Source organism: Sciurus carolinensis, chromosome 11 (assembly GCF_902686445.1).
Source record: "Sciurus carolinensis chromosome 11, mSciCar1.2, whole genome shotgun sequence".
NCBI classification, from domain to species: domain Eukaryota; kingdom Metazoa; phylum Chordata; class Mammalia; order Rodentia; family Sciuridae; genus Sciurus; species Sciurus carolinensis.
The window spans coordinates 63,186,362-63,330,540 of NC_062223.1; the positions used below are offsets into that span (position 1 = coordinate 63,186,362).

A 144,179-nucleotide genomic window follows, 5' to 3' on the forward strand; every position below is an offset into this window, starting at 1 on the left:
AGGTCAAAGAACAACATATTTCCATGCTTCTCTGCACTGAGATGTAGGACATAGTGTTGCCAGATCCAATTTAAATAAAGTCACAATGACATAACAATTTAACACACATATCCCAGTTAAGAGTGAAAAATGGGAAACATCTAAAATGTTTTTGAATACAGTTTTATCAAATGAACTAAATGAAATAAATCTATTTTATAAACTGTCTTGTTAAATGAGTTTAAGAAAATACAAACAGAACTAAAAACATTGTCTACAAAATGATACAAAGAGAACAGATTTCTAAAATCTTTGAATCTGACTTAAATCCAAAATCTAGTTGATGGGGATTAACAATCTATATACTCTTTATACTAACGAAGTCCCAGGATGACATACTTAATTTATCTACTACCTGTCTTTTGACACAATTCCAAACAAACACACAAAATTAATACAGTGGCCTCAGCACCCTCCCAGTCGTATTTAACTTAAATTATAAGAACAATAAAACAGGTCAGAAGACACACACTCCCTAAGCACTTCACAGGCCTGCCCAAGTTGCACCTGATCCTCTTGTTAGACACAAAGAAAATTCATCTAATTCTAGGTATATTTGGCAGAAGTACAAAACTCATACAAATGTTAGCATGTTTTCAATATGTTATGGAAATATATTTGGAGAGATGGAGTACTCAATGTGTGGGCCACCTTAAATCCAAGGCATCATTATTTATTCCGTTTTCACACTGTCATGGTCTCTCACACCTTATACAAGGTATGGTCCTGGACCAAAGACTTTAGTATCATTCCAAAGAATATATAGCTATTTACATACATTTTTTTTTAAAATAATGTTTAAAAGTTTTACTACAGAAAATCTGGCTTCAACATGGAAGCATTTTTCTTTTTTAAGATTATACACCTGCATGGAAGAAGGTGATTTCCTTTACATTTAGTTTTCCACAATATCAAAATAAACTTCTTATACATCGCATTTAGATTGAAAAAGAAAATTGAGAAGCTATATGTAACGTTTTACTGTGAACTGACCCCCTTTAAATGTATTCACAATACATTGTTGATGATTTAAATATAGTACAACTTGATCAGCTTAATTAGAACAGTGTTATGCTGAACCATCTGTTAAACCAAATATATGTTAAAATAGTAAACTACTATTGCAATTTAAAGGGAATTATAATGTATCATTAAAATATACATCAATTTTCTTGCTATTACTTGTTTCTATAATGCATTTCTTTCTAAAGCTAAAACCACATGCAGAAAAAATAAATGATATCTTCAAACTCATTCAACAGTTTGCTACTTCATATGGTATGTAAATAAAGTCCTTTATTTAATTTTATACACATTTTGTATTATTTTCTTGAAGGAATTCAGCTTTCAAGGTCAAAATTAGTATGTGTTTACTTACACACAAGGACATTTTCTTGATGTTAGTACTAGCTGCAAATACATTGTTCCATAATAATGCACTTTCAGATCTCATTTGAAAGGTAGTACAAGCCTTTTAAAAGTCCTATGATAAAATGTATAAAGGAAGGAGAACCCAAGTATGGTGAATCCTTCTCTACTCCCACCTACAAAAAAGTCTCAAAAAATCCTCTTGCTTCAATGTATGAACACAATCTCACAGGATTGATTTTTGTTTGATCGAAATGTGGACAAGAAAAAAGTACTCCTATTCTTTTTGATACACAGTTTCAATGAATTTGTTTTTTGCTGTCCTTCAAATACACACAGCATACATTGATATGGATTTTCAAACCCATTTAGATTCAGTGGGTTTTTAGAATAATATACAGCTTTCTCATTATAAAGCAACTGCTTACTTATAGAAAAATGATATGCACTGAACATTTAATCAGAAAAAGAGAACATGTTTTCATGTTTGATACCATTCAATAACTTATAGGATGAAGTGAAAATAGTTTGGCTGTAGTCTTAACAAAACTAAAACCCACTTCGACTGATGAAAAAAAGAAATCAAACACTGAAGAATCAAATATCTACCAACTTAGCTAGTATTCCTGTCCAAATAAATGCTATCCATTGCACTAAACAGTAGAAATTATAGGTTAAGAAATTATATGTTAAGGCATATTTTAATTAATATGTCCCCAAATTGCACAGTTATACTGGTCAGGGTTCCTATTTTCCTACTCTTGCCCTCACCCTATCCCTTTCTTTCCAGGGATCAAAATGTTAGGTCATGGTTTTGGTGGCTATTATATTTGAGCTGGCATACCACAGTGTGTTCACTAGGTTTTATGAGCATAAACATTAAAATGTTACATAAAATGTACCATATTTTACTCCACACCCCAATCTAAGATGGTTTAATGTCTTGACAAAACGAGAGATGACTTTTGTACATTTTACATTTTGTGCATTTAGACCACCATATGCATAGATGTTCTAAAGCTAAATTCTTGGTCTTCAGTATCTCATAGTGCTGGATGCTCGAAAGTATGATAGAAACTTGTAACAAAGACTAACTACAAAGTACCAGATGTTTCTTGCCATTTGTGATCTTGCAATAAAAATGCGCCAGATCAGGATCACAAGGATAGTATTGAAACCATAACGAATGTTCCGTAACCTGAAAAACAAATGGAGAGATATTCTAGACAATATTTTCTATAATAAAACAAAGCACCCATAGGTTCAATCTGTAGTACCACACACACAAAAAGTGGACATCCTTAAGTTAGAAAGTTAGCAGAATTCAAACTAACCTGACTATGAATAACCTGCATAGTAATAAATCAAAGTATTACTTCTATCAACTAGGAATATATCAAAGACTTTTCATAATAGTCTATTTAGAATATAAACTTATTCAATGAATGTTACTGAGCATCCCTGTGTGCACAGTACTGTCCTAGGCATGAAGAATATATCTGAAGGTAAAACAGATACATGCCTTGAACTTCTGGAGTTTCCTAATGATCTAAAAAGGCTTGCTCATTATATATATCATAGTATAGACAAAATACGATAAGCATTTTTGACATCTTTAGTTGCTTTCAAGTTTTAAGACAAGTAAACTTATCCTTTGTTCATAGTATATACATTGATGAAGACAATAGGTTTCAACAGTTTTATGCCAAATCAGTACCGCTATTAGTTCCAACCCAAAGGTAAGTACTTTTCCTAAATATATTATTAATATATTTTAGATATACCAATTTACCAAAATAGTTGTGTAATATTTCATAAGAAAGACAAGATGCAATCAAACCAATAAAACTTACTTGTTCAAATGTTTTCTAGCTGCAGGAAGGCCAGACATTTCTTCATTCAATACATACTTCTTAGTTCCCATGCAATAGTTTTCTATATATTCTGCCCAATGTAATTGCCGTACATCAATATTGAAGGTCTATATTAACAATAAGTTATTTGTTATTTTCCTGAGTCATTTTTCTACAACTTGTCAAAAATTCACTTTTTCTAAAAAGCAATCCCAAATAACAAGATGACAAAATATTTAAACACAGTATTAATTTTTCCTATTGTTCAAATACATCTTTATATTCCTATTTTATTTCTAATTCTTTTCTATCTGCATTCTTTCTTCTCTTCCAATATATCCTTATGTACCACACAGATTAATTTTCCTAGAGAATACTTTTGACTTTAGAGGAAAAAAAAAAAAACATGGTATGAAAGCTGGCTTAGGACTTTAGATAACATTTACTAGATTATTCAATTGAAAAGGACAGACAAATCCAGAAAAAGAATCTTCACAGAAATACTATTTCATGGCAAAATAAGAGAGCTGTCTATTGCTCAGTGCTCCTAGCATGGAATGGAATAATTTCTTTGGAGTGACAGGGAGATTTTTCACTTCATACCATTACTTACCTAAAAGTAGGTAAGTTGGCAGGGGGAGTTTAAAATGCTACTATGAATTAATTACTAAAATATGAAAATACAGAAACACTGCACTAAGATGAAAGTCTTAACCTAGGAGATTATTATAAGAATGGGTGTGGAAGTGGGTATATGACTGTCCCACAGGAAGAAAGAAAAAGAATGGAACAGAAGCGGTATGTAAGAAGACAAACGATGAAACATCAACACAGATTTAAAATATACATCCACCATATATACATACATATCTAGGCATCTGAGCATAAGTCCCAAAAAGGCCAGACAGATGACTATTGGATTACTTCTCACCAAAAACAATGGAAGTCAAAGACTGAGATGTTTTCCAAGTGCTCAAAGGAAAGTACAACTAACATAAAATCTTACACCAGTGGAAATATCCTTGAAAAACAAAGATGAAATAAAGATGTTTCCCAAAGAATAAAACCTGAAACAATATGACATGAGCAGAATACCCACAGTGAAGGAACTACACTAAAGAGGATTCTTCAGAACAGGAGAAAGATTCCAGATTGAGTCTACAAAGTCTGGAGATAGAAGAAACGAAGACCAGTAAAAGGGCAATTATGCTGGTAAATCATTTAAATAGTTACTGCATAGACTCTGCTATAGTTTGAATGTGTCCCTCAAAAGCACATGGGGGGAACTTAATACCCAATGTCATGGTGTTGGGAGGTGGGGCTTAGAACAAGGTGATTAGATTATTAAGGTGCTACCCTAACGAACAGATTAATACTGATGATAAAAGAACTTGAGGCAGAAAATTTAAACTCTTGCCCTCTCTTTGCCCTTCCATCATTTGATGACAAAATTAAGCAGGCCTTCACCAGATGCTAAGCCCCTTGATCCTAAGAATTCCCAGGCTCCAGAACCATAAACCAACTTCTGTTTATGATAAATTACCCCCCTTGGGTATCTTGCTAGAGCAACAGAGACAGACTATAATAAAAATAATAACCTGTGAGGCTTAACATAGAACTGATTATGTAATAACAATAGCAGAAAGGCATTGGTCATTATCAGAGAAAAGGTGCAAGTATCAATTTATAGTAGGCCTCGCTAAATTATGGAAAGATACTGTAATCTCTAGAGTAAACTACTAAAACAACTGAAAAAGAATATATTCTATGTAACTTATATGGGAAAACATGAAATTGTGGAAAAAATATAACCTAAAAAACGCAAAAAGGAAGAAAAGAACTTAGAACAGCTATGACACATAAAAAGTACTGAAAGATTTAAATAGAAAATTATCAAGAATTATGTTACGGACAGAGTTCTCCAATAAAGGGTCAAAAATCAGACTGGTAAAAAATTTAAAAAAAAAAACCCTAAGTACAAGCTCCTTGTAAAAAACATTTAAAAAATAAGGACACAAACTGGTTGAACATAAAAGAATAAAGAAAGACATGCCATACATTTCTATACATTTCTACAAGTAATGTATGAGGATGCCCATTTGCCTAGGGCCTCTCCAGACTAAGTTGTTAGAGTCTCATTTTTTGTTAATCTGGTAAGTAATAAATAAAAACTTAGTCTAGTTTTAATTTGACTGCCTCTATTATGAGAGGTTATCTTTTCAAATGGTTAACAATCATCTTCTATAATTGTGCATCTTTAGCCCATTTTCAAAATATTTATTGACTCGCCTCCCCACTATTTCTATATAAGCATTTTATGTAGTAGAAAATGCATACTAAAATCATAGAGATACCACTGTACACCAAAGTGGCTAAAATTAAAACTAAAATTTACACCAAGTGTTATGGAGAATGTGATTGACAGCACTTAAAATATAAACTAACAAACATTTTGGAAATCTCAATGGCCTTATCTACTAAATTGAACATACAAATGCCTTATCACCCAGCAATTCTATTTGTATATACACACCCTACACAAAGGTGTGCAGATGAGCATAAAGAGTGTTCATATCCAAAACTGAAAATATTTAAATGTCTGTCAAAAGAAAAATGAAAAAAAAAAAATACTGTATGACAGATACCACTGTAAAGTCAAAAATGGGTAAAACTAACATACAGTATTAGAATTCAAGAGTTACTACCTTTTGGAAGAGAGAGGAGGTAATAATTGGGAAAGGGCATTAGGGACATCAAGGGGTGACAATATTCTAGTTTTTCACCTGGGTGCTTACTTGCTAGTAACCCATTAAGCAATATGAGTTATTATACATTGAGTATGGGGTGGAGGGAGGTGGAAAGTGGAGGAAGGAGAAAGTAAATGAGTCAACAAAAGCCACAAATTTTTTAACCTGAGAGTATCTCTAGGATCCCGATGACTCAGACCTCTTTGAAGGTTTTAGGCAGAGAGGAAGACTAACTATACAGCCTATGTTATGTAAGTTAAGGAGTCTTAGAGAGAATACCCCTGCAAAATGATCAAAACCCATAAAGCTATATCCTCAAAGCCGGGGTAAAAAAAATTAAATTACCACATTCAGCATGAGCTCATGTCATACATAGACAGAACAGACTATATTTACAGATGTCCAATATGGAATCTATTATTCACATGTGGCTAGTTCAAACTGAGATATACCAGAGTACAAAATGCACATTGTGCTTCAAAGTCTCAACATGAAAAAAACAAAGCAAAATGGACTTTAAATAGTTGGTAAATTTTTTGATATGTTGAAATGATACTTTTGATACACTGGGTTAAATCAAGCTTTAAAATAAAGTTAATGGGAAGAAAAAGAAAGCTGGACTGAGTGAAAAAATTAAAAATAAAAAATTTCCTTTGGAAATGAACCAGCTCTATAGTCTATTTAAGACCTGAATTAGTTATGCTGAAATCTAAATACTTCATAGTGGCCCTGGCTTGTTAAGCTGCCTGGCTAGTTAGTGCCCATAGTCAAAAGGCTAGTGCAAAAATTTATTTTCAAAGGCAAATAAATTCTTATTATAAACTGCAGGTACAACCTATGCCTCAAAAAATTCCAAAAGAAATTCTCAAGAAATATGAATTTACAGGAAAACATACAACAATGAAAAACAAAGAAACATGGTGCCATGAGTGAGATTCAGCTCAAACATCAGTGGCAGAATCAGATACTGTCCATCCTTCAGGTTTGAATTATCAGGGAGAAAATTTAGAACAATTATGTTTAATATGTTCCAAGGAAAAAATTCTATAGGCTATTTAAGAAATATCTGTAAGATTAAAAGGTAAGTTGAGGGGCTGGAGTTGTAGCTCAGTGGTAGAGTACTTGCCTAGCATGTCTGAGGCACTGGGTTCAATTCTCAGCATCACATAAAAATAAATAAATAAAATAAATGTTTAAAAAATAAATAAAAAGTTGAACTTGAACTTGTTAAAAAGGAAATATAAAAACTGAAACCCAAACTTCAAATAAATGGTTTAGACACAGCTGTGACTGCCACAGATTTTAAATAAATCATTTAGATTTCAGCCCAAAAACAAAATGTGAAATTAAGATCTGAAGGCATAATGATCTAACATATAATAGGAACTCTGGAAAAAGATAGGATAATGGTGGTGTTTGAAGGCAATATTTGAAGAAACTACTGCTATATATTTTACCAACATTGCTAAAAGATACCATCTTCAGATTCAGGAAGCCCAACCAAAGCACCCAGACACATTCATGGTGAAACTGCAGAACATCAAATATAAAAGGAAAACCTGGACATGAGCCAGAAATAACAAATCTTTTATAAAGGAAGAGCAAATTACTGACATTTCAATAGCAATAACAGACTATAAAGAGTAAGTTACCTTTAATGTGCTGAGGTCATGTTACAAAACCTAGTAGTGAGCTAAGTAAGTGTTGACCTCTAACAATCCCCTAACTAAACTATATTATGGTATTCTAGATATATTTCAGGCAAAAGAAATCATAAAGAAAATACCTGAGAGCAAAGACACTAGCAAACAGTTAAAAATAAATAAAAACTAAATGAACTAAACATTTTCTAGTTATTGGGCTTAACTAGAGAACTAAAGTAATATACAAACATATATGTGATTGGAGGTGGTAATCACAATGAAAACATTGTAAGTTTATATATATTATAAAGGAGAAGTCTACTGAAATTAATTATCTTAGACTATGTTAGCTATGCATGTTAAAGCATCTAGGGCAAACAAAAAAAATTTGTAAGGGAAGACATTTTTTGTTTTTGTTTGGTTTTCTTTAAACTCATACAACAGGGCATTTGGAGGAAAACACAAAGATGTTAAAAGTTCTCTTTGAACCCAATCTTAGAGAAAATAGAAGATAACATTTCAATTATATTTTGAAAATACCATTGCCACTCAACTCTTTAAAGCAAAACTTTTTGTCTCCTCACCAATAATTAGGATAGAAACTTTACTTAGATTCAACTCAAAGACTTTCATGTTACATAATGTTATGGAAAATACCTGTTTTTCAGATTACTTAATAGTTCCATAATTGTTATGCTACTTACTTTCTAATATAAAACAGAAAATACTTGCCTTTTTATCTTCGGGGTTTAGTTGATTCATTAACATATTGACATTGTCAGTATTCCACACCCAAGAATTACTTGTGAAATATTCAAGAAACACCATAGCTTTGTGAAGACGAGTTATTGTTTTCATCATCCTGTATTACAAGAAAAATTGACAGATTTATATACTGCCTAGATTAGGAAAAATCCCATTACCACCCAGGGTACCAGTTTCCCCAATATATTAACATTAAAGTATAATCGTAATATGTAATTTAATAAGTGTATCAAACCAGCAGGGAATAAGAATATTTCTGCATCTTGGGAGAACATTTTGCAAAACCAAAATGAGAAAATTTTTTCTTTGGAAGTAGCAGCAAATGATTTTGGCATTGCTTAAATAGAGTTCTGTGGATATACATAATTATTTCCTAACGGATGTGCAGTATACCTTTAAGGTCAAATTGTCTAAATAAAATATTAAAATAAAAGGATCCAATTAATTTCCTTCTTTTTCCTCCTTAAACTATACTTTTCAGATGCATTTCTTAAGAGTTCCTATGAATTTATAATATACTGTTATAATCCCAACTCTTCAGCATCACTGAAGTAAAGTATGCAGAAATATTCATTTGCCATTTAGTCAAAACTATTTAAAAATAATATACATATATATATACACACACAAAAACTTCCTCTTTAATACTGACTGGCTCAACTCTTGATCATCTGGATGTGCTGTGAAATCAATGACTCAGTCTGAAAACTTTCTGAAATATTCACTCCTCTCCCCATAATCCACCAATGTCCCTCCATATAAAAATAAGGAAGTATAAACCTTTTTGTTTCCTTTAAAAAGGGCAAAGGTTTTAATCTGTGTATCTGTTGTTTTATTTATTATTGCTCACTGTAAGTCATTGATATCATAACACTAATCTGAGCAGTAACAACTATAAAACATTAATTACCTATGGTAAATAACAAAAAGAAATACCGTTTTGAAATAAAATAAATCCCAACTTCCAAAGATAGAAAAATAATTTATGAAGAAATACTTTGAAATAAGTCCATTTATAGTCCCAGAATAAGGATTAGCATTATATGTAGTTTAGAAAGTTCCCAAATTAGGGCTTTAGAAATGGGGGATATGGAAGAAAACTGAAACATCAGAAATGGGGAAGAAAATCAAAACAGTATCATCAACTGAGCAATTTTGGTAACATTCAATACATTTAGTAAGAAATGTTATATCCAGAATACTGGAAAATGAGGCAATATGGACCATGTAAAGAAAAACTATTTCATCCAATAAAATAATTCTAAAATAATACCTCCATTAAAAATAAAAAAAAAATTAGCAAACATCAAAAGCTGTATCTGGACAGAAATAGTTCACATAGATAGAAAGCACTTGGGGTGAAGACAAAAGACATACTGCTTTTAGAAGAGATTAGGAAAATTTTTAAAAAGATAAAACTAAATCAATATTATCACAGCCAGTATAGTATACTTGAATCTTGTCTGTCTGTCTGTCTGTCTGTCTGTCTCTCTCTCTCTCTCTCTCTCTCTCTCTCTCACACACACACACACACACACACACACACACACACACACGGTTAACATGGTTTTCCAACACATATTTTATTAAAAAATTTTTCTTCCTTACTTCTTTTTCAGTGATAATTCTCACCTTTTCTTATCTTTAGATTCATTCAAATGAATGAATTGTCCTACAATCAACCCCAGATTCAACCACTCCAAAAACAATTGTGGGGGAAAAAAAGGTGGGGGGGTTTTGAAAGACCATATATAAGTGAAAATTTATAAATATTTATCAGGCAATAAAAGTACTGGACTGAATACTATGGGGGATTAAAAAAAAAAAACTTAAAAAACTGCACTATTTACTCTTTGATTAAACATGTCACAGAGCAAATGCTTGTGACTACATTGCCATGAACATTCTGAGTATTTATTTATTCTTTATTATGGCAACCTTCAAAATATAGTCAATCACAATCCTTTAAAGTAGGGTAAAATCTTAATGATACCTCATCTAGCACTTCTCAACCTTGGCTATAATAGAGAGTCAGAAATTCTCTGCTTGTGGCGGGGCTACTGTTCTGTGCCTGGCAGCACCCATGGCTCTAGCATTAGATACTAGTAGCACACCCCAACCCTCATTGTGATATCTCAAAATGACTCCAAATATTGTCAAATGTTCCCAGTTGAGAATCACACAGATGAAAAAAATAAGATTCAGAGAAGTTATGCTACACAGAGTTAAGTAACAAAAACCATAAAGCCATTTGTTCTAGATGCATTTTTAACAGTAATAAAATATTAATATATTTCAAGAGCTAAAATAAGTAACTTATACTGCTTCTATATGCAATAATGTCATGCATCCTGGGTCCCCACATTACAAGAATCCATATGATGCATATCTGAGTTAGACTATAATTATATCAAGATATACAACAAGTCAGATTTTTATCTGGCTGACACTCAAAATAATGCAAATGAGTGAAATGGACATCATGAATGATATGTGAGTTTAATGTAGAATCAAGCACTATATTAAGGTCCTAATCAAGGTGTAAAGCTCAGTACCTTAGCTAAGTAAATATATGAAGAAATTAAATACTAAGTTTTAAGACTTTTGTGCTTAACATTTATAAAACTGCCTACATAAAAAACTTTTATGTCCTTTGTTGCTTTTAGACTATACATTCCCAGAAGTCAATGATCATTCCTGCTTTGATACTCAGCCTCACATTATTATCTCCCATCCTACCTGTTCATCTACAATGTCACCTAGACTATATTCCCATCAAGAGAAGGTAACGCATAACCGATAGAATGAGGTAGAAGTGATATTGTGTGACTTCTGGGGCTAGGTCAGAAAAGGTACTTAAGTTTTCTGCCTTGCTCACTGGAATACTCACCCTTGAAGCCTTCAGTCACCATGTACGCTGTCCAACTCCCCCAGAGGCTGCCACGTTGTGAGGAAGCTCAAACTAGTCCATGTGTAAAGACCACATGGAGAGACTCTCAAACTACCTAGAGAAAAATGCCTGGCCACCCCAATTGTTTCTGCACCCTTTTTCCTCTTTACTATTCTCTCCACAGTATACCTGCCTCGGTCCTTGTCTGAATGCAACCATTTGAAAGATCTTGAGCTAGAACCACCCAGTCAAGTTCTTCTAGAATTCCTGATCTAAAGAAATCATGACCCCCCTGCCCCCCCCAAAAAAGAAATTATGACAAATAATTTGTTTTAAGACACTAAGTTTGTTGTGATGAATGATGCACTGTGTATTCCCCACACTCTTAGCACTACTGGGAGTGTGGGGGAGGGTGTTATAATAAAAATCTAAAACATGCAGGCAGTATTGGCTTTAGAATCAGGTAGTTGACAAAATTGGTAAGGCCCTTGAGGAGACCGTTATTGAAATCTGAAAAGATCAGGAAAGAATGTTAGCAGAAGTTTTAAAGAGATCTGAGAAGAATGTTGGTAAGGGCTTAAAATGAGGAAAATAGGGGCTGGGACTGTAGTTCAGTAGTAGAGTAGTTGCTTAGCATGCACAAGGCCCTGGTTTCAATCCCTGGCAACAAAAACAAACAAACAAACAAAAACCCCAGTTGTGTGTGAGGGATATTGTTGGAAGTTGAAAGAAAAAAACCAAAACTGTCACCTGTGATAATATGGAAGATAATAGAAACTATACCTAATAAAAATCAACCTACTCAAGACTTCCTGAAAGAGGATAAAGATGATCTTTAAAAATGAACTGTTTGAATGAAATTTGGAAATAATGTAAAATACCAGTCAGGAACTCTTTAAGAAATGATTTTTGAGCATAGATCACATCCAGGCTAGGAATGTAAGATTCTTTTGAAGACTTTAAAACTACCTAAAATAGCTCAAAGAATATTTCAGACAGACAAAAGAACATTAGTTCTTAAAGACATGTGGCACAGGAACTCTACTCTTTGAAATGCAGGATGTAAGATCTAAAGGTGTTGTCCCATAGCAACTTCCTAGGAGACCCAGATTGAAAGGGTTTGTCTTAAACCAATCTGCAAATATAGTTTTGGCTAATGGAATGGACTGCTCTAAAACAGATACACTGAAAACCCACACAATCTTTAAAGTAATCACATCAATTTATATGTAAAGGGACAGAGAGTAGAAAATGAAAAGAGGTGTCTGTATCAAGGGTCAGTAAACAAAGGCCTACACACCAAATCTTGCCTATTACCTGTTTTTGCAAATAAAAATAGGGTCATTCATTTATATACTGTCTATGGCTGCTTTCATTCCTTTTTATTTATTTATTTTTGGTAGCAGGGATTGAACCCAGGGGAACTTAACCACTTGAACAACATCCCCAGTCCTTTTTTTTGAGACAGGGTCTCCTCCCTAAGTCGCTTAGAGCCTCACTTAGTTGCTGAGGCTGGCTTTGAACTTGAGATCCTCCTGCCTCAGCTTCCCAAGCCACTGGGATTACAGGCATATGACAACAAGCCTGGTTGCTTTCATTCTTTAACAGCAGAGTTGAGTAGTATCACTCTGGGAAACCACATGGCCTACAAAGCCTAAGATAATTATTGCCTGGCCCTTTTCAGAAAAGTCTTATCACTTTAAGACAAGCCTTTCTCATTCTTGGGCGCTGTTATGGTTTGGATGTGAGGTAAAGTTCGTAGGAGAAATGATTGGGTAGTAAGAGTCTTAACCCAATCAGTGATTTAATCCCCTGACAGGGATTAACTGAGTGGTAACTGAAGTGGTGGGGTGTGACTGGAGCAAGTTGTTTATTGGGGGCATGGCTATGAGGCATATATTTGCATCTGGTGAATGGAGTCTCTCTCTGCTTTCTGATCATGATGTGAGTTGCTTCCCTCCATCATACTCTCCTGCCATGATGTTCTGCCTCACCTCAAGCTCCAAGGAATGGAGCCAGACTTCTATGGACTAAGACCTCTGAAAGCTGAGTCCTTAAATAAACTTTTCCTCCTCTATAATTTTGCTGGTAGGATCTTTTAGTCACAGTAGCGAAAAAGACTAACTAAGTGTAGCTATAGGACAACACTTAAGATCTTAAATCCTTCTCTCTTACATCCTGTCTTTCAAACAGCAGAGTTTCTGTGACATATCTGTGTCACCCTGCCCAGGATGCCTAAATTTTTAATAGGTAAGAAGAAGGGTAAGTAGGCTATTCACACACACCTGTGTTTCACACACAGGTCATTTCTGTGGCAAAAGGATGACAAGATGACTGAGCCAAGAGCCTCCAGGAAGTCCCAGAGTAGCACAGAACCCTAATTAAGAAACTATCAACAAATTCCCTACTGGAATTCAGAACTGTTATGAACAGCATTTGCTACATGCCTTCTTTCTCTCTTTTGAAGAATACTGTCTGAAACCATTATCCAATGCTGCCTCTTCATCATATGTTGGGTGTATGAGTAGCTAGTAACTCACTTTAGTACACAGGTTGTCAGATAAACACTTGAAATATTCTTGAGGAGCTATATCTATAATACCATTCCTGAAGAGCCTTATCTGCAACTGGATCAGACTTAAATGACAAAATCCTGGCTTCGAGCTGATGCCACAAGGATCTTGGAAAGTGGCAACTCTATTTTCCATGTGGATGGAATATGAATTGTTTTGGCCAAAAGGTTAACTATAGCAAACTACACTTTCCAAAAATGGCTGCAACTTTTATCTCATTTGTTCATTTACAGCATGATCCTGACCATTCTCTGTGTCCCCTTACTTTAAATCTAGGAAGAGTTCTCTTGTGACTAAAAGAATGAGGCAAAAGTGATAATGCATAACTTCCTTAGGTAGATCAGAAGAGGCATTGTAGCGTCCACCTTTCTAGCTGAACTATCTCCCCCTCAAAGCCTTTAGCAGTCATATAGTAAGTTTAATTCCCCAAAGGCTACCATCAGGTCTTGCAAAGAGACTACATGTAGAGATCCTGATACCATAGGAAGAGATGGTGACTCCTGGTCCTGAGGTACTTCACTGTTCCCCATTACACTTAACTTTTTCAGCTCTATCTGACCACAACCACATGGAAGTCCCTAAGCCAACCCCAACCAGCTAATTTCCTGCCCAAATTCCTGATTCTGAGAGAAATAATAAATTGAAAAAGAAGTAGTATGTCTATTGCTATTTTAAGCCTCTAAATTTCAGATGACTTCTTATATAGCAACATCTACTTTGAATCATTTAGTAAATTTTGGCTATTCATTCTTCAAATTTACTGAGCCCCATTTCTCTGTGTGAGGCATTGTGATATATTTAACTTGTTTTTTTTTTTTTTTTAAACTGGTTGTGATTTTTCTGCCATGTTTAAAACATGCACTGCCATCATTCACTAATTTTTGCCTGCTTTTTTAGACATGAAAATATCCTGTCAATGGCAAATATTCCACTTTGCAGATCTCTGTAGAAAAACTTGGTAATATTTTCTTTAAAGCTGTCCAACACCTCTCACATAGCTCAATAATCAAACATATAGGGTTAGGAACATCATGGACAAGAGAATCCACAGGAAGTCCCTACAATTAACTCAGATCCTGATACACTATAACTGGCAGATACCTCACTTTTATTTTTTGAGCAGCTGATGGAAGTTCTGGAATCAGCATCTTCTTTATACATAATTACTCAAATCCTGAACTCTCCAATCAAAGGCTCCACTGTAATGCCAATGTAGTTAAAAATAAATAAATATTTTTGTAGTACATTTCACTATAATTGTGTGGTAATGACAGCAGAACTTTATGTTTGTTGGATTTCAATTTAAAAAACAGGAAATAAGAAAGAAAAGGCTATTAAAACTATAAGAAAAAAAAATTTCCATTTGTCATTAACTTTTTAAAAACTATATATATCATTCCCAACCTGGAAAATTAGTCAAAAACTGTAATTACCATATTATAAGCTGAATGGGCAGCTGAGATATTTCAAATAATTAGATTTTTAGAAGCATCCTGTATTTTTCATATAAAACTGCACCATCCATTTAAAGCAAAACATTTTACCCTTAATACCCTGTGAAAACTCACCCCTAGGTTTTTAAGGGGGAGAGGAAAAGGGCTCAATTTCAGCTTATAATAACAATGACAACCCTGATGTAGGACATTTCCTATTTCTTTGGGATTTTGGAGGATCAATGATCCAATAAAATGAGATCTGTAGTTAGTGTCCCCAAATATCTCCAATTTCTAAAAAATGTCCTAGCATCTTGATTGTGATTGTGATTAATTTAGGTTAGTAATTCTAAAGGTAAAGCTCATGCTAGCGACTTTTTGTCTCTCCAGCAAGCTTCCACCACCTTACCAATACATAGTGTATTTACTGCTATTCTTCTTACCACGGTTTCTGACCTGTCAACCTGAGTGCAAGATCGAGCAATAATGCAGGTACTGTATGTCTGACACCCTTCCAATAATGAAGCAATAGGTTGTTGGAATAGAACTTAACATTGGGGTGCCTGTATACTTGGTTTAAAGGATTCATCTTGAAGGAATGATTTAGATAATATCCTGTAGGAAAAATAAGCGTCAAAGCATTTTGAATATTATTTCTTATTCAGAAAAGTACCTAAAGTTAGACCTAGAATTCAACACATGACAATAATTTATCATCCAAACAAGTAGAGTGACTTACAACACTACCTTTGTTTTTCTGACAAAGTCTTAAATTCAAGTCTTCTCATTCACAAAAGGCCATTAAGCCTTATCATAAGCTTAAACAGATACAGAGTTAATATGCATTTTAGTGTAAGCATGGGTTGTTTAACAGTCAGAGGAACAGATAAGACAGAGCTAGTCACCATTACCTTGGGCTTCTTCCAGTCATCCTGAGGTAGATATCATACAGGAATGCTGGGGCCTTATGGCTTACAGCAATCCAGTAATGATATAAAAGGTGATTGGAGGTTAGATTTACATTGGGCCGTCTGAAGGCCTGTTCGAGAGGATTCCTCTTGAAAGTGGAAATTACATGGTATTCTGAGGAAGAAAAGTTGTGTAACAGCTTTGATAATAACCATGTAATGAAGTTTTGAAAAAAAAATGTTTTTACAATGCAATATTTTACCAAAGATGTCAGAATTCGTTCATTTAAAAAAAACTTTTCTACTCTCTATAGTAGCTAAGAGAATATGGGTATTAGACTTCTGAACTTGAATGGGTTAAAAACTGCCACTATTTATAAATTTTAATTAGATGAATGAATTTTTGCTAGAATTTACTCTTGAAGATCTTTTTAATGTTTTACCTATGTCAGTTTACAATGTCACTTTCTATATTTCACCTCTCACGATAGCTTCTTTCTTTCTGTTCCTCTTTCCAGATTCTTATTACTGTACTTACTTAAAAAAAAAGGAAAATCATCATCCTTTGCTTATAAATAATTAAGTTGTTCAAATTAACATACATCAAACAAGTTTAAAACAACCCAAAAATAACCTCTGCTGCAATTTAATTAGGATACTCAATGTCAATACAATCAAACTTGGTATCATCTATGTTAAGACTTTAATTTATGAAACTGCATATTGAGATATTCACTAAAAAAAAGCTCAATGTGATTTTTTTTCACTAAATTTTATAAAACAAAGGAAGTCTATAAAAAATTCTCATGTAAAATGTTTCAGTATTCTCAAAAGAACAGTACTTAAACTAAACATCATAAAATTAAAATCATCCTAGTTTTTTCTTATAAGATCTAATGGTCAATTTTTAAACTTAAATAAAAATGGGAAAGAAAAGTCCTAGGACAAATGCCATGAAAGATGTACTTTAAAAATCAAAATTTTTTTTTTTGCAGAGTAGCAAAAGTTATTCAATGGTAAAATAAGATCCATTACTAAATTAATGCCATAAATATGTTTTACTTTAAATTTGAAATCATCAACCAACATTTTAAAATGATTCCATTTCAATAGGTTTTACCCACTATTCCTATTTTAGAACTAGTAACATATCAAACACACTATTTGCTGTGGATCTGTGAATTTAAATACATTAATAAATGTTATCAGAAAATATTCTGGCAAAATTTATCCTACTTCCTAAATCTTTCATTTATTATTCTGGGGACCACTTAATATACCAGCTCTTGTAAGCAGGAGTGATACTGCCTATGGATCAGCAACATCAGGACTGTGGGTACTCAGAAGGATGAAAAAAGCACTATTCCCATGCCACAGGTTATCTATAAGGGTTGCTGCAGATGGCAACAGAAAAACAGCAAGGGTCAGAGACAAGGGTAGGGTGGATGGGAATATACAGCAGGATATTTTTACATTTCAAAACACTATTGAGGAAGGACCACAAGGCAGTACTGGTAGGTATTACTTCTAAAATGGCAATTAAAATAAGAACAAATTGGTAACTCAACGTCCTTAATGCCTCATGGACATTCTAATAATAAAAACTCAGTGAACATTTTAAGTTAAGATATATTCTAACATTCAAAAACAGATAAAATCATACCAACTTCACCCCAGTGGAAAGGATTAGTGCTGCCTGTTGTACAATTATACACCATGATGTTTCTTGGTCTGCAATGACAAAGATATAAGTAATGAAACATAAAAATAAGCCAAATTTATCCTACTTAAATCTTACATGATATTAAAGTAGCAATCTATAAAGACAATATATGAATTATGTAAAAAAATTATCCCTAAGGATTTTTTTTAATGTCTGATGACCAAAACTACTCTTATCTTTCTTCTCCCCCCGAAATTATAATTTTATTTTATTTTCACATTTTTCTTCCTTATATTAACTAGAGTGTTTTTAAAAGTAAGAAAAACCAACAACAATCTCTGTTCTTCTGTCTCCTAATTTTCAGAGGTTCAAGTTGAAAAAAATTATGGATTAAGTTCCCTTTTGCCAAAAATAACATGTTCATATATAATCGTCTCTCTCCCTCCTTTATGAATATAAAATACTGACTTCAAAAATAAAGGCAGTTATATGGTTAGAAAAAAATAAGTTCATGGAAAGTTAAAAGTTTAAATGTTACCTATAAATGCTATCATTACTTTTTAAAAGAATGCTCCTAGATTGAATAAAGCTGTTCTAGTGTACCATGTTTAATATATATGTATGTAAACCACTCCCTATAAATTCCAACTATTTATATTTCAAGTTTTCATTTGAATTAAAAAAAAAAAAAATTACCCTTGGGGAGGGCTCTTTTCTTTTCTTTTTAAAATCCCTAACAAACTTGTAGATTCTGTAGGTATACATAAGAATTAGCATTAATATTTCATTGCTACTGATGGATCCACTTGCTATGCCTGGGATATACCAACCCTTACAGTTGACAGTAACATCGCCTATATATTGCTATGGCAATATAAGGACTAAAGGATTAACATTAGTCAGTAGCTCTGTTTTCCCTTCTCAGTTACTATATATTAAATAAGCAACATTGTCACCTCATATACCTATTAACTCCGGAATACCAGGCTGCCGCAAGACTCGTGTTGACAACTACATCTACAGGAACAAGATCTGCAAGGGCATTGTTGGAGGCACGCATTGTTCGAAGAATTCCTTTCCCTGCCTTTGTTGAAATTAAAAACAACACCTTAAGATATATAAGCTGAAATGTATATATTTTAAAAGATATATACACACACAGAAAAATACATGAACTATTAAGTAAACCAAAAAGTTTACTTACCGCAATAAAGAGTCCACTTGGTCCATTAAAGTTATCAATCCATCCCTATTGCCAAAAATTAAAAAAAAAAGGGGTGGGGAAAGAGAGCTTAGAAATATTATGAAACTAGAGATTTATTATTTGAAATCTACAACTCCAAATGTATGTATATAATTTTCTTCCAAAACTTAAATAATCTGTATTATAGTCCAGAATAGTGATCCCAGTCCCAAATAGAAGTAGTCTTCTGGGATCATAAATGACCGAGTAAAAATATGTGTAAGGGGTCACATACTCTTCTCTTAACTTTCTGCAAAGGAAATTTTATAAAATGGACTGTATACTGTCAATTATTTTTGTTAAATTAAGTCTATTTAAGCCTGATTTTATGCTATTTACTAATGCAGCATCCTGATTGAGGGAAAATGGCAAGTTCTTCTCAACTTTACTGAACAAGAGATTAACAAAATAACAAAAGAGATGCTATTACTTGCTATTACACAGATCTAGGATTTTCCAAAATCAGTTTATCTATTGGTTTATATTTCTGCTTTTTCTTATTCCAGGGATTTAAATACCAAAATACCTTGTTTCTTTTTAACAGCAAGTTATTATAGAAATTTCTTGTATCTTTCCTAACTTTGTGATCTATATAGGAAGTGGGTCTACTACCATTTGGAAGGTCTGCCTCTTTTTAGTAATAAAAAGGAAACGAAATTATGGTCTTCTTTAAGCAAGATAATGCCATAGCTTTTGATTTATTTTTCAATTAGGATTCTTAAAATATTGATCTACATTTATATATATATATATTCATGTTAGAAATAAAAGTACCAATAATATCTCTTCCTATGAAAAGGAAACAGTTTTGCCAAGGCAAATCAGGTTCAGTAAATAATGCCTACTTTTAAATCAAACTGCCAACTCCTTTTACACAAATATGACTTAAAATTCTCAATTCCAATAATTTATACAAGATTTCTAACAACTTACTGGAAAAGGTTCTTTCCAACTGGCACCAACAATTGACGGCCTTACAATTGCCACATTTAGCTTTGCTCCTTCTTGTTGCACAACATACTCTGCCAATGCTTTCGTGTATATGTATGTGTTAGGTCTGTCTCCTATCAGTTTTGGTGTGATATCATTTACTAGACCATCATCCATCCATCTGGTGAAAAAGAAATTGCATACAAAAATATTTCCAGGTATTTTAATTTAGAATAGAAAAATTACTTAATTAAACTGTGTACATTCAAAAGATAAAGGAAGAAGTTAAGTTTTGGTTTCATTAAACATCATCTACAGGTCCACAGTCCTTATCTGCAACTTCTATATCCAAAAGAGCCTGAAAAGCAAGAGTTCTTTCATAAATCATATGGTAGATAGCAAAAGTTAATGTGAACTTCTTTATGGTCTTTTAAAAAATTATTTAAATATCTATATAAATCACATGTATTCAACCAGAGATGTCTGCTACCTGACACCAAACTAAGGTAATTCCATATCACACAACAAATAAATTGCATTTCTTTTCTAAAGTCCAAATAAATTCCAAACTTTTCAGATTTTATGAATTTTAGATCTGTATAAAACTACCTAACAGACCAACATATATAGATTTGTGATTCACATATACTTACAAAAGCTCTAGTAATCTAGATATTCAAAGTAAAGCACTGAAATTGTACATTCTCATAAGTAAGACTAACAAATACTAGGATAATCCATAAATGAAAATATGTTGAAGCATGTTATAAAAATTCTATTAGTGACATACTATGAAGTCACAAAATTCACTATCTCAGTTCCACTGAAGGAATGGTCTACTTTAATTATCTGTAAAAGGAGGGTGATGGACTAGGAATGTCTATAGTCTTTCCTAGTCTAAATTTCTGATTCTCATAATGTTATATACCATTTTTGGATATTTCGTCCACATTTGTCTATGCTATATATATATATAAGCAGACTCAATATACTGTCACAATGAAATGATACCAATACAAATTATAAGGAAGCATAAACTGGAGATCAAGATAATATTCTTCCGTATACAAGTACTTTTTATATATGAAAGAAAAAGAACATTAATTAAATTGAAGGGAAACTGGTATCCAACTTAAGAAAAATTCTACCATGAAGGTGAGTTTTAAAACTGGAAGGGATAGGGTGGGTGTAGTGGTACATGCCTGTAATCCCAGCAGGTAGGGAGGCTGAGGCAGGAGGATCCCAACCTCAGCAACTAGCAAGGCCTTAAGAACTCAGTGAAACCCTATCTCAAAATAAAAAAAATAAATAAAACTAAAATGGCTCAGAATGTGGCTCAGTGGTAAAGCACTCCTGGGTTTAATCCCTAGTACTGAAAAAAAAAAAACTTGGAAGGAATAGTTGATAGATGGCAAAAAAGAAAGAATTAAATTAACATACCAATGCTAAGAGAAAAAGTAATTTGATTCATTAACTTCCACATTCAACTTTTCTCTTACAAGTGTAAGAGGATAATAAACACTTTTGACTATTGACCTGTGAAGAAAATGAAGTATACATCTGGAACCAACTGAGAAACTAAGTCATAAAATAGAAGTCAGAGAATTTTCTAATGGGTATCATGGTAACCTCTCATATTTACTAATTTCTTTCAACAGATACAATCTATCTGTGTTCCTTATAATGATTAGCAGGAAAACTTTTTTAAAAAACTGGACCTGAATGCTTATTTTGGGAGAAAGCAGGACATAGTAGTAATTAATTTGTCAAAAGTCAACAGAGGGCTGGGGTTGTGGCTCAGTGGCAGAGTGCTTGCCAAGCACATGTGAAGCACTGGGTTTGATCCTCAGCATCACATAAAATATAAATAAGCAAGTTACAAAAAAAAGATATGGTTTTTAAAAAAAGGCAACAGAATGTTCAGGAAGAAAGGAGACTAAGAGGAGACAGAACAACAAAGAAAATAAGTCCACAGAGATATTAAATGAAGATTGACATATATGTGAAGATATGACAGATGCTGGAAGTTTCTAAAATTGTAGTCTCTATAAGAAAAAAAGACTCACTTTTTTTTTTGCTCTGAACCTGTGTTTCACTTGATGAGAAAGCATAGGCTAAAGGAATGAGAACTGGGCTATGGTATATGCATACTTTACTTAATCTCTATTGATCAAATACTCATATTATTCATGTCCGAACTGCTGATAGGATCCTAATCCTTGGAAAGACAACCAGTGACACTTGGGAGTATGAATTAAAGGACTATGACTCCTTTCATTCCCTAATAATTAAAGACCCTCTACAGATACACTTCATTGTGGTGGAAGCAGAATCCGTAATCCTTGAATAAATTAGACCCTTCCTACTGAGCAGGCAATCAGTCTCCACAGGGACTTTTTGGTTGCTAGAATTGCAGGAAAACAGAGCCCCTAGTATCTTAATTTGTTCAGAGATTACATTTATAACTGGTAAAAGTGAAAGTCCTACACTAACTTCACAACAACATCCAGACATAAATCTGTACAATAAAAAGAACATAGCAGACATGCAACAATTTGTTGAATAAAGAAAGAAATCAATGTGTGCACATATGTAGAGAGGGGGAATAAAGAAAAATAGACAACTTAAATATAAAGCTTTGGGATAAAAGCAATGTATACAATTTCAAATGAACATACTCTAAAGAATCAATCAGCTTCTTGGGATCTACAGGAGGTGGATAGACTACTTCATCAATATGCTTTCGATTACAGTAGGCATATGCTGTTGACACATGCATAAACACTTCCAGGTTCTTCATTTGTTGTGCAAGAAGAATAAGCTGTCGTGTAGCAATCACATTTAACTGCACAGCATCTCTGTAAAAGAAAGTGACAATGAAAAATTCGAAACCTAAATTACTTATTTTTCCCTTTTAAAAAAATCATTTTCTCAGGCTGGGATATAGCTCAGTTGGTAGAGTGCTTGCCTGGCATGCACGAAGCCCTGGGTTCAATCCCCAACACTGCAAAAAAAAAAAAAAGAAAAAGAAAAAAAAAGAAAAAAAAATTTTTTTCTCATTAGAAAGGCAGAGACACAGGTTTCCATGTTTCTGATTCCTTTCAATTTACCCTTCAATTACAATTTGTGTTGTAATTCAAAAGTACATTCACTGTAGCAGTCGTTTAAAAAGAAATTTTCTGACTATAAAAAAATAAGTAAATAAAACAAATAGATTTGAAAGTACAAATTTTAAGAACTAATTACCTAGAAATAAAATCAGATAACTTCAGTCTTTAGCTTTTATGTATATATTTTGAAGTCATTATAGACTTCTTTTGAATTCTGATTTCTAGAGGTATAATCTTTCACAATATGGATATTTCACAAGGAGAATTAGGATGATTAAGGGATTATAAAATGCTAATGTAGCATCATCAATAAGTAAAACAGTCAAATAAAACTCAGAAATATTAAATTATAAAATCAATTAAGAATACATTTATCTCCCCTTCTGTAGAAATAATAAAAACACCTTTTTAAGACCACTTACAAAAATCTAAGGAATATTAAAATAAAACTGTTAAAAGAGGCATATGCAAGAATCAAAATGACCTGTATATTCCCTTCTTGGAATTTATGTGAAGCAAATAATTCCACAAAAGCAAAGTACATATGTAGAAAAGCAATAAATGAAGCATCATCTACTAATAACAAAAGCCTAGAGTCCCAAAATAGTCATGATGAATGAAATGTTTCAATAAAGTTGGTACTTTATCACAATGAAAGAATAGCCATTAAATAATTATGTAAAGGCCCTAAATGGAAAATCTCCATAAACAATACAAGAATGCATACATTATGACATGAAGCAGGATTAAAAGCAAAGCTATGGAATCAGAGAGAGTTTAAATGCTGGCTTGGTTACCTATCAGCTAAAATGCAACTCAAGAACTCAGGTTGTTTACTCACCTACAAATGGCAACAATAATGAAATCTACCTATTACACTGTATAAAATGAAATCAAACATACAGCTTGCAAGCACTTAGTATTTTTCTTAACACAGTCCTAGAACAGGCAATCAATGAATATTAATATAGTGAAATGGTGGTTAGGTTTTGTTTCCTATTCAATTTTGTTTATAGTTTTCTTTTTAATCACTCATGGAGAGATAACAGTGATTATAACAATGTAATGTATTTGTGAAAAATCACTGAGAGTAGATTTTAAGTGTTTTCACCAAAATTAGCTCCAAAATATATATATATTTCAGGAAGTTATATCCAATAAACATATACAATTTTGTCAATTAAAAAATAATAATAAAGGGAGAACAGGTTGAAATAATACCAGTGAATGGCAGGATACTACACTTTGGTAACATTATAAATTGATACAACTAAATGAAAAGAAATTAAAACAAAGTGCCAAGAACTGTAGAAATATTTATTAATCAAGTTAGTCTATTTTTCAGAGGAAAAACATTTTAATCTTAATTTTTCAAACAAAAAGAAGTTTAAATTTCATTTTTATGTAAAGTACTACATAAACTGTCACATATCAACATGACAGAATATCAAGTCATCAAGTCACCATATAATAACAAAAAAGGTAAGAAAATATTTTTTCTGTATTAAAAAGTAAAATTAGAAAATCTTCATTTATAAGTATGTAAAATAATATATTCAGACAGATCAAAAGGAAACTTTTAAAAAAATGAAAATAGCTTTTAGTACTTTCCAAAATGTTTACACTGTATTTAGAAAGAAAAATATCCAACTATTCTTTTAAAAGGTCAGGAAACATCATAGATAGAATCTAATTCCATGTGACTGCAGTGATTGGATGTCTATCTTGTTTGCAGAGCAATGGGGATGAGGAAGGTACTGTTTGGGGAGAGGTACACAGAAAGTATTTTGTTACAAGTTCCTGAGGACAGGACAAGTTCTGGGTCACCAGGAACAAGGATTAGTTCATGAAGAGAAAAAACAAAACCAAAAACTCTTGTGTGTCTTATTTTTTCTTTAAATTTAATAGTATATGAGGATCCTACCAAAAACCCTGTAAGAAAAAAAATTTTAATAAAATTGGGGTGGGGTCTTATAATCACAGGTGTATTTTTTTCCTTTCTTATTCCAAGTGAGGGGGGAAAAATCTGTTCAAATTGAAATCCAGCAAGACATTTCACAGAGAAGATACTATTTACAAGACTAACAGAGAATGCGCTATTTTCTTGTGCATTTGCAAAACAATGGGAGTAGGGAGAGTAATGTTTTGGGAAAATACACAAGGGATATTCTGTTACAGGTTTCTGAGGATGGTGACAGAGTTTCTGGGTCACTGAAAATAAGGAACTTGAGAGGCACACTACTGTGCCTTGACTCCCCCAACCCCATCTGAAGAACACAAATTTAAAGTCTTTCTGGGCCACATAAGTTAGCTCTTGGTATCTCTGCCAAGCTAGTTAAACTCATTCTATTTTACCTCAATCCAATTTCTATTTCCTTGAATTTCAGGCTGAGACCCTGATGTGTTAGACCAGAAAGCATTTGGTACTAAACAAAATAATTTTCTCATTATGTTTTGGTTATATGAAGCCATAAATGCATCTTGAGATAGGCTTTTGGAAGAGGGGTAGGAAATGAGCAAGTCTTTGTAACTGTAGTCCTTCATTAATGTAGACATAAAAATAACTTGAAAAAAGGAAAAGGATAAAGAAAAATTTCAGCTTGAACTACCAACAAACTTTCTTACTCGTCTGTCTTCTACAGCCATCCTGGGTTCTTTAGGCTATTTGAGAGTACTTCTAAAGACAGGGCTCTCATCCTTAGCAGAACATACACTTGAAAGTTTATTAAAAATGACTCCTGGACCTCATACTCACACACTTTTAAGGTCTGAAATGAGGGCTAAGAAACTACATTTTAAATAAGTTGCCCAGACCATTTGATACTTCTCTCTCTTCCACTCTTTCACCTGGAGAAAATATTGCTTATTTAAGATTTTGAAATGGCTCTTTTTTTTTTAAACTTTAATGCAAATACGTATGCTCAGGAATTGAAGAATTCATCTTAGGGTAGAGGACCCAGGCATCTGTACTTTTTTTTTTTTTTTTTTAATTGTAAACAAATGGGATACATGTTGTTTCTCTGTTTGTACATGGCGTAAAGGCATACCATTTGTGTAATCATAAATTTACATAGGGTAATGTTGTTTGATTCATTCTGTTATTTTTTCCCTTCCCCCCCACCCCTCCCACCCCTCTTTTCCCTCTACACAGTCCTTCCTTCCTCCATTCTTGCCCCCCTCCTAACCCTAACTCTAACCCTAACACTAACCCCTCCCACCCCCCATTATGTGTCATCATCCACTTATTAGCGATATCATTCATCCTTTGGTTTTTTGAGATTGGCTTATCTCACTTAGCATGATATTCTCCAATTTCATCCATTTGCCTGCAAATGCCATAATTTTATCATTCTTTATGGCTGAGTAATATTCCATTGTATATATATACCACAGTTTCTTTATCCATTCATCAATTGAAGGGCATCTAGGTTGGTTCCACAATCTGGCTGCTGTACTTTTAAAAATGTTTTCAAAGCTGATTCTGAAAGCATTGATTCTAAAAGTATAATACAAGATCTGATTGATACTAAATATCCCTAATGATCTTGCTAAAACTGGGATTCTAGGGTGCTATTTTATAACTTAAAGGATCAGAACTGGTTAAGTGCATTCCAGGAATCTGCATTTTAACACATTCAGGAATCCTAATACATTCTGAAGTTTGAGAATCAATTGCCCTTACACCCAACAGTTTCTTGATCTTTTCTAATCATCAAATATACTCCCGTTTATTTCAGAAAATCTATTTCCAGATTTATACCCTGAACTTATCACCTAGAATTACTCCAGTTTTGAAATCTTGTATTATGAATTTTCCCCTAACCACATGTTGTGTCCACCTATCTCTTAGAAGTATGTATTATCCTCATCCTGGTCTTCAGATTCTTGGCATTTCTCTATTCTCAACTCTACTGATCTCTCCCACCAAGGAATACCAGACCCCATGACCAACTACTTCAGTAACTCTCTTCATTATCTTCAATATTATTTCTCCCCTTACCTTTTGTCGATATTTCTTTATAATTCCTAATACGGCTATCAATTTTTCCCATTCATATCCGAAAAGAAATAAGCTCTACCTCCTCTCAACTTTCATAGCACTTAATGCATGTTATTTACTATCTCCATATTTTCTATATTGTTATGGTTATTTAAGCATACTATATTTCTTCTATTAGACTATATGGAATTTATGAATAGAATCTATGTGTATCTTTCTCCCCAAGATACTGGGCATAATATGTTGTAGTAAAACCTGAATTCCCCATTCCCCTTGGCAGTGAAAGATTTACGCTATTTTGTACTGGTGGATTAATTTAATGAATGGTTATGAAAAGTAAATGTTTTGTAAGTAGCTATTATAGCCCAACCTCCAGTATATTAAAAATGTCTAGCCCATATTTAATATTGTCTTATCACCATTTAGATATTAACATCCACTGAAACTGCTTCAGAGAAACAAGAACTTTGATGTAATGACTAGGGCTTGGTCAATGAACATTCATGCCTTGACAAGGAACAGAAAAACAATGCCTCATTTAACTTTATGAAAAAAAGAACAAATCTTCCCAGAAATATTTTCTCAATTTTATCGTTAAGGAAACAGAGGCTCAAGAAAGTTAACACCTTGCCCAAATGTATCAGTTAATAAACAACAAAATCAAGATTAGAACTAAGGTATGACAGTCCAAAGCTCTTGCTCTCTCTTCATTATAATACTGCTTCAACTACCTCAAATGTAAAATGGTGTTGCCTATGATATTATAGAGGGTAAAATTAGATAGAATAAAATAATGAATAAGAAAATACTCTGAAAACTACAAAGTGCTACAAGCAAAAATGTAAGGAAGTATTACAGTGTCTTCAAATGGAATACAGGAATAAAGCTTTGGTAGTGAATACTCATATTATGTAATGTTTATTAAGGTTTATATTTCTATATTCCATAAAGATAATACGAGGTATAATGTCAAAACCCTTTGTAATTAAGAACTTAATTTAAAAACAATGTTAAAAAGAAAACCTTCAAATACTTTTGAAACCTAAAAAGAAAGTCACACCATTTTACCTGGTATGATAAGACTATACAATTAGATTAAAATGATAAAAACTGTATTTTGGGACATACCATCAAAAACAACACTCTAAGAACCATTATTTGAAATGAATATTCTTTTTAGATTTTCTGAAATAGCAAACACTCAGAATGTTTTTCTTTTCTTGAAACAGACATCCTAAAGTCCAATGTATCTTGAACTTAATAATGTTGGACCTTAATAATGTTATCAAAGCAGTATTTTTAAAATGACAACAAGGTGTGACTTAAATTTATAAGCCATTCTATCATATTCCACAAAACTCAAGTCTAATTTAATTTTCAGATATAAGTTTATGAAAGAATTACAGGAAGCAGAGGCAAACACTAAGTTTTTAAGGCTAATACTCTTACTCAAGGTTAACTTTTTTCTATCTCCTACTCCATTTCTTGCCTTTTCCTGTCTCATGTTTAAATTCACAGCAACTTCTAACAAAATACAGCAGTTATCCTATGTTTTTAAACTGAGAACAAGGAGGGAGTTCTTTTGATGTTCTGTAACACACTGAAAGTCACTGCTGACATATGGCAAGCAGTTTCAAATGACTTTTAAAAACGACTTGGCAAAGTAGAATTAAAATTAAATCTTTTGAGTATACTTAAGTTCAAATACCTGTACTTACCTTAAATTTTCATTAAACCTTACTGTAGCTGCACAGTGGAATATAATATTGGTAGAATCTATGATGACTTCTTTATCTTCTTCACTTAGAGCCAGTTTAGGTTGGGTGAGTTCGCTGTTGATTGCTATAATTTTCTCTCTAAAATCTGGATTTTCATCTCTCAATCTGTCAAAGAGCTATCAAAGGGGGAAAATATTTATTTTGGGGTAGTGTTTTATCACTTTCTAAGACCCATTATAAATCCTTTTCCCCACCAACAGCATTTTAAACTATTTTAAATATTTTAAAAATAAACAATTCCTAAATTTGCTATTGTTTTAGAAAACACTCTATGAGGCCCACATATTACCCACATTTTAATGATATGAAATCTGAGACTCAAGGAAGTCAAGCAGTTTGCCAAGGACATAGTGCTGATAATTTACAGAGTTGACTATGAACTGTTTGTACTTTGGCTAATTGTATTACATTATTCCTCAGAATAGACTTAAGCAATACAGATATAAGGACAATGTTTTAAAATTATCCATTTTCTAAAATTCAGACCTTAATTTATCACTTTATTTTATTTGGGTTTTATTCTCTTCAGAAGAGTAAAACACCATGATTCACATTCTACCTTACAATCTGAGAACAAATTATTTAATAGAAAAAAAGAAGTAAACAAGTTAAAGGGGCAAAACCTTTTGGGAAGCAAATATGTATACCAGAAACTGGGCAAATTTGGAAAGATTTATATATATATATATATATATATATATATATATATATATATGTATATATATATATATATATATATATGTATATATATATATATATATGACATCGCACACACATGCACATATATATATTATCACACATATATGTGATTCAAACTGGAAATTCAATTCTTAAATAAAACCAAAGAAATAATTTTTGCTAGATAACCTATTAGACCAAAAGATAATTACAGGGTAAGGAAAGGCACATTTATTTATGAGTCAAGTTTGAATTTTTTATCCTAGGCTTGATAAGAGTGACAATGACGCTACTGTCCAGATCATTGCTCTACCACATTATGACTTGCCACTGCATTTACAGTCTTTGCTTCAGGTTTAAGAAAGATTCCTAACCTGGGAAGAAAGTCTTTATAACATATGTGATCACTTTCACCTTTCTAAATAAACAATTTTAGATTTAACAGTCTTCCCCTTTACCACTCCCAGTTTCTCAAATATTAACGTACTCTTAGAATTAAAAAAAATATTTACTAAGTATTTCACATGGGCCAGGTACCTTCTGTATACTAAGAAAACAAGAAAGCAAGACTATTCCCTCAAAAACTTTTAGAGTCTAATAGTAAAATCTAGACAGGTAAATGGACAATTAAAATATTCTTTTATAAGTAGTAAAACAGGAGTAACAAAACAGTGTTATGAGACTGCATAGGAGAAATTACTAATCCAGTTTAAGACCACGTACAACTTTCAGGAGACATGTAAGCTGAACCTGAAGGATAAATGTAATGCCGAAATGTGTGCTGGGGAAGAGAGGGAGGAGTGAGAGAGAGGGAAGGTCCTGAGCATATAAAGTAGAAGAACAGTGTTCCAGAATAGGATGAACAAATTGATATATTTTAGAGGGATTTAGGAGATAACACAAACTGAATTTGACCAATGACTAGATTTGAGGGATAAGGAATATAAACTCCAGGAGGAGTCTGGTAGTCTTATAAAGCCTTCAATGACTCCTTTTTCTCATAGGTTTTAAGGAAGTAATGGATTCCCAAAAGGGTTCAGCAAAGAATCAAAAAGAGCAAAAATGGCTAAGGGAGACCAATGTATACTAATTTAAATAATTAAAAAGTATAAAAATAATTTTTAAGAAGAAATCTTATATCTCAGAGTTTTAAAAAAGTAAAAAGCAACATAATGAGGAGTAGTACCTACTGCATAGTGTCAAAGAAATAATAATGAGATAGGATAATTAGTTTCAATCCAACAAAACATCTTACAGATTTATGAGGTTCATTCAAAGTGAAAAGTCTGACTGGTAGCTATGGAGGGGTTTACTGCAGTTTGGTGGGGTTTTTGTTTTTGTTTTTTGTTTGTTTCTTTTATTAAACAGGACTATAAAACTTTAGGTATTCAGATGAGGGTTGTTCTTGTTCCAAAATAAATGCATTTTTAAATGGCAACTGCATTTTGTAATATGCCTATAGTGAGGTTCCTTACCAAAACTGGGCTTAGAACTTTTCAATTTAAGCTCATTATTAATGTCAGATAAACTTCCTTCATTGAGACAATTCACAAGTTTATGATTCTGAAATAATTTTACTCTAGTTCATTTCAGTTTTTCTTAGCAATAGTATTCTAAAGGTTAAAAATGTCTGTCATATTCTATATGATGACTCTGTCATCTTTCCATGGGAGTATCTGACTTCTCCACTTTCTAATACTGTTTTAAGAAGCAATTCTGGTAGTTATAAATTTTAAATATTACCAAAGCACAGTGTCTCATAGCATAGTAGGTAGTTCAAACTTACCTAATTATTATTATCTGAAGACTACTTAAAGTATTTAGCAATTACAAATAAACTGCTTCAAAAGTTCTAAAGTCATACTTTAACTATCTATTATAAAGGTAATTTGAAACTTGTTAAAAAATTCTGCCCATCACAGGTGAAAGCTTTTTCCCATACTGATTCATAAGTCATAAGCGATTTATTGCTATCTATAGGAAATTAATGCATTTTTTCTTCTACTAATTTTTTTCAGGATACTGGGGACATATACTAAGCTAGTGACACTACCACACTTTTTCTCCCCTCCACATGATCATTCTCCACACTTACCTTGCCACTAAGGACTTCCTCCACTCGTTCTTGGGGTGTCTGTCCAGCTTTCTGCCTCACCAAAACGTATACTGAATTGACCTTAGGACAAGACCTTAGCAACTTTTCCAGAAGCACCTTTCCTAGGAAACCAGTAGCTCCCGTGAGGAGGACATTCTTGCCTTCATAGTATTCTGGGATTGAAACCATTTTGACCCTAAGAAAACATAACAAGGAAGCATTAGTTCAAGGATATATGTTCATTCTTAGTAGAAAATCTCTTAGTATTCACATAAATATTTTTAAAAACAAGCAAAAATCAAAACTGAACATTTATAAGAGAGGACTACTCTAACCTCTGGTTAACTGTAGTCAGGTGAAAAGAAGAACAGACCACAGCATGTTCTAACCATGTCCTGAATGATCTCAGATAATTCATTCACCTGTTTTGGGCCTAAATTTCTTTAGTACAGTTGGTACTAGATGATCTCTAAAGATTCCTTCTAGCAATCAAAACCCAAATCTCTATATATTCTCTGTTAAATTTTAAATATAACTGAATGGTGTTTCTCTGTTCCCCAAGGAATTTGTAACACCAAAGGTCAGCAATAAGACTCAACTGCCCAACTTGTATGACACTGCTAGATCTACCTATCACCACTTGAAACAAGAAGACGTAATACCAAGTCCTTCCTCCTACGTCTCTTAGTGACAGGAGAGCTAAAATGGCACTTAAATTTCCCTTTTTAAAAAAGTCATAGTAAGAAAAACATTGGCTAACTTATCCTTTCTACCCAAATTCCACTGAAACAGTAGAAAAAAGATAACACTAAGATAATGAATAAACAAAAGAACCAAGATGAGTAAAGACAAAAACAAGGTGAAGGTTTCATACATAAAGCTAAAACATATTGAAAACAATGCTCCGTACTGTTTAGAAACACACACATATAGGATATGCCTGAGGAGTATGAAACAATTCAGAGAAGCAGCTTTGATTATATTTATGTCTTCTTTAAACTAGAGTGTGGATATATGTACTATACATCCTCATTTTTTTATTATTAAAAAAAAAGTTAGGGATGGGGTTGTAGCTCAGTGGTAGAATGCTTGCCTATCATGTGTGAGGCACGGGGTTCCATTCTCAGCACTGCGTATCAATAAATAAATAAAGGTTCATCAACTATTAAAATATTTTAAAAAATAAATAAAAACCCAGGAAGCCAATATCAGTTACCAAAACCAAACACCATAGTCCTTCATAAATGAGTATACCAAAGATCATTAGGTACTTTAAAAATACATACAAAACAACCAAAATAAAAATCAATAGAAAACTAAAAAGGAAACTAAAATAATGAAAAATTTAAAGAGAATTTAAATTCTTATAAATATCCTCTAACCCATTTATAAGAATACATAAAATAATAACTACCATGAAAAAGAAACAAAGACTATGAAAGCAATGAAAATCAGCAATTCATATAGAGGTAGAAAATCCAATAAATAAACTATTAGAATTACCCAGTGAATTTAACAAGGTCACCAGATACAAGTTTTGTTTGGGGGTAAAAATCTATTTCTAGACACACCCACACACACATACACACACACACACACTTATTTACATGTACACATGTACCAACAGACAACAAAGTAAGAAAAATTCCAAACTATGCCACTTACCATCAAAAATACCAATATTATAGGAAATGCTAAGTGTTGACAAAGATCAGAGAAATTAGATCCTTCATATGCTGCTAGTGGGAACATAAAATAGTTCAGCTGCTATAGAAAACAGTTTGGCATTTCTTTAAAAAGTTAAAACATAAAACTATATGACCCACCAATTCCACTCCTAGATACATACCCAAAAGAATCAAAAACAAGTACTCAAACAAGTTGACACAAGTTATAGCAGTACCATTCCTAAAAGTCAAATAGCACAAACGCTCTGCATGTCAATCAGCAAATGAATATACAATCTGTCACATACACACACACATACACACACACACACAAATCCATTATTCAGCTCTAAAAAATAATTACTGACACATACAACATGGATGAGCTTCAAAAACATATCAAGGGTAGAAGTCAGACACAAATGGTCATATACTGCTTGATTCCATTTATATGAAATATTCAGAATCGATAAATCCACAAAGACAGAATGCAGACTGATGGCAGCCAGGGGGCTGGGAGTAAGTAGTACAGTAGGGAGTGGAGAGAAGCTGCTTAAGGAGCTTAGTTTTACAATCATAGAAACGTTTTCAAACTAATGGAGTGGTGGATGCACAACACTGTGACTGTACTACTGATTTGTTCCCTTTAATGGTGCTAGGCATTAATATGCCTCCTTCAAAATTCTTGGCCTTGTCATAGCATTCACAAGTGGGTCCTTTAGGAGGTGATTAGACCATGAGGGCTCAAAAGTAACTGAAAGTCTCATTTACTGCTAGAGGAAGCACAGACAAGTACATTCCTTAGGAACAGTGGTATTGAACTATTGGAACTGAATATTCCCTTATCATTTGATCTAGTAATTCCACTTTTAATTCTATACCCACCCAGCTGAGTACATACATACATATATATAAATATATACACACATACCAGAAGACTAACAAATACGGTTATAGCAACATTTTTCTTATTGACCCAAAATTAAAGCAACCCAAGTGTTTGTCAACAGTTCAGTATACGAACTATGGTACGTTCACATGATGGAATATTTTAAAACAACAAAAAGGAAGGAACTATTGCTACAAACAACATGGATGGATCTCACAAAAAGAACACTGGATCAATGAGGTCAGGTATAAACAGTATGTACTACATAATATCATTTACATAAAGTTCAAAAATAGGTAAAACTCATCTATGGTTAGAAGTCAAATGACAGTTACCTAGCAGGGTGGAAAAGGTAGTAAACTGAAGGAAATGTGAAGGCTTCTGGGATACTGGTAATGTTCTATCTCTTGATCCAGATGGCTCACTTTAAAATAGTCAACAAATTGTCCATTTCTTAATGTAGGTTGTATTTCAATAAAAATTTACTTAAAAAAATAAAAAGAGGGTCAACATATTCCTGGCCTGCCTAAAACACGACATATATGCTATTATATATGCTACCCCAGCTTAATTTTATATAGAGTTCCCTTTCTCAAAAGTGTCACAGTTTGCATAATAAATTACTTGGTTATCCTAGTTGTAAGCTGCTTCAGGTCTGAGACTATTTCAAGATTTCAATGACTGAAGCCTAACTAGAACTATAAAGTATAATAAACTTATGTGGGAAATACGTAGAATTCTGCATCAATATACCAGAACAATCTGATAAGTATTAATGACAGCTACGTACTAAATAAATGTTAGTATCCTGAGAACAGAATCAGTTATATCTAATTCTCTAAGCTTTAAGTTGGACACAGTGGCACACTGTGCTATAGTCCCAGCTACTCAGGGATTTGAGGCTGTAGGATCATGAATTCAAGTCCAACCTGGGAAAAATGGTGTGACACAACATATGGGAAGTGGGGAACAAGGAAAGAAGAAATGAGAAGCAATTCCATGAAACAACAAGGTAAAATAAGAACAAAGTATTACATAAGGCTCATTAATGATGAGAAAAATATACAATAAAGCGAAGAAAGGCAAACAACATATTAAGCACAAACTGTTACCTTTCATGCCTTCAGAACTATTTTCCACAAACCTCCAATAACTTTTCTTGCCTAACATTACTGAACACGTCTGTATGCAGAGTCAAACTTAAACCGGTATCTGCCAACTAAACCCCACATTTACAGAAAGCATAAAAGTAAGATGAAGGCATCAACCTACAGATAAGGACTTGAATGCACCATTCTAGCAAAGAAGTTCAAAGGAAATGTAGGGACTGGAAGAGATGATTCTAAAGGCTGTACCCATTTCTAAAGTTGTATGATTCACTACAGGAGGAAACCCAGCCTTCTTCATGAGGCCTTCCAGCTTTAACTAAAAGCATATAATACTAAAGAATTCGCTCCACAGAAATTTTTAACATGAAATAAGGTGAATTCTAGTTGAGGAATCCTTAAAGAATGCCAGTGCAATATTAACTGATTTAGGCAGACTCTTGAACAGATATAATTCAAAGGCAACTAGACCAGGTTTCCCTGAGGACCATTTCCAAAGGCAGACAACCAGAGGAAGAAAAGAGAGAAGTCTACTGTCAGACTTAGAACTTGACTCATAATCACTTAGGTGGACTTAATTATAACCACCATCAATTTGAAAAAAAAAAAAGAAGACATCAATCTCAGGTTAAGAAATGAGCACATATCAAAGATAAGGGGATTTACTTCCAATCCTAACCCACTGTAAGACCTTCCTTGACAGAATCATTCATTGCAACTGATGTGAGTGAGCTATACCATTAACATACACTGAATATGTTTGTGTCTTTCCACGTTAGAATTTATTTTAGAAAATTCATCAGCTTTAATTCATTGAGTACACATGGTTTCATTTTACGGAAAGTTCTTTTATTCTATTCCAATCTTAATTATTAACATCTATAACACTCAAGTCACACATCACACTTCACACTATGATATATACAGGTTACATGACAGAAAGGAGGGGAAAGGACCATTCCAAGTGTAAAGGCAGAAAGCAGATACAATGCAAGAGTCATTGCAGGTGACTAGATAAGGATTTAACAACCCAGTACCCAGAGCTGTCAAGGTAAGGGCAGGAGAAACAGTGCCGAGTTAAAATCCAGGAACAGGAAAAGAATCTTTGTTGTGGTGATCCTCCTAGGTAAGGCTCATGACAAGTGACTAGGAGAGGAGTCAGTGTGCTATCATGCCACAGTTCAATGAACCTCTACTTTTATGAGTCTTAGGGGATTATATCTAGTGTGATTCATAATTTCATGTGCCTGGTATTTCTATTGATTTGATATGTGTAAGTGTCCATGTTCTTCTAATTTAATTTGATAAGTTTACAAGTACTAATTTTTTCTTGGAATCAATAAATTATTCATCAGTTTGTGTCTTATGGTTGTACTGGGCAAATGCTGGTTATTTACTTACACAAACAAGTATAGAGTTATTCTACCTTGACACATACTCAAAATGGAGCAACTCATGGCAAAATGCTAGTTAATACAATGGAGTAACTCAGGGCTAGGTACAGCCTGAAAACTGCTATCCCATACAACATGGAATAATGTGGCATTGGGCAGATACTACTCTCCACAGGAACATTAGAAACAAAAACCCCAGGGCAATGGTTGTAATAAGGTAAAAGACCAAGAAGCTCTGTAGCCTTGCTTAAGAGCAATAAATTCAAACACATTTCTACAAATATTTATATCAATGTAATCCTGTCAATGCAATCACTGAATTTTGAGCTACTAGGAAATAAATACCATTTCAGTACTAAGTGAAACATCAGACTTTGCTTATAAATCACTTCGTATTAAGCAAGGTAGATCCTTAGTTCAAGCAAAGGCTTTCTAACACCCAAGTGCCAAGCCCTGAGGTTCTTAGTCTAGCAAGCCAGGGGTGGAAGCCAGGCTTACCCATTTATATCTTGGGGTTAAGCTTACTTATCGGTTTCATTTTATAGCTTCTTCATCTCTAAGATAGAGATAATAGAACCATTCACTTGTCCTCTACCTCATACCATTTATGTGTCAATTAAATGTAGCAAATTAAAGGGTAGGCACACAATTACATTTCCTTATTAATTTTCCTGTTATGTCCATGGCAGAGATTCTCAGTATGGTCCTTCAAAAATCAATCTGATCAATAATGTTTCAGAATAGTCTAAACATTTTTAATGGTTTATTTTTCTAAAAAGGATAACTTATTTATGAATGTAAATTTTTAGACTAGGGAAAAAAATTACTGAAGTAGTACCAAAAGTTATTCCCTCTCTGAACTAGATACTATAATATTCACATGCACATATACTCACTTTTTAATTTGAGGGGAAAAAAAATCAATGATTTTAGCAAAGGCAAGCTTATACCACACAAATGAAGGCCTCACAAATCAATCTATAAGCCATACCTACATAATATCTGAAATAAGAGTTAATAAGCCTTCAGATATTCATAAGTTAGAAAATCAAGGCTGTCTCATGACAGCTTTAGGACAAACAATCTACACAGGTAATCCCTTTGCCCTGGCTATTCTAAAACTTGCAGATGATAATACAGAACAACTAGAGACATCATATAACACTACTAGTACTAGAAAAGGGTACAATCACTTTGGAAAACTAATGATATTCACCAAGAACATATGCATACTCTGTACAATCCTGTAATTTCTTCTCAGGAATACTCAACCAAAAAACAAATAAACAAGGGTACTGAAAGTCATGAACAATAAGGTTCAAAGAAGTTAACATCTCAGAAGTGAAAAAATACCTCAAATAGCCACCAACAGTAAAATGTGTAAATGATATTCCATAAATTCTATATAGAATCCTCAAATATTAGCCAAAGAAATCAGATGCAAAAATAAATCTTATGTGACTCCAATTATATAAAATTCAAATAGATACAAAACTGATCTAGGTGTCAGCAGTCAAGACAGTGGTTATCTTGAGGGGAAGGGAAGGGACACAAAATGGGTTTTCTGGGAATCTAATGTTTTCTATTCCTTGAAATGAATATGATTACCTGATTGATTTTGCTTTATAATATTCAATGATTAAGCTGTACTTGGGAACTTCTCTGCACTAGAATTCAAAGAAGTTTATTTTTAAGGTGATTTTTCCTATATAATGAAAAGGTGTTGTGTTTTGAATGCTCTTTCCTAGATTTTGTCTTCATTTATAAATACTACAAGCAGCAATCTCCAATTTAAGAATCACAGTTGAGTTCAAGGTAGGCTGCCAGATGACCACATTTAAAAGAAACACTGGTCCATCTTCAGAGTAAAATGGAAGAAACATATTCCAATAAAATGAAGTATTCAAAACATTCTTTGCAAACTGCAAACCTAATACCTGTTCAGTTTGGGGAACTTCCACCTGAAAGGTAGGCCCCATCCAGGAACTGTGCTAAGGAGAAAAGATGAGCTTTACAAGGCCTGATTTCATAAGCAATGTGGGATCTATCAGATAGTCTGCACCCTTAAATCTGAAATCTGATATATGATAGATAAACTTCTGAGGCATTCACCTGCCTAAAGAGCTGCAGCTTATTCTGTTATCCTAACATGAATCACCCAGGGAAAATTTCTTTGTTATGGTTTGGATATGAAGTATACCCTCCCCAAGATTCATGTGTTGAAGGTTTGATCCCCAATGCAGCAAGGTTCAGATGTGGAACTTTGGGAAAGTGATTGGATTATAAGGGTTATGATCTCATCAGTGGATTAATCCACTGAATGGACTACTAAGAAGGTGGTAGAAATTTTTGGAGGTAGGGCTGAGTTGAAGGAAGTAGTCATTAGGGGCACACCTGGGTTCTTCTTGTCCCCCACTTCTTCCCTCTTTCTCCCTTTTTCTTTCTTTCCTTCTCTCTCCCCTTTCTGGCTGCCATAAGCTAAAGAGTTTTCCTCTACTATACCTTTTGCCATGATGTTCTGTCTCACCTCAGGCCTAAATCAATGGAGCCAGTTTTGATGGACTAAGGCCTCTGAAATGATGAGCCAAAGTAAATCTTTCCTGCTCTGAGTTGTTTCTCTCAGGTATTTGCCACAGCAACAAAAAGTAAATACAACAGAAAACTGGTACCAAGAAGTGTGGTTATTGCTGTGACTAACCTAACCATGTGGTTCAGAAGCCTTTGCAACTGGTTTGTGAGAGGAGTTTGGAAATGCAGTATATGGTTTAAGTAGAGCTTAATGGATGATTTTGGTGTGATCTTGGAGGGCCACAACGCTGATAGTGAGGTAGACAGTAAAGATTGTTGTGTTCATGAGGTTTCAAATGGGATGAAGATGCTACTGGGAATTGAACTAGAGGCCACTCTCTACATTCTGTCCACATCGTGAGACTGTGTGTGATGCTAAATTTAAAGGTATTGAATTAATTAATCTGGTGGAGGAAATTTCAAGGTAGTATAGCATTTGGGTGATGGCATGGGTGTTTCTGGCAACTTTTAGTCAGGTTTACCCTGAGAATTAGAGCAAGATGATCAGAAAATTCCGAAAAGTTTGCAGTTTGACCAGAAAAGCACAGGCAAAATTGGGGCCAAAGGTGTGGTTGTTGAAGAGATTAGCACCACTAAAAAGAAACCAAGAACTTCATACCAAAGCAATAGGAAAGATGCCTTGAGGGCATCTCAGGAATCAGCAAGACCACATCCATCACAGTTTCAAGAGTGTAAAAATGTAAACTCATTTGAAAGATTTTGCTTTGAGGACAGCACGCCTGCACAGGGCCAACTTATGAAGTGTTTACCCAGGATTTTTTTTGCCATGCTCAGGTGTCCAGGCACTCTGAGACTTCTGTAGTCACAGTCAAAGCAGGCCCAGGTACTGCTTTTGCTAGCAGTAACCCCTGGCATGCCTATGTGGTCCTTGGTCCATGTGGTGCTGGTTCTGCAGGCATGAAGAATGCCAAGAATTACAGGGTCATGGATAAAGGCTTCTACCAAGACTTCAAACAAAGGACTGCAAGGCCAAGCAATGTGTCAAGATTAGAATCCCTGCAGGTACTCCCTGGGAGGGCAATACATGAAACTGTGAGAGTAAAGCCAAAAGTGCAATGGAGACCCCAAGAAGTTGGAGATGCCAGGAATATGGAATGTCTACCAAGGAAAGCCGTAGGCAATGAGCAGAGTCAGTCTGAGAGGACGTGTGGGCTACAACCAGCAGGACCACAGGGGTGAGGCTGCTCCAGTTCTTTGGTGCCCACAACTTGCCACCACATGCCCCCAGATGCCACCAGACATAGAGTTACAGAATTTGAATTTGCTCTGCTGGGTTTATGTCTTGCTTTGGTTCCATCCCTCATTCTATGCCCCCATCCCTCCCTTTTGGGATGGGAATGTTGTTTATTCTATGCCACTGTATGTTGGAAGCACTGTAACTTGTTTTTGATTTTTCACAGGCACTCATAGCTAAGAATTGCCTTGAGTCACAGAGGAGACTTTGTATATTCTTGGAGACTGACAGAATGCCTTTTGTATTATGAGATGGACCTGAGTCTCTGGGGGCCAGGGGCAGATATATAAAGCCACATCTAAAAGACCCTATTCCAGATCTTTCAAACACAAAATCCCATACCTACAAAATTACCAGTTCAATCTAGTACCAAGTGCATGAGACACTTACTCACCCCACAACTCCCTAGAAATGGTAATTTGTATACTCTCCTTAGGAGGTCTTTTAGAGTAGGTAAGCCCCTCTACTAAGTACCTCACAAGCATTAATGTGCAGACAAAATGACCTGGAGATTTTGTTTAAAATGCAGATTCTAATTCCACAGGTCTGCGGTGGGTCTGAGATCCTCCACTTCTCAAAGCTCTTAAGTAATGCTGGAACCTTGCTTAAGTATACTCACTCCCAGCGCTAGCACACCACTAATGCCTAGTGTTCCTGAACACTAAGGCTATTTAATAATGTTTTACTTAAGACAAATAAAAAGAACAGAGAAAATATCAAGACTATTCCCTTTATCTCTCATTCATACTCCACATGTACACACACATCCCTTTACATTATGTACCCATGGTCTCTGACCCAAAACATGATGTTTTAAAAGGCTATAATTGGCCTGTAAAGGAAACACATCATATCAAAGACAAAGGGCCAATTTCTGTAACAAAGAGCATCTACACTTTAATAAGACTAGCAATCAATTAGGTAAGAAGAAGACATAAATAGAAAGTAAACATAAAAAAACAAATGGTTCCTGAAACATTTTTAAAAGATGCTCAAACTTACTCAAGAAAATGTAAATAAAAAAAGGTCCATTTTTCAATTATCAGACTTGTGAAGACTAAAAAATGATTTTAAAAAAGTGTACAAAGAAAGTAGACACTCAATCTTCATGAAGAAGATGGCAGTTAAGCAATATCTACCAAAATTTAAATGCCCATTATCTTTGACCCTGAAATGCTATTTCTAAAAATTTATTTTGCAGCTATTCTTATGTATGTAAAATGATGTATTCGTTGCAGCAATGACTGCAAAAGATTGAAAACCTAAATGTCCAATAATAGAGAAACAAGTAAACAAATTGGCATATTCCTATAATGGTACACTCTATATTTAAAAAGAGTGAACTGGCATAACAAATATTGATACAAAATAACACTCAAGATAAATTTTAAAAACCAAGATGCAATGCACTATATGCTGTACCCCTTTTATGAAAAACTGGGTACCTGCAAAACAGAGATGAGGGACATTTACTTTTCACTACATATCCTTTCACACATTATGTCCATGTATTATCTATTTTTAAAAATCATTATTTTTATAAAATAGAAAAATCAGATATCAGAAAGTCCCAAAAACAATTTTTGAAAGTACAAATATCCTCCTCAAATTAGCCACTCTCTACCCATCTTTTGTCTTAAAACAATTACAAATTCACATTTATTTTAAAAAATAAACAAATCTTTTTTTTTTTTTTTGGGGGGGGGTACTAGGGATTGAACTCAGGGTTGCTTTATCACTGAGCTACATTCCCAGACTTTTTATTTTGAGAACTAAGACAGGGTTCCACCAAGTTGCTTAGGGTGTCACTAAGTTGCTGAGACGGGTCTTGAACTTGCATCTCCTGTCTCAGCCTCCCAAGTCACTGGGATTACAGACATATGCCATGGCACCTGGCTCAACAAATCTATTTAAGTGACAATAAGACTATTATCTTTCTTCTGCTAATTGTCACTACTAAATTTGTTCCATTTCTTTATTAGATTGAAAAATATTTTAGATTAATAATCAGGTAATTACTTATATATGAAACTATGGATGAACAGGCTTAGTTTCCTGAATGGGATGTGAGGAAAAAAAAAAAAAAAAAAAAAAAAAAAAAAAAAAAAACCCCTTCAGGATAATGTTGATCTCAGAATTAGATATAACTCTACTATTTCCTGAAAGATTCGCCTCTCCCACTTCAGGATAATGTTGAGATATAACTCTCTACTATTTCCTGAAAGATTCACCTTCTCCACAATGTTTACCATGTTCACAAAGGAGTAAAGTACACAGAACTATCAAAAATACTACCATAGTTTTTACCAGAGTCCTAGGTTAGAGGCCCAACTCTGGCAGTCACAGCAAATCAGATCCAACTACTCACCTCAAGAGCCAAATGGAAAAGTAATGGTGAAAAGCAGGAAAGGAACTTTAATCAATTCAGCCACACTGGGAAGACAAAGGCACCAGAGTCCAGTGCCTTCAGAAGTTCTTACATGAGCTCCCAGATTATATAGTCAAGGGGAGCCAACAATATGCATATCAAGCAGTATTGCTTAAACTGTGGTCTGACTGAACATTATCTTGGGATTGGTTAAACTTTATGGCAATGCTAAGAAAGTTATTTATCTGGGGGGATAGTTCCAACTCATCGCAAGATGTTTATCAATCAGACCTGTTGCTCCTAGAATCCAAGGTGACTGATTCAGAGTAAAGGAGACAAACATAAAATGGAGGCAGAGATGTCAAGTCTTCTACATTTGTAGCTCCAAGTGAGAGGTCAATGTTTTTAGCAATAGCAGCCTCTAAGTTCCTGTTACACAGTAAAGTCTACATTGACTCTACCTATATGCATCTTTCTGCACTGTTATTTATTGTGCATACTTAGTAACTGACAAACCATATTTGTAAGAACTGTTTTGTTTTACCTGTTATAAATTACTTTAGGGAAACTAAGCACTGAATCTAAAAGTCTCAAAATGAACATATGATCATTCAATACAACTTTCTATAAATTTCCACCATCTACAGCTATACCTGAAAGTAGAACCTATTTAGTTTTCAGTTAAGACTGAATCCTCTGGGCCTTAAGTATGAACAAGTTCAAAGTCAAGGCCTACCAGTGGAGTAAGCAAATGGACAAAGAAGAAAATATTTCATTCATCTTTTATTTTTAACTCCAATTAGGTGCAATTCCTGTGTTTAAAAAAGCCACATGCTAAGCTATGTTGTCATTAACTCAATTCTGTTTATCTCATTCTCCTATACTTCTCAGCTGGAAGACCAATTGGTAGAAGTACTGAAGGAAATTCAAATCTAAATTATAATTTAATACCTCCTTAGATTGATGCCTTACATAAAATTTAAAAATCTAATATATAAAATGTAGAAATAAAATGTGGATAAAATAAAAGGGAGAAATAACTATAAAATATTATTAACCAGGAGTTGGCAAAAGTTTCTGTAAAGGGCCAAATAGTGCATATTTTCAGTTTTGTGGGTCATTGCTCAGTAGCAACTTTTCCACTCAGCTCCTATAGCCCAAAAGCAGCTGCTACTAGTTTGAAAATGGTTTGTCCCCACCAAAATTCCTGCTGGGGTTTAATTCTCATTATGAGTTATTAAGAGGGTGGAAACTTAATCCCACTAAGGTGTTTAGAGGAAGGGCTTTGGAAGGTGATAAGGATAAGAGCCTAAGGGTAGAACTCCCACGACTGAATATTGGCTTTGTAAGGAAAGAGAGGATGCGGATACAAACACACACACAGTGTATCTTTGCCATGTGATGTCCTGCACTGCCTTAGGACTCTGTCAACAAGGAGGCTATCACCAGATGCAACCCCTTCAGACCTGTAAAGCTAAATAAATTTTGTTTTGTTTTGTTTTTTTAATAAAGTGACCCAGTCTCAGATATTTCATTGTGGTAAATTAAAATAGACTAATAAGACAGTAGCCACAGACAATAAATACATGCACATGACTATGTTCCAATAAAATGAAAAAAATCAAGAAGCCAAACTGCCAATTCTTTTTTTAACTATGATTTCCAGTATTCCACATTCAGAAAAAAAAAAAAGTATAAATTAGAAAAACATCAATGGGAAGGCAATACAGTCTAAAAATACAATGTCTAAGATTTTACTGCTATGATCTATAAAGAGGGCCTTACATATGAAGACACAATCAAATAGACTAGCATGTGACAACAGTGGCAAAGATTAGAGCTGCAGGGAACAAAAACTTCCAGCAAAGAAGGCCAAAGAGGCAAGGAAGAATGTCCCTATAGGTTCAGTTTCCCTATACGTTTCAGGGGCAGCATGGCCCTGCTGACACCTTGATTTCCTACCTATGGCCTTCAGATCTGTGAGACAACACATTTCTGTTGTCCTAAGGAGCCAAGTTTATGCAAATGTTAAGGCAGCCCTAGGAAACTAAGAGGACAAATATAGTAACTACAATTAAGATATAAAGAAAAAGGCTTCTAAAACATGATGCATTTGCTTTCATGTCATAATATATCATGGATCCATTCCAACACATATGAAGAAAGCTGCAATCACAAAAATGTAACACTTATGGATTGAATGGCTTTTTCAACATGGGTATAGGAAAGAATGGCAGGAAAAAAGTTTTACATGCCAAAGAAGAAAGATCAAAAGAAGGTAAATGCTCAGATTGCAGAACAAATCATTGAAGTCTATGTACCCATACCCACTCTGTATCCTTCTGTTCTTTCTCAAAAGTATATGATAGCAGCTTCAAGAAAAGTAATATTCTAGTTATCACTATATAATAATCATTCTAAAACTGTCTTACAACAACACAGTCATTTAATTCTTTAACAATTTCTGCAGATCAAGAATTTGCAAAGGGCTCCACTAAGCAATTCTGGTTGAATAGTTCCAACTCTTTTCACCTCTCCCAATAAGGTAGTTTAGGTTTCCTTATAAAGAATGGTAACCTCAGGCTAGTCAGACTGCACACAATGCTGTCTAATGGCTTAAAGACCAGAAAATTCTAGTGAGCGAGGTAGAAGCTCTCCAACCTTTTCCGACCTAGCCCAGGAAGTCACACAATATAATTTCCATCACATTCTGTTGCCTATACAGGTGGTGTAAAAACAGCTCCAATTCAAGGAAAAATAAAGCCCATCTCAGGACATGCAAGCACCCTAATAGTTTTTAAATGCTAGAACTATATCCACAAATATGGTTTTGTGTCTGAGACTAGGGTTAGTCAATTTTTTGTTTTGTTTTGTTGCAGTTCAGTGTATGTGCAAAAAACATAGAAAGGAAGATAGAACTCTAATGCCCTTGAATTCTGGGAACCAGTGTTCACACCCCCTGTAGGACTGCCATCACTATCAACTACCTTTAGAGCAACAACTTTGGGGCTGGGGATGTAGCTTAGTGGTAAATCCCTTGCCTAGTATGTATGAGGCCCTGGGTTAGATTCTTAGCCCCAAGGGTAGGGCAGGGGAGTGGGGGACTGCAGTTTTTCCCAGTGACTCCTATGCCACAGGGCAAACCAACTTTTGATACACCATAGTCATATGCTCTCCCACAATGCAAACTAATGCCAGTACCCCCAAAACCAAAAGATTGTGAACTCAATGCAAAAAAGAACAAAATATGGCCCAAGAGGGACTTACAACCCTCATGGCTCCATGAAGACAGGAGACTTATCAGCATTACCTCTCCCCGCTTCTTCAAGGGGTCTTGAGAGTAATCAGCAGTCTCAGGAACCTTTCCTCAGTAGCCAAATATGTCAAAGGATAAAACTACAACAATTTAGTTTAACAACATCAGTTGGTTTCATTTTCTATTCTACAATGAAACAACACTTTATTGCATAAAACAGAATAATTATTCCAATGAGCTAAGCAGATGTTGGACAGAAAAAAGCTAAAGAAAGCAGAAATAAACAAAAACAGAAAAGAAGATTGGTTATTTTAAAGTTATTTTTCTTGTTAAGTGAGGACAGGTAAACAGACTAGAATAATAACAATTGGTTAACATCAGGTTACTTCAGGTCACCTTTTATTGTATTACAAATTAAAGAAGAGGGAGTTTTATTATCATACCAATTGAAACAAGCCTATTTGGAAAATTTGCTGCTACTGCTTTAATTCTGATTTCTCAGAAAGTCACACAAACAGCTTAGTTTCAGTTTGGTGATGTGGAAGTTTTACATGAGTGACTCCATTTTGATTTTTAGCCTGTCTGTTAGGACCTAGTACAGGACTTCAGTTCAAACACTGGTGTCCTGTTACTTATATTTAACAGGATTAGGATACAACAGTTATTCCTCAACATATATTTTTAGTCAATCAATACTTTTTTAAAATATGACCCTATGGACCTACTTTCAAATATTTTGTCTACCAAATAATCTCATTTATTGAATAATAAATTCATTTTCCCATGTTCAATTAACTGTGAAATTTAATCAGAAGTTACCACTTGAAGGTGATATGCTTTTAGCTAAAAGCACAATTTATTTTAGTTGTACTATGAAAGAAGCCTCTAGGTTAAGAACATACTAGAAGATTTTCTATAACTCCTATCTGAAAGCATAGTGAGAACCAATGGTCTAGATAGCCTAGTCAGTGTTTTTTCTACTCTATCTTGGTTACTCTAGAACCTTTTTTAAAGATAAAATTATATATATTTATCATATACAATGTGATGCTTTTAAACATATGTAGATTATGAATGGAATCTTTAGTGTTTTAAGACTCAACATAAACAAAAACTTCCTCCAAAAGTAAGTTATGTGCAACAAATAAAAATCCAAAATGTAAACTCATTTTGGATAACTATTTACTGTAGTCAAGCTGATAGGAATAGTGAGTCCTTTTTCAACAATTAAGGCTTATCAGGCATTTTTCCACAAACAAAAGAATAGCTCTAGCATCTTAGTTAACATTTCCTTTTTCAATAAAAGATGCTAGTGTCCAACTCTGTTGTAAGCACCCATTGAATTAAATATAATGGTTACTCTGTTTGCCTACACAGGCATTGATACATAGCAATATTTAACTCTATGTCCTATTTTCCCCAATGTCTAAGGTACTTTTAGGTAGTAAGAAACTGCAATAGGTTCAACTAGTTCTTAAGCCATTACCCAAGTATTTTATATAGTGTTGTTGCTACATAATCATGGCACTTTTACAAGAACTAAAATGCTTCTAGGATTTTATTATGTCGAAAATTTTTAGACATTAAGGAAAATCAACACAAAAGTGATGTAAAAATCAAATACAAAGACATCTTAAAGTCAAGTTCTACTCCAGAGAGGAAATGTAAATTCTATGGTATTAAAATTATCTGACCAGAAAACTTAAAAATTGTCAGTAATATCATTTTTCTTGGTTCTAAGTTCAAGGCCTGCACCACTAGGAAATTTCCTTACTGTAAAGCCTGTAAAAGAATGGCTCTGTTCTTCACACGTCGCTTGGCAATATGGAACAATAAATAGGAAGAAATATCCAAAATTTTTAAAGTGTAAATAGTTCTAGCAATTAGTTATTAAGACTGGGGTAGGGGGAAGTGTCTCATTTCACTGTGTGGAAAAACATGTATTTAATTGCATTCTAGGAAGAAGATAAGTTTTGAAAAAGTATTTGCTATCACATGATTCTTTTTTAGATAACTATTATTCTATATTCACTCCTTACCTTAATAAAAATGTTTTCATATTAAGACAAGATATTTTTGTTCTAGAATTTCCAGACTCAAAGAAATAAAACACAAGGTACACTAATATTTTAAGTATTTTACCAAAGATAGGGCTTTTCAAATTTTTTCAATTCTGCGGAAGAAACTGAAATATCCTATTTTGCTTAAAAATTCATAAAAGTTGTGCTTTGTCTATAATATACCTGAGGATTAATACAAAAATATTTCAAATTACTGAGTAAAACTGATGTTACAGGAAAATGTACCATGTTTACCCTGAACACTACAGGCAGACTACATAAAGGTTTACCCAAAAACTGACTCTGGTAACTTACTAATTATGTATCGTGTACATCTAATTAAAAGCAACCAAATACTATTTATGTATACTAATACTTTTCAAAACAAGGTGGTAGAAATGGGTATTTTGCTGATTACAGAAGCGGTTAAGACTCAGACTGAGGGACTGAGGCCCTGGGTTGGAAACCCAGTACGCCCCCCTTACACTTACACACACACACACACACACACACACACACACACTCAGTCTGATTATCATAGCAAATGACTTGCAACTCTCAGAAGCAGAAAACTGCTCTGAAGTCACTTCTTCATATGTATGTTGTATTTTCTATTTCTCACATGCCATTTTCTTACTCTGCCTTGGAAATGTGTTTTCAAGGCTGAACATGAAAGCAGGTTTCAGTTCTCCAAGGCAGTATCTGTTGTAAATGGGGTTAGGAAATCCTATACTTTATACCCAACCAGATTAGCAAAGTACATTAGCATATCAAGGATTACAAAATATCCCCAGGTAAAGAGACCCACTGACCTCTAAACTCTGTCCTTCACAAATGTCCCAGTATAGAGGGGAAACAATACTCATGAAGAGCTTATGATCACCATCTCAGCCTTCTAAGGTAATGACTTTCTAAAAATGGGTCAAACCTCTCAATGGACTACAAATGATTTAGAAACTATGACCTTCTTTTGACCCATAAGGCTACTTATAAATAAAATATTAAGCCAGTTATCAAGAATTGGAAAAATTAACATACTATTAGAATGTAACGAAGACTTCAATTTGTAATCAACTATGAGTCTAGTTACTGCAACTAAGAAAGACTAAAATGTCTACCACATATTCACACTCAAAGCTGTAATCCCAAGATTTTCAAGAGATATACTATCAGTTAAGTTGTTCTTACTTGGTCATGGTTTTCAATTATCATTATTCTTGCTTTTTATTGAGATTTTATTGATTACTTTTTTAACCTTTATTTATTTTTATGTGGTGCTGAGGATTGAACCCAGTGCCTTAATTAAAAATAACCACGAGTTTGACTTTATTAAACCTGCAAAGAACGAAATGTACAATTGCATCAGTAAATTTCTCAATGGTCTAGACTCTAAGACAAGTATACTTTATGTGATTCAATTAGGAACCATCCATATCCCTAACTGGTGAAAATGTCCCCCAAAATTACTTGTACCTTGATTAACTGTTCTTATTCCACTAAAAAGTGGAAATTACTCAACTAAAATACAACCCAACTAAAGGGCTGGGATTAGAAAAGCTTGAAAGTCACTGTTTTAAGGGTTCTCAACCTGGCTATGAGGTCACTAATGAGGCTTCTTCTCCCTGGCCACACCAACCAAATGTGGTAGAACTCAGGAGTGCAAGAAGTGTTGACTTCTTTGAACTTGGATGTCAATGATCTCTCCATTCTCTAGTTTTGAGTGAGAAGGAAGCACTACAAGGAATATCTTAATAAGTCCCAAAACAAACACTCTTAGAAAAATCTTTTCTTATTTTAGCTTTAAAACATTGCAACTTTCATAGACACAGCATACAACTAAATGTCAGGGATCATTAAAACCATGAGGGAAGTGTCTGATGGCTCTCTGGGTTTTCAGTGTTTTCAGCTGTGGAACTAATTGAATTAAGATTTTTCCTAATAAGTCTTGTATCCATTATATGAAAGATGGGGTGAAAATATATCTTGCAAACATTAGACTATAAAAATTCAGAATTCTTAAGTCAATTTATCAAACTCACAGTGCTTAAAAACCCTTGTGTTAAGGACGTTTTTTTCTCTGAGATACTGAGATCCAGAATGAAAAGACAATGAAAATAAATAAGTACAAAAGACATTACAGAAATCTGATAAAATAATGAATAACTACATCGTTGGGATTATCATAACCAAGTGACCTTGGGTAAGTCAATTCACCTCTCTGGTCACTCCTTGAATGCACTGAAGAGAAGCCAGATCATTGATTGTTAAATCATCTTCTTGCTCTCGAAGTCTGTATTTTTTACTAGTATGCATTAATTGTTTCCTAGTCATACATTAGATATTTAGGGAATTATTAACTCCAACAAGTCACAAAGGTTATCACTTTAAAACACTGCACCTAATATTACTATCTTCAAACACTTATGCATTGCTCTACAAATGTCCCATTACCAGCTAATTCACCTGGTTCCTATTTCTTGAGGATTCTTATCAAGTTTTTTAAACCACATATTTTCAAGGTATTTATTTAAGACTTTCTTTCAAACTAAGTGGCTGATGAATGTTTATGGTCTCAGGACTGGATGAAGAACCAATTCTTTGTAAATCAAAAACTCTGCATTACTTCTAGGAGTTATTTCAACACAGATGTGAACTTCAAAATACTTTAACAAAACTTTTCCTCCACAGATCTTAAATGCTTAAGGTAAGTCAAAAAACTTTCTTCCTTTATTCTCTGGGGACAGGGAGTAGAGGGTGATGATGTATTTACTCTTCTCTCTCCCTCTCAGTACTGGGGATTGAATCCAGTGGTACTAGTGAGCTCCATTCCCAGCCCTTTTCAACTTTATCTTGAGACAGGGTGGGCCTGGAACTTGTAAGCCTCTTACCTCAGCTCCTGAGTAACTGGGATTATAGGCATCCATCACCATGCCTGGTCATTTGTTCACTTTTATATCATATATTCTACTTATAATTAATTCAGGATGGATATTTGCCATGATATAAAGTACCACACGTCTATTCCAAAATCTTCTGTAAAATCATTCCTACTTATTTATTAAACTAGCTTATTTTCCCCAAGAATCCAATTAAGAATTAATCTAATTTTTTGAAGTTAGGCTACTACATGATAAACTTCATGATTTTATCATTCCTGTTAAAAAAAATTCACTTGTAAAAGGTGATCACAACACATAAAATATTCAGTTGAATTTTAACAGTATGCTTTTTACCCTCATATTAAAGAATGGATTATTAAACCAGGATCTATAGATCCTGAAAGGATATTTAAATGGGCTCTAGGAGTTTTAGTAAGTCCCTAAAATTACAAGAAAAATTCAGTGTGTATGTATACCTTTCAAAAGAGACAGGACAGGACCTTGAGGAGATGTTCAGAGAGGTTCATAAACTTTAAGAATTGCTGAATATACTTCAAGATTTTGCCAGGTGTGGTAGCACACACCTGTAATCCCAGTGGCTAGGGAGGCTGAGGCAGGAGGATCTCAAGAACAAAGCCAGCCTCAGCAACTTAGTAAGACCCTGAGCAACTTAGTGAACCGCTGTATCAAAATAAAAAATAAAAAGGGCTGAGGATGTGATTCGGTGGGTGGTTAAGTGCCCTTGCATTCAAACCCCAGTACCAAAACAAAAAAAAATTCACCTGCCGTTAGAACACCTCAGAATAAAGATATCATGGTACAAACTCCCTAAACACAAGGATATCTCATGAGATTCCAACATTTCTAAGAATTCCACAGAACGCAGGAATGATCTAAGTAGATATTTTAAAATAATCTTAAAATTGTCAAATGGTTAACATGCATACAAAGAGGCACCATTTTCTCAAAGTGACATATCTGAAAGTTGAAGGGCACACCCATAAATATTCTAGCCAGAGTGGATCCACAGCACTTGCTCTACAACTAAGATACACTCCCAGTCTCTCAAGCCCTTTTTATTGAACATACATGATCTTTTATTAACTCTTAACATTCATCCATTCATTCACTCACTAAAGATTTAATGGGTACCTACTTTCTAAGATATCCTCTTGGTAAATGTAGGATAGCAAAAATATTTCACTCTAGCGGCTGGAGTTGTGGCTCAGTGGTGGAGCACTTGCCTAGCACGTGTGAGACACTGGATTCGATCCTCAGCACCACATAAAAATAAATAAGCAAAATAAAGGTATTGTGTCCATCTAAAAAAATTTTTTTTCACTCTAATAAGTTAAGAAAAGTGTCAGGGAGGAGTCAGATGCATGTAATCCCAGTGACTCAAGAGGCTGAGATAGGAGGATCACACATTCAAGACTAGCCTCAGTAACTTAGTAAGGCCCTAAGGAACTTAGCAAGACCCTATCTCAAAAATAAAAAAAATAATAATAATAAAAAGGGCTGGGGATGTATGTGGCTCAGTGATAAAACACCTGAGTTCAATCCCCAAAACCAAAAAAAAAAAAAAACAAAAAAAAAAAACAAAGTCAGAGAGGGAAGACAGGGAGTTGAAAGGGAGTTGGAGGGATGACGAGAAAAGAAAAAAAACAGTGCAAGCAATATAGTTTTCAAAAAAGGTACTATACCTGAAACAGCCACATTTTTAATTAGAAAGAGGGCACAATGTTTGTTCAAGCACAACTGGTCTAAAAGTTCCCCACCCCCACTTCCATCTAACAGATGAGGAAACTAAAGACCAAAGAGGGGAAGTGACTTGCCAAGAGTTATATGCCAAGTTGCTAACCAAAATTGAAACGCAAATCTGCTGATTCACCATCTAATATGAAATATCTACATCACAACACTTTCTACAGCACAATATTAAAGAGAATGAGTTACTTTGTCATGCAATTTTACTACATACTTCGATTTTATATTATACCATAGTTTAAAAGAAAGTAATAGGAAAAGTAAAGCGGGGAGACTGGGTAGAAAATAAACAAATTGGTAAGATGGTTAAGAATGCAAACTACAGACATCTACAATACTTACTCAATTTTGAGACTCATCTGACTTTAAGACCATTTCATAAACATTTTAAAATAAAGGCAATGTAAAATAAATCTTCATTCCAAAAAAACACTAGAATGTGAAAACATACATCTTTAAAGCAAGACAACATAATATAATGTACCCTATAAGACACATTAATATCACCCTCATTTGAGGTAATGTCAAAAGGCACAAACACTTGGAGCAAAAGTCCCATTTCCTAGGGTAACAGTTAAATACCTAAGGCTATGTGGCTTTTTTCCCCCAATTGTAAGTACTATCATAAATAAGTCCTTCTTGTTATTTGTCTCATATGCAAGAGTTTTGGAGACAAAGCAAAGTCTGAATCTCCAACCTCTGGAGAATTATCAACTTCTCTAAACCTCATTCTTCTCATCTGTAAAATAGGATATACACGTGAGAGAATTGAGAATTATATTTTATTTATTTAAGGAATATAATACAGTGCCTAAATAAAATATGAATCACATTAACTTTTCTCCCACAATCCCCATGGGCCAAATAAAATTAAATTAAAAACTAGACTGATTTATAGGACTCCTCCCTCTTCATTTAATCAATCCGCATGATCTAGGGCAAATCCTTCTAGTTTGCTTGGGAATAATTCCTTGGTTTAAAAAAAAAAAAAAAAAACTAATTTTTTTTTTAAATTTATCTTTCTCCTTCAAATTGAGAAAACAATGATGAATTTTTAACTATTTAGGTCAATCAGTTAAATGTAAATTCAGCACTTTTATACTGCCTTACTGAACTGAAACTCATGACAAACTCACTAAGAGAGGAACTACAGAAACAGTGTCTGGGACCAAGGACAGATATGAATGTCAAAAGAAACGGTTAAGATGACTCAATTCTATGAGTGGATTGTTTTCTTTTAGCCTTAAATTCATTTATTGAACTCTAAGAAACAAATGTTTAGGAGTCAAGAGCATACCTCTATGATATGAGTACTCTGCAAACCTCATCCCTCAGATTAAGCAAATGCCTTCTTCTGGTAGGTATAGTTTCAGTTCCCCCTGGTGACAATTAAGTCATTTCCAAGATGGGAACAGGCTACCAAAGTAGCCTACCATGGAGTAGGTACTAAAATAACAGCATTTTTCCTCTCATTCCAAGTTCAAAACCTACATACTACATATTCCCTATTAACTCATTTCTACTCAACAGTTTTTATGTCCTAAAAAATTATCATTTTTAAAAATTTGGAATTATACAAAAGTATAAGCATTTTTAAACCACTCAAGATCTTTTCAAAGATTAAAGTAATACAAGGGACCCTACTATCATCTTTTCTACAAATTGGATCATAACTATGATCATGTCAAATATTTAAAGTTGCCAATAAGATGATTACTTGCCCCTATCTTAATGTCTTCATCCTCACTAACTTGGGACTAAATTTACATTTCTTTTTTCCATTACTTAATTCAATAGTTTCTTGTTATTGTTCTTCTGAGCCTCTCAGCTAGACATTTTGTTGCTGAACATCTACTTCTTTCTTAAAATTTTGTCTTAGGTTTCACTCAATAGCATACTCCTTGGTATCTACTAAATCTCCAAGAAATCTTTTACTTTCTTCAGTGGCTCTTCTTCTGTAACAATCTCTTAAAAAATGGCTCAGGCCAAACCTCTGAATTTTCTTGTCAACTGTGAATCCTTAGCACTTAGCACAGTGCCTGGCATCAATGCTCAATTAACATTGATAGTTATTAGCTGTGTGACCTTAGGCAAGTTTAATCTCTCTGAACCTCAGGCTCTCCCACCTATAATTTTTAGAAAACCCAAAGAAGATGACACTTAGATACCTCAAAACAAAGTAATGCCCAATAAATTTTGCTTTTACTATCAATATCATCTACTGTAAGACAAAAATATTTCTAAACATATGTGGCTGACTATCAAATTTACCTCTCAATAATTCAATTTATTTTTACTACATTCTCTTATTTTAAAAAAAAATTGTGTGCACTTTACTGTCTATCTTCAATCCATCAATTAGACATCACACAGAACCATCATTTATCAACAAAGTTGCAAAAAGAGGTTTGATTCCCAAACCCCTAAATGTTCATTCAAATATTCAATTATCCCTAAAAACTATTTTTAATTTGTGCTTCTTTTCCATAGTTGCTTATAGTATGTCCAAACTTGACTGCCATTCTTGGGTCTTCTAATAACTCATTATCTCAACTCCCATTCAAGTGATGACTCAAAACTCACATTTTTCAGGAAACCTTCCCTGATTAACTCCACACCACTAGGATTACTTCTCTGTTCCAAATGGCCTCAACACTTGGTATTCTGTTACACTAAGGGTAAAATGTGGTCATAGTGAATAGTGTTACCAAAAAATAACTTCCACAAAAATTATTTCTACATCCCAAAGAATGATCCATTAGTTACAATGCTTCTGTGGATCTGATGAACAAAGAAACATCCCATAAGACAACTGCTCTCTTTGGGTTTTGTCCTTGACACTGTAACTCTTCATGATCCTTTGCCCTATCCTCAAACAAAAATTATCCCTCTCACTTAAATCCAGTGGAAATGTGGTAGTGGGCCAACTTTGTTCCTACTATATTTTCTCTGCCCGCACCCCAACCTCTGCTCACACACTACAAATATACATCCCCAAAATTTCAAACAGAAAGGCAGTAGAAGAGATAGACACAAACTATGCCTTCCTTTCCTGAAAAGAATCTGGAACTTACTTAGCTATAAAACTTCTCAAGCTGAAAAACTTCCCAACAAGCATAATACATCTCCAAATTTCACTACATCGAAAATGATGATCCTGTAAGAATAACAGGGCTGTACTTACACATTCATTATTGTGTTACTGTAAAAGATCTTGCATCATTTTAATGCTGTATTACACATGCCCACAAATACAACTGAGAAACTCCCCTGTAGGGCAGATATTCCAAGAGTATTTTCTGATGTTGCCTTTAAACTAACACATTCCACTTTTTTTTTTTTTTTAGTGTAAAGAATTAAGCATTTCCTCACAGCTGTCCAATCAAAAAGCAAACAATATTTGTGTCCATTACTTTTGACAAGGTAAGTTTGTACACTGCTGAGGTAAAACAATTAGATGGACTGTCAGTGAGAGTGGGAAGAAGGATGGGGAGGCAGAAGGATTATCAGCCTCAAAAGTGAGATAAGAAGTCAGTACTCGGTCTCCTGTGAATAGTGAATGAACCTGTGAACCTGGCTTCTTCGGCTCTCCAGACTGTTCTTGCTCAACTATTCATAAAAGATTCACAGCCTTCAGCTACCTCGCATAAATCTAGCTCATGTTCATGTGACCCTTGTGTACTTTCTAACAGGCCAAATAACGCCTTGTCAAACATTCTCCATCCACATCTCACCTAAAACCTCTCCCCTCATCGCCTTCCAGTTTCAAAGGTGCACTCCTTACTCGAGATCCACGTGTCCCCATTTGTCCAGAGACCTCAACCTTCAAAACCCAAACCTGTTCCCCTTTCGCTTCCAGTTGATTTCCTCCAACCCCTGTCGCTGCCTTCTTCCAAGAGGCCAACCATGCTTCCCAGTCCCACGCTTTCTCCCTGGACACCCTTTTCTTAGCATCACCCGTTTCCCATCACTTTCTTCCTCTCCAGACCCGAAATCCTTCAATCACAGGCCTCCTTTTGCCGCCACCCTCCCTCGAGCACTCCAGCCCGGTCCCCCGTTAACTACCGCCCCACCTTCGCCATCTCGACGCGGCCTCCCACCCCAGGCGACGCCCCCAGCTCCGCGCTGCCCACCAGGCCCCTCCCTACATCGTCCTGGCGGTCCCGAGAGGGCGGCGGCCGGGCCACGCTGCACAGAGACCATCCCGACTGACGCGGGCGCCCCGGCTCCCGGAGGACGCGGGTGGGGGTGGGGGCGGGACAGGCCAGCGGCCCCACCTCGCCCCAGCCTGCGTCCCGGCTCCCGCAGCCGCTGCCCGGGCCAGGCGGGGAGGAGCCAGCAGCCCGGCCCTCCCGCGGAGCCTCTGCTGCTCACCTAGACGCAGAGACTCGGGCCTCGCTTTCCGCCGGCAGTCCCGCGATGGCTGCGCCGCCGCCGCGCTCTCCTCACTCGCGTTTCCACCGCCCCCGACCGGCTGCTGAAGAGCGGACGGACAGCGGCACGCCCATTGGCTGCGGCCCGCACTCGCGTCACCCGCCCCGACCGCACCTCGGGATGTGACTGGGTAGCGCGGCGCCCCTTTTCTACGTCTGCTCTCGATTGGCTCTCGAGAACACCCTCACCGCACACCCTCCTCCCCTGGCTCAGCCCTCTACCCCCCACCAGGTTTCCATCCGGGCGGGAGGGGGCCGGGAGCGGACGCCAGCGGGACGCGAACGGCCAATGGGGGCGCCGAGAGAGGACCCGGAGGTGGGCGCCGCGGCGGCCGGCCGGCGGGGAGAAGCTCAGCCAATGGGCGCGCGCCCCACATCCCAGGCTCGGCAGCGCCCCCTTGCAGCTCGCGTCTCTGCGGGTCGCGCCCCGGGCCACGCCCGGCTGCGGGTGGTGCGGGAGGGGCGCCCACGCGAAAAGCGAGGAGCACGCGGGGAAGCCAGCGCGGGAGGCTGTGGGCAGCCATTGTGGCGTGCTTCAGCTCAGGCTACGTGGTGTCTGCCGTGCCTTTTGGTGGGGCCTGATGGCCCTCCAGCCAGTGCTGAGGGTGAAGGACCGTCTCCGACAACTACCAGCTTGGTTTGGGTCCTTGAGAGCGAAGCCCTGCTCTGTGGACCCCTGAACCTCTGCAGGGTGCCTAGTAGGGAGAGCATCAAGCCTACCCAGGTCTGGTCCAGCCCCACGGTACTGTAGGTCAAATCATTCCACCTATCACTTTCTCCAAGCTCATACCGTACACAACTTAGGGATGATGAGAGAAGTTGGAATAATGATTATCTCTGAAGAATGGGGGCCTGTTGGGTGGAAAAGGGCACGGGTGAATCTAATAGGTGTTGGAAACGACCTTTTTCTTGGTCTAGGTGGTAGTTACATGGGTGTGTGCATGTGTAAATTTAATCGAACTGTACACTTAAGGTTAGTGCACTCTACGCGCTATGTGGGTTATAATTCACCTCTTAGTGAAGGGATCGTCAGAATTGTATTAAACAGTCCCCACTAGGAGTTAGCCGTCAATCAAAAGCCACAAACCAAAAGAAAAAAAAATAGCATTTGTGAGAAGTAAAAATGATTTAAAACTCCTGGCACAGTGAGTAGCACACATTGCTTAGAACTTTAAGGATAGGCCAGATGTTGATTTTTCTTTAGGGCTTGAGAGCTTGTTACACCAGTGCGTGGTACACCAGTGCCTGGTGTAAGCTCCAGAGCGGGTGGCCAAACAGGAATCGGACAAAAGCTGCCCAAGCAAGCTTTATTGGATTTTGGCTCTAGGGCGAAATTCCCAGCCCTCAGAGGTAAAGGTCAAGGTGGAAAGCTGGATATCGCAAGTGGCCCCTGCTGCCCAGGGTCTTTATAGGTCAGAATAGGCGGGGGTCCTGCTGAGTGATAGGTGGACGTAAGGGTCAGTGGGGTTTATCTGTCTGCATTTGGTCGCTCTGGCTCTCTGCCCGATGCCTTGCTTTCCGCGCTTGCAGTGGGTCGCTTGTTGTCCTGCTCCCTCCCATGCAGCTGCTTAAATCCGACCTAACACCTGGCACTAACCCTAATACAAAGTCTACCAAAAGTACTGCACCCAGTTGAGAACTACAAGAGCTTACTGAGCTTCCTTCTCTGTGGCCTACCTAAACTCTGAGCCCGGGGGAAAAAACTTGAAAAATTTGAAAGCATGGCTTCTACCCACCAAGGACTCACAGTCTCAACACCAACTCTATTTCTGGAAGGGGACACAACACAAATCTAACACATTTACTTACCTTCAGGGAGTATGCATTCTATCTACCATGTTAGGCAAGACAATTGAGTGGGCCTAGAACCCACTCAGTCCAGTAGCCAGGATCAGGTGAAACATTTCCTGAAGTGGATCTGTTATACTTCCCCAAAACAAAAACTCTGGCCCATGCCAGGCTTGGTGGTGTGCACCTGTATGCAGTTACCCAGGAGACTGGCTTAAGGAGTTAAGGAGTTGGAGGCCAGCCTAGGCAACATAGCAAGACCTAATCTCAAAAAAAAAAAAAAAAAAAAAAAACTAGGCTAAATTCTTGACTGTGGAAGGACAACCAGAATACAATAAAGATTACAGTATTAATTCTTTAGTCATTAATTTGTTCAATTCAGATAAATGCCTCATTTCTTAACTAGGTGCTTAAAGCTAGATATGGCAGTTTTTCCCACAGAGCATTGAATGTAATGACACATTTCCAATATAATTCAGTATGAGAGAATACATAGAGAATCTAACAGTTTAGAGAATTTAGAAGCATATTCTTAGAAGACACGGAGCCAAGTTAACCATTGCTAAGGTTTATCAACATACTATATGCAATTTAGACACTATTGCCAGAAAATACTTTCTTCACAATTTTTTTTGTTTTTGAAAATAATTTAATCTTTAAGAAATATCTGTATATAAGTGCAAACATGAATACTTAGTTCTGAAGAAAACGTGGAGTTACCTAAATAGTTGTTTAATGACTACATTCTGACTTTTAAAAATAGCTTTAGAGGTGAGAATGTACAGGCATTTTATTTGATTCAAATCAATGTGTATGTATTAGATACCTCCAGCAAAGACCTCCACCGATAGACAGAAGACAAACAAAAGAAAGGATCACTCTTCAAGATGGTACAAACCCATGAATAAAATATGTTATTTGGCCAGAATTCCTATAATGCACCATTATTCTTAAATTCATATAGCTACAACAAATGAGCAATTAATAGTCTTTACAAAAGACAATGAAGAATTTGGCCCCAGAGTTTTCCCTAGAAAATGTAATAACACTGCTGTAGTGTGAATTTGGATTGTCCCACTAAGGACATATAAAGGCTTGGTCCTCATCCTGGCTGTGTTGAAAGGTGCTGTAACCTTTAAGTGGTGACTCCTAGTCAGAGGACTGTGGTTTTGGGGTACAACATGACCTTCAAGTGGATTGTAGAACATCAATTTTTTCGTATTTGCTTGCTTCTCAGCCATGGTAAAGTGAGTGGCTTGCTTCAGCACATTCTCCCTGCAATGTTATGCTACTTACCACAAGCCCAAAAGGAATAGGTTTGCCTGACCATGGACTGAAACCTCCAAAACTGTGAGCCAAAATAAATCTTTCCTCCTTTTAAGGTGATTATCTCAAATATGTTATGGTAATAGAAAGCTGATTGACCTAAACCCCCAAAAATGTAATCAGTCATCAGATTCTTTTCCCCATCTTTCTTCAACAAAAGCCTGGAAAATTAGACTGCCATATATTAGATTTAACTGCATTTCAATTTTATTAAAATATGGAATAGCTGTACATGCTTTTATCCAGGTTATAGATACAATATACTGTAAATGAAGGTAAATTGTACCAAATCAAAAATGTACTATTGTATTTTGTGGTTTAAGGAGATATAACCCCATATTTACTGAAAAAAATATATAAGAATAAACACCAAAGACCCATGTTACACAAAATATAGCTATAACTACTTGTCAATCCCATTCTAAAGATTTTAAAGATATTATGAAACATCTTTATAAGGAAAGTCAAGCATTAATTATATTTCATGCATGAATTTTTATGCAAATACTACCTCTCCCTGTCTTAAGGAAAGGTTTTTCTTATGGCACATACCATTTTCTAACTCATGATATATTTTTCTGTCAATGTCATTAATGGATATGGAGAATACAAAGATCTCCAAGATAATGAGACCTGGAAAAGGGGAGTGAAAATGGAGGCCATGTACTGACAGCCTTCATCTCCCAGGACAAATGTTTTCCAGGCACCAGCCAGAGGCAGATTGGGAGGAGTTGTCTTACCACCCTTAACGGAAGTAGTCTCTGGGAGGCACTAACCTCCTCCAAAGTAAACTCTCTTCAAACACCATCCACAGACCCTGACCAAAATGTTTGCATATCCAAGCAAAGTGTTCATTAGACCACCCCTCAAGATAACCTATATAAACCCAGTCCCATTCTTTGTTCAGTGGCTCATTTTCCACCAGGAGAGTGGGTTCACAGGCACCATTTCATCCCCCTGAATAAAAAGCTGAGATGACACGTGAGGTTTGTGTCCTGCTGGTCTTTTGTGCAGTCATCTTAAACATAGTTCTGGTGAGTTCTTCATTGTATTACCCACAAAAACCTTATTCATCTAGTCATCTGGATTTTTTAGGAAAGGAAATTGAGGTTCAATAAGACAATATGATAAAGTCGCACAGGTATTAGGTGGCAGAAGTGGGATTGAAATGTAGGTCTACTTAATGGCAAATACCATAATTTTTCTCCTGTGCTCCATTTGCCACCTCCAAAACAAAATCAAGTCATTATGTCTTGTCCTAATACATATTTGTATTCCCCTCCGTGAGTAGCACAGAATCTTATCTGCGTCACTCATAAAATTCAACAAATTAACAATTATTACATCATGCTTTATCTTTATAGATTCCATGACAATTTGAAAGTAGCTATTGCACATTAAAAATGCTTTGTTGTTCTTGTTGTTGTTCTTACAACACTGGAGGGATTGCAGCTCTCTTTGTAGGTTCAGTGGAGATCCCATCACAGAATGTATCAGAGATATACATTCTGATAGCATTTTCAGGCAACTTCGCTCAAGTGAACTAAATTCCAATTAGGGCAGTTATTCTCTGCAATTCATTTGGTGATCACTACCTTGTTGTACACCCAATTATGACATCTGGAGTTGGTCTGCTTTACAGACTGTTACTAAAACCACTAACAACAACAAAAATGCCCTATCAAGTTTCTGACATTTCTACTAGCACATCAATTTCCAGTCTGAGCAAGTATGCACAGGTTCCTGTGGCTTCATTTCCACATCTATGAAAGGAGAGTGAAACCCAGTATCTGCCTTGGGTGTTTCAGAGATCTGTGGAATAAGTTTGGGTTTTCAGGTGGAAGGAAGTGATCTGATTCTCAGATGTCCTACAGGCTTAATCTAAATGGAGCAACAATGGAACTGTGTTCCTGACTCCTCTGTAGCACTCTTTGTTCTCATACTGACTTCCCGATTCTCATCTGTTTTTTCTACATCTTGTTGGTTGATATAGGTGTCCTAGTGTTACCTAGCTCACAAATCTTGAAAGGAAGAGAGTTACATACAGCATTTGTAACTTTTTTTTGTATACCATCTATCAATTTTCCAGTCATGATTGTGAAAAGAAGAAACTATCTTACTGCCCAATTTCTTTCCACATCTGATCAGATGGTCATTGTTTTGCCCACCTTTTGTGGGTGGCATTTTCATGATTTGAACCTCATTTGGGGAATTGAATATAGAACCCTGAGACCTGAGAATTTTTCTTTTCTTTTTATTTCTTAAGGATTTACTCTCTTTGTATATGAGTCAGAAGAGAGCTGCTGCACATTCCCTAAAATGAGAATCACTAGTTTACCATCTTTAGTCTGTTGTAGCATGTCCAAGGTGTAAGCCACAGACTCCAACCCACCTATTTCCTGTTCTTTGAGTGGAGGTTTTTAGGAACAGTGCCTGAAGTCTCTAAAGTCAGCACCAGCACACCCTGGAGCTTCTAGGATGAGGCCTCCTCCCTGACATATTTGCTAACAAAGACCCAGAGCTGGGAGAAACTCAAGCAGTCAACCACACCTATGTGTAAAAAAAATTGTTAGTGTCTACAAAGGTATGACTCTTTAAGGAAATAAAATATATTTGATTTGATTACTAATCTCTTTATTGTCCAAAATAGAGAACAATGCACAGATTGTAGTTTCTCCATAAGCAAAGCCCCATTTAATCCCTCTGCTTGTAGATTTTTTTTCTAATGAAATAGATAATAGTTGGCTTGAGAAGAATAGAGGCTAGTATTAAGGATCCTGATTCTAGAACTGAACTCCTGGGTTTAGAATCTCAGTACTACCATTTACTACTTATATGACCTTAAGCAAATGGAAATGACAATAATTCTACCTATTTCATAGGGGTGTTAATGAAGCTGGATATTTTAAAGCACTTAGAGTAATTTTTGGCACATGTTAAACCCTATCTAAAGTATTTCTATATTGTTCGGGGGAGATGGTAACTGGAGATTGAACCCAGGGGTGCTCTACCACTGAACCACATTGCCAGACCTTTTTCTTTTTCATTATTTTTTTTTGAAAGTATCTAATTTTATCAAAGAAACAAAAAAATATGGGAAGAAGTTAAATGCACATGGTGTAGGGCCCAAAGATTACACTGATTCTGAACTAGATTTTCAATACAAATGTGTCTACGTACAATTTCGGTGAATATTTCTTAACCTAGAAACAACCCAAAGCAAATGTAGGAATGTTTATCCCTATCTTGTAAAGTTAAATATACAGATGGGTTAGAAGTCCCATTTGTTAAAGTGCATCAACTGACCACATCTGCTCTGGCCCTGCTACTTGGAGCTATCTGAGAAAGTGGTGATCTCTCATGCTTATTTATTCACTCTTTCTCTGTGCTACTAGAGTCAGACAGGATGATAGACTTTTTTTTTTTTTTAACCAAATACTCTCTACAGTGAACTACAGAAAAAACAATCCTAAATATACTACCTTTAAAAATGCTACAGAGTTAAGATAACTTCATTATTTTAAAATACTGAAAATGTAAAGGGTCCATACAAATCGAGTTGTATTAAGTATATACTTTCTACTTTAATATTCACTTGCTGTGCTCTTAAAATCTCTGAGAGAAGCAGGTATTTTCCCTATGTCTTTTGGCAATAAATTCAAAAGTAAAAGCTACAGGGCTATAAAATTTCATGAAATTTGTGGGGTTTTTTTAAAGCTAAATTACTCAATATCTTGTATTATTATTGCACTCATATATTGCCCAGAATATATCTACAGCAACTCAGCAACAGTGATTGCAACAAATGTAAGGTAAATAGGTCTACAAAGCATTTGATTTCCTTATTAGGTAAGAAAGTTTTCACAGAGGAAATGCAAACAACTACAATTCAAATCAGATTATATATGCTTAACAATTACTTAAACCTTATATAAAATTAAATCTAACCCTCACCACCACAAATCTGTAGGGAATCAGAAAAGGATTTATATTACACAAAGTCTTGACTATTGCTGCATTCCACTTTGAAATCACTCTGAGTTAAAACAGCATTTCCCCAAGATTTAAAGAAAAATAGATTTTATAAAAGATTTTTTTATCACTGAATACATCATTTTTGTTACTAACAGAAGTCATATTTTTTCCACTATGATTCACTTAGATGAAACAAATAATTCTCTTTTAACTCCTAATAAACACCACATTTTCAAGACTAAAGGAATCATCAGTAGGCATTCTTCTTGATTTAAGTTATTTGTCTCTAAAGTATGTCAAGTAAACTTTCAAAGACTCAGGGAGGGGCAACTTTATGATTTTTTCCCCTCAGTAAATTCTGTGGTGGCTCTTCTGGCTTCATGGCTTCACTATGATCTTTCTCGTCCTCTTCTTTGTTATCTTCTTCCATTTTTTCATCCTCCTCACTGTCTAAAGGCTGAGGAATAAGCTGATTACCCACAAATACATAAGCGTTGATTCTCTGTTTAACTCTCTTTCTTTTTCTCTTGGGTGGAGCCCTTTGAGGAATTCCCTTGGCCTGCATCTCATCATTTATGAAATTTCTTATGAAATTTCTAAGTGTGTGTCGAATGTAAATACGAGCCAAGTCCTGTAGATTCCTAACAGCACAGGGAGGCAGTCCCACAGAATCTGGCTTGCCATTATCATTCTTACTTGGTTGTACAAGTGGAGCAAATGAAACATCAAGAATATTTTTACTTTCCCAAGTATTTTTTCCAGTTCACATAATCTGTGTTAACTGATCCTCAATAGGCATAACTAGTATGCCTCAACTTTTAGTAATATTTTCATGTAATTTTCATGGTCTTTCTGAACTCCAGCTCCGCAATAAAGTCGATCGTACTGATGACTGTCAGATGCTATCTGGAGGCAATTACCAACCACAAATGCAGGTTCACAGAACTCAAATTTATCAAGGCTATCACTATTTTTGATGAAGCTCTCCAATTTTTCCTTGGCATATTCCACCACATCTGAATGAAGTTCAATCCCATGATTTATTCCAAAAGGACCTAAAATTAAGCCCACCATTGTACTTAAATATCTGGTTCCATTTCCCAGGTTAAGAAAAGATAATCCTGGTTGAAGTTTCAATGCTTCCATAACTTCAGAATAAATGCAAGGTGCTGACAAGTGTATGCTTCCATGCTTCCAGGCTAAGTCTTTGTAAGTATTGTCTCTGTAGCCTTCCAAATAGTAATCTCCACGATCAATTGCTCTGAAGGCTTGCTCTACTCATTCAGTGCGGATATACTGAGCTTCTTTAAGGTTATCAATTAAATCATCATTATCTTCCCCAGCACTCACAGCTCCTCCCATGATAGCATTCAAATAAAATCATAAACTTTAAAATGTAACAGAATCAGTAGATATGGTTTCCAATAACGTAGTGAGGTTTGTTTTCTTTTTAATACTGCACTTGATTTCCAAAAATAAACTGATCCTGTGGCGTGGCGGCAGGTCCTGCCTGCCACGCCACAGCGGCGTGTGAACCAGGCACTAGGTAGGACTCTGCAAGTTCTGAGGCAGCCGGCCGCCGCCCGGGGGAGGGGCCTTTATTTTTCATTTTGAGATAGGGTTACTGAGGGTCTTGCTAAGTTGGGGACGCTAGCCTTGAACTTGTGATCCTCTTGCTTCAACCTCCTAAGTAGCTGAGATTAAAGGCAGGTGCCATCACACCTGGTGTATTTGTTAATTCTTAAGAAAAAAAAAGTGAAATGCTTTCCAGAACCAATAATGTCTGTCTTTTATTTTTGTAACACACCAGACACTTTATAAATATTATTTTAAACCTCGGAACAAGGTAGGTATTAATATCTCCATTTTACTAATGAAGACATAAAAGATAGGGGAATTTGGTTAAATTGCCTAGCATCACATAATTGAGTAGTAGAGTTGGAAAGTCTAACCCACTTGTGTCTAATTCCAAACATTTGCCTTTCTCCTGTTCCCCAACGCCTTCTAAAATGCCTTATCTATCCATCCATTGTTCTCATGACTCTACTCTAAATGCTGTACATTTATTTATAGCCACTCTATTTTAGAACTGCTCTTAAGAGGTACTTTGTCCATACCCTCTCCTTCCACAGATAAGCAGATTGACAGTATAAGAAGTTAAGCAATTCTCCCAAGGCTACCTAATTACTTAATAACTATTAAGTAGCCATTGACTACCAGCCAACCATTTGCTGGTAAAGAAAGGAATAAACATTTATATTACTTATCACAGTGCCTTTCACATAGTAATCAATCAACATTAGCTTTTTTTTAATCTCTTACTTACCTAGCTATTCATTCAATAAGTATTTATTAGGCATTTCTTAGATTATAAAAATTAGCAACATATGATTTCTATTGAAGTTCACACTAGCTGTCCAATATGAGAGCCACTAGCCACATACAGCTTCTGAACACTTGAAATGAGGCCAATCCAGAATGGGATGTACTGTAAGTTTAAAAAAAAACACAGATGATTTACTAAAAATAAATAAGGGAGAAATATCTCATTAATAAAACTGTATTAGTTTAATGTTGAAATTATAGTACTTGGGAAATGTTCAGTTAAGTAAAATATGTTATTAAAGAGATTTTCATTCATTTCTTTTTTTTAACCCCTCTACCTACCCAGATGTAGTCTTGCTAAGTTCTCAGGCTGGCTGTGGACTTGTAGACCTCCCTGCCTCAGCCTCCTGAATAGTTGGGACCACGAGCACACACTACCACATTTGACTTCTTTTTTACTTTTTAAAATGTGGCTTCTAGACAAGATAAAATTTTATGTTGTTTTCGTTATGCTTCTATGAACAACATTGGCCAATGGCAAAAAAGGAGAAATGATAAAATATCAGCATTACAAGAAGTCAGTAGAAAGCTCTGTGGGAACACAGAGGAGCAGCTATATAGGGGATTCAAGGAAGGCTTCAGAAGTTGTAATTTTGTGGGAGGGGTTAGCGTTAGGGTTAGGGTTAGGTTTAGGGTTAGGGATAAGGAGGGTGGTAAGAATGGAGGAAAGAAGGACTGTATAGAGGGAAAAGAGTGGTGGGAGGGGTGGGGGGGAAGGGAAAAAATAATGAATCAAACATCTTTGCCCTATGTAAATTTATGATTACACAAATGGTATGCCTTGACTCCATGTACAAATAGAGAAACAACATGTATCCCATTTATATACAATAAAAAAAAGTTGTAATTTTGATTTGATCCATTTATCAATGAATGAGTAAGAATGTTATTACATGAGTATTTCCTAGGTGGAAGTTGAGCATGCAGAATATTCCATAAACATGAAAGAGTAAACAAGAAGTTAAAATGTGATAAATAACTTAGTATTTTTTCAAGATTAAGGTAAAAGACAAAGGTACTTGATGAGAGTATTAACAGATGAAGTTGGAAAAATAAATTGAAATAGATTATAATAAGTCATGCAAACCATGCAATATTGATATTTTTTATAAGGATAACTTGTTTTATTTGCACTTTTGAAAGATAACATTAGCAGCCATATGAAAGTTGAAATGAATGAAGGAAAAAGACTTGGAGTGGGAAGATGGGTAACAAGGATAGGTTTAGATGGCCATAATTTTGGGCAGTGGTAGTTGTGGGGGTCTCTCAGCCACATCCCGTGTGGATGAGAAAAGGGTTAATTGCCAGAGGATGATGTTGGCTGTAAATCAATCAATTAACCAAAAACTTATCTAATCAATAAACACACACGAGCCAATCTCTTTTTAAATAAGAGAGGGTATGACAAGTCTGGCCATACCAGCATGGCCTCTAACAACATGGAGTAGTCCAACTCTCTTTTATTTATAGACACAGGTAAAGGGGCCCAGAATAGGAGGAGCTTCTTCTGTGATGAACAGGACAGGGTGGAGTTAGGGGGGCCATTTTCTCATGGAATCTAGATAGGGAATTGTCTGATTCTGCTAGATAAGGATGGCTTCCCACAGGTAGGGGCAGTGAAGAGGAACATAGGGTCACAAAAGACATCTCAGAAGTAGAACTGGTGAGAACTGCTAACTTATATAAGAGAAGTAAAGTAGAGAGGGGGAATTAAGAGAGAAACCAAGTGACGATTTCCTTCTATTCATTGAACAAATATTTTCTTTTTCGGGGTACCAGGGATTGAACTCAGGGGCACTCAACCATTTAGTAATATTCCCAGCCCATATTTGTATTTTATTTAGAGACAGGGTCTCCCTGAGTTGCTTAGCACCTCACTAAGTTGCTGAAGTTGGCTTTGAACTCGAGATCCTCCTGAAGGCCTACTTATGTATCAGGTAGTAGAGTATTAGTGCTTAATGGAGCCTTGGTGATAATGTCTTAATGTTGTGTGATTAAGTTTAAAACATTTACTAAAGCTGGTGGCACATTCCTGTAATCCCGCTGAGGCAGGAGGATCACAAATTCAAGGCAATCTTCAGGAACTTAGTGAGACCCTTTCTCAAAATAAAAAATAAGAACAAAAGGACTGGGGATGAAGCTCAGTGGTAAAGTGCCCCTGGATTCAATCCCCAGTACCAAAAGAAATTTACTAGGGATCAGAAAAGAAAAATAAATGACCAAATCCATACTTATTAATCCATTAATGAAACTTTTCTTTTACTTCTATGTCATATTCTCGAGGACTATAAAGGTTAAAAGCCTTTTACTATTTTGAGAGTGAGAGGTTCCTCATCTGATTAATAGCCAGGTAAAGCAGGAATCTAGTCCTGAGGAGAGAAGTCAATTCAAGACCAATAGATATAAAGACTGATAATATAATAATTTAGGGAAGGATGTGAAGAGACAAGAACTCCTTTATAAACTACCTGTAAACTAATACATCACACTTTGAAGAGCAGTTTTGCAATATGTATTAAAATTGTGCCTTGCATAGGATTCCACTATTGAACTTCGGTATCTCCAAACCTCAGAAGGTTTGGAGGTCCAGCATCTCAAGCAAGTGTGGGAAGGAAATTATGACTGCTTCTAACTATCTATTTTTTTTTTTAATAAATTTCCCTGAAGTGGAAAAGAAATTGAGTTTTACTAAAATTTTTTATAAGAATTGAAACTGGCTATGTTAGTCAGTTTTCTGTTACCATAAGAAAATACCTGAAATAATAGACTTAAAAAGAGGATGGGCTGGGAGTGTGTCTAGCATTTGTCTAGCATGTGTGAGGCCCTGGGTTTGATCTCTGGCAGCACACATAAACACACACCAAAAAAGTCATGAAAAAGAGAAATGATTTACTTTGCCTCACAGTTTTGGAAGTTTCAGTCCATGACTGATTGGCCTATCACTTTGGACCTGTGGTAAAACAATACTTCAGGGTGGGAAGCAAGTGGCAAACGAAATTGCTCACTTCATGGCTGTAGAGAATCAAAGGAAAGGGGAAGAGGAGGGCCAGAGTGGAAACTAGATAGGGAATTGTCTGATTCTGCTAGATAAGGATGGCTTCCCACAGGTAGTGGCAGTGAAGAGGAACATAGGGTCACAAAAGACATCTCAGAAGTAGAACTGGTGAGAACTGCTAACTTATATAAGAGAAGTAAAGTAGAGAGGGGGAATTAAGAGAGAAACCAAGTGGGTTTCAAGGGTACACTCCCAATGACCTTACTTCCTTTCATTAAGCTCTATCTTGTAAAGTTTCCACCACCTCCCAATAGCACCATGGGTTAGGGACCAATTCTTTAGCACCTAGGCCTTTGAGGGATAGTCAAGATCCAAATTATAGCACCAGCACCTTCATTCAGTTTGTATATTAGATATCATATGAATGTTGACAACTCTCAAATTTAAACATCCAGGGTTTCCTCTCCCTAGGAATATGAGTACATTGAAAATATGGAAAGATAAGGAAGTTAATAAATAATTTATAATAAAATAGATGAATCAAGAGATAGCAGTATATGAATATTATTGGAAGTTATCAAACTAAAATGATAGACTTACATCTTGAGATACTAGAAACATATCTTCCCTCCCTGCCATTCCCTTGAGGTGCCATTCTGCTCCCTCAATGAGAGTAGGCTTCCCACAGAGCCAAGTACTGATCTCAGTGTGAGAGAAAGCAGCATGGGAGTGGGAGTTGGGTGTGGAATGGTTGAGAAGAGTGGGGCAGACAGGGACTTTACTGCTAAGGAAAGTGTGTCAGAGGCTGAACCATGAGGCATAAAATTAGTGAAACAAAGAACCTAAAACAAAGTTCAGTGATAAGGCTGAGAGGCAGTATAACAGGAAGTGGGAGCCTAAACTTTAGGATGGGGTAAAGAGGGTTTATTCTCTCCATTTCTTTAAAGTCAAAAGTGTGTATTTACTGTAATAATCACACACATAAAAAATGTGTAATAAAGTTTGAAGAATGAAGAGGAAACAAATTGTCAGCAAACTTAATTTTTGTTCTGGCTTACACAAGATGGCCTGCATGCCTTGTAGTTATTTACTAACTCACTGTAGCTGTCAACAGAGGTTCAGGTGAGTTTTAAGTGGTGAAGTTCTCAGTTACAGTAGTTATTAAAAATTATTGACATCCAGATTAGAGTTGTGTTGGCCAGAAGAACTGGAAGTTCAAAGCAAAGTCCTAGAAATTGTAAAAATAAAGTGAGAAAAGGAGGAACCAATACTTGAAATAAAAATAAAGTGCAAATTTTTCATCTCTGAGAAGGAAAGTGGCAATTCAGGTTACACAGGCCTTCAAATACAGCATGACAAGGAAAAACACAAGAAAAGTACACAGAGATTAAAGGAAATTAGTCATTCAGATGCAGAATAGTTCTTTTCTTTCAACATGTTAAAAAACCCGGTCAAGGTGGGGTTCTAGAGTCCTTGTTTATTATGCTCTAATTTTTCAAGAATATATCACAGCTTTTACTTAATAAAAACATTAGCGGAAAGGGAATGTTATATTAAAAAATTTATTTGCTGTACTAGGTGTTGAACCCAGGGGCTCTCTATCTCAGAACTACCTCCCTAGCCCTTTGTTTATTTTTAAATTTTGAATCAGGGTCTTACTAAGTTGCCCAGGCTGGCATTGAACTTAGGATTCTCTTGCCTCAGCTTCCCAACTTGCTGGGATTACAGGTGTGGGCCATGACACTCGGCAGAAGTCATTTTTAAAAATTGCAGTAACTGCTATTCATATTCTTCAAGAAAGTAAAAGAAATAAAAATGCCAAGATATTAGAAATAGGCTTAATCGTATATAACAAGTATAACATTGCTGGGGGTGTTCCTGAAAGAGCTGGCTCCTTCAAGGACTAACAGGCTAGAACAATAATAGGGAATAAAAACATAAGGGAATAGGGAGGTAGGGAGGTGTTGGAAATCCCAGCAGATTTTGGGGTATAAAGTCTGAGCCTTGGTGGTCTAGAAAGTTGACTTTGGACCCAAGGATGAGCAGATTCTCACTGAAAGTCTCAATGACTAAAACTTTTTAGGTTGGTACAATTGATCCGATTGCCAGTTGATTGATTTTACAATTAAGAAACGTATCTTTCTAGGGACAGGATGTTTATGTGCCCTCTTCAATGCCTTCCTTTTCCCAGGACCATACTCCCTTATAACTGAATTCTGTAGGTCACTGGGTAAGCTGGGAATTTCTGTCAAAGGAGATGATTAGGAAGGAGGCATTTTTTTTAGCTTATGGTGAGACCTGGGGAAATATTTCTAACCAATAGAAGAATATTTCTCTTAATGCAAGATACTCTACCAAAACTTATTTTTCTGAACCTGCTTTAAAATGTTTTTATTTATTTGGGATAATTTTAAATGAACTAAAACGTTGCAAAGGCATGCCAGAGAGTTCCCGTATACCCTTTACCCGACTTCCCCCATGTTTGCATCTTACACAATGGTTGTGTAGTTGTCAAAAATAAGATATTATCATTGATGCAATACAATTAACTCTGGGCTTTATTTAGACTTCATTAGTTTTTCCACTTGTGACCTTTTACTGTTTAAGGATTCAGTACACAATCCTACATTGTATTTAGCCTTCATGTTTCCTTAATCTCCTCTAATCTTAAACAATTTCTCAGTCTTCTTGTTTTTTTGTGACTTTGACAGTTTAGGGGAGTATCAATCAGATATTTTGTAGACTGTCCTTCAGTTGGAATTTTTCTGCTGTTTTTCTCATGAGTATACTGGAGTTGTGAATTTTGGGGGAAATTACAACAAGGGGAGTGCTTTTTTCATCACCTTCTCTTGCTGCACATGTTATCAGCATGACTTTTGACTGAGGATGTTAATCTTACCCACTTGCTTAGGGTTGTGTCTGCAGGTTTTCTCCACTGTAAAGTTATTGCCCCTCCCCCATATTCAATTCTTTGGAAGTGAGTCACAAAGTTCAGCCCACATTGAAGGGGAGAGGAGTTAAGATCTACCTTCTGGAGCAGCAATTACTTGCAAATACTACTTTGAATTTTTCTGTAAGGAAATTTTGTTCCTCTTCCTACTTGTATATATCTTTATTCATTCATTCACTCACCCATTAATCAGTATTTTATACCATATATGCTATTTGACTTAAAATAGAATATTGACATTATTTATTTTGTCACTCAAATTGCTCCAGATTTGACCATTGAGAGCTCTTTCAGGTTGACTCCTGTGTCTTTAGAAATGTATTTAGAAGCAAAGATTTAGGTGCTGGGTGTGTTCTTTGCCACTGAAATGACATTGCTTCTAGGCCTACTCCTTCTGGCCTTCTGTGCCAGCTGGTTGTGGTGGTTAGGGGTCTGTGTGATAAGCTTCTCTACATCCCCTCTTCTCCGCCAATGAAAAAGTCTAAAAGTCTGTTTTGTGTCGAAGGAAGCTGAAGAAGGTGTTCACAAGCTCCTGCACGCCGCCCCGCTGCAGCTGCGCCACGGCCCAGCAACATGCCATCGAACCACCTCTTCTGCTTCCAGCTCATTTCGCAGGGGGACACACGCTCCAAGTCTGCACTTGCGTCCTGCGCTCTCCTAGATAGTTCTTTTTGTCATTAAATTTAACATATTCAGTCAAAACGTGATTTTCCAAAGTTAGATCAGCTCCTCTTTTTATCCCATCCCTTCAACAAGGTTATATCATACATTTCTAATACATCAAATTCATTTGTCACTATATGCATTCATCGTAGGGATTCCTAGGTGTCCTCACTGATTTTTTAATTTAATTTTTCACTCATAAAATTCACTATTTGTGATTTCTAATTCTGAATTTTGACAGATGTCAAAGTTATATGTCTTTAGCTATAGTATCATGAAGAATATTTCTGTCATCCTAGAAATTCTCCCATGCAGTCCCTTTGTGGTCTGAACCTGCTTTTAAAATACTGGTTTCCTCTATTAATTCAGTTACTTAAAATACATAGCTGCCCTCAAGGTCTAGGAGACATTTTGCTGGTTTCTCATAGGAGCTGAGTTTATGCATGTGGTTCATTTTAAATTCTAAAATTTTGGAAAGCTTCTCACTGCTGGTCACTGCAAATGCTATGTATTACCTAAGTAGCTCATCTATAAAACTATAATGACCAAAACCTTTTTTTATCAAAAACTCATTTTAGACTGAACTATGTTACAGTTCCATTTCTGTGTTGAAAATCTCAGAGTAAGGTATGAAAAATCTCTTTGGAAAAGATATTTGTTAATCTGTTATTTACAATTGATGAGGATTTTATGATTGTGTAATAAGTAACTCCCAGAGCACACTGTAAAAGTGCTGCTTGTCAAAGCACATCAGAACTTGCCTTCAAATGTCAAAAATGGCTCAGTCTGTTAGATATTTATCTGGAGTAATTCCCTGACCTTTTCTTGCCTTTCACGAACCCTTCTAGACACTTCTGAGAAACCAGTGAAAGCTATGGGCCTCTTCCTATAAAAAAATACATAAACATACTTTCAACCAATGTGCTGTATATAATTGGAAACATCTCATGAACCCTCTCTCCTACCTGAAGCTGGGCACAGTGATGTACCTTTTAGGAGCCCATGGAGTCCAAGTTAAGGGTCATGATCCAAACATAAGAAAAGCAAGTTGATAATACATCAAAGGATTTGTTGATGATTAATGCACGTATTTTAATACCATGAGTTAAATTTGTGGAAGTACATTGTAATAATTTGTCAGCCTGATTAGGCTATATGCCCAGTTTGGTCAAAACAATAGTCTAGAGGTTCTTTCTGTAAAGGTATCTTTTAGATGTGATCAACATTTAAGTCAGTAGATATTGAGTAAAGCAGGTTACCCTCCATAATGTGTGTGCACTTTATCCAATCAGTTGAAGACCTTAAGAATAAACAGACTGAATTCCTAAAGAAGGAATTCCTTTTAAGACTGCAACATAGGAAGCAGGTGTAAGTTTCCAACTACTGCCCTGCAGAAATCAGACTCAAATTACACCAGTCATATGAATTTCCTACCTGCTTATTGATCCTACAGATTTCAGACTTGCCAGGCCCTACAATTATGTGAGCCAAGTTTTTAAAAACAAACAAGAATGCGCACACACGCGCACACACACACACACACACACACACACGTATTGGTTTTTTTCTCTAGAGAGCCCTAAGTAATGCATACCTCAAACTATTCACACAATGAATTCCCACAGAAATACCTAGTTCCCATCTCAGTATGAAAACTGGTGAAAACTCTCAGTGTTTATTTTAGTCTGCTATAACAAAATGCCTGCGTCTGAGTAATTTATAAATAATGCAAATTTATTTCTCACAGTTCCAAAATGCTGAAAAGTCCAAGATCAAGACATGGGCAGATTTTGTATCTCTGTTTCCAAGATAGCATCTGTTGCTATGTCCTTGTATGGTAGAAGTTGGAATAAGGGGGAAAAGTCCCTCCAGAACTTTTACAAAGCACTGATCACATCCATACATGTATAGCCTTCACAGCCTAATTACCTTGTAGAGAACCTACCTCTTAGTACTGTTGCATTAGGGAGAAAGTTTCAACATGAAATTTGGAGGGGACATAAACATTCAAATCATAGCAGTGTTTAGCTGGGTATTGTCTGTTTTGATCCAGTTCTGATTCTTCTTGTCATTGCATTGTTCAAGTTCAGCAAATTCTCTGTCTCACACCATTCTTATTCTGTCATTCTATACTTAGATGTTCTATTTCTGCTGTCACAAATTACCACAAACTTACTGACTTAAAACAACATAAATTTACTATTTTATAGTTCTGACAGTCAAATTAAAATGAATGTCAGTATATCTGTGTTCCTTCTAGAGGTTCTAGGGGGGAATCCTACTAGATGCCAGTTACAACACCTTGCCTTCTGACAAGTTGTAATGAGCAGAAATGTTTCCAGGAATTACCAGATGTTTCCTATGAGGCAGAATTGCTCTGCTGAAATTACTGTTGTAGACCAATTACAACAAAACAGTTCTCCTTTACTAGTGGTTTATTAGGGAAGGGTATTTGATTCAGTTTTGGCAAGATGGAAGGGAAATTTTGGGGGTTATGTGTGGAAGGAAGATTGTTCTGAGGAAGATTTTCTTGTCTGAAAAAAATGAAAACTTAAAAAAGACATTGTCTTTCTAGTTTCTTCCTTTCCCTTGCTGCCTGGGATGCTAATATGTATGGATTTGATTCTTTTTTTTCATGATAAAAACTGCTTTATTGGTGGCAGTTAGTACAAGTCAATAATATTGATCCTCAAAGAAGATCTCAGTTATTTATCAGGTTACTGGTCCACAGAGAGATGAATGAAACTGAGCCAAGTGATTACTGGGATAACTGAAGTCAATCCCGCTTCTTCAGAAATGAAGCCATTGCCAGCTGACATACGGCTGTGCTGAGCCACCAACCACAAGAACCATAGTGATGCTATACAGGAGGGCAACAGCTACCCTGCTCTTTCAATGCACTGGAATTCCATTATCCTCTGGTTTATTTTCAAAATACCTGCATTAAGCAGGGTTTATAGTCCTCTGGGCAATCTGCTGAAGAGCCAGCAGATTATGCAGCATCTTGGCTCAGCTATTCTGGTCTTGATTCTTAAAGCTGAGATGTAGAACAGTAGAAAGATGAGAAGAACCTAGGACCCTGATGACAATGGTAAACTGCTGAATCAGCCTTGGAACTGACTACCTCTAGATATGAGATATGTGAGAATGACTTTATTGTGTGAAACACTAACAGTTAGGGACTCTGTTATTTACAACCCAAAACACCCTAACTAATAGGATTAAAACATGGTAGGGATACGTATTAAACATTTCCCCCTTCTGCAAATATCCACATGGTGCAAGTTTAGAGAGGTATGAAGTGTTTAAAATAAACATATGTAACTATTTAAAATACCATCCATAGTCAGTACCAAAAAACAACAACAACAACAAAAAATGTTCATGAATGCTTTACACCTAAGGAAAATTTAATAATAGTAATTCAGTAAAGCAAGTGTTCAAATACCAGATGAAACAATGAAAGAAAGTGGAAAGGGAGATTGCCAAGTTAAGAAAACAATTCAAGGACCAAAGTAACAACAACTGTCACCTAATAGATTACTATAGAACAGAAAGAGACCAAATACACATAACTAAAATGAGATTTCCAACACAGAAAATGGCCTGGTTAATCATTACAATGACAAAGGAAAAGAAGACCAAAGTTAAAGCAATAAGAAGTTAGTCATTGTAGAGGACAAACATTATACAGCATAAGACTAATTATTGTCCCTGAAAGAACAAGACTAGCAAATGAAGCAGAAAAATAAGGTTTTAAAAGAAACTAAATCTAAGAATTAAAGGGCCACTCTTGTTCCAGCGAAATGTGATTGAACTGAGATGAGCCATGTCAAAATAAGTTGAATTTTGAGGATTAAATAATGTTTTTCAGGCATCCACCCAGAAAAAGATTATCTATAAGTGGGAAATTTTAAATTATCCTCTAATTTCTCCTCAGCAATATCCAATGCAGAAGATAAAAGAGTAATATGTAGATGGTTAAAAATGTGACATAGAATACTTCATAGCCAAGTTGTTCACATAAAAAGGAGGTGTATTTATATACCAAAGCATTCAAGAGCTCAAGCACCACAATAGTCAAAAGTTCTAGGACAAAACCACTTTCAATAAAATCCATATATTCATGAGGTTTAAATGTAGACAAAATAAGGTTTAAAAGTGATGGAAAACAATGAATATATTTAAATATACAATTAAACAACTGTGATGTAGATAGCATGGTTTGAAATGGTGTTCATCAATTATTTTTCATAATTATTTGTGGGTGGTGGGATTGTGAATGCTTTTCCTAGCATATACTTTATTGCCATAGCCACAAGCATGATAATTATTATAACAATAAAATTGTGATATAGCTTAAATAATTATTTCTAGAGGATAAATTTTATCTGGGAAAAAACTTGGTTTGATTTTTTTTTCCTAAATATTTAGTACTTCATTCATAAGACTTTGTATGTAATTCTTTGATGTTCTTTATAGCCCAGAAGGGTAGAATTTCTTATTAAATCAGAGTTTGTAATTTTTTAGACCTAAGTTACATTATTAAAGATTTTTCCAAATGATACAAGATGAAGGACACTTTCTAATTAATTCTATGAGATCAGAATTAGCCAAACACCAAACACAAGGAAAAAGCAAAAACTACAGATCAGTATTCCTCATAAACTAGTCACAAAAGTTCTCAACAAAGTATAACTGCATATTTTGCCTACTTAAACCAAATTCTGCAGCACATACAAAGAATTATGCACCATGACAAAGTGGGATTTATTCCAAGAAGGCAAGGTTGGTTTAACATACAAAAATCAATCAATATAATAATATTGATACAATAAGGTTAAAAAAACTATGATCATCTTAACACTTCTGATGAAAAGATTCAACAGACTAGGAATTAGAGAAAACTTTCCCAATCTGATATGGAGCATCTACAAAAAAACACAGCTAACATCATGCTTAATGGTGAATATTTTGAAGTTTTCTCAGAAACAAGGCAAGGATGTTTGTTTCAACCGCTTCTGTTCAATATTATCCTGGAGAATAGACTTAGGACAATTAGATATGAAACAGATATAAAAAACATCCAGGATAGAAAGGAAGAAGTAAAACTACTTCTGCTTGCAAATAACATAATCTTATATGTACAGAATCCTAAGAAATTAATTAAAAACCATTAAAATTAACAAATCAATTCATTTTCCAAGGTTTCAGGATATTAGATAAGTATATAAATATCAATTATATGGCTATTGAATTTTCAGAAAATAAAATCATGAAAATAAGTCTATTTATAACAGCATAAAAATATTTAGAAAAAAATTTTAATTTACTTAAAATTTTGAAAGAAATTAAAGAAAACAATTAAATGTGAAGCTATCTTATTTTTACAAACTGGAGGACTTAATATTATTAAGATCTGCATGTTCAACACATCTAGTGCACATATCAGATTTGATAGTTTAACACTGTCAGAATCACAGCTGGGTTTGTTGTTTTGTTTGTTTTTTCAGAAACTAACAGACTGATATAAAATTCACATCAAGTAACAAAGGGACCCAACATAATGAAAGCAGTCTTGAAAAGATCAAAGTTGGAGGAAAAACCTACATTCTTTGCTTCCTCCCTTCCTCCCTTTCTTCCTTTCTCCCTGCCTTCTTTCTCTTTTGATACAGTGTCTATATTGATCAGGCTGGCCTTGAATTCCTGGACTCAAGTGATCCTACTGCTTCAGGCTCCCAAGTAGCTAGGACTGCAGGTGCCCACCACTATGCCTGATTAGAAGCACATTTCTTTATTTCAAATATTGCTGCAAAGCTCAGCAATCTGTCTAGTTTGATATTAGCATAGGGATACAAATATGGTTGATGAAATTGAACTGGGAGTCCAGAAATAAATCCTTATGTTTATAGTCATTCGATTTTTTTGACAAGGGTGCCAAAACAATTCAATGTGAAAAAGAATGGTGCTGTGACAACTAGATACCTGTAAGTGAGAGTGAATGTGGACACCCTATCTCACATCACACACAAAAATGAACTCAAAAATGGGTCAAAGACCTAAATGAAGGAACTAAAACTAAAACTCTTAAAATAAAACATAGGTGTGAGTTTTTTGTTATCTTTGGGCAAAGGTTACTTAGACCTGCCACAAAAAAGCACAAGGAACCAAAGAACAAATAGATTGGACTTTATTAAAATTAAAAATGTTTGTGCTCAATGTCAAGAAAGTGAAACAACAAACCACACAGAAGGGGAGAAAATGTTTGTAAATATTATAAGGTAAGAGATTTGTAATCAGAATGTGTAAAGGACACTATTAATTAAACAATAAAAGACAATCCAAATCAAAATCTGGGCAAAGGATTTGAGTAGAATTTCTCAGGAGAAGTTATATGAATGACCAATCAGTGCATTAAAACATCATTAGCCATTACAAAACACAGATACAAAGACATATGAAACACAATGAGATACAACTTCATACCTACTAGAATGATTGAAATAAAAATGACAGACAAACTAGGCATGCCTGTAATCCCAGTGACTTGGGAGGCTAAGGCAGGAGGATCACGAGTTCAAAGCCAGCCTCAGCAAGAGTGAGGCACTAAGCAACTCAGTGAGACCCTGTCTCTAAATAAAATACAAAATAGGTCTAAAGATGTGGCTCAGTGGTTGAGTGCCTGTGAGTTCAATTCCCAGTACCCAGTACCACCCCCGCCCCCAAAAAATGATGGACAAGCATTGTTGATAATGTAGAGTGGAATCATCATACATTCTTTTGGGGAATGTAAATCGGTGTGGCCACCCTGGAAAACAGTTTAGCAATTTCTTGAGATGTTAAAGATAGGATTATCATATGACCCAGTGATTCCACTCCTAGGTATTCATCTACTATAGCTTGGATGTTAAATGTCCCTCAAACACCCATGTGTTAAAGGTAGTTCTTAAAGTATAATGATGGTGTGACAGCCTCTGAGCAGGTTGCTGAGTTCTCAAATATCTCTCTTTCCAACTGTCTGCTTGAGACCAGACATTCTTCAGACATTTTAACCAAAGAAGCATATCACAATCAATTGACTGCAGAAGTAGGTCAGAAACCAGCTGTCTTCTATTGAGACAAAGAACTTTGTAAAAGTGACATTCTTCACTATATATATTGGAAAATATAGCTATTCTTCATAAGAAAAATTATTTCTGCTAGCATGTGATTATTGTTAATTTTAAGTGATTAAAGGAAATTACCCTTTTATCTTTTGAAGTGTCTTAGTTATCACTTCTAGCACAGGAAATATTGATGTATATGACCTCCATAAAAAAAAAAGCTAATTGGGGTCCTTAAGAGTAAAATAGGGTCCTGAGAACAAAATGTTTGAGAATTTTCTAAGAGTCTGGATGTTGAAGATCCCCCAAAGGCTCATGTGTTAAATAAAGATTGGCCCTCAAGGTGTCACAACTGGGAGGTGGTGGAATTTTAGGAGGACAAGCCTAGTGGGAGGTGCTTAGATCATTGGGAATATATGCCCTTGAAAGGGATTGTGGAATCCTGGCCCTTTCCTCTTTCTCTTTGGCTTCCTGGAATGAGGAGAGCAATTTGCTTTACCCCATGTTCCCTGCTCTTGCCTTTTGGTAACCCCATAGTGGGCTCAAAGCAATGGGTCTGCCTGACCATGGATTAAACCATGAACCAAAATAAACCTTTTCTAGTTGTAAATTAATTATCTTTGATATTTTGTTATAGTGATGGAGAGCTAGCACAATTTCCCAAAGAATTGAACACATGTCCACACAAAAATCATATATCATGTTCATAGCAGCATTGTTCATAATAGTCAAAAAATCGAAACAACTCAAATATTAATAAGTAGAACAATACCTTGTGATATAGTGGATGCAACAGAATGTTATTCAGCCAAAAGTACCGATAGATGCTACAACATGCTCAAAAACATGCCAAGTGGAAGCAATCAGGCACAAAAGATTGTAATTATGATTCAGTTTGTTTGAAATGTTCAAGAATATGCAAACTTGTGGTGATAGAAAATAGATAAATAGTTGTCATGAGTTGGGGTGAGGGGAAAATGGAGAATTCTGGAAAATATGCTGGAATTGTATAATGTGATAGGTGAACAAGTTTATGAATATACTACAACCATTGCATTGCTTTCCTTAAAATACTGAATTTTATGGCATGTGAATTTTATCACAATTTATGAAAAAGAATGAAGGAGTGTGTTGAAGGCCCTGTGTTGCCTCACTTGAACTACTCTTCTCAGCCACACCAGCCTAAAGCATTAACTGAGAAAGGAAATAGCTGGAATGTTATGATTCCCTCCCATCACATGTGGAAAATGCTCCAAGAAAAAGCTGACATAAAAGACAAGTAAGTGAGTCCATTTTGAGAAAACAGCCAGGACCTGTAGGACCCCTGACCGGAGTGACTGAGCCATGTCTCTAAGACCCCTCAGCCCAACCAACCACTCCATGCCTCCAGGGCCCTCAGACTGACTGCTCCCCACCACCAAGACCCCCAGACTGATTGACTGTGCCCTCCCATCAGGATCCCCAGACCAATTGACTGTACCATGCATCCAGGATGCTGCAACCAGACTGAATCCACCCCGCCTCCAGGACCCCCAGTCGACCATGCACACACCTTGTGCTGCAGTTCCCCATTTGCCAACACATTTGGAAGCCAGAGCAGCCATCTGGAATAATACTGGAAGCTGTATCTCCCATCTTTAGGTGGGGCAAATCTCATCCTGGAATGCCTGCTGGAGACCAGAAGCTCATTGTCAGGTACCTCTTATACATCAGGCTACTGAAGACTGGGAGGTTTGAATACTATATAACTGTTACAGTGTAGATTTTTTTTGTCTCCTTATTGACAAATTGTAAGTTTTTATTTCTTTACTTTCCTCCCTCTATTTTCCTTTTGTTTACCTGTTCCCTCAGAGCCTCTTTCTCCCTTTCTGCATGCTAACAACCAACTTCTTTTGATAATACTCTCACACTTTCTACGATCTAGAACTTCTATATATTCTTTGCTTATCTCATTAATAGCTACATCCTACATTCCTCCCCATCCTCTTTGTCCTCCATTAGAAACTGCAGACATTACTGCAAATCTATTAGTTATACTGTAGATAGGTTGCATATTGTCTGAAGTGGGCACTGCTAATATTGATATCCCCCTTAAAGAAAATGTTTTGGAAACCTATAGGGTCACTATAAGCCTATAAGGGGGAAACCGCAATACCCAAAATTTGTACTACTAGAGGGGAAAATACATGAACAACATGAAAAAAAAAAAAAGGGAAGAAAATGATCCAAACAAACCAAGACACTCTATATTAATAGAATCCAGTGACAGTGTGGTAGAAGAAATGTCAGAAAAGAAGTTCAGAATATACATAATTAAAATGATTCATGAAGCAAAGGATGAGATAAGAGAGCAAATGCAGGCAATGAATGATAATACCAATAAGCAAATGAAAGAGCAACTGCAGGAAGCAAAAGATCATTTCAACAAAGAAATAGAGATTCTCAAAAAAACCCAAAAGGAAATCCTTGAAATGAAAGAAACAATAAACCAAATAAAAAATTCAATAGAAAGCATTGCCAACAGACTAGATCACTTGGAAGACAGAACCTCAGACAATAAAGACAAAAATATTTAATCTTGAAAATAAAGTTGCCCAAACAGAGAAGATGGTAAGAAATCATGAACAGAATCTCCAAGAACTATGGGACATTATGAAAAGACCAAATTTAAGAATTATCAGAATTGAGGAAGGCACAGAGATACAAACCAAAGGAATGAACAACCTATTCAATGAAATAATATCAGAAAATTTCCCAAACCTGAAGAATGAAATGGAAAATCAAATACAAGAGGCTTACAGAACACCAAATGCACAAAATCACAACAGATCCACACCAAGGCACATTATAATGAAAATGACTGATATACAAAATGAAGACAGGATTTTGAAGGCTGTGAGAGAAAAGCATCAGATTACATATAAGGGGAAACCAATATGGATATCAGCAGACTTCTCAACCCAGACTCTAAAAGATAGAAGGGCATGGAACAACATATTTCAAGCTCTGAAAGAACATGGTTGCCAACCAAGAATCCTATACCCAGCAAAACTAACCTTCAGATTTGAAGATGAAATAAAATCCTTCCATGATAAACAAAAGTTAAAAGAATTTACAAATAGAAAGCCTGTGCTACAGAACATTCTCAACAAAATATTCTATGAGGAGGAAATGAAAAACAACAATGGGAGCAAAGAGAGGAACTACCTTAAAGGAAAAACCAATCAAAGAAGAAACCAAGTGAAGTTAAAAACCAAAAATAAGCCCAAATGACTGGGAATACAAATCATATCTCAATAATAACCCTGAACATTAATGGCCAAGACTCATCAATCAAAAGACATAGACTGGCAGATTGGATTAAAAAGAAAGACCCAATGATATGCTGCCTTCAAGAGGCTTATCTCATAGATAAGGACATCCACAGACTAAAGGTGAAAGGATGGGGAAAAAACCTACCATGCACACGGACTCAGTAAAAAAGCAGGGGTTTCCATCCTTATTTCATATAAAGTGAACTTCAAGCCAAATTTAGTCAGAAGGGATAAAGAAGGACATTTCATACTGCTTAAGGGAACCATAAATCAGGAAGACCTAATGATCATAAATATTTATGCCCCAAACAATGGTGCATCCTTGTACCTCAAACAAATCCTTCTCAATTTCAGGAATCAAATAGAATACAACACTATAATTCTGGGTCACTTTAACACACGCTGTCACCACTGGATAGATCTTCCAAACAAACACTAAACAAAGAAACCACAGAACTCAATAACACAATCAATAACTTAGACGTAAGAGACATATATAGAATATTCTATCCATCAATGAGCAAATTCACTCACTTTCTTCTCAGTAGCACATGGAACCTTCTCAAAAATAGACCATATGCTATGCCACAAAGCAGCCCTTAGTAAATGCAAAAAAAAAAAATAGAGATACTACCTTGTGTTCTATCAGATCATAATGGAATAAAATTAGAAATCAATGACAAAATAAAAAAACAAAAATCACTCCAACACCTAGAAACTAAATAATATGCTATTGAAAGGAGCATGGATAACAGAAAACATCATCTTAGAGGTAAATGAGAACGATGATACAACATATCAAAATCTCTGGGATACTATGAAAGCAATACTAAGAGGAAAATTCATTGCATGGAGCACATTCAAGAAAAGAATAAAAAGTCAACAACTAAATGACCTAACATTACAGCTCAAAGCCCTAGAAAAAGAAGAACACAATAACAGCAAAAGTAGTAGAAGACAGGAAATAATTAAAATCAGAGCTGAAATCAATGAAATTGAAACAAAAGAAACAATTCAAAAATTTGACAAAGAAAAAAGTTGGTTCTTTGAAAAAGTAAACAAAATAGACAAACCCTTAGCCACACTAACAAAGAGAGGAAGAGAGAAAATTCAAATTACTAAATTTGTGATGAAAAAGGAACTATCACAACAAACACCACTGAAATACATAACATAATGAGAAACTACTTTGAAAAACTATATTCCAGAAAAAACAGAAAATACCGAAGACATTGACAAATTTCTAGAGACATATGATCCTCCCAAACAGAACCAGGAGGACATACACAATTTAAACAGATCAATATCAAACAATGAAATAGAAGTAGCCATCAAAATCCTACCAACCAAGAAAAGCCCAGGACCAGAAGGGTTCTCAGCCGAGTTCTACAAGACCTTCAAAGAGGAACTCATTCCTATACTTCTCAAAGTATTCCAGGAAATAGAAAAGGAGGGAACCCTTCCAAATTCATTCTATGAAGCTAATATCACCCTCATACCCAAACCAGACAAAGACACATCAAAGAAAGAAAAGTTTATATCAATATCTTTGATGAATATAGATGCAAAAATCCTTAACAAAAACCTGTTAAATCGCATAAAAAAACATATTAAGAAGATAGTGACCAATAGGATAGAACACCTGGAAGACAGAACTTCAGATATGGAAGACAAAATATTTAACCTCGAAAACAAAGTTGAACAAACAGAGAAGATGGTAAGAAATCATGAACAGAATCTGTAAGAACTATGGGATATCATGAAAAGGCCAAATTTGAGAATTATTGGGATTGAGGAAGGCTTAGAGAAACAAACCAAAGGAATGAACAATCTATTCAATGAAATAATATCAGAAAATTTCCCAAATCTGAAGAATGAAATGGAAAATCAAGTTCAAGAGGCTTATAGGACTCCAAATACACAAAATTACAACAGACCCACACCAAGGCACATTATAATGAAAACACCGAACATACAAAATAAAGACAGAATTTTAAAGGCTGTGAGAGAAAAGAACCAAATTACATTCAGGGGGAAACCAATACGGATATCAGCAGATTTTTCAGTCCAGACCCTAAAAGCTAGAAGGGCCTGGAACAACATTTTTTAAGCTCTGAAAGAAAATGGATGCCAACCAAGAATCTTATATCCAGCAAAACTTACCTTCAAATTTGACGATGAAATAAAATCATTCCATGATAAACAAAAGCTAAAAGAATTTACAAAAAGAAAGCCAGCATTACAGAACATTCTCAGCAAAATATTCCATGAGGAAGAGATAAAACACAAAGAAGCAAATCAGCAAAGGGAGGAATTATCCTAAAGGAACTGTCAAATAAAGGAGGAACCAAGTGTGTCAAAAAATAAATAAATAAATAAATAAATAAAATTTTAAATATGAACCAAATGACCGGGAATACAAATCATATATCAATAATAACCCTGAATGTTAATGGCCTGAATTCATCAATCAAAAGACATAGACTGGCCGATTAGATTAAAAAGAAAGATCCAGCAATATGTTGCCTGCAAGAGACTCACCTCATAGAAAGAGATACCCATAGACTAAAGGTGAAAGGATGGGGAAAAACATACCATGCACATGGACTCAGCAAAAAAACTGGAGTATCCATCCTCATTTCAGATAAAGTGGACTTCAAACCAATGTTAGTCAGAAGGGATAAAGAAGGACATTTCATACTGCTTAAGGGAAGCATAAATCAGCAAGATATACAATCATAAACATCTATGCCCCAAACAGTGGCTCATCCATGTATGTCAAACAAATCCTTCTGAATTTTAGAAACCAAATAGACCATAACACAATAAGACTAGGTGATTTTAACACGCCTCTCTCACCACTGGACAGATCTTCCAAACAAAAATTGAACAAAGAAACCATAGATCTCAATAACACAATCAATAATTTAGACTTAACAGACATTTATAGAATATACCATCCAACCAAGAGCGAATACACTTTCTTCTCAGCAGCACATGGATCCTTCTCTAAAACAGACCATATATTATGCCACAAAACTAATGTCAGCAAATACAAGAAGATAGAGACACTACCTTGTATTCTATCAGATCATAATGGATTAAAGTTAGAAATAAATGAAAGAGTAAAAAACAGAAACTACTCCAACACCTGGAGATTAAACAATATGCTATTATATGATGAATGGATAACAGAAGATATTAGGAAGGAAATTAAAAAATTCTTAGAGGTAAACGAGAACAAAGAAACATCATATCAAAATCTCTGGGACACTATGAAAGCAGTACTTAGAGGAAAATTTATTTCATGGAACGCATTTAATAAAAGAAGTAAAACTCAACAAATAAATGACCTAACACTACAGCTCAAAGCCCTAGAAAAAGAACAGATCAACACCAAAAGTACTAGAAGACAGGAAATAGTTAAACTTAGAGCTGAAATCAACAAAATTGAAACAAAAGAAACAATACAAAAAATTGACAAAATAAATAGTTGGTTCTTCGAAAAAATAAACAAAATTGATAAACCTTTAGCCACACTAACAAAGAGAAGACGAGAGAAAACCCAAATCACTAAAATTCGGAATGAACAAGGAAATATCACAACAGACACGACTGAAATACAAAACATAATTAGAAGCTATTTTGAAAATCTATACTCCAACAAAATAGAAAATTTCGAAGACATCAACAGGTTTCTAGAGACATATGAATTGCCTAAACTGAACGAGGAGGACATACACAATTTAAATAGACCAATTTCAAGTAATGAAATAGAAGAAGTCATCAAAAGCCTACCAACAAAGAAAAGTCTAGGACCAGATGGGTTCTCAGCCGAGTTCTACAAAACCTTTAAAGAAGAGCTCATTCCAATACTTCTCAAAGTATTCCATAAAATATAAGAGGAGGGAACCCTCCCAAACTCATTCTATAAAGCCAATATTACCCTGATACCTAAACCAGACAGAGACACATCGAGGAAAGAAAATTTCAGACCAATATCCTTAATGAACATCGATGCAAAAATTCTCAACAAAATTTTAGCAAATTGCATACAAAAATATATTAAAAAGATAATGCACCATGATCAAGTGGGTTTCATCCCAGGGATGCAAGGTTGGTTCAACATCAGGAAATCAATAAATGTAATTCACCATATCAATAGACTTAAAGTCAAGAATCACATGATTATTTCAATAGATGCAGAAAAAGCATTTGATAAAATACAGCACCCTTTCATGCTCAAAACACTAGAAAAAATAGGGATAGTGGGAACATTCCTTAACATTGTAAAGGCCATCTATGCTAAGCCCATGGCTAATATCATTCTAAATGGTGAAAAACTGAAAGCATTCCCCCTAAAAAACTGGAACAAGGCAGGGATGCCCTCTTTCACCGCTTCTATTCAATATCGTCCTTGAAACTCTAGCCAGAGTAATTAGACAGACCAAAGAAATTAAAGGGATACAAATAGGAAAAGAAGAACTCAAACTATCCCTATTTGCTGATGATATGATGGTATACTTAGGGGAACCAGGAAATTCCACCAGAAAACTTTTAGATCTCATTAGTGAATTCAGTAAAGTAGCGGGATATAAGATCAATGCACATAAATCCAATGCATTTTTATACATAAGCGATGAATCTTCAGAAAGAGAAATTAGGAAAACTACCCCATTCACAATAGCTTCGAAAAAAATAAAATACTTGGGAATCAATCTCACAAAAGAGGTGAAAGACCTCTACAATGAGAACTACAGAACACTAAAGAAAGAAATTAAAGAAAACCTTAGAAGATGGAAAGATCTCCCATGTTCTTGGATAGGAAGAATTAATATTGTCAAAATGGCCATACTACCAAAAGTGCTATACAGATTCAATGCAATTCCAGTTAAAATCGCAATGATATACCTTACAGAAATAGAGCAAGCAATTATGAAATTCATCTGGAAGAATAAAAAACCCAGAATAGCTAAAGCAATCCTTGGCAGAAAGAGCGAAGCAGGGGGTATCGCAATATCAGATCTTCAACTCTACTACAAAGCAATAGTAACAAAAACGGCATGGTATTGGTATCAAAATAGAAAGGTGGATCAATGGTACAGAATAGAGGACACGGACACAAACCCAAATAAATACAATTTTCTCATACTAGACAAAGGGGCCAAAAATATGCAATGGAGAAAAGATAGCCTCTTCAACAAATGGTGCTGGGAGAATTGGAAATCCCATATGTAACAGAATGAAACTAATCCCATATCTTTCACCATGCATGAAACTAAACTCAAAATGGATTAAGGATCTTGGAATCAGACCAGAGACCTTGCATCTTATAGAAGAAAAAGTATGTCCAGAGCTTCAACATGTCGGCTTAGGACCAGACTTCCTCAACAGGACTCCCATAGCACAAGAAATAAAAGCAAGAATTAATAACTGGGATAGATTCAAACTAAAAAGCTTTCTCTCAGCAAAGGAAACTATCAGCAATGCGAAGAAAGAGCCTACAGAGTGGGAGAAAATCTTTGCCAATCATACTTCAGATAGAGCACTAATCTCCAGAATCTATAAAGAACTCAAAAAATTCTACACCAAGAATGCAAATAATCCAATCGACAAATGGGCTAAGGAAATGAATAGACACTTCACAGAAGAAGATCTACAAGCAATCAACAAACATATGGAAAAATGTTCAACATCTCTAGTAATAAGAGAAATGCAAATCAAAACCACCCTAAGATTTCATCTCACCCCAATTAGAATGGCGATTATCAAGAATACAAGCAACAACAGGTGTTGGCGAGGATGTGGGGAGAAAGGTACACTCATACATTGCTGGTGGGGCTGCAAATTAGTGCAGACACTCTGGAAAGCAGTGTGGAGATTCCTTAGAAAACTTGGAATGGAACCACCATTTGACCCAGCTATCCTACTCCTTGGCCTATACCCAAAGGACTTAAAATCAGCATATTACAGAGATACAGCCACATCAATGTTCATAGCTGCTCAATTCACAATAGCCAGATTGTGGAACCAACCTAGATGTCCTTCAATTGATGAATGGATAAAGAAACTGTGGTATATATATACAATGGAATATTACTCAGCCATAAAGAATGATAAAATTGTGGCATTTGCAGGCAAATGGATGAAATTGGAGAATATCATGCTAAGTGAGATAAGCCAATCTCAAAAAACCAAAGGACAAATGATATCGCTAATAAGTGGATGATGACACATAATGGGGGGTGGGAGGGGTTGGTGTTAGGGTTAGAGTTAGGGTTAGGGAGGGGGGCAAGAATGGAGGAAGGAAGGACTGTATAGAGGGAAAAGAGGGGTGGGAGGGGTGGGGGGGAAGGGAAAAAAATAACAGAATGAATCAAACAACATTACCCTATGTAAATTTATGATTACACAAATGGTATGCCTTTACCCCATGTAGAAACAGAGAAACAACATGTATCCCATTTGTTTACAATAAAAAAAAAGAAAGAAAAAAAAGAAGATAGTGCACCACAATCAAGTGGAGTTCATCCCAGAGATGCAAAGTTGGTTCGACATTCATAAATCAATAAATGTAATCAATCATATCAATAGACTTAAGGAGAAGAATCATATGGTTATTTCAATTGATGCTGAGAAAACATTCAACAAAATACACCATCCCTTCATGCTCAAAACACTAGGAAAATAGGGATAGTAGGAACATACCTCAACATTGCAAAGGCTATTTATGCTAAACCCATGGCCAACATCATTCTCAATGGAGAAAAACTTAAAGCATTCCCTTTAAAAACTGGAACAAGACAGGGATTCCCTCTTTCACCACTTCTATTCAACATCATCCTTGAAATACTAGCCAAAGCAATTAGACAGACCAAAGGATTTAAAGGGATACGAATAGGGAAAGAGGAACTTAAGCTGTCACTATTTGCTGATGACATGACTCTCTATTTACAGGATCCAAAAAACTCCTCCAGAAAACTTCTAGACCTCATAAATGAATTCAGAAAAATAGCAGGATATAAAGTCAACAGGCAGAAATCTAAAGCATTCTTATTCATAAGTGATGAAACATATGAAAGGTAGATCAGGAAAACAACTCCATTCACATTAGCCTCAAAAAAGAAAAAATACTTGGGAATCAATCTAACCAAAGAGAACGAAAGATCTCTACAATGAAAACTACAAAACATTAAAGAAAGAAATTGAAGAAGACCCTAGAAGATGGAAAGATCTCCCATGTTCTTGGATAGGCAGAATTAATATTACCAAAATGGCCATACTTCCAAAGGTGCTATACAGATTTAACAAAATTCTAATTAAAATCCCTATGACATTTCTCATAGAAACCGAAAAAGCAATCATGAAATTCATCTGGAAGAACAAAAGATCCTGAATAGCCAAAGCAATCCTGGGCAGGAAGAGTGATGCAGGAGGTTTCACAATACCAGAACTTAAACTCTAATATAGAGCAATAGTAACAAGAATGGCATAGTATTGGTACCCAAATAGACAGGTAGACCAATGGTACAAGATAGAAGACACAGAGACAAACCCACGTAAGTACAGTTATCGCATACTAAACAAAGGTGCCAAAAACTTACAATGGAGAAAAGATAGCTTCTTCAACAAATGGTGCTAGCAAAACTGAAAATCCATATGCAGTAAAATGAAACTAAACCCCTATCTCTCATCCTGTATAAAACTCAACTCAAAATGGATCAAGGATCTAGGAATTAGACCTGAGACCCTTCACCAAATGGAAGAAAAAGTAGGCCTGAGTCTCCATCACGTTGGCTTAGGAAGAGACTTCCTTAACAAGACACCCACAGCACAAGAAATAAAAGCAAGAATCAATAAGTGGAAAGATTCAAACTAAATAGTTTTTTCTCAGGACAGGAAACAATCAACAATGTGAAAAGAGAGCCTACAGAGTGGGAGAAAATCTTTTCCACACACACTTCAGACAGAGCACTCATCTCCAAAGTTTATAAAGAAATTTAAAAACTTTACAAAATACAAAGAACTGATTCAATAATGGGCTAAGGAACTGGGCAGACACTTCACAAAATATACAGAAGAAAATATACAGGTGATCAACAAATAAATGAAAAAGTGCTCATCAATCCCTAGTAATTAGAGAAATGCAAATTAAAACCACCCTAAGATTTCATCTAACTCCAATTAGAATGGCTATTATCAAAAACACAAGCAATAACAAGTGTGGTATGGATGTGGGGACAAAGGCACACTCATACATTGCTGGTGGAGTTGCAAATTGGTGTAGCCACTCTGGAAAGCAGTGTGGAGATTCCTCAGAAAACTTGGAATGGATCCACCATTTGACTCAGGTATCGCACTCCTTGGTTTATACCCAAAGGACTTAAAAATCAGCATACTACAGTGATGCAGGCACATTGATGTTCATAGCAATTCAATTCACAATAGCTAGATTGTGGAACCAACCTTGATGCCCATCAATTGACGAATGGATAAAGTACAGTGGTATATATACGCAATGGAATATTACTCTACCATAAAGAAGAATAAAATTATGGCATCTGCTGGTAAATGGATGGAGTTGGAAAATATCATGCTAAGTGAAATAGGCCAAGCCCAAAAAACCAAAGACTGAATGTTTTCTCTGATAAGTGCATGACAATATACAATAAGGGGGAGTGGCAGGGGGAAGAGAAGAATGAAGGAACTTTGGATGGTGTAGAGGAAAATGGGGTGGGAGCGGGTGGGGACAGAAAGATAGTAGAATGGGACAGACAGTACAACCCTATGTATATGTATGATTACATGAATGGTGTGAATCTACATTGTGTACAACCATAGAAATGAAAAGTTGTACCCCATTTGTGTACAATGAATCAAAATGCAGTCTGTAAAAGTAAAAAAGAGTTTCATTAAAAAAAAAAAAAAGACAAGTAAATGTCCAGTAGAATCAAACGCCCTCCCCAAGAAGCTATTTGGCCTTTTTTTTTTTTTGTCTCTTTGACAGTACTGGGGCTGGAACCAAGGACCTCACACATGTTAAGCAAGTTATCTATCACTGAGTTACATCCCCAAACCTTTTAAAATTTTATTTTGCTATAGGGGTTTGCTAAATTGTCAAGACTTTCCTTGAACTTGCTATCTTCCTACCTCAACCTTCTGAATTGCTGGGATTAATGGTGTGTGTGTACACTGCAGCGCCTGGCCATTCGGTCTTTTTTTTTTTTTTTTTTTTTTGTAAGAGGCTTTAATAATTTCTGTAGGAGATAGGCAAAGGAAAACTAAAGTGTGCCCCTTTCCTCAACAATCCTCATAGATTTTCTGTTGTTGTAAGAAACAGAATTGTTCGAGTAACAATTATGGAATAACTGGAATAAGGATACTCAGAAGGAAACTTGGTCATTTGGGAAGACAGGAAAAAACAGGAATCTCAATCATTTGAGTAGGCCTAGGGGAACAGAGGAAAGGACAAAAGCCCACATTCCTTGACAGTGGTCTGCACTTGGTTTAGCTTCCCTGTATTCCTCTTTTCCCCCTTCTTAACACCCAATTCATGAATAATTGAAACCAACTCTGGGGTTTGTAGCAGCAGAAATTCAAGAACCATCTCCCTGAAATTTTCTTTCCTCGATGTGTCTCTGTCTGGTTTAGGTATCAGGGTGATATTGGCTTCATAGAACAAGTTTGGGAGGGTTCCCTCCTCTTCTATTTCATGGAATAGTTGAGGAGTATTGGAATGAGCTCTTCTTTAAAGGTTTTGTAGAACTCGGCTGAGAACCCATCTGGTCCTGGACTTTTCTTTGTTGGTAGGCTTTTGATGACCTCTTCTATTTCATTGCTTGAAATTGATTTATTTAAGTCGTGTATGTCCTCCTCGTTCAGTTTAGGTAATTCATATGTCTCTAGAAATTTGTTGATGTCTTCGAGGTTTTCTGTTTTGTTGGAGTATAGATTTTCGAAATAGCTTCTAATTATGTTTTGTATTTCACTCGTGTCTGTTGTGATGTTTCCCTGTTCATTCCGAATTTTAGTAATTTGAGTTTTCTCCCTCTTTCTCTTTGTTAGTGTGGCTAAGGGTTTATCAATTTTATTTATTTTTTCAAAGAACCAACTATTTATTTTGTTATTTTTTCAAATTGTTTCTTTTGTTTCGATTTCGTTGATTTCGGCTCTGATTTTAACTATTTCCTGTCTTCTACTACTTTTGGTATTGGTCTGCTCTTCTTTTTCTAGCGCTTTGAACTGTAGTGTTAAGTCATTTATTTGTTGATTTCTACTTCTTTTTTTGAATGTGCCCCATGAAATAAATCTTATTTTAGCAAATCGCATACAAATATATATTAAAAAGATAGGGCACCACGATCAAGTGGGTTTTATCCCAGGGATGCAAGGTTGGTTCAACATTCGGAAATCAATAAATGTCATTCACCATATCAACAGACTTAAAGTTAAGAATCACATGATTATTTCAATAGATGCAGAAAAAGCATTCGATAAAATACAGCATCTCTTCATGCTCAAAACACTAGAAAAAATTGGGGTAGTGGGAACATTCCTTAACATTATAAAGGCCATCTACGCTAAGCCCATGGCTAATATCATTCTAAATGGTGAAAAACTGAAAGCGTTCCCCCTAAAAACTGGAACAAGGCAGGGATGCCCTCTTTCACCACTTCTATTCAACATCGTCCTTGAGACTCTAGCCAGAGCAATCAGACAAACCAAAGAAATTAAAGGGATACGAATAGGAAAAGAAGAACTCAAACTATCCCTGTTCGCTGACGACATGATTATATATTTAGAGGAACCAGGAAATTCCACCAGAAAACTTTTAGAACTCATAAGTGAATTCAGTAAAGTAGCAGGTTACAAGATCAATGCTCATAAATCCAATGCATTTTTATACATAAGTGATGAATCTTCAGAAAGAGAAATTAGGAAAACTACCCCATTCACAATAGTTTCGAAAAAAATAAAATACTTGGGAATCAATCTCACAAAAGAGGTGAAAGACCTCTACAATGAGAACTACAGAACACTAAAGAAAGAAATTAAAGAAAACCTTAGAAGATGGAAAGATCTCCCATGTTCCTGGATAGGCAGAATTAATATTGTCAAAATGTCTATACTACCTAAAGTGCTATACAGATTCAATGCAATTCCAGTTAAAATCCCAATGATGTACCTTGCAGAAATAGAGCAAGCAATTATGAAATTTATCTGGAAGAATAAAAAACCTAGAATAGCTAAAGCAATCCTCAGTAGCAAGAGCGAAGCAGGGGGTATTGCAATACCAGATCTTCAACTCTACTACAAAGCAATAGTAACAAAAACGGCATGGTATTGGTACCAAAATAGACAGGTAGATCAATGGTACAGAATAGAGGACATGGACACAAACCCAAATAAATACAATTTTCTCATACTAGACAAAGGTTCCAAAAATATGCAATGGAGAAAAAGATAGCCTCTTCAACAAATGGTGCTGGGAAAACTGGAAAACCATATGCAATAGAATGAAATTAAACCCCTATCTCTCACCCTACACAAAACTCAACTCAAAATGGATCAAGGACCTCAGAATCAGACCAGAGACCCTGCATCTTATAGAAGAAAAAGTAGGTCCAAATCTTCAACTTGTTGGCTTAGGATCAGACTTCCTTAACAGGACTCCCATAGCACAAGAAATAAAAGCAAGAATCAACAACTGGGATAGATTCAAACTAAAAAACTTTCTCTCAGCAAAGGAAACTATCAGCAATGTGAAGAGAGAGCCTACAGAGTGGGAAAATATCTTTGCCAACCGTACCTCAGATAGAGCGCTAATTTCCAGAATCTATAAAGAACTCAAAAAACTCTACATGAAGAATACAAATAATCCAATCAACAAATGGGCTAAGGAAATGAACAGACACTTCACAGAAGAAGATGTACAAGTAATCACCAGATATATGAAAAAATGTTCAACATCCCTAGTAATAAGGGAAATGCAAATCAAAACTACCCTAAGATTTCATCTCACCCCAATTAGAATGGCGATTATCAAGAATACAAGCAACAATAGGTGTTGGCGAGGATGTGGTGAAAAAGGAACACTCATACATTGCTGGTGGGGTTGCAAATTAGTGCAGCCACTCTGGAAAGCAGTGTGGAGATTCCTCAGAAAGCTTGGAATGGAAACACCATTTGACCCAGCTATCCCACTCCTTGGCCTATACCCAAAGGACTTAAAATCAGCATACTACAGAGATACAGCCACATCAATGTTCATTGCTGCTCAATTCACCATAGACAGATTGTGGAACCAACCTAGATGCTCTTCAGTTGATGAATGGATAAAGAAACTGTGGCATATATATACAATGGAATATTACTCCGCAATGAAGAATGATAAAATTACGGCATTTGTAGGCAAATGGATGAAATTGGAGAATATCATGCTAAGTGAGATAAGCCAATCTCAAAAAACTAAAGGACGAATGATCTCGCTGATAAGCGGATGAGGACATATAATGGGGGGTGGGAGGGGTTAGCATTAGGTTTAGGGTTAGGTTTAGGGTTAGGGATAAGGAGAGCGGTAAGAATGAAGGAAAGAAGGACTGTATAGAGGGAAAAGAGGGGTGGGAGGGGTGGGGGGGAAGGAAAAAAAAATAAACATCATTGCCCTATGTAAACGTATGATTACATACACACACACACAAAAAAGAACCATCTCCCTAGAGTGAAGGTGCCAACTACTCTCCGCCAATCTGCTGCTCTGTATATTTTTCTCTCTACCGCTAATTGACCTCCTCAGTCTTTTATCTTTCTCTAGTTCACAGTTTCTGCATACTCTGACTTTTAATTTTTCTTTTTAACATACTCATGACTCCTTAGAGGGGGAAAACCTTTCCTCTATACTCTTAGATTCTGTGGCTGGGTCTGAGAATTGAACCGATATAAAATGATCAAAAGGAGAAATTATACACATTTTATTTAATACTTTTACATATGCAGAGGAGCTTTCCTAGGAAAAATGAGACCCAAAGTAGAGAAGTGGCAAGACAAAAGGAAAAGACCTATACGGGTGGTAAATTCTGAGAAAGTGATTATGAAATATATGAGGGAAACTCATGAAAAATAAGGGTTATTTTAGTAGGGTTTTAAAATACAGGTCCAGTTAGGCATTGACTCCCAGTCTTTGGTATTAAGAATGTTCTCCTCTGGTCCAGGGAGGGCACATTTTTCACGGTAAATGGTATGACCTGCTTTTAAGTAGGAAGGAAGTCAGAGAGCCCTTTCCACATCTGTTGTTTGTCAAGTATCTTCAACACAAAAAAATCAAATTTGCTAAAGGGGCATACCTTGGGGTGGCATGTTCTGAACCCCTTCAGCCCTCAATGCTGCACTTTTGGGCCTCTGAGCCTCTGCTCTTATTTCCATCTGCATGTTTCAGTATTCTGCATTTCAGACTTTTATGAATGAGAATCTATTTGCCGAGCTTCTTCCCCGGTAAGTTAGAATGTCACATAGGGCCAAGACTAGAGTGAGGCAATCAAGGCACCAATGCACAAAGTTTCAAAATGCACGCAGTCAGTGGTGCCAACCCTGTGCTTGCACAACCCTGAGGGGGCACCTCCTTCCTTAGGTGTTGCACTCTAGGAGCTTCACTTGCCTCACCTCCTGCTTGCCCTCAGCACAGTGATGCTACCCCATGCTGAGAGCCAGTCCCCTGCTTCCCAGTACCCTTGAGCAAATTTCTCCTTCCAAAGGCCATTCCTCAAATTCCAGTGCCCAGGGAGGGAAAATTGCTTTTCTCTTTCACACACAGTCCTCATTTTATGCTCCAGCACTGATCTTTCTGCAAGATGATTAAAGGTAGGAGACACATTCTATTCACCTCCACCTTTGGATCTGTCCTTCTTTACCTTGAGCTTTACCAGAAAGTTCCTCTTGAAATAATTAGCAGTACATTTTCCATTAATTTTTAATTTGGACAAGTGCAGTTTGCCTCCAGTTCTTTTATTTTTTTCCAGTTCCTACTTTTAATTACTTGGATAAAAATCACATTTATTTCTTCAAAACAGTGATTTTTTTTTTTTTTTGGTATAAGCAATTCTAATTTCACATTAGAGAAAAATGCCTTCAATATCATTTTTTCAGGGATGTGGTTCTGCTGAAAGATAAACCTATTTACTTTTCTAAATAGGAAATTTAATTTTTCAACATAAATCTACATTTGGGTATTTTTATTGTCTTCCCCAAGAAAAGTTGATAGATATTGAACTTATATTCATATAAAAAGAAGTCATTAAAAAAATGATACCTGGGCTGGGGATATAGCTCACTTGGTAGAGTGTTTGCCTCACAAGCATAAAGCCCTGGGTTCAATCCCCAGTACTGCAAAAAAAAAAAAAAAATACCTCCCAGAACAAAAGGAAGTTTCCCCCCCAGAAGCAAGGCTCTTTTCCATCCTGGATAGCAGAAAGTGCTTGCAATATATAAAATGAAAATTTTCTAGCATCTGCATTTTCTGTTAGGTTTAGTCTTAAGCAGGCAAGCATACCTCAGTTAAGACAAAGCATTTTATGCCATTGTACTGTATGAAATGTGGGTCAGGCTACTTATTAGTTGTTCTTCAGTGAGAACCCTACCTGGCTCTAATTACATGTGGCCAGGGGGCATGGGGTGAGGTGATCACATGATACAAAACAATGTTGCTTAAGCAACATGGGCCATGGGTGGGGCTAAGAACATGACAAGTATCTTTACAGCTTGCCCTGGCATCCATTGTCAACCCAATTAAGCCTTAATCATGCCATGGAGCTTGGTAGAGCAGTATTCTAAGAGTTGGCAGAGGGCCCCTGTCCTTCCATAAACAGGGATGCCAGAAACAACCCAAGTTCCCCACTGGCATTCCTGCTTCTACTGAGGAGCACTTTAATCAATGGAAGCTGTTCCATCAGTTGCTCAGGCTAATAAATAAATAAATTCTGAATTCCTTTTTTTCTCATACCTCATATCCAATCCTGTTGTTTCTGCCTTTGAAATATAACTTGAGTATAAACATTTCTCATTACTACCACTTCTATTACCCTGGTCCAACCCACTATAATTCTTACCTGGCTTAGCTAATAGCCTCTTCACTTATTTTCTTTCTTTTATATTCCTGTTCTCCTGTATAGTCTACTGTTATTACAGCAGCCAGAACGATTCTTTAAAAATAATTCAGATTATATTACTCTTAAAAACAACACCCCAATCATATACCACATTTCCAATCAGTGAGACAAGGATACGATTTCATTACATTTAGCATTGGATATAATTGGGGATTTCTTTGGCAAAAGTTTAAGAAATCTGTATGTTTCCTATTGCTACTGTAACAGATTATCACAAACTCAGTGGCTTAAAATTACACAAATTATTCTCTTAATAGTTCTTGAAGTCAGAAGTCTAAAATCAACATGTCAACTGAATTGTGTTCCTTCTTTAGGTTTCAGAGAAGAATGCATCATTTTTAGCCTCTAGAGGCTGCCTGCATTCTTTGACTTGTGACCTATTCCTCAGATAATTCCAAACTCTTGCTCTGTCACATCTCCTATTAGTATTCATTATGTTCTCTTACTTCTCATAAAGATACTTGTGATTATATTAAACTCACCCAGATAATACAAATTAATCTCCTTATTTTAAGATCTATAATTTAATCACACATGTAAAGTTCCATTTGCCATAGAAGGCAGCATTCACTTGTTCTTGGGTGGATGGGGGCATTAATAAGTCCATCACAATCTCTTTTCTCATATTGTTTACTGAAATAAATGTTGATGAATTACAGACCCATGTGTGAAAAAAATACTGTCAAAGAATAAAAGAGGGGCTGGGGAGATAGCTCAGTTGGTAGAGTGCTTGTGTTGCAAGCACAAGGCCCTGGGTTCGATCCCCAGCACCGAAAAAAAAAAAAAAAAAAATATATATATATATAAAATTCAAAAAAAAGAATAAAAGAAAATTTATATAAGTATAATGTTGGCAGAGAAAACTTCTTTTAAATGAGTTTCAGAAATAAAATTGAAGTGATGACAGTGAAAAATGCAAAGTAGCGAATTCCAAAGGTCTGTCCCTCCACAAAAGCAGTAAACAAATTGGAAAAAACTATCAACCAGATTTATCAGCACTCTAAAAATTAATCTAGACTAATCTAGACTAATTTAAACTAATAAGGTTTATGGTTTCTGGATAAATGCTTAATCAAGAAAAAACAAACAGCTGAACCATGGTAAGAGAACTTTGTGGCATTTTGATTTTAAGACAAAAATTGTTACACAAGACAAAGAGGTATATTACATAATGATGAAAAGGACAGTTCATCAAGAATGTACAGTTGTAAACATATACAACAGATCTCCAAAATGTATGAAACAAACATTGGCAATTGAAGGGAGAAATAATTCAAAAATAGTAGTTGGAGAATTCAATGCCCCATTTATCTATAATAGGTAGAACAAGTAGACTAAAGATAAAAAGGAAATAGAAGACTTGAATGCTTTACTATAAATACTACATTACTGTGTTAGTTTTTTATCTTTGTGACAAGTTACCTGTAAAAAAAAAAAAAAAAAAAAAAACTTAAGGAAGATTTATTTTTGCCCATGGTTTCAGAGGTTTCAGTCCATGGTTGTTTGGATCCATTGCTATGGGCCTGTGGAGGCAAAGCACCTTGACAGAGAGGGTGTGGTGGAGCAGAGCTGCTCACTTCACGGTGTCCAGGAAGGGGGTGGGTAAGTCTGGGACAAGATAGAGTCCCAAGGGCATGCCCCCAAGTACCCACTCTATTCAACTAGGTCCCACTTCCTACAGTTTCCATCACCTCCCAAGTCCATTCAGCTAGTCCATCAATAGACTAATCCATTGGTGAGCCCTCATGATCCAATCACTTCTCAAAGTCCTACCTCTGAACAGAGCTTTACTGGGAACCAAAACTTTAGCACTAGAGCCTTTGGGAGACATTCCAGATCCAAACCATAACAACTGACATAAGAGTACTTCAACTGACATAAGACACATTCTTCTAAAGTGCACATGGAACATTCTTGGGTATAGAACATGTTAAGCCAGAAAGCAGATATTGATAAATTTCAATAGATTTAAATCATACAAAATATTTTATCTGTCTATCCTAGGATGAAATTAGAATTCAATAAAAGAAGAAAATCTTGAAAGTTAACAAATATGTAGAAATTAAGCAATACACTTTTAAAAAGGGAATGAACCAAAGAAGAAACCACAAAGGAAATTAGGAATACTCTGAGATAAATGAAAACAAAAACACAGCATACCAAAACTTTAAAGATGCAACAAAAGCAGTGCTCAGAGAGAAATTTATAGGTGTAAACACCTACATTAAAAAATAAGAAGAATCTCAAAGAAATATTCCAAACTCCCTTTAGGAACTAGAAAAAAAGAGAGCCAACTTAGAGCAACCAGAAGGAAGGAGCAATGAAGACTTGATATAATTGAAGTAGAAAATAGGAAAGAATAAGAACATTTATTCCAGTGAAGCCTTTGAAAAGAACAACAAAATTGCTAAATCTTTAGCTAGAGTGTCCAAGAAAAAAAAGGGGAAGATTCAAATTACTAAAATCAGGAATGACAATGAGAATATTACCACCAATCTTACATAAATACAAAGGTTTTTAAGAGAATACTGTAAACAGTTGCATACCAATAAAATTGGACAACTTTAATGAAGCAGATAAATTTCTAGAAACATACAACTACTAAAACAGACTAAAAAAGAAATAAAAATCTGAATAGGCCTATAGCAAGTTAAGAAATTGAATTAGTTGTTTAAAATTTCCAAAATAGAAAAGCCCTAGACCACCAGATGGTTTCCCTGACTAATTTTATCAAACACTGAAAGAATTAATGCCAACACTTTTAAACTCTTCCTCAAGATGGAGGAGTATATATTTCCTAACTCATTCTGTGAGATTGTTATTCCCCCATGCTAAAGCCAGACAAATGAATCATAATAAAACTACAGAGCAATATCATGTATAGATGCAAGTCCTTAACAAATATTAATAAATCAAATCCAGTAGCATATTAAAAGGATTATACATAATGACCAAGAGGAATTTATAAATACAGTGGTAGCTCAACATATAAAAAATTCATAAATATAATGGAAGATCAACATATAAAAATCAGTCAATGTAATATACCATATTATTAGAATAAGGGGGGAAAAGAAATTACAGAGTATCTCAATTGGTACAGAAAAGGCATTTGATAAGATGCAACACCCTTTCATGATTAAAAAAACTCTATGAACTAAGAATGGAAAATTATTTTCTCAAGTTGATAAAAACTATCTATGAAAAGACCACAACTAATATTAAATATAAGTATTTTCCCCTACAATCAGGAAAAAAGACAAGAATGTTCACTCTTACCACTTCTATTAAACATCGTACTAAAAGGCATAGTCAGAGAAATTAGACAAGAAAAAGTATAAAGCCATTCAAATTAGAAAGAAAGAAATTAAACTATCTCTATTAATAGTTGACATGATTTTATTTATTTATTTATTTATTTATTTATGGGCAGTACATGGGATTGAACTCAGGGGCACTCGATCACTGAGCCATATCTTCCACCCTATTTTGTATTCTATTTAGAGACAGGGTCTCACTGAATTGCTTACTACCTCACTTTTGCTGAGGCTGGCTTTGAACTCTTGATCTTCCTGTCTCAGCCTCCAGAGTCGCTGGAATCACAGGTGTGCGCCACCATGCCTGACTGAGGACATGATTTTATATGTAGAATATCCTAAAGAATCTATGAAACAAACCTATTAGAGTTAATAAAACTATTAGCTAATAAGCTTATAATCAGCAATGCTGCCAGACACATGACAAGTATGCTAAAATCAGTTGTATTTTTATAGTCTAGCAATGAATAGTCTAGGAAAATGCAGAAAACAAAGTCTGAAAATGCAGAAAACAATTCTATTTAATTTAATATTATAGAAAATAATAAAATACTTGGGATAAATTTAATTCAGGATATATAAGACACTAAAAAGTACAAATATTGCTGAAAGAAAGACTAGAATAAATGAAAAGGCATTCCATGTTCACGGATTGTGTTTTGGTCAGTTTTCCATTGTTTTTTTCCTTAGAGGAGGAAAAGTTTATTTGGGACACATGGTTTCAGAGGTCTTAGTCCATAGATGACTGACTATTGCTCTGGACTCAAGACGACAAAGCAGCACATCATGGGGGAAGAACCCATCAAAGGAAAAATGGCAGGGTCAGGAAGCAGAGAGGGAGACAGAGATAGAGACAGGGAAAGGGACCACAGGAAAAACAACACTTTCAGGGCACACCCCCATGCCCACCTCCTCTAGTCATGTTCCACCTTCCTTTAGTTACCACCCAGTCAGTCCATTCATACTAGGATGGACTGATCAGGTTACAGCTCTCATAATCTAATCATTTACCTCTGGATATTCTTGCATTAACAGCAGCGTTTGCAGACACCCCATATCCAAACCATAGCAACTTGATATTGTTAAGATGAAAATATTTCCCAAATTGGTCTACACATCCAATGCAATCATTATCAAAATTTCAAAATTCCATTTTGTAGAAATGAACAAATTGATTGGAAGAGCAAGGGATCCAGAATAGCCAAAGCACTATTAAAAAAGAATAGAGTTGGAGGACTCACAATTCCAAGCTCCAAAACTTATCACTATAAGAACCAACAATTCCACTTCTTGTGTATACAAAGAGAATTGAAAACAAAATTTTCAAGAAAAAAATTGTATAGGAATGTTTATAGCAGCATTATTCATAATATCCAAAAAGTAGGAAAAACTTAAATGACCATGACTAATGAATGAAAAAACAAGTGTGGTGTTTTTGTTTAGTGGTGTTATCCAGTAAAAAGGCAATGAGGTATACATACTTAATGTGGATGAACCTTTAATGCATGGTTCTAAGTGAAAGAAACCAGATATAAAAGGCCACATATTATTTTATTCCATTTGTATTATATGTCCAAAATGGGCAAATTCATAGAGATATAAGCAGATGATGGGTTTTCAGTGGCTGGGCTGGGGGTTGAAGTGAATGCTTAATGGATATTGGTTTTTTTATTCAGGTGATGAGAATGCTCCAGGATCAGGTATATGGTGGTAATTGGACAATGTTGTGAATGTACTACAATCACTGAATTGAGTACTTTAAAATGGTGAAATTTCTGTTATGTGAGTTTGTCTCAATAAAAAAATCAAATGTTATAAATTGACTTTATATGTAAAACTTCTTTACAGGGGTTGGGGTGGGGGAAACTACTAGTGAGAATGCCACCACTGTCTAAAAAAAAGGGTAAATGATATAAACAGACAATTCATAAAAGAAATATAAATAGCTATAAAAATATGAAGCGACTGAACCTCACTAGTAAATGAAAACATGCAAATTATATCAGTGAGACAGCAATTTAACTCAGTAAATTTGCAAATTTTTAAGAATTTGAAAATAGCAAAGGTAGCTCAGGGTCGGAAAAAGAGATCGTCCTATACAGTGCTAATAGTTTAAACTGCAGTCATTTTGGAGGGCAATTTGGCAGTAAAGTATTAAAATTTTAAAACATACACACCCTATGACTCAGCAGTTCTAGTCTTCATATTTAAGCAAAAAAAAAATAGTATATAGGTACACAAAGAAGTACAGTTTCAGTTTTGTTTGTAAATGCAAAAATAAGAAATAGGCTAAGGATTGTGGAGAAATAAATATGGTACGTCAGGGTCACAAAGTACTATGTAATCTTAAAATGGATAATGTTAATATGGAAAGAAATAAGAATGAAAAAAGTTTCAGAATATTATTCACTGATGTAAAATCTAAACTAAACCACAAAAGCACCTTGTTTCCCATGGGAACATATGTATGAATGTGTATAAATGCAGAAAAAAAGTTTGGAAGGTCAAATAATGAGTAATAACAGGTCAAGAGTGGTGATGTATACCTGTACTCACTGCTACCTGCAAGGCTGAAGCAGGAGGATCTCAAGTTCGAAACCAGACTGGGCAATTTACAAGACCACACCTCAAATTTTTTTGAAAAGGGACTGGAGACATAGCTCAGTGGTAAAGGGTTTAGTACCCAATACTGATAATAAAACAAGATAAAGATAAATTCATAGTCTAAGATTTAAAAAGTGGGGCTGGGATCATGGTGGAGTGCTTGCCTTGCACGTGGGGAATGCTGGATTCAGTCCCCAGCACCACATGAAATGAATGAATGAGATAAAGGTATTGTGTCCATCTACAACTAAAAAATAAAAAGTAAATTTTATTTTTACTCTAAAGAGAATTCTGGATTGCTTAATGTCATTGGGTTGGGAAAAAAAAGCTTTGACTGTATTTTTGTCTTCCTAAGAGTAGAAGGGAGGGGATGGAGGGAGTAGGAAAAACACATTTAGATTAATTTCTGATTTTTTATTTTACTCTCCCAAAATGAAAGTCAGATGAATATCAGGCAATTTTTAAACATGCTTCAAAAGGATTCTTTAATCCTAGTAAGAACTCATTAGAAAAGCTTCTTCCAAACATCTGAAACCTAAAAACTTAGGGCTTGGAGTGTAGTTTAGTGATAGAGCACTTGCCTAGCATGTGCAAGGCCCTATGTTAGATCCTCGGTACTGAGAAAACAAAAATTAAACAAAAGGGTAAACCTGAAAATTTATCAGCAGGAATAATCTTTCCAGGAACATTTGAACTGTGTTATCAAGATCTCTTAGTAAAGTAGATGTGTAGAATGTAATTATTCAGTACAATAGACTACAACAGTTGGGGAAGGGTAAGTTTAAAAACAGAAAGGAAATTGCAAAAAACGGAGGTAGGACCATGTTTTAGAACATCAATTGTGACATAATGTAAAGACCCCAGGATATGGGAATGTTATCTAGGCTAATTTTGACACTGCCACTTTCTAGTTAGGTAAACCACTTAACTGATTTGAAAATATCTATGTTGCTTACCTCACTGGTTTGCTGAAAAAAGGCAACAGAACAGTACAAGAAAGATCAAAACAATTCCAAAAAGTTTAAAAGAAGTGAAAGAGATGAAGTCAATAATGTGAAATGTGAAATCCTCAGGGTAGGAGGTCAGTGAAGAGCTCCCAAAAGACTTGAAACAAACTCCACAGAAACTCATTTTAGAGCAAGAATAGCTTCATTCTTTATCTTCTGCATCCCACCTACCTGGGATTATGGTCCTGTTCCCCAAAATCATTTTGGGAAATGTCTGGAATCATGAACTAAGTCATTTCTATCAATACAGCCATGCATGTCTTATAGGTTCATTGACATAACTCCTAAACTTCCCAAACACATGGTTTGAGAATTGTGTGTACACATGAGGCAATACGAGGAAGTAATTAAGATGGGGGCTCTTGGGTAAGATTGACTTGCTTTAAAGTTAAGTGGCACATCTTAACAGATATGTAAGCTTAGAAAGATTACTTAACTTCTCCATGCTTCAGTAAAGTTGATTTAGAAAAGTGCCTACTGTGTAGAATTGTTATGCAGTAAAATAAGATAACAATTGTAAGTTTCTTAGAACAGTGTCTAGCACATATTAAGCACTCAATATATGTTAGCTCCTCATTAATCTATTAGTCTCTATCTTCCTGGAAACTAAATGAGTCCTTTTCTGAATCTGGATGGGGGAAATTTATTCCTCATCTTTTATAGATGAACACACAGTTTGGGTTTTCATTTTACTTAAATAAAAGAGAAGATAACATCCAGATGCCCCACCCTCACCCAGAGGAGGTCTGATTTTTCAATATCTGCAAATTCATTTATTCTTAGTCCCTCTCCAAGTAAATCAAAGCCTAAACAGAATACCCATTTCACCAGGAAAGTTTCAATCCCAGGACTAGTCATAGCAAAACCCAGCTGTAATTATATTCCCATAAAATGATGATAATGACCATGATCAGTCATCATTTATTAGATACAATTATGAATAACATTTACCATATTCTAGGCACAGTTCTAATGCTTTACATGTTTGGTTTCATGTGATCATAAAAAAGATACTGTAAGGAAGCTGAGGTAGGGAGGTTAAATAATTTGTCCCAGACTACCTGCTATTAGATGATAGACAATAAACTACTATACCCCCACTCTCCCCAAACAATCTAAGTTTCCTTTGTAATACTGTTGAGTCTCTTATAAGTCAAATAAAAAGCAGAATTCACAGAAAGTACCAAATTAAAAGTCCTTTTGCTTGAGCATTCCCTTGCTGGTAGAAGTGTACATTGGTATTACTATTCTAGAAAACAACTTGGTATTATCTACTAAAGGCTAATAAATACCCTACTGATACTGCCAGTTACCTTGAGGAGTCCTGCTTCCTCAGATGTTGAAGAATAACACCAGAAAAGCACACCAAAATGCAAGTGTAGAGTAGAAAGTAAAAAGTTTTATTTAAAAAAAAAAAAAAAAATAGAACAGATTCCTCCCTGGTGGAAGAAGAGGATCCAAAAATGGAATTCCTGGGATGAGCACATCTTGCCCTTTTTATAGGTTTTGTTTTCCCCTTCCTTCCCCCTTATCTCTTTCCTTCCTGCCTGTGTGATTAGGTCCAGGAGATGCAGGTGAGATGGCAAAAAGGTGAGAAACAGATGGGCAGGGGGAAAGGGTCAAATAGAGTGATTTAGGCAGGTAGGGGCCCAGGGGACATTAATTAGCAACTCCTTGCCTGCAGTCTTTTAAAAAGGATGGTAAGGGCAGGTAAATAATGGTAATTCAATGGACTCCGGAGGTCTTTGACATTCCATTCTCCCAGGGGCGGTCTCCAACTTTCCTCCATTTTCTCAATTTGACAGAATTCCCTATTCTACACTAACTGCCAGCTCTCAATTCTGGCTTCACTATGACCCAGTGTATTAGTCAGCTTTCCTTCACCATAATGTGTCAAAGATAATTAACTTATAAAGAAAATAGGTTTATTTTGGCTCATGGTTTTAAAGTTTCCAGTCTATGATCGATGGGCCCATTGCTTTTAGGCCTTTGGTGGAGGAGCTAGGTGACAATAGTTGGGGATATGTGACACAGCTAACTGTTCATCTTGTGGCCAGAAAGCCAAAGTGAAAGGGAAAAGGGCTAAGGTCCCACAATAACCTAAGAACCTCCCCACAAGTTCCCACCAGATAAAATTTCCACTATCTCCCAATAGTACCACCCAGGGGACCAAGTCTTTTAACACATGGGACTTTGGGGAAGTCCAAACTGTAGCACCCAGCAGTTCCATTCCATTCCTAGGTGTGATCCTTAGAGGAGCATTCTCAAACCATTTTGTCTTAGGGCCCTCCTTCACTCTTAAAGATCCCAGTGAGCATTTATTTAGGAAGATCATGTCTATGACCATTTTCTATATTAGAAACTATAACTGAGGCATCTTAAGAATATTTGCTTTTGATTCAATTTAAGTCAATAATAATAATCACATTACATGTTGACAGAAATAATATTTTTTTTAAGAAGAATGGCTATTTTTCAACAAAAACTAGTGAAAAGTGTTACTTTTATGAAACTCTTTAATATTTGACTCAATAGAAGACAGCTGGTTTCTCCTCTGCTTCTGCAGTTAACTGATTATGATATGCTCATTTGGTTAAAGTGTTTGAAGAGTCAATTTCACACAGATGTATAGCTGGAAATAAAGAATTTTGAGCACTTCCTGAAAGGACCTCAGAGACCCATGCAGGGATTGTCATAACATCATTACACTTTAGGAATTTCTGGTCAGAGAAATCTGTACATATGGGCACTGAGGATACTGAGATAAAACTGTTGATTTTAGCATAATATGTACCAGTCACTTTTGGAAAGGACCCAAATCTAAGACCAATCATTTAATGAAAAAAATCTTAGATAAATGCTGTGAAATCCCAACCTATTATATAGTCTTGAAACCTAAGGGGAGCCCTTACTCTCCTTATTGTGTAAGAAAGCACAGGGCAGGCTGGGGAAATAGCTCAGTTGGTAGAGTGCTTGTCTCTCATGCACAAGGCCCTGTGTTCAATCCCCAGCACTACACACACAGAAAGCACAGAATATTTGACATTTATTGGAAAATGAGAGCAAAATCAAACGACATATTGATCAAATTAGTCAGCTTAATGTGAAAGATTGATTAATACTTTGAGATATGGTAATTACTTCACTGTATTTGAATAAGCAAAAGATTATGAGATTTATTTCTCTTTTTAAGACCTTTTACCTTTTCAGGTTGAAATGTTGTTACTTTTAAAATTAATACCATTAAAGAGGGTACTTATATCTTCTAATTACACAGGAAAGATTAGGAAAAGAAAAAAATTCCACTTACTTTTACAAAGACATATAATTAGTTATTTAAAAGTCATAAGCTATAATGGCATGTATTGTTCAGTTCTCCATGTAAACGTATTAACCACAGAGAATCAAGCAAATGACAATTAAATTATCTCTGAAAATATAAACCTAAAAATCATACAATTTAACAGTAAAATCAATGATGACCACTCATAAAAATTACTTTGGCACCTGTCTGTATTTCTGAAAGGAGATCTGTTGTACAGATACTATGAGACTTGAGTAGTCCAAACAAAAACTACATTTCAGGCAGCTTATCTTTACCCATTACACATATTTCCTGTTTGTCCTCACTTGTTCTTGTGGTTTGGATATGGTTTTAATATGTCTGCTCCAGGGTTCATGTGCTGGAAACTTGGTTCCCAGTGTGCCAGTGTTATGTAGTAGAAACCATAAGAGGTGGGGCCTAGTGAAAGGTAATTAGGTCATTAGGAGTGCTGCCTTCTGAAGGGGTTAAGGTAATTTTCATGGAACCCTAAGCTAGTTCCTCAAAGAAGGTTTGTTGTAAAAGAGCAAGACTGTCCCCTCCCCCATCTCTCTTGGCTTCCAGTCTTACCACGTGATCTTTCTCCCTGGTACTGTGCTAGTCAGTGTTCCATTATTGTAACCAAATACTGAGCTAATCAACTTACTTTGACTCACAGTTTCAGAGGTTCCAATCCATGATTAGTTGGTCCTATTGCTTTGGTCCTATGCAGAGGCCCCATATCATGGTGGGGAGCACAGGATGAAACAATCTGCTTACACATGGTGACTGGGAAGCAGAGAAAGAGAAAGAAACTACAATCCCCTTCCAGAGTATACACCCAGTGTTCTCACTTTCTCCACCTAAGCCCTACCTCTTAAAGTTTTCACTGCCTCCAAATAGTGCCATACGCTGGAGACCAAGCCTTTAATACGCGGACCTTTAGGGTACATTTATCCAAACCGTAGTGGACACCTAGTCTCATATGAGTTTGCTTTCCTGGGATATCTCCCACAGAGTCACTCAAGTCCAGTGTATGTTTTTCCAAGTGTGAGTGAGATCTTGTGTTTCCAGGTAATGTGCCAAATAGGAGAAAACACCAAGATAAGCAAAGTTTATCAATGATACTCTTGTGATAAGAAGTAGATTAGTTTGCCTCAAGTGATGTTGGGTATGCAGGTCTATTGCTGTTTGCTCTAAGGTCTATTTCTTGCTTCCTACCGTAGGAAGTGCTGTGTTTGAGATTCACTTATAAATTGACTTTTGGGTAGATTAAAACAGTGTGGACATCAGGAGAAAACTGGAATTCAGAGGATGAGGGCGAAAGGTTGGGTATTTATCTCAGGCAGTGTTCTCGGTTCCAATTCCCAAGAATTGCTTCTTTTTCTATGGTCGGAGCTCCCTCTAGGCAATGTTTTGGGGTCTTGTAACACCACTTCCTTCCTTCATCATCCAGCCATAGATATAATAAGTGGTAAATTCCTGTTACTGCTAGTCTCTGAGTTTATGTATGTAGCCCATTTGGCTTCTCAGTGCTTCCATCACCTGTTTAATTCATTTTTTTAAAGGAGCCAAGTGTACTTGAATTTATATTTAGCAACTGATGTGTACATATATATATATATGTATTTTTTGAAATAAAGTAATGATGTTTGTCTCATTCCATATTTCTTTCCTCCCACCCCCTCCCCTCCCCTCATTTCCCTCTACACAATTCAAAATTCCTCCATTCTTCCCTTTCTCCCTCCCTTCCCCCCATTATGTGTCAACATCCACTTATCAGAGAAAATATTCAGTCTTTGGTTTTTAGGGATTGCTTATTTCACATTTACCTGCAAATGCCATAATTTTATTCTACTTTATGACTGAGTTATCTTCCATTGTGTATATATACCACAGTTTCTTTATCCATTCATCTATAGAAGGGCATCTAGGTTGGGTCCACAATCTAGCTATTGTGAATTGAGCTGCTATAAACCTTGATGTGGCTGTGTCACTGTATTATGCTGATTATAAGTCCTTTGGGTATAAATGGAGGAGTGGGATAGCTGGGTCAAATGGTGTGTCCATTCCAAGTTTTCTGAGGAATCTCCATACTGCTTTCCAAAGTAGTTGCAACAATCTGCAGTTCCACCACACTAACACTTATTATTGCTTGTATTCTTGATAATTGCCATTCTGACTGGAGTGAGATGAATTCTTAGAGCAGTTTTGATTTGCATTTCTCTAACTGCAAGAGATAATGAACATTTTTTCATATGTTTGTTGATTGATTGTATTTCTTCTTCTGTGAAGTGTCTGTTCAGTGCCTTAGCCCATTTGTTGATTGGGTTATTTGGTTTTTTGGTGTTAAATTTTTTGAGTTCTTTATAAATTCTGGAGATTAGTGCTCTATCTGAGGTGCATGGTAAAAGATTTTTTCCCATTCTGTAGAATCTCTCTTCATGTTATTGATTGTTTCCTTTACTGAGAAGAAGCTTTTTAGTTTGAACCCATCCTATTTATTGATTCTTAATTTTACTTCTTACACTTTAGGAGTCTTGTTAAGGCAGTCTGGTCCTAAGTCACCATGATGGAGATTTGGGCCTACTTTTTCTTCTGTTTGGTGAAGCGTCTCTGTTCTAGTACCTAAGTCTTTCATTCATTTTGAGTTGAGTTTTGTGGAGGGTGAGGGATAGGGGTTTAATTTCATTTTGTTATACATGGAATTCCAGTTTTCCCAGCACCATTTGTTGAAGAGGCTATCTATTCTCCATTGTATGATTTTGGCACCTTTGTCTAGTGTGAGATAACTGTATTCGTGTGGGTTTGTCTCTGTGTCTTCTATTCTCTACCGTTGGTCTACATGTCTATTTTGGTGCCAATGCCATACCATTTTTTTTACTATAGCTCTGTAGTATAGTCTAAGGTCTGGTATTTTGATGCCTCCTGCTTCACTATTCTTGCTAAGGATTGCTTTGGCTATTCTGGGTCTCTAATTTTTCCAAATGAATTTCATGATCACTTTTTCTAGTTCTATGAAGAATGTCATCGGGACTTTAATAGGAATTGCATTGAATCTGTATAACACTTTTGGAAGTATGGCCATTTTGACAATATTAATTCTGTCTATCCAAGAGCATGGGAGATCTTTCCATCTTCTAAGATTTTCTTTAGTGTTCTGTAGTTTCCACTGTAGAAGTCTTTAACCTCTTTTGTTAGATTGATTCTTAAATATTTTATTTTTTTGAGGCTATTGTAAATGGGGTAGTTTTCCTAATTTCTCTTGCAGTGGATTTGTCACTTATGTATAGAAATGCATTTTATTTATGGGTATTGATTTTATATCCTACTACTTTGCCAAATTCATTTATGAGTTCTGGAAGTTTTCTGATGGATTTTTTTTTTTTTGTATCTTCTAAATATAGAATCATGTCCTCAGCAAATAGTGACAGCTTGAGTTCCTCTTTTCCTATTTGTATCCCTTTTAACTTCTTCCGTCTCTCTAATTGCTCGGGCTAGACTTTCAAGGATGATGTTGAATAGAAGTGGTGAAAGAGGGCATCCCTGTCTTATTCCAGTTTTAGAGGGAATGCTTTCAGTTTTCTCCATTTAGAATGGTGTTGGCCAAGGGCTCTCAATAGCCTTTGGAATGTTGAGATATGTTCTTACTATTCCTATTTTTCCTAGTGTTTTGAGAATGAAGGGATGTTGCATTTTATCAAATGCTTTTCTGCATCTATTGAAATGATCATATGATTCCTAACTTTAAGTCTATTGATGTGATGAATTACATTTATCAATTTCCAGATGTTGAACCAATATTGTATTCCTGTGATGAACCCCACTTGATCATGGTACACTCTCTTTTTAATATGTTTTTGTATGTGATTTGCCAGAATTTTGTTAAGGATTTTTGCATCTATGTTCATCTGGGATATAGGTCTGAAGTTTTCTTTCCTTTAAGTGTCTTTGTCTGGTGTTGGTATGAGGTTGATACTAGCCTCATAGAATGAGTTTGGAAGGATTCCTCCTTTTCTATTTCATGGAATACTTTGAAGAGTATTGGTATGAGTTCTTCTTTGAAGGTCTTGTTAGAACTCAGCTGGGAATCCATCTGGTCCTAGGCTTTTCTTGATTGGTTGGTTTTTGATATCATCTTCTATTTCATCACTTGACATTGATCTGTTTAAATTGTGTATGTCCTCCTGATTGTTTTGGTACCAATGCCATGTCATTTTTGTTATTATAACTCTGTAGTATAACTTAAGGTCTGACATTGTGATGCCTCCTGCTTCACTTTTCTCGCTAAGTATTGCTTTGGTTATTCTGGGTCTCTTATTTTTCCAAATGACTTTCATGATTGCTTTTTCTTTTTTCTATGAAGAATGTCATTGGGATTTTAATAGGAATAGCATTAAAACTGTGTAACATAGTTGGTAGTATGGCCATTTTGACAAAGTTAATTTTGCCTATCCAAGAGCATGGGAGATCTTTACATCTTCTAAGGTCTTCTTCATTTCTTTCCTTAGTGTTCTGTAGTTTTCATTGTAGAGGTCTTTCACCTCTTTTGTTAGCTTGATTCCCAAGTATTAAAATAAAAAATTTAAATGACATAATTAAAGGTTTTTAAAGCCATGGAAGACTTAGAAATAAATCTAGCAAAAGATGTGTATCTTCTGTCTGTTGAAAACCACAAAAAATTATTGATAAAGTTAATTAAGCCCTAATTGTATATAAATTATAAAAAGTGAATATTATAAAAATATCACTTCTTTCCCAAATGATCCCTAGATTTAATGCAGTTACAATTAATTAACCAGCATGTATTTGTGTATATAAGAAAATTGACAAGATGATTTTTAAATTTATATGGAAAAACAATGAACTATGAATAGCACCATACACTTAAAAAGAACAAATTTCTTATTCTATGGAGTAGCCCAATTTTTATAAAAGCTACAGTAATTCAGACCTTGTTGAATTATCATAAAAGTAGACAAACAAATCAAAGGAAAAGAATGGAAGACTCTGGTAGAACCAAAAACTGTGAATATTTGATTATGACAAAGGTTTCACTACAGATCAATAAATGGTGCTAAAATAATTAAATATCAATCTATAATGTATATATGTATCTTGATCTCTGCCACAGATTGTACATAAACAAATTCCAGGTAGAATATAGGTCTAACTGTGGAAAGTAGAAATATAAAGTTTTTACTGTATTACAGAGAAAATTATTTTAATGATTTTGGAATATGCAAAATTACTTGATAAATTGGGTTTTATTGAAATTAAATATAGTTCATGAAAAGACACCATTAAGAGAAAAAGTTTTTAGAAGATATCTACACACATTCTATCTACATATAGATGGATGGCTATAGATATGTGTGTGTGGGCTGGGGAGATAGCTCAGTTGGTAGAGTGCTTGCCTTGCAAGTACAAGGCCCTGGTTTCGATCCCCAGCACCAGAAAAAAAAAAAATAGATATGTGTGTGTGTGTTAAAGTCTTGTATCCAGAATATATAAAGAATGCCTATAAATAAATAAGAAATAAAAATAGGCCATCCCAATAAAAAATATGGGCAAGAAACTTGACCAGGAACTTCACGAAAGAGAATAACCAAATTCCCAATAAGTATTTTAAACAGTACAAATGCATAGTCATTACAGAAGTACAAATCAAAACCATACTGCATTACTGCTCTACACCCATCAAAATGACTAAAAATAAAAAATAGTGACAATGGCATTTCTAGAAAATTGTAAAACAACCAAATCTCTCAAAAAATGCTGCTGGTGGAAATGCATATTGCTGGAACAGTTTTGGTCCTTGATATAGGAAATGAATGAATATGCATATCAGAAGACAGGTAACAGAATGCTCATAGAATCATAATTCATTATAGTCCAAGCTGGCTATTACCCAAAAGTTATCACTAGTAGAACAGGTAAATTGTAACAAATCCAGATCAAAGCCATAATAAAACACCACACTTCATACCTACCAGGATGGCTATAACCAAAAAACAGACATAAGTGTTGATGAGGGTGTGGAGAAATTGGAACCCTCATGCATTGCTAGTGAGAAAATAAAATTATGTAGCTACTTTAGAAAATAGGCTAGTGATTCCTCAAAGATTAAACCTAGAACTTCCATATGACCCAGATGGTACACAGATGCTCAAAAACACATTTTCCATACTAACCAAAGGGTGGAAACCACTCAAAAGTTCACCAGCTTTTGCATGGATAAACAAAATCTAGTGTATTCATAAAATGACATATTAGTCAGCCATGAAGAAAGAATGGAATGTTGATTCATGCTACAACATAGATGACCCTTGAAAACATTATGTTAAGTGAAAGAAATCAAATGCAAAGGCCACATATTGTATATGATTCCGTTAATATTAAATGCTCAGAATATGCAAATTTATAGAAATAGAAAGGAGATAAACTATTGCCAGGGGATATGGTTGGGGGTTGGGGCTGCTAAAGGATACAGCATTACTTTAGGTGTTATAGAAATATTGCAAAATATGGTAGTGGTTGTTGGACATAGCCTTGTGAACATGCTAAAAGGCACTGAATTACACATTTTAAAGCAGAGATTTTTATGGCATGAATGATATCTCCATAAAACTAAAATGAGAATTATATGGCCCAAAGTGTCAATAGTACTGAGATTAGGAAACTCTGATCTAGTTAGATGCTAAATTTAGTCACATGGCCCCAACACACACACACACACACACACACACACACACATACACACACGCACACCACAGCATATTGAACCAGAGACACTTTACCACTGAGCTACATCACTATCCCTTTTTATTTTTTATTTTCAGACCCTGTCTTGCTAAGTTTCTAGATGGACATCAAACTGACATCAAACTTGTGATCGTCCTGTCTCAGCCTCCTGAGTCTTTAGGATTACAGGTGTGTGCCACCACACCAAGCTATATGGCTATACACCTATAATGACAGCTAAAAAAGCAGGATAGGAAATAGCCTTTACCTAGGAAGTCATGTCCTTGGCTAAAAACTTTAATACTAACTTGAAAGAGGAAACAAACTAGAGCTGGGGACCAGATTCCACCAGCATCTGTTTTTTTTTTAAATTTCATGGTTTTTTTTTCTTTATTTTTTACAGACTGCATTTTGATTCATTGTACACAAATGGGGTACATCATTTCATTTCTAGGTTGTGCATGATATAGATTCACACCATTCGAGTAATCATACATGTACATAGGGTAATGATGTCTGTCTGATTCCACCATTTTTCATACCACCTTCATTTCCCTCTACATTATCTAAGTTCCTCCATTCTTCTCTCAGCCCCCACCCCCTCACCCCTATTATATATCATCATCCACTTATCAGGGAAAACATTCAGTCTTTGGTTTTTTGCAATTGGCTTATTTCACTTGGATGTGGGGAAAAAGGCACACTTGTACCTTGCTGCTGGAGTTGCAAATTGGTGCAGCCACTCTGGAAAGCAGTGTGGAGAATCCTCAGAAAACTTGGGATGGACCCACCCTTTGACCCAGTTATCCCACTCCTCAGTTTATCCCAAAGGACTTAAAATTAGCATAATATAGTAACACAGCCACATCAATGTTCATAGCAGCTCAATTCACAATAGCTAGATTATGGAACAAACCTAGATGCCCTTCAATAGATGAATGGATAAAGAAACTGTGGTATATATACACAATGGAATATTATTCAACCATAAAGAAGAAGAATATTATGGCATTGGCAGACAAATGGATGGAATTGGAGAATATCATACTAAGTGAAATAAGCATTTGTTTTTATTAAATGAAGTTTTATTTCAAAACAACCATGCCCACTTGCTTATGTATTACATGGCTTGCAGAGCAAAAATACATTTACTAGTTTGCCCTTTACAGGAAAGTTTTCTGTCTTGCTATAGAAGAGAGAGAGCTACTGGGGGACAAGTAGCAAGCTCTACCAAATTGTCCCACAAGTAAAACAGCGTAATTTTTCATATGGTACATTCTCTAGGTGGCACAACTTTTTCAATTCACACATTAAAAACAAAAACAAAAAAAACCAACAACAAGAAAAAATGTTTTCTAGCTAACAATCCACAGGACTAGGGTGGGAGGGGTAGGAATGGTTTCTCTAATGAGTGTTCCCCTCTGGCGTTGGGTCTCAGTATGGAAGCTGACCTACCACTCCATATGCCTTTTATTTTCATGGAGAATTTTGGGGGGTGTTGTTCTCCTGTTCCTTATCTAGATCTTGGTCTGGCATATTCTGATCTATCAGACATCTTTCAGAAATGCAGAGATCAAAGCTTTGAGTAGAGGATAAGAGATTGATGAGTTTGTCCTTAGATAAGAACACCGTGATCCCATTCATCATGATCAGAGGACAGCAGTGTTAATAGGTACAGATGCTGCAGAGTTGGTAGATTTGTGGACCAATGCAAGATTATCAGTTGAGGATAAGAAAAGGAAGAAGATGTTGGAGATCTGAATAGACAGGAAGGTGAAATGATTTTCGACAGTGATGACTAAGCATAAAGACACATGATATAACTAAATGCTAATAAGTCTGTATATATTGTACAATGCTGGAATTGGTACAAGCAATCTGGAGGTTCAAAGATAAAAAGTAATGAGCACAATAACTTTCTGTGACTCAATCTTATTTCTGGGAATTGGCCCAAGGCAGTAATTGAAAAGAAAGTAATAATGTTTGTCAAATGTTGATTTTAAGTTTTATTAGTGTCATTAATAAAACTTTTACTCTACATGTTGCACAACCTAAATGACAATTTATGCAATAGCCAGTGGGCAGTCACTCAAAGGGTCCCATTCATCAAACATGAGAAAAGGAGGGAAATTGGTTTGCTATAGACTTTGTGCTTCTTTGCAAGCCATTGACCCCCTCCTAGCCTGGCTCCTATAGATTTCTAGAGCTTCATATAGTACCCATCCCTCTTGCACATTAAGGCATTTTGTTCTTTGCTAGAGTGGCTCAAAGGACAGTACTTTTGTGATTGGTATTGATCTGATATCTTAACAAAAGACAAGTTAAGAGACAAAGTGTGGCTTGTCATCCTTACAGTGTCTAAGTTTTAGGCAATTTTAAATAGATGTCTTTTTCTCTGTTCAGTCTAAGTCAACCAACCAGAATTAGAACAATGATGCTGTTTAGGCTTCAGATATGGTTTTTAGGACTTCCTCATTCTGAGAACTAATTTAAGACAGGTTTTCAAACAAGAAGGGCAACTCTCATAGGAGCCTTGAGCACTTAAAAAACCAGCTTCCTCAGGAGGCAATATAGTGCTGTCATGACATCACAGACTGGCTGAGCGCAGCTTGACAGGGTCTGTCTCTCACTCAGAACCTCTAGCAATGTCCTCCTTGTTAGAATGGGGGTATTAGTAGTATATATCTCATAGAATTGTTATGAAAATTAAATAAATGTATCTATATGAAGTATTTAGAATTATTCCTGATTGTCTCAATTATACTTATGAAGTTTTTAATTTATGGAAGTTATTGATGACAAGAAGAGGATAATGCTATTAAAGGAAGTTTAATGACTTACATTTTCTTAGAGGGGGCATACCACTCCACAGAGGGCCCTGTGGGGAAGCATCAATGTCAGTCAGGAGGCATAAAGGAAGAAAGAAAAGCCTGGCCCAGCACCTTTAGTGTGTTTTCCATGGGGAAGGCAGGGCAGGGCAGGAGAAAGAGTTAAGGATTAGCTGGTTGATTAATTTGGTGGTCCCTAGACTATACAGGCAGTCTCTGGTTGTCTAGTTCCTAACCCCAAGTGATTTAGGCCAGGGCAGATATTGCCTTAATGTATGAAATAAAGGAGGTGATTGAAGGGTATTGATTTGGGATTGGTTGGTTTGCAAATGAAAGGTGTGTTTGCAGACCAGGTATTCATGATCTCTAGGAGTTATCTACCCTTGGGAGTTGCAGTCTTTCCTGAACTAGCAAACCTGCCCCCACCATGTAGAAGCATCATTAAACAACAAATATAATTACTACACTAGCTCATGGAAATTCTGTATAAGTTTTAGCTACTCTTTTGCAGGAGATAATGAGCCTGTAATGGATTAAGTTGTTCTTACTTTATAAGTGAGAGAATTTCAGGTAGCTTAGATAAACTCTTGCCCCAATTTTTTCTGTTGATTGGTGTCACCCTAGATTCTTGAAAGTTCTCCTTCAACTCCAGTCAGGGACGAGATTCTTTTGACTTCAGAAATAACGTCTTGAGTTAAGAATTATGCCTCTTTGAGCTTGCCTACCTTTTGGTTTTCATGGAAACCAACCTAAGGATGTGTTTGACCAAACTGTGGCTTTGACCATGATACTAAAGCTTTTATGCTGATTTTAAGTCCTTTGGGTATAGGCCAAGGAGTGGGATAGCTGGGTCAAATGGCAGTTCCATTCCAAGCTTTCTGAGGAATCTCCATACAAATATAATTTCCAGAGTGGCTGCACTAATTTGCAACCCCACCAGCAATGTATGAGTGTTCCTTTTTCACCACATCCTCGCCAACACCTATTGTTGCTTGTGTTCTTGATAATCGCCATTCTAATTGGGGTGAGATGAAATCTTAAGGTAGTTTTGATTTGCATTTCCCTTATTACTAAGGATATTGAACATTTTTTCATATACCTGTTGATTGCTTGTACATCTTCTTCTGTGAAGTGTCTGTTCATTTCCTTAGCCCATTTGTTGATTGGATTATTTGTATTCTTGGTGTAGAGTTTTTTGAGTTCTAAGGACTTAAAATCAGCATACTACAGAGATACAGCCACATCAATGTTCATTGCTGCTCAATTCACCATAGCCAGATTGTGGAACCAACCTAGATGCCCTTCAGTTGATGAATGGATAAAGAAACTGTGGCATATATATACAATGGAATATTACTCCGCAATGAAGAATGATAAAATTATGGCATTTGCAGGCAAATGGATGAAATTGGAGAATATCATGCTAAGTGAGATAAGCCAATCTCAAAAAACTAAAGGACGAATGATCTCGCTGATAAGCGGATGAGGACATATAACGGGGGGTGGGAGGCGTTAGCATTAGGTTTAGGGTTAGGTTTAGGGTTAGGGATAAGGAGTGTGGTAAGAATGAAGGAAATAAGGACTGTATAGAGGGAAAAGAGGGGTGGGAAGGTTGGGGGGGGAAGGGAAAAAAATAGTGAATCAAACATCATAGCCCTATGTAAACATATGATTACACAAATGGTATGCCTTGACTCCATGTACAAATAGAGAAACAACATGTATCCCATTTGTTTTTGTTTTTTTTTATTTTTTATTTATTTATTTATTTTTATTGTGAACAAATGAGATACATGTCGTTTCTCTGTTTGTACATAGAGTAAAGCCATACCATTTGTGTAATCATACATTTACATAGGGTGATGTTGGTTGATTCATTCTGTTATTTTTTCCCCTTCCCCCCACCCCTCCCATCCCTCTTTTCCCTCTATACAGTCCTTCCTTCCCCCATTCTTGCCCCCCTCCCTAACCCTCACTCTAACCCTAAAACTAACCCCTCCCACGCCCCAACATGTATCCCATTTGTATACAATAATAATAAAAAGAAAAAAAAAAGATAAAAAAAAGCTTTTGTGAAACAAAATAAGTAACATTTAAATGAGATAGTACTAAGGTAGTACCAACAACCAGACCAATCCAAAAAAGTACAGACAAGTAGGCATAAACAAAACATGTTGGTAGCATATGATATCAGAGAGACAGTCCTATAGTAAGTTTATATCAGTTCTTCCTGATACCACGTTAAAATAGCTTTCAACATTGATCAATAACTTATTTCATATGGATCAGTTTTAAGAACCTAGCTTGTCTTCTAGGTTTGTATATACCTCCCACACTGCAGCATTTATGAGGTTGCTCTTTGATTTTGCAAATAAGAAACTTCATAAACAAGTGAACACACGGAAGAACCATAATGGAGGTGAATTGGTTGATTTGAGAGTTCTTTTGAAAAGTATCTATGGGACTTTATGGTAATTGATTATATATAGGGAACAAAGTGAGGACAGATGCTGCGATCTAATGACCTTGGGAAATGTTGTTGCCACTAAGAACTAAAATTAAAAGGAAGTTAATATGGAGAGTAAAGATAGTCCATACCTGGACATACTGTATTTGAGACCATGTGATACCTGAAAAGGTGAGTCTGGGTGAGAAGATGAGGTATGGATAAGAATGGTTGTGAAACTTGTGAGCAGCCATTGGGGTAACCTAATCTTGTCTCTGGGGTTTGATGGAAAGAGAGAAGAGAGTACTGGAGAAAAAAAAACAGATGTCAGATATAGAAGAACCAGGTGATCTAGTTACAGAGAAGTCATGGGGGACAGAGTTCACAATGTAGGGAAGAGGCAATTGTGTCTAATGAAGTATTACATGAGACAAAGGAAAACTGGTCATTGGATGTGGTAACACAGAGGTCTCTGCCAAGAACAGTATGAGTAGTCAAGTAAAGAATATACTGTTCAACAACTAAAGAAATACTTCATCTGCGTCAGATAGAAGAGATTAGTACAGATTGCCTAAGAAGTTTTACTATGCAGAGGGAGCTGAACATAACAAGAGTGCTTAGACTATCCTTTCTACTTTGAAAGTGTTATATTTGATGGATTCACAGATACTCTTCTTTTTTTCTGGACAACAATTCTGTACTGCGAGATTTCTTCAATCGAAGTAAAAAATCAATGACAAAGTAATTGAGAAAGGTTATAAAGTTATGTTAGAGGATATATCTCATTGAATTGTATGCTTCATGAGAATATTTTTTTTAAATGTGGTTTTCAAAAAGTTAGAAACTTCTGTTATGGCTTTCAACTACTGTCCACAGAATTTCATACAGCAAATTAACAATAATTATAAATATGCACCTAACTAATTCTCAATATTCAGGTCTAAATGTCAGGTTATGTTTATTTGTGAAGTATGTTACAAGTAATATATTAAGAAAAGTTAAGGTACAAATCCCAGCTGATTTCACTGAAGAAATTGATAAGATGATTCAAAATTCATATGGAAATTCAAGGGAACCAGAATAGCCAAATGATCTAAAGAAATCTCTAAAATGAAGACTAAATTTAGAGAACTCAATCTTGCCAAGTTAAAAACTTACTACAAAACTATAGTAATTGTGGCAGTGGTATAAAGACATACATAGCATAAATATATAGATTGGTGGAATAGAATTGAGAGTACAGAAATGAACTCTCACATTTTATAATCAGGAAGAGGCATGAGCCTGGTTGAGAAGTTTTTAAACAAGAGCATCAAGAAAATTCATTTGGAAAAGAATAGTGTTTTCAATAAATGGTGCTGGAACAACTGAATATCTCATATATAAAAGAATTAATTTGGATCCCTACCTCACACCATATACAAATCAACTACAAATGAATCAAAGTCCTAACTCTATAAACTGAAAGTATAAATTTCTTAGAAGAACACATAAGTGTAAATCATCATAATCTTGGATTAGTCTACAGTTTTTAAGATATGAAACTAAAAGTGCAACCAACCAAAGGAAAAAAAATAAATTTGACTCATAAAAATGAAAACCATTTGTGCTTCAAAGGGACACAATTTACAATATTATTTGCAAATCACATATTGCACAAGAGATTAGAACCCATAATATAAAAAGGACAGTTTCAGCTCAATCATAAGAGACAAATAGCTCAATTAAAATATAGACAAAAGATTGAATAGACATTTCTCTTCCATGAAAGATTTCAACAAAATTCTAGAAAACAAACGGTGAATAAGAACATGTTATTGGAAGAGATAGCAAAGAAATTCATAGCCTAGAATAAGCTTCCAGGGGATTGCTATCTATCCAGGAGGAAGAAGACTGGCAAACCCCAAAAGGCTGCAGGTATGACTGACAACAGGATGGAGAAGTGCTTCTAAGAGCAGGAAATTCATTTAAGGTTTAAATGCATGTGCAAAAGTGGCAGGAAATTAAATAACTAACCTGCTCTTAAATGACCTGGGACCATGAACTGGGGGAAGGAAGATTCTTCTCTAAAATATTAAATATTTTCCATTCAGTTTCCTGGTAGAGTTTTATGTAACTTATGTTTTATTGTGCCCCAGGCACATCCCCTTAGCCCTCTTGGGTTTTAGTAGCAGCGCTGGTACAGAGTTCCCACATACAAGTTCTCCCCCTCTTGTTCTCCCTGTGCTTTGATGTTCAGCTTCAGAGCTTTTCCTGAAGCTAAAGGAGATCTCTTATCACCCCACAGGGTGACCTAGAAACATTCTTGGAGCAAACCTCAGTGGGGGATGGGAATCCTTGGGAAAAATGCCCCAACTTCTTATCTTCAGAGTGACATTTTTAAGGTCCATTTTGTATGCTTCTGTAAATGGTTTCAAGAGTGAGGGAACCACCTGGGTCTGGTGGCACACACCTGAAATCCCAGCAGAAGAGAAATAAGAGAAGTGCAGTATCAGGGGCTGGTGATGTTTGTGCTAGCCCCTGCAAGTGTACTGAGTCTGGGACAGTGCCCAAGCATATCAGTTCTCCCAGCGCAGCCTAACTGATTCAGCAGCTTGCTACCCTGCTCAATCATAGGTGATGGTGGTGGGCTTGGAGAACTGCACTCAGGCCAAGTGTGAAGCTTCCAAGGTGAGAATGAGTGAAAATAAGTAAAGTCAAACGGAGGGGGAAGGTGCTTGAGTGTTGATATGGCCCTGCCACAATTGGTCGTTATAGGGAAAGTGGGCATACAGAGTGGAGAATGCATCCTCCCGACTTTGTCCTCTGGGAGGTACCTAAGAAAAACTTGATGAGAGAAGATATTCTTAGCAGCAGAACTTTCAGGAAGAACACTTCCATTTTCTTAACATCCTCCTCCTAAATAGTTTCATTGACTACTATTAGTGTGCTATTGTAATTTTTTGTTGTTGTTGTTTAAAAAGTTTCAAGTTCATTGTCAGAAATTTTTGAGAAAAGTGAATATAGAAACACTTATAATAGCTCCCTGGTTTTAATCACTATTGATTATAGATGATGCCATCTAGAGTTTTTTCTACAGACTGGACTTCTTAAAATTTTTAACTAACACATAATATTTGTATGTATTTGTGGGGTACAGTATGATAATTCAATACATGCATATATTGTATATGCTCAAATCAGGGCCATTAGTATTTCCTCTCCTCAAATATTTTTATTTCTGTGTGTCAGGAAACTGAACTCTTCTAGTTATTTTTGAAATATATCATAAATTGCTACAGTCTACAGTTACTGTACAAGCTCTACAACTTAGAAATTACTCCTCCTATGTAATTGGATTATGAGACCCATTATCTAAATTCTTTCTACCCCCACCATCTCCTTCACCCTTCCTAGTCTCTGATGGCCACTGTTCTACTCTTCTTCTATGAGATCAATTTTATTGGCTTCCACAAATGAGTGGAACATGGTATTTGTCTTTTTGTGCCTGGATTATTTCATTTTACGTGATGTCCTTCAGTTTTATCCACTTTGGTGGAATGACAGGATTTCATTGTTTTATTGTGGCTGAATAATATTCCATCATCTACATATACCACATTTTCTTTATTCATTTATCCAGTGATAGACACCTTGTCTATCATGATCTGAACAGACATTTTTAATAAAACAACATAGATATGGCCAACAAGTATATGAAAAAATGCTCAACAATACTAATCATCAGAGAAATGCAAATGAAAACCATAATAAGACATTCTCTCCCCTCAATTAGAATGGCTACTATCAAGGAGACAATAAAAATAATTTTTTTTTTTGGGGGTGCTGGGGATTGAACCCAGGGCCTTGTGCTTGCACCGCAAGCACTCTACTGACTGAGCTATCTCCCCAGCCCCAATAAAAATAAATTTTTAAAAAATTATAAACATAACAAATGCTGGTGAGGTTGTAGATAAAGAGGGACTCTCAGACATATCTTTCTTGGGGGGAAAAAGATGGGCTTAAGCAGTATGTACTTTTGTGGCTTTCATTCATGAAGACCTTTTTTTTTTTTCTTTAATGGTTTATTGTAGTTACAGTCAAGATTTTTACAGTTGATCTACTGAGGCTGGACTCTTCAAAAGACCCCCAAAGAATTAAATGCATCTGGAGGTTTATAAAGTTCATCACTAAGACTAATAAAGGACAGTCTCTCTTATATTCTAGATTTCAAGAACTGACTCATGAAGTTCAGCTCACAGCATTATATCTAGAATGACTGTGTCTCTCTCAAAATCCCAGAATATAAGATCAAGAGAATGACTGAAAACAGAGGGTAACTTTAAGCCATCAGAAATGCCACTTCTACTCTTTGGTTTCACCTATGAAACTCTTCCTTTTAACTTGCTTTGGTTTTGGTGATGTGAACCAATTCCAATTCTATTGTTTCCCTTACCATCCAATTTAATTATTCACACAGTCCAGGACTAATTTCTTTGAGATAAAATGGGAAGACTCCAGAACAGCAGCCCTGGAAAACCATGCTGAAGAATTCCCAAGGTTGGCCTGTCCTGAATATAAGTTAGCAAGAAGTGATATGATAGTGTGGTAAAGAGCATGACCTCTGGGACCAAGGTTGCCTGAGCCTCCATTCTGGCTCTGTTTCCTAATGGTGTTACTCAACTAGAGCAAGTTACTTAACCTCTCTAAACCTCAGTTTCCTCACTGAAAAAAATAGGAGTGATTATATAAGAACTTGCCTCATTCAGTTATTTATGAGGTTTAAATGAATCTTTACATTTAATTTATTTAGCATAAGACCTGACACATAGCAAACACTCAGTTGTAAGAGTTTATTTATATTGCTGGAAGTACCCTTAGTCTCCTGTTTTCCTTGACTCAGTGACGATCTCTCCCTCAAGGTCCAGTCTCCTCCACCACTCTTCCTCAGTCCCAAACAACTTGAAAAGCAGTCATGCAAATCTGTACTCCAATACAAAAGTCCAAGGGTTTTTGAGATATCACAGGCCTTAACTTGAATGATGAAACTAGAGTTATCAGTGGTGCTGACATTTAGAACATGCCTCCTACAAGACCATTCTGAAAGCTAACTGTCCCAGGACAGTAGGAAGAAGGGCCTTCATGATTGTCAGTGTTGAGGCAATCTGATGTTTCTACATTAATTAATTGTTAGAATTCATAAAGGATATTCCTGTGGATTAGATTCCACCAGAGAACACTCAAGAGAAGGCATCTTACTCTCTCACAATCCTGTGTTCTGAATACGGGATACCAGAGGTGGGGTCAGAAACTTCCTTCCCTACTGTTCCTTTCAGCTGTTTTTTTCACCTTTACTCTTCCAATGCTGGTAAAAAAAACAAAAACAAAAACAAAAACAAAAACAAAAACTCTGTTTTTTCACAATTTACTAAACCATTTGACTCTATCACCGTCCCTTTTTGTTATTTGTTGACATCCAAAACACTAATTCTTACTCACGGAAGACTCAGGCACTCAGTTCATAATCCTTCCTCTCCACCCTTACTCTGGTCATCAACATGGGTAACCTTAATCACTAGAGAAGACTATCCAATATTCTGACTTTTAATTCTTTGATCTCTTTATTTTTAGTGACCTCTATCTTTCTCATTTCAACCACATACTACCAAGTTTGCACCCTGGATCTTGTCCTCATTTAAAACTATTCTGCCTGTAAAACAGATTCTCAACTTCCATCCTCCATCATTTCTGCTTATTTTCTTTTCTACTCCCCATTTACTTGTTTTTTGGACTGCCTTTTGGTCTATTGACAAATACCTTCTTAGTTCCTACTTGCCTCCTCTTGTCCTCATTTTCTTTCAATGTAACTTTAAATGAGTCATTTCTGTCATTCTCTTGACAGTGATCTATGTTCCTTTGCCCCTTTGACCTTTGGGCTCATTTTTGGGGGAAATTCTTGAGTTCCTAGATGAAAACTTGAGTCCTGTCTGCCCTCGTCACGTCTGACCAAGGGCTTCTGACACCAGTGAGAAATTCACAACTGATTGCTATGATTATACATTTATGGTCACCAAGTCTTCAGCACCTCCCAAGACTCCCACTGGGTCTCTCAAGTCTTATTCCACTCTTAATAGTGGTGGTATCAAACTTTCCTCTCTACTCCAATTTTCCCCCTTGATTTCCCTGATCCCTGGTGAAGTCATCAGATTAAACAGACTCTTACTTCACTGTGAAAGGAGAAGACAATAAATAGGTGTTCTGAAACTCTTCCCCATAAAATCTTTATATGTATTTGTATGTGGACCCATTTTTTCCTTTTATTCCTTTTGTTATAGTATAATAGGTGTCTTCTCTTTTACTTAAGGCTAATACCTGCATTTTTCTTTTCATTCCATTCCCTCTCTCTCTCTCTGTCTTATTTATTTATATTTATGTATTTATTTATTTTGGTAGTGGGATGCTTAACCACTGAGCTACATCTTCCACCCCTTTTACTCATTATTTTGAGACAGGTTCTCCCTGAGTTTCTTAGGGCCTTGCTAAGTTGCTGAAGCTGTCTTTGAACTTCTGATCCTTCTGCCTCAGTCTCCTGAGGATTACAGGTGTGTGCCACTGTGCCTGGCCCCTATCTCTTTTTAGTAGCTGTTGTATTATCCTTCTTTCACTTATATGATCAATAGCTCCCACCTTCTAGGGTTTAAAGATTCTTCAGGCTTTAAATATTCTCGAGTCCCTCATGTTTGAAAGATCCCTTTATCTTTCATCTCAAATCAATATGGTAAAAGTATATTCTTAATAAATGGAATTGAGGTATCTTGAGGCTATCTAGAAAATGATAAAAACTACCCATGCTCACACAGTGTACACCCAGAAATACTCTAAGTGTATTAACAATTTAATTTTTTTAAGAAAAAGTAGAAAAGTGATAAAATAAAATTATTTTACAACTTTGAATATCAGGAGATCCAAGATGGCAGACTAGAGGGAGAATGCATTCCTTGTTGCTCCATAACTCGGGTTTCAAGCAGAAGATATCTGTTTCTCGGTTAGGCAGTATGCTAGGATGGATAGGTTTGCTGCCTATCCATCCACTGCTGTTGACCCCATTTGTCTACTGCAATCACCTGCAGTCTACCAGCATATTGACGCCTTTTTGAGTGCAGATTGCTCACTGTCAGGCGCCTGTCAGGCGCCTATCATCTGCCATTTGCCTGCCTCTCGCCTGTCCATCGCCTGCCTTTCACCTACCCATCACCCACCACCCAAGGTTCACCACCTGAGCATCTGACAGCAGTCAGCAAACTGACCACAGACCGCCAGTGGAGCGCCAGCTGCCTACTGTTGCCTGGAAGTTCACTGTCACAGTACCTGCAGGTTTGGTTACGTGTTGCTGCCGCCATTTTGAGACAACAGCCAGGCCCTGTAGGACTCCTGGCCGAACTGACTGAGCCCTGTCTCCAAGACCCTCAGCCCAACAGATCACTCCCTGCCTCCGGGGCCCTCACATTAACTGACTGCTCCCCGCCAACAGAACCCCCAGACTGACTGATTGCATCCCACATACAGGATCCTGCAACCGGAATGACCACACCCTGCCTCCAGGACCTCCAGCCAACCACGCCCACACTCCAAGCTGAGCTCCCCATTTGCCAACACATTTGGAAACCAGAACAACTTACCTGGATAATCCTGGAAGCCATAGCTCCGATCTTTAGGTGGGGCAAGACTCATCCTGAGACTCCTGCTGGAGACTGGAAGTTCATTGTCAGGTACCTCTCACATATCAGGCCATTGAAGGCTGAGGTTTGAATACTATATGACTGTTATAGTGTAGATTTTCTTTTTTCTCCATATTGAACAATTTTAAGTTTTTATTTCTTTACTTTTCTCGCTCTCTTTTCCTTTTGTTTACCTGTTCCCTCAGAGTCTCTTTCTCCCTTTTTGCATGCTAACAACCAACTTCTTTTCATTACACTCTCGCTCTTTCTGTTATCTAGAACTTCTATATATTCTTTTCATATCCCATTAACAGCTACATCCTAAACCCCTTCACATCCTCTTTGTCCTCCATTAGAAACTTCAGACCTTATTGCAAATCTATTTGTTATACTAAAGATAATAAATTGAACTCATTCTGTTTATTATGACAATATTGTTATCATCCTCATAGGGACTCTTTGGTCTAGGGTTGTATACTCTCTGAACTGGGCACTGCTAATATTGATCTCCTCCTTCAAGAAAAGGTTTTGGAAACTTATAGGGTCACTATAAGCCTATATTGGGGAAACTGCAATACCCCAGATCTGTACTGCTAGAGGGGAAGATACATGAACAACATGAAAAAACAAGGGAAGAAAATAATACAAACAAATATAGATTCTATATTAATAGAATCCAATGACAGTATGGTAGAAGAAATGTCAGAAAAGGACTTCAGATTACACATGGTTAAGATGATTTGTGAAGCAAAGGATGAGAAAAGAGAGCAAATGCAGGCAATGAATGATCATACCAATAAGCAGTTGAAAGAGCAACTGCAGGAAGCAAAAGACCATTTCAACAAATAAACAGAGATTCTCAAAAAAAAAAAAAAGAAAGAAAAAGAAAAAAGAAAAAAAAAACAAATGGAAATGGAAATCCTTGATATGAAAGAAACAATAAACCAAATAAAAAACTCAATGGAAAGCATCACCAACAGACTAGACCACTTGGAAGACAGAACCTCAGACAATGAAGACAAATATTTAATCTTTAAAATAAAGTTGCCCAAACAGAGAAGATGGTAAGAAGTCATGAACAGAATCTCCAAGAACTATGGGACATCATGAAAAGACCAAATTTAAGAATTATCAGGATTGAGGAAGGCACAGAGACACAAACCAAAGGAATGAACAACCTATTCAATGAAATAATATCAGAAAATTTCCCAAACCTGAAGAATGAAATGGAAAATCAAATACAAGAGGCTTACAGAACACCAAATGCACAAAATCACAACAGATCCACACCAAGGCACATTATAATGAAAATGACTGACATACAAAAGAAAGATAGGATTTTGAAGGCTGTGAAGAAAAGTATCAGATTACATATAGGGGGAAACCAATACAGATATCAGCAGAGTTCTCAACCCAGACTCTAAAAGCTAGAAGGGCCTGGAACAACATATTTCAAGCTCTGAAAGAACATGGTTGCCAACCAAGAATCTTATACCCAGCAAAACTAACCTTCAGATTTGAAGATGAAATAAAATGCTTCAATGAAAAACAAAAGTTAAAAGAATTTACAAATAGAAAGCCTGTGCTACAGAACATTCTCAACAAAATATTCCATGAGGAGGAAATGAAAAACAACAATGTAGGTCAGGAAAGGGAGTAACTACCTTAAAGGAAAATCCATTCAAAGGAGAAACCAAGTCAAGTTAAAAACCAAAAATAAGCCCAAATGACTGGGAATACAAATCATATCTCAATAATAACCCTGAATGTCAATGGCCTAACATCATCAATCAAAAGACACAGATTGGCAGAATGGATTAAAAAGAAAGACCTAATAATATGCTGCCTTCAAAAGACTCATCTCATAGAAAAAGAGATCCTCAGACTAAAGATGAAAGGATGGGGAAAAACCTACCAAACACATGGACTCAGTAAAAAAACAGGGGTTTCCATCCTTATTTCAGATAAAGTGGACTTCAAGTCAAAGTTAGTCAGAAGGGATAAAGAAGGACATTTCATACTGCTTAAAGGAACCATAAATCAGGAAGACACAACAATCATAAATATTTATGCCCCAGAAAATGGTGCATTCATGTACTTCAAACAAATCCTTCTCAATGGCAAGAATCAAATAGACCACAACACAATAATCCTGGGTGACTTTAACACACTGCTGTCACCACTGGATAGATTTTACAAACAAAAACTAAACAAAGAAACCATAGAACTCAATTACACAATCAATAACCTAAACTTAACAGACATATGTAGAATATTCTATCCATCAACAAGCGAATTCACTTTCTTCTCAGCAGCACATGGAACCTTCTCAAAAATAGACCATATGTCATGCCACAAAGCAGCCCTTAGGAAATGCAAAAAAAAAAAAAAAAAAAAAAAAAAAAAATAGAGATACTGCTGTGTTCTATCAGATTATAATGGAATGAAATTAGAAATCAATGAAAAATAAAAAACAGAAATTACTCCAACACCTGGAGACTAAATAATATGCTATTGAATGAAGCATAGATAACAGAAAACATCAGGGAGGAGATAAAAAAATTCTTAGAGGTCAATGAGAACGACGATACAACATATCAAAATCTCTGGGACACTATGAAAGCAGTACTAAGAGGAAAATTCATTGCATGGAGCGCATTCAAGAAAAAAATAAAAAGTCAACTACTAAATGACCTAACATTACAGCTCAAAGCCCTAGAAAAAGAAGAACAGAATAACAGGAAAAGTATTAGAAGACAGGAAATAATTAAAATCAGAGTTGAAATCAATGAAATTGAAACAAAAGAAACAATTCAAAAAATTGACAAAACAAAAAGCTGGTTTTTGAAAAAGTAAACAAAATAGACAAACCCTTAGCCACACTAACAAAGAGAAGGAGAGAGAAAACTCAAATTACTAAAATTTGTGATGAAAAAGGAAATATCACAACAGACACCACTGAAATACATAACATAATGAGAAGGTACTTGGATAATCTATATTCCAACAAAATAGAAAATACCAAAGACATCAACAAATTTATAGAGACATATGATCCTCCCAAACTAAACCAGGAAGACAAACACAATTTAAACAGATCAATTTCAAGCAGTGAAATAGAAGAAGCCATCAAAAATCTAACATCCAAGAAAAGACCAGTACCAGATGGATTCTCAGCCAAGTTCTACATGACCTTCAAAGAAGCACTCATTCCAATACTTCTCCAAGTATTCCAGGAAATAGAAAAGGAGGGAACCCTACCAACCTCATTCTATGAAGCTAATATCACTCTCATACCCAAACCAGGCAAGGACACATCAAGGAAAGAAAATTTTAGATCAATATCCTTGGTTAATATAGATGCAAAGATCCTTAACAAAATACTGGCAAACCGTATTCAAAAGCATATTAAGAAAATTGTACACCACTATCAAGTGGGGTTCATTCCAGGAAATCCGTAAATCAATAATCGTAATCCATCATGTCAATCGACTTAAGGATAAAAATCATATGGTTATTTCAATTGACGCAGAAAAAGCGTTCGACAAAATACAATACCTCTTCATGCTCAAAACAATAGAAAAAATAGGGATACTAGGAATATACCTCAACATTGTAAAGGCTATTTATGCTAAGCCCACAGCCAACATCATTCTTAATGGAGAAAAACTGAAAGCATTCCCTTTAAAAAGTGGAATAAGACAGGGATGCCCTCTTTCACCACTTCTATTCAACATCGTCCTTGAAATACTAGCCAGAGCAATTAGACAGACTAAAGAAAGTAAAGGGATACGAATAGGGAAAGAGGAACTTAAGCTGTCACTATTTGCTGATGACAAGATTCTCTATTTACAGGATCCAAAAAACTCCTCCAGAAAATTTCTAGACCTCATAAATGAATTCAGCAAAATATCAGGATATAAAATCAACATGCATAAATCTAAAGCATTTTTATACATAAGCGATGAAACATCTCAAAGGGAGATGAGGAAAACAACTCTGTTCACATTAGCCTTAAAAAAAATAAAATACTTAGGAATCAATCTAACCAAAGAGGTGAAAGATCTCTACAATGAAAACTACAAAATATTAAAGAAAGAAATTGAAGAAGACCTTAGAAGATGGAAAGATTTCCCATGATCTTGGATAGGCAGAATTAATATTATCAACATGGTCATACTTCCAAAGATGCTATACAGATTTAACACAATTCCAATTAAAATTCCTATGACATTTCTCATAGAAACAGAAAAAGCAATCATGAAATTCATCTGGAAGAACAAAAGACCCAGAGTAGCCAAAGCAATCCTGGGCAGGAAGAGCGATGCAGTAGGTATCACTATACCAGACCTTAAACTCTAATATAGGGCAATAGTAACAAAAACAGCATGGTACTGGCACCAAAATAGACAGATAGATCAATGGTATAGAATAGAAGACACGGAGTCATACCCATATAAATACAGTTATCTCATACTAGACAAAGGTGCCAAAAACTTACAATGGAGAAAAGATAGCTTTTTCAACAAATGGTACTGGGAAAACTGGAAATCCATTTGCAATAAAATGAAATTAAACCCCTATCTCTCACCCTGTACAAAACTCAACTCAAAATGGATCAAGGATCTAGGAATTAGACCAGAGACCATTCATCAAGTAGAAGAAAAAGTAGGCCGGAGTCTCCATCACATTGGCTTAGGAAGAGACTTCCTTAACAAGACCCCCATAGCACAAGAAATAAAAGCGAGAATCAATAAATTGGACAGATTCAAACTAAAAAGCTTTTTCTCAGCACAGGAAACAATCAATAATGTGAAAAGAGAGCCTACAGAGTGGGAGAAAATCTTTTCCACACACACTTCAGACAGAGCACTCATCTCCAAAGTTTATAAAGAACTTAAATAACTTTACACCCAAAATACAAAGTGCCCAATCAATAAATGAGCTAAGGAACTGGGCAGACACTTCACAGAAGAAGATATACAGGTGAGCAACAAATATATGAAAGAAGTGCTCATCATCCCTGTTAATTAGAGAAATGCAAATTAAAACCACCCTAAGATTTCATCTAACTAATTATAATGGCCATTATCAAGAACACAAGCAATAATAAGTGTTGGCATGGATGTGTGAAAAGCTGGTGGAATTGAAAATTGGTACAGCCCCTCGGAGAGCAGTATGGTGAGTCCTCTGAAAGCTTGGAATGGATCCACCATTTAACACAGCTATCCCACTCCTCGGTTTATACCCAAAGGACTTAAAATCAGCATACTACAGTGATGCAGCCTCATCAATGTTTATAGCTCCTCAATTCCCAATAGCTAGATTGTGGAAACAACTTAGATTCCCTTCAATTGCCAAATGGATAAAGAACAGTGGTATATATACACAATGGAATATTACTCAGCCATAGAGAAGAGTAAAATATGGCATTTGCTGGTAAATGGATGAAGTTGGAAAATGCTAAGTGAAATAGGCCAAGCCCAAAAAGCCAAAGGCTGAATGTTTTCTCTGATAAGTGCATGACAATATATAACAACAGGGGGTGGTGGGGAGAAGAGAAAAATGAAGGAACTTTGAATGGTGTAGAGGAAAAAGGGGTAGGAGTGGGTGGGAATGGAAAAACAGTAGAATGAAACAGACAGTATGTGTGATCACATGAATGGTATGAATATACATTGTGTACAATCATGGAAATGAAAAGTTTTACCCCTTTTGTGTACAATGAAACAAAATGTGTCTGTAAAAATAGAAAATATTTTAATAAAAACAATAAAATAAAATATTTTACAACTTTGAGGTATGAAAGATCTTTCCAACCATGATTTAACATGCATAAGTCATATAAGGAAAGATTGATACAGTGGACTAAAAGAGAATAAAAGTAATTTCTACATGGCAAAACCAAAACCAAGCCAGCAAAACACCATAAGCACAGACAAGAGGAAAAAAATAAACAAATACTGGAATAATATTTGTAATTTATATCATAAACAAAGAGCTCATATCCCTAGCATGTAAGGGGATTCAAGAAACTGAGAAGGTGAACAATCCAATGGAAAAATGACAATGAGATGAACAGTAAAAATCAGGGAAACTGGGTTCACTATAAAGAAATACAGATCACCTTTAAATCTATGAAAACATGTTCAACCTCTTTTGTGATGAAATAAATTCAAAATAAAAGTATGTCAAAATGCTAATGCTCATTCATCAGATTATTTTAAAAATTCAAATACATGATTGCAGTTGCCAAACGCTGCCTAGGTAGGACCAAATGCTTCAAACCCTGTGGAAGGCAACGTGGTAATGTTTCTCAAAATTTAAAAGTACATTATACTTTGATCCAGAAACCTCACTTCTGAAATTTTCGCCTAAAAATGCACCTACTCATGTATGAGATCTCATCTGTGCAAGATTATTCAATTATTTATAATAGCAAAAGGTTGGAAACAACCTAAAGTATTCCCTAAGCTCTGAAAAGATGTAAAGGATTTACAGTTAACGGGAGAAAACATAAATACAATATGCTGTTTTCATGTAAAAACGAGGGGAGAAATAAGTCTTTATATTAATATTTTTTCATGTTTTCCTGAAAAAATAAGAACCAATACGGAGTGGTTCCATGTAGAAGGCAGTTGAGAGATAGGGAATATAGAGAACCAGATGGACATATGCAAGTCAGACTTCTCAATGTATAATTTTTAGATCTTCAAATCAAGTGAATGTATTATGTATTACTCAAAAATAATTAAATCGATTTTTAAATATTTCCCCAACCAACCCAAGTAATTGTTGCAGATACATAATTCTCTACAACTTTGCATTCAAAAAATTTCAGTTGTTTCACTTTCTGTATCTATTTCCTTACCTCCTCATTGACACATTAAAATGTGCCTTATGTCCCCATTATGTAATCAAATTGCTCTTGCCTCATGTTCCCAATGACCTCCACATTGCTAAGTTTTGATAAATATTATTCTACCTTTCTCTTACATCATATCTTAGCAACATTTGACAAGCTACTTCCTTTCCGATGCATCCTCTTCCCTAGATTTCCAGGTCTCCACAAAATCCTAGTTTCCCTCTCACCTCTATGGATCCCCTTATCTTCCTTCTCCTCTTTTTTTGCTTACCTTCCCCTCTTCTACCCAAACATTAAATATTGAATTTCCTCAAAACTCTCTTGTAAACTTCTCTCTCAAAACTGTGTCTCTAATACATTTCACACAAACTACAAATTTGGTTGATAACAGTGACCTCCACATGTATATTTTCCAGTCCCTTCCCAGTAGCTCCCTGTGGCTAAGCACCATGTGGAGAAGCACTCAGCTTTTTTCTTAAAGCAGTCAAAAGTTCTGGTAGTTGTGGAAGGGAAATCTGGAGGGAGTACTGCAACATCCACTGCAGATAGATGTGTTGTGAATATTTTCTCTCAATATGTGATTTGCCTGTTCATTTTCTTTTTATTGTCTTGTGTATAGATGTTTTTAAATTTTATGAACTCTAATTAATCACCTTTTATGTTTAGTGCTTTCTGTGAAGATTAAAAAATAATTTTTGTTTTAAAAGCAACTTAAATACCATATAGCAATATAACATGCTTTATCATCTTAAACATTTTTTTTTTTTTTTTGGTGCAGGAGATTGAACACAGTCTTGAGTGCTATGCATGTGCTCTACTACTGTGCAATGCCTTATACCCTATAACTATTTTTAAGTGTTATAGATCATTTTAAGTGTTAAGTACATTTATATTATTGTGATCAGATCTTCAGAATTTCTTACCTTTTAAATCTGAAATTATAATCATTAACAATAACTTCCCTCTTTCCCTTCCCTGTAGTCCCTGCTAACTACCACACCACTTTCTGTGAAAATTGACTACTCTAGATACCTCATATATGTAGAATCAAACAAGACTGGATTTGTCTTTTTGCAACTGGAATGTTTCATTTAACTTAATGTTTTCAAGATTCATACATGTGGCATCTGACAGGATCTCCTGTTTGAGGCTATGTATATACTACATTTTATTTATCTATCCATCTGTTGATGGACATTTGGGTTGTATCTACTTTTTGTCTATTATGAATAGTAATGCTCTAAACATAGGTATGTAAATATCTCTTTGAGATCCTGCTTTCGATTCTTTTGGATATATAGCCTTAAGTGCAATTGTTGGTTTATATGATGAGTTCTATTTTTAATTTTTCTTTCTGTTTTTTGAAGAAACTCTGTACTGTTTTCCATAGCAATCACAACATTTTGTAATTTTATCAACAAGGCATAGGTTTCCAATTTCTTCAACTACTTGTCAATATTTGTTATTTTCTGTGGTTTTCATCCCTGATAGTAGACATCGTAATGGATATGATGTCTTTTAGTGTTTTTTAATCTCTTCTTTAATAAATATTTACTTAATGTAAGGATGCAAATATATCCTTCCATGTTTATAGTTTTGGCTTTTACACTTAAATCTATGATACATCTCAAATTAATTGTTATGTGTGTTATATGGGTTAAGGCTTATGTTTTTCTGTTGAGTATCCAGTTGTTCTAGCATTATGTTTTTGTAAAGACTTTAAATACTACATTGAATTTTCTTGGCATCTTGGCATGTTTCTTTTGACATTGGCTTTCAGAATTATCTCAATTTCAAAAGTGTTACTGTATGGAAAAGAACATGTGTCTTACAATTGAAAAAACAGGTCCTAGAACATCTAGTACAGCATATGTGAGTCAAGCCCAAGGAGTGGCTGATGGCGCTTTGAATATAGAGAAGCTACGCAATTTAACCAAGATTACAATTGGTAAACAGCTACTATTTGAATAGAGGCAGTGTAATTCCTGACCCACTTTCCTAATCTTTATACTACACTGCCAAACACCTGTAGGACTAAGACTAAATTTCAAGGTCTTTGCTTCAGATCATGTGGGGTTCAATTCCTCAGAGAATATGAAATAGAGTGGCACAAGATGAGTAGTTCATTGTGAGGTCAGATTACCAAAATAGGCAAAGGGGCATCATATTTAATCTAATAATGATGTTCTATCTCATGACAATGCATCATCTAAGTAATTATCTCACTGAAACTTCAAAATACAGAAATGTGGGGATTATTAGATGAAGGAACTGAGACTCAGAGAATAACCAGTTTATCCAAGTGAAAGTTTCACAGTGTTTTGGGCTGCAAGTAATAGGATTGGTCTTAAACAATAAGGAAACACATGCTCCCATTTAGAGATAGCGTAACTTTTATGTGTTCTGAACAGATGATCTCATTTAAACTTCACATTGCAAGAATATAGGGATTATTTCAGCTGAAGAATTTGAGGCTTAGAATAAGCAATTTATCATAATTATTTTGACTGCAAGTAGTAGGAAATGTCACTCAAACAGTATTAAATAATAAGGAAACGTTTTCTCCCAGGTAAACCTAGGGATAGGGCAACCTCCTGGGGCAGATACCTGGATTCCACATCTACTTCTATGCAGTTCTCTGGCCTCTTTCCTCCATGGTGAATTACCTTCAATATCATGAAGAGGCTGAAGTGGTTCCATACATTCCATTTAAGCATGACAGTGTCCAAAGGCAGAGAACACTTCTCTTTGTGTCTCTACTTTAGAAATGAAAAAAATCTCTTATAAAAGCTCCTAGCAGGTTTCTTCTCATGTCTCATTGCCAGGACTGACCCAGTCTTGGTAAAAGAACAAAGTTCACCAAGCCTGGATTTAGAGTAGATGGGTAGTGAGTAGCAAATCACCATGACTACTACAGAAATATACGATGCCATATCTCCAGACAATGAATTCTGGAATATTCCTATTCAGTTTGGGCCCTGAAGACTGGTCCTGTTCCCTGACCAGATCTTTTTGTTTAGTCTTTTTGGTCAGGGACACTTCTTAGTACTCCTTGGACTGAGAGATGGAGATACCAGGCTCACAAAATACTGTACTTGAAGGATGAGCTCAGTCCTAATCCAAGCTCTGGGTTTTTTTTTGTTTTGTTTTGTTTTGTTTTTTCTTATGAGGGACTTTTGACTGCCATGTCAGGCCACAGCTACCAGGCAGGAAACAGGAACTAAGTTTCTAGGAAGTGGGTGTTACCAAGAGTAAGGCTGCAGTGTAGCAGGAGCTAAAGCTGAAGTATACAGAGGAGGGAACACCACAACTCAGGGGCATCAATATTGGTTACAAATTTACTGTCTTTGAAGACTCTGAGAGCAGCCAAGGGACTCGCTAACCTTTACTAGATCTCCTGGATTGGAGAGATAAATGTTGCTAAAAGTCATCAAATATGTAGATTTGAGATTATTTTATAATCCTTTAGTTTCATCAGGTTTGGGAAGTAAAGTAGGGAAGACTCTGGTCAGATCATGGTGCAAGAGTCCATGGTGGAGGAAGGGAGAAGACAAAGGTAGGAGAAGCAACATCAGTGTGCTCCCTGCCTAGAAGTGGAACTCAACTTTTGGATTGTTCCAGGAGAGTAGAAAGCCCTAATGGGGAGATTTTAATCTGGAAGATGGAAGCTCTAGTCATTTACTGAAAAAAAAAAAAAAAAAAAAAAAAAAAAAACAGGTCTGTCTCTATTGATGTCCTGATTTTATGGTGTAGTTTGTATTGGTTGTACACATGCTGGAACACTGCAGTTGATAAAAAAAAAACGTTAGTACAGATGTACATTTACACATTTATTTCATTGAAAGATGTCCTAAACATTCTGTTAAGTTTGGAAATAAGTGATAAAGCAACAAGTGTACTATGCTTTATGTAAAATGAGACAAACAAATAAACAAAAGTTTATTGCCACCCCAAACTGTTTAAGGCCACTGCTTTATTAACTCTGAATATCAAAAAATACCTGTAATTCATCCCATTTGGAGGCCTCAGTGCAGCTTATATACATTTTCTTCCTCTCAGCTATAAATTATAAATTCTGTGCATTATATACATATATGGAAATAAGATTGGGATTTTTTTTACCAAAATACTAACAACAGTTTGGAATAGTTTGGGTGATTTTTTTATTTTATTTTTTACTTTATATGTTATTGAATTTTTAGGATGGTGACTATATATAATTTTTATAATCAGAAGAATAATAAGCAGCTAGCACTTATTAAACACTATGTGCAAATATTTTATGTTTATTCCTTCACAGAGCCTCTGTTAGGTAAATTCTATACTATTGCATTTTCCCAATGAAGAAATGGAAGCAGAGAGAGATCAAGTGCTTTGCTGGGGTCACACAGTTGTGAAATGGGAGAGCCAGTATGCAATCTAAGCATTAGTTTTACCTACTATGTTTATTATATAAAGAATTTTTACTTAAGGTAGGGAGGATTAAATGAGTAAGAACACAAAGAATATAAATTATATGCTCAATATACTAATGTTAAACTTGGGGAAGAGTTACTAAAAGATGAACATTCTGTGTGGGCAAAAAGGTATATTTCAGGATCTTACTAAGTTATCACTGATAAAGCTCTACTAAGTGTTTAAGTGCAGCATATTCTCATTAATGACCAAATGTTCTTTGTTTTTAAAGTGTATTTATTTGCTTAGCAATACTTAGTATTTCCAGGAATTATATAATTGTGAATTTAGAAACATTTTCTTTTGCCTGGGGCAAAGTAAAAATGATAGATAATTGGACACTATAAAATAATGGACCTACAAATAGCATTCTGTAACTTAAATAAGTTGTAATTTTATTGAGATACATCAGTCAACCAGGTTTTTTAAAGTACTTTTTAGGTGAGAAAAAAATGGATGATTATATAATTAATAATATTTTAAAGCAAATCTAGAAGAGCAGGAAGGTAAGATAAAAATGATTAGGTTATTCCATATGGACTAAGGTGTCTTCCAGATTTCTGACCTGGGTAATCAGATATGTATATATTGATGCCATCAACTCAGGGTAGAAAAAAGTGGCAGATAGTGTGGAAAATAGTGACTTTGATTTTAGTCATTGAGTTTATGAGACATGTGAAAGATGTCCAGATGGGGACAGTCTAACAAGTGGTTGGTAGAATATTGAAGATATGGGTTTGGGGCTTGCTATATTTTGACTGAACATGCAGATGTAAAAGTAGTTAGCATGTATATTTCAAGTTCTCAGATTGTTCAGAAGCTACTCACCCTATTTAGGTCTTAGGATCCTCATGTAAAATGACTTGGTGATAAGTGTTTCCTCACTGAGACATGAAGGATTAATAAGTACCTAAGTGATTGATACAGGAATCTTCAGTTCAGAGTCCAGTACTGTCCAATGACTGAATGAATGACAATGAGAGGTGTATTACTGACAGATGGTGATGGGTATTGTCAGGCAGAGAGTAAGCATCTCTAAACCAGAAGGAACTGATTCTTTGTATGAGAGCACTATTACTTGAGCTAGATCTCTTAGAGCCTAGTTTTCTGTGCATAACAGGTACTCTGGAAGCAGACAGCAACTTTGCAGAGAATTAATGACAGAGAACAACATAAGTATACTAGGACTTTAAAGGAAAAATTTCTTGAGAAATTATTACATAACAGAAGAGGCTCTGATAGTATAATAATTTAACTATTGTAGAATTTATTTTTGTATGAACTTTCAATTACTTTTATCAATACTGTGCTATCATAACATGGCATTGCTAGCCTATAAACTATAATATGTTAGATACTATAATGAGCAGAAGATTTGGAGCCAGAGGCTTGGGATTGAGTTTTTGGATTGATCATTTACTGTTCCAAATTCTGTATTCTATACGTCAATAATGGCAGCATGATCTTACACTCAGTTTAAACTTGAAACCTGTCTTTCCCTTAACCCCCCAAAGTCAACTGATCACTACCTCTAACAACTCTGACTCTTAGTGTCTCTTAATTGTCTCTTTGTCCTCATCCTGACTGTGTTCTCGTCTGATGGTCTCCCAACTAACCCACCTCCTTCATTGTGACTTCTTCATTGGCTCTAGGGTTATCTTCTTGAACGCTGCTTATTTTGTAAGTAGTGGAAGCACACTGAGATTTAAAAAACCCAAACACCAGCATGGCATTAAGGCCCTTTACAGTTTGGTTCCACCTTTGTTTTCTAGGCTCAATTTCTGTGACTTCCCATCATATACCTCATGCCTACTCAATGGAATTTGTACCATTCTCTCATGACCTTGATCTTCTGCACTTTTACATCTTTGCTTAAGATATTTCCTGTGCCTGGAAATCAGTTTCTCCCCTATTTTAAGTGGCAAATTGATTTATGCTCTTCAAGGTCCAACTCACTGCACTTGAGAAATACTTCCCATCCTCCTTATCATAGTTGTGGTCTTCTTCCCCTATGTACCCTTTGCATTATAATTATTTTATACATTTGCACTGAACAGTGAGCTTCTCAAATTTGTATCCCCTTGCATCCCTGGAATCTGACCAAAGATATGATAAGTAATAGAAAGTATTCATTTTTTAAAGTGCTTTCTAAAAAAGTTATCTTGGGCAAATCTCTGCATTTGTGATCCTTGGTTTCCTTGACTGTAAAATTAGAATACATAATATTAGTAATATATATCCATAAAAGTACTTATAAATAAAACACAATTGTTTGCATAAAAGCACTTTGTAAACCACACATTTCTGTAATATTTAACTCTTGATTCTTAAGTAACCTGTTTCCAACTATGTTCTTTATGCAGAAAATAAAAGACTACTAACAATGCTTGCTGAATTAGATCCAATGTGAACATATTCTGCATTAACCAGGTTGGTCACTGTGATGGACACAAAGGGCTAGGAACTGAACAAGACCTCAAAATAGCCCTTTTATTGTCCCCTCTCGAAGTTTTTTGTTTTTTATTTTTCCTCCACTTGACGGCAGCATTGTCAAAGTCAGTAACCAAAAGCTACGCTAGGGGGCTCCCCTGTATTTTCCAAATGAAGTCTACAAAATGTCCTTCTCCAGCCCAAAAGTTTCTGAGCTCCCAGGTACTTGCTTTCTTATGGAGCAAAACAATAGAGACAACACAAGTCGCAACTGAAAATGATGACTTTCATTTCTATTGAACCACTCTCTGAGCCTTTCTTGGCTTTTCTTAGATTGTTAATCCTCTTGTACTAAAGAACCTAGAAATTGAAATTCGACCTATTATTCTATTGAGGATTCCAATATATTAGTTATGATCAAGAAGTTTGAGCCCAGATTGAGCTAAGTAGAGGACAAACTTGAGACAAATATTTGATTACAGTGTTCCCAAGAAAATCTTGTAAATAGTACAGGAGAGAAATCTTAAATAAATGAAAGTGCAAGTCAGGCACAGTCATGCATTCCTATGAGCCCTGTAATTTGGGAGGCTGAGAGAGGAGGATCGCAAGTTCAAGGCCAACCTCAGCAATGTAGTAAGACCCTGTCTCCAGAAAAAGTAAAAAGAATTGGGGATATCGCTCAGTGGTAAAGCATCCCTGGGTTCAATTCCCAGTGAAGAAGAAGAAGAAGGAAGAGAAGGAGAAGGAGAAGAAAAAGAGGGGGAGAGAAGGGGAAGGGGAGAGAGATGTTTTCTTTCTGAGATAATCAGCTACAAGTTATAACACAAAGGACTCTAAATGAAAAGTCAAGGACTAGTTGTTCTAATGCTGGGTGAACTTCTAAACCCTGCTACTTGTGTGATCACTCACCTTTAGATGTCAACTTCTTCATCCCAAGTGAGGTTTTTCTGTGATGCTCTTTAAAAATCAGCTTTAATGAGATGCTATTCGCATATATCAATTTAAATTGATAAGTTCTGAAAATATATGTAGTCCTATAACTTCTCCATCATGATACAGAACATTTCACCTATTTTTTTCCCTAAGAGTTTTGCAGGGTTAGCTGTTACATTTAGTTTTTTGACCCATTTTGAATTAAACTTTATATATGGTTTGAAATAGAATTCCAACTTCCTTTTTTTTTGTATGTGGATATCCAGTTGTCTCAACAGTACTTACTGAAAATATCACTCATTTTCCATTGAATTATCTTGATGCTCTTGTGAAAAAGTAACTGACCATAAATGTAGAGTTTTATTTCTGAACTTGAAACCTAAAGCTATTATACCTTTACAGTAAGTTTGGAATCATGAAGTGTGAGTCTTCTAACTTTGTTCTTCTTCCTAAGACTTGCTCTAATGGATTATTTTCCTTAAGTTTTTTTCAACTTCAAGTTCGATAAGGTAAACACTTAAGGAGTATTTTTGA

The 144,179-nt window shown here is 35.7% G+C and overlaps 1 protein-coding gene and 2 pseudogenes across 3 annotated transcripts; all 3 read right to left on the bottom strand.

The window, feature by feature from the left end:
- Positions 1-1,315: 1,315 nt before the first annotated feature.
- On the bottom strand, positions 1,316-57,500 carry Far1 (fatty acyl-CoA reductase 1). Of its 3 annotated transcripts, none has more exons than XM_047516745.1 (12): positions 57,300-57,500; positions 31,717-31,912; positions 28,884-29,059; positions 22,734-22,913; positions 20,059-20,236; positions 19,087-19,131; positions 18,848-18,966; positions 17,883-17,950; positions 16,223-16,394; positions 8,383-8,512; positions 3,261-3,388; positions 1,316-2,605 (listed from the first exon to the last, which is right to left on the bottom strand). In XM_047516745.1, the coding sequence occupies exons 2-12, from the start codon at positions 31,903-31,905 to the stop codon at positions 2,443-2,445; spliced, it is 1,548 nt and encodes a 515-aa protein (XP_047372701.1). In that variant the 5' UTR covers positions 31,906-31,912; positions 57,300-57,500; the 3' UTR covers positions 1,316-2,442. The 3 variants fall into 3 exon arrangements, with proteins under 3 accessions (XP_047372701.1, XP_047372700.1, XP_047372699.1); XM_047516744.1 differs by lacking the exons at positions 16,223-16,394; positions 57,300-57,500 and adding exons at positions 15,755-15,926; positions 57,074-57,217; XM_047516743.1 differs by lacking the exon at positions 57,300-57,500 and adding an exon at positions 57,074-57,215.
- Positions 57,501-64,698: 7,198 nt separating this feature from the next.
- LOC124960183 (protein-L-isoaspartate O-methyltransferase domain-containing protein 1-like) lies at positions 64,699-65,809 on the bottom strand (annotated as a pseudogene).
- Positions 65,810-76,216: 10,407 nt separating this feature from the next.
- Positions 76,217-76,443, bottom strand: LOC124958199 (cytochrome c oxidase subunit 7A2, mitochondrial-like; annotated as a pseudogene).
- Between the last annotated feature and the right edge of the window lie 67,736 nt (positions 76,444-144,179).

What these genes read in the sequence shown, in the direction of transcription:
- Far1 (XM_047516744.1), bottom strand. An exon ending in AGGAAGTCCTTAGTGGCAAG is followed by an intron (nt 29,060 to 31,716) that starts GTAAGTGTGGAG and finishes CCCCTTTGATAG; the next exon opens with CTCTTTGACAGATTGAGAGA. An exon ending in TGGTATTCCGGAGTTAATAG is followed by an intron (nt 17,951 to 18,847) that starts GTATATGAGGTG and finishes TTGTCATTGCAG; the next exon opens with ACCAAGAAACATCATGGTGT.